This window comes from Ovis aries, chromosome X (assembly GCF_016772045.2).
Source record: "Ovis aries strain OAR_USU_Benz2616 breed Rambouillet chromosome X, ARS-UI_Ramb_v3.0, whole genome shotgun sequence".
Taxonomy (NCBI): domain Eukaryota; kingdom Metazoa; phylum Chordata; class Mammalia; order Artiodactyla; family Bovidae; genus Ovis; species Ovis aries.
The window spans coordinates 114,027,530-114,159,190 of record NC_056080.1 but is presented as its reverse complement, the minus strand read 5'-3'; the positions used below and the strand labels follow the sequence as shown (position 1 = coordinate 114,159,190).

General features: G+C 41.3%; 2 protein-coding genes and 2 non-coding genes across 15 annotated transcripts; 1 reads left to right on the top strand and 3 right to left on the bottom strand.

The window, feature by feature from the left end:
• The first annotated feature begins 36,080 nt into the window (after positions 1-36,080).
• ZNF280C (zinc finger protein 280C) lies at positions 36,081-109,530 on the top strand. 12 transcript variants are annotated; one of them, XM_060407825.1, is made up of 20 exons: positions 36,081-36,199; positions 37,015-37,095; positions 44,528-44,573; positions 44,697-44,743; positions 61,227-61,373; positions 67,888-68,045; positions 73,780-73,894; positions 77,901-78,071; positions 78,214-78,323; positions 79,832-80,052; positions 84,206-84,363; positions 85,036-85,136; positions 85,900-86,046; positions 92,470-92,601; positions 96,748-97,067; positions 97,539-97,679; positions 103,443-103,505; positions 107,156-107,274; positions 107,707-107,743; positions 107,869-109,530. In XM_060407825.1, exons 4-20 carry the CDS (start codon positions 44,713-44,715, stop codon positions 107,882-107,884), a joined length of 2,187 nt encoding a protein of 728 aa, XP_060263808.1. In that variant the 5' UTR covers positions 36,081-36,199; positions 37,015-37,095; positions 44,528-44,573; positions 44,697-44,712; the 3' UTR covers positions 107,885-109,530. The 12 variants fall into 12 exon arrangements, with proteins under 12 accessions (XP_060263808.1, XP_042097582.1, XP_042097583.1 ...); XM_042241648.2 differs by having other exon boundaries at positions 44,690-44,743; XM_042241649.2 differs by having other exon boundaries at positions 36,962-37,095.
• TRNAC-ACA (transfer RNA cysteine (anticodon ACA)) lies at positions 62,427-62,499 on the bottom strand. Its single transcript has one exon. It is a non-coding gene; the product is annotated as a tRNA-Cys (tRNA).
• On the bottom strand, positions 100,701-100,807 carry LOC114111867 (U6 spliceosomal RNA). Its single transcript, XR_003587599.1, has one exon. It is a non-coding gene; the product is annotated as a U6 spliceosomal RNA (small nuclear RNA).
• Positions 109,531-120,543: 11,013 nt separating the features above from the next.
• Positions 120,544-130,491, bottom strand: RAB33A (RAB33A, member RAS oncogene family). The gene is made up of 2 exons (XM_004022383.6): positions 130,066-130,491; positions 120,544-121,131 (listed from the first exon to the last, which is right to left on the bottom strand). Exons 1-2 carry the CDS (start codon positions 130,321-130,323, stop codon positions 120,676-120,678), a joined length of 714 nt encoding a protein of 237 aa, XP_004022432.1. The 5' UTR covers positions 130,324-130,491; the 3' UTR covers positions 120,544-120,675.
• Positions 130,492-131,661: the final 1,170 nt, after the last annotated feature.

Genomic DNA, 131,661 nt, shown 5'->3' with positions numbered 1-131,661 from the left:
TGCAGGCCCCTGGGGAGTGCGGGGCGACGGGCACCGGGGCGCCTCCAGCCTTCTGCTCTTCCAGCTACTCCCTCTGTCCCGAAGCGGAGCCAGAAGGAGATGCAGCTGCGGACGCATCTGGATCCGCTGCCCAGGCCATTGATGGCTGCCGTCTCCGAGCCAGCGGCTCTGGCTGCTGGCGACTCAGGCCTGGGCCGGCTACGCTGCGCTTGGAGGAAGAAGATGCGCGCGTGAGTGAAGGGAGGCCAGGCTACCTCGGCCTACCCTCGGAGTAGGTTTAGGTTGATCACATTCGGTGCGGAGCCCAGTGCAGAATAAAGGGCAGAAACTCCCTCAAACTCGACAAAGCAGTGTGGGCTTCAGGTTTCCAAACACGGCACTCACCGAGCCCTTCACGCCCAGAATCATTTCCTCCCACCAGAATCCAACTTTTCATCCTTTGAATAACAATTGATTCAGAGCGAGAAATAGCCAGCTCCCCATATCCTCAGTCACGGGGACTTCTGTGTGGGTACTGACTGGGAGAATTTTTCATAATTAACATGTCACAGAACTTGCAGTGGGACCAGTCCTTGGAAATGGATCAGGACGGTCCTCTTCATTTTACCACGGAGAACGATCACATAGCCACTATCTGGCACAACTGAACTTGGCTTGAGGAAGAACCCGAAAACGGAGGAGAAAGAAGAGATAACTGAACCTCCATTCAGTTCAATTCCGAATTCAGGAAGAAATACCAGTGACAGACAGTCACCTTTGGGGTCAGTGAATTCAGTAAAGAATGGTAAGGCCCAGGCAGAAGAGGCTGCTGAGAAGGAAAACACATCCAGAGTAATGAATTCAAGGAAACAGCATGCCAAGAAGGAGCCATTGGTACTCTGAGCTGGATGGAAACAAGAAGGTTAATTCAATGGAAAATATACTTTCTTAGAATGGGAGTTGTCCAGCAGGGAAGGCGATTGTAGCTTTGTGGTTGTTCAGTCGCTAAGCTGTGTCCAGCTCTGCGACCCCATGGACTGTAGCCCGCTAGGCTCCTCTATCCATGGGATTTCCCAGTCAAGAATACTGGCATAGGCTGTCATTCCCTTCTCCAGGGGATTTTCATGATGCTGTCAATGGCTAACCCAAGACCCTGTACCAGACAGACCCTGTGGTAACTTCCCCAATATCCTCTTCTTATCTTGGTGGCCACCTCCTGTTCCTTAATGTCACATCCTTGCCCTAACTCCCTCCCAGAACATATGATTCCAATCTTAGCAAATTAGCACAATTCAAATCCAAATTAATCAGCCTTGTCCCATTCCTTGCCACTGGCTGGCTATGAGCATAATCTAATTGGGGAAGGGGAGAGTAGCAATTTCCCGGGGCTTTGGAGAAACTTTTTCTTTCATTATCTGGAGGAGTGTGGAAGCAAGCAACCACCTCCTCTTCATGTGCTCAAAGAAACAAAGAGCCCCCGATAACTGCAGGCAGCCACATATCAGCAGTAAGAAAGAGCCAAGTCAAAATAAAGCACACATCAAGAAGCACAGGCAGGAAGAAATCTGACTCTGGTGTCATTTTTGAGCCTCTGAATCAAGCAGCTTTTGAGTCTAGGTCTACCCTCAGTGATTAGGGTAGTGAGATTTGAGTTTTCTGTTCATTGTCATTTCGTGTTTCTAACTAATACAGGCCCAATGATCATTTTTGATAGCAAAGACCCAAGCATCAAATGGGCAGATGGATTAAATAACTTTTGAGGCCCACAGTGATAAGAGACTACCACATTTGAGTAGTAGAGCTAAAAGGAAATCCTGGAGCAGGAAGAAGCCCGTAACCTGATCTGAGGGGTTCACGTCTGCTTTCAAGAGTAATGAACAGCCAACTTTTCACCCTTTACAGACAACTGATTCAGAGGAAGAAACAGCCATCTACCCAAATCCTCAGTCATGGCGAGTGACTCCTCTGAGGGACTAATTGGTAGAACTTTTCATAGCTATTGGGGCCACAATATTTTTACTTTATACTTTCTTTTTCTTAGTAGACTGCAAATCCCATGAAAGCTGGGGTTGCCAGGCATTTTTGTATAACATACTACAAAGCAGACACTCAAAAAATGGGAGCTGGAATGAAATCTATCAATCATTTGACATTATAACAGAAAAAAATTTATGCCACAATGTAGTCTTTGTATGTGTCATTTTAAATTATTTTTAATGACACATTTTATTATTCCCACCAGGGGATTTCCTATATTAACTCTGTACACTTGGGACTAGAGGGAACAATATGATTTTAAAAATTATTTAATAGCAATCAAACCCTTCAGTTCACAACATGTCAGTTATCACTGAACTAAAATCCAAGATTTAGGGGGCTTCCCTGGTGGCTCAGTGGTAAAGAATCTGCCTAATGCAGGGGACACAGGTTTGACTCCTGATCTGGGAAGAGCCCACATGCCAAGGAGCAATTAAGCCTTTGTGCCACAACTATACACTATGCTCTAGAGCCTGGGAGCCACAACTACTGAGCCCATGTGCCCTAGAGCCCATGCTCCACAACAAGAGAAGCTACCACAATGAGAAGCTTGTGCACCACAACTGGAGAGAAGCCCTCACAGCAACGATATATATATATATATATATATATATATATATATATATATATATATATATATATAAAAGAAGACTTAGGACATCAGTTTAAAAAAAAATCTAAGATTTAAATCTATGTTATCATAAGCCAGTTTACTCCCAACTATTCTCCTCTATCAGCCAGCAAGAAAATCCCATCTCTGGGATTCTCTGCTAGAAAATTTATTTAGATTTACTCTCTGAACATTAGTAGGTACAAAGATTCCTGTAAATCTTGCTAGTATTCTTGTTTATTTTTATTAAGGTAAAATTCACATCACATACAATGAACCATTTTAAAGTGTTCAATTTGGTGGCATCTAGTACATTTACAATGCTATGCAGCCATCACCCCCATCCAGTTTCAAATCCTCTCATTATCCCAGAAGAACATTCCATACCTGGTAAACACTCACTCCCCATTCACCTCTCCGTCCGTGCCTTGGCAACCACTAATCTGCTATCTATCTTTATGCACTTGATATTCTGGATATTTCACATTAAGAAAAATCATACAATATATGAGCTTTGTGACCTATTGCATGGCACATGGAACTCTACTCAATGTTATATGCCAGCCTGGATGGGAGAGGAGTTTGGGGGGAAGAATAGATACATGTGTATGTATGGCTGAGTCCCTTTGCTGTTCACCTGAAATTATCACAACATTGTTAATTGGCTATGCCCCAGTACAAAATAAAAAAGTTTAAAGTTTGAAAAAAATAAAAAATACATATGACCATTCTGTCTAGTTTTTTTCATTGGGCATTATGAATTCAAGAACAAAAAGATAAAGTCACGTTAAAAAATGGGTAACGGAAAAAAACGGGCAAAAAACTTATACAGGCATTTCACCAAAAATAGCTAATAAACACATGAAAAGACGTTTGCAAATGCAAATCAAAACTACACCGAGATACCACTTCACATCCACTACCATGCATATTCAAAAGAAAAGGGAAAATAACAAGTTGGAGAGTACGAAGAGCAATTGGAAGACCTTTGCATTACTAACGGGACAGTAAAATGATGCAGTCACTGTGGGAAACCAATTTGACAGTTCCTCAAAAGTTAAACACATAAATATTTTCTCAGTCTGCTTGATTGACTCAAACAATAGACATTTATTTCTCACCATTCTGGAGGCTGTGAAGTCCAAGATCAAGGTGCCAGCCAATTCCATTCCCAGTTAGAGCCCTCTTCCTGGCTCACAGACAGCTGCTTTCTTGTATCTTCACATAGGAGGAGAGAAATCAAGAGGAGAAGGTTTCTTCTTATAAGGACACTAATCTCATCATGTGGGCTATACTCTCATGACTTCATCTAAACTTACCTCTCAAAGCCCCCACCTCCAAATACCATCACATTGAGGCTTAGGGTTTCAACGTATGAATTTTAGGAAGACAAATATTTAATCCATAGCAAAGCCATACAATCCATCAATTCCACTTCTGTATATATGCTCAAAAGAATTGATAGCAGAGACTCAAACAGGTGTGTGTACACTCATGTTCATAATAGCGTTATTCACAATAGCCAAAATGTCAAAAGTCCATCGACAGATAAATGGGCAAACAAAATATGGTATACATGTACAATGGAATATTATTCAGCTTTAAAAAACAAAGGAGGGGTACTTCCCTAGTGGTTCAGTGGTAAAGAATCTGCCTGCCAATGCAGGAGACGTGGGCTGGATCCCTGATCCAGGAAGATCCCACATGCTGCGGAGCAACCAAGCCTGTGGGCCACAACTATTGAGCCTGTGCTCTAGAGCCCGGGAGCCACAACCACTGAAGCCCGCGTGCCCTAGAGCCCCGTGCTCGGCAACAAGAGATGCCCCCACAATGAGAAGCCCGCGCACCACAACTAGAGTGTAGCCCCTGCTTGCTGCAACCAGACAAAAGCCTGCACAGCAACAAAAACTCAACACAGACAAAAATAAATACTTAAAAATAATGAATGGGATTCTGATACATGCTACAACATGGACAAAACTTGAAAACACTACACTAAGTGAATAAGCTAGACACGAAAGGACACCTACTATGTGATTCCACTTATATGAGTTATCTATATTACACAAATTTATAGAAAAAGAAGGTACAATAGAGGTTACCAGGCGCTGAGAGGCAACAGAAATGTGTAGTTATTGCTTAAGGGTTACAGTTTTTCTGTTTGGGGTGATGAAAAAGTTGTGAAATAAGATAGTGGTGATGGTAACACAATAATATGAATTCATTTAATGCCACTGTATCATAAACTTAAAATGGATAAAATGCTTTATGTTATACATATTTTGCCACTATTATAAATAGTGTAATGCACCAAAAACCACTGTACTGTACTCTATGTCAGAAAATCCATTATATACAAATTATATATCAATAAAGCTCTTTTGAAAAATCCATTATCTCTCCTTCTAAAAAGGTATCATCAAAGACAAAAGTACTTAAGAATATATTTATATATTTAATCAAGAAATGCAAGATTTGTACACTGGAAAATACAAACTATTCTTGAAAGAAATTAACAAAAGTCTAAATAAACAGAAAGTCAGCCCAATTTAATAGAGAGATAATATGGTTAAAACAGTAATTCTTCCCAAATTGATCTTCAGTTTGATGAAAGAACTATCAAAATACCTTTTTTATAGAAGTGGATGAGCTTATCCTAAATTTCATGTGGAATTCCAAAAGACCTTGACTAAACAAAACAATTTTGGAAAAGAAGAATTATGGTGAAGGATTCATACTACTCAATTAAAGCTGCAATAATCAAAACAGTGTTGTTTCTCTATAAGGAAGGAAAATATATAACAGTGAAATAAAATAAGAATCCGGAGGTAAGCTATATCAGCAAGGGTGACATATTGATTCAATGGGAAAAAATAGTGTTTTCTGCATATCATTCTGTGACAATATAGATACTTATATACAAAAGAACATACTGATATTCGGCCCCTACCTCAAACCATATATAAAATTCCTCAGATGGCTCAAAACCTGAAATATAACCTAAAACTATAAAAATTTAGGAGGAAACATAAGTTAAATCTTTGTGACTTTGGATTAGGAAATGATTTCTTAATTATGATACCAAAAGTACAAGCACGAAAAGAAAAAGTAAATGCCTTGGACTTCATCAAAATAAACAATGTTTGTTTTTATGAAGTTAATGGCCCCTGAAGATTGCTTCCTAGTTGCACCATTTCATTAAGGATAATAAAATGATGACATACTATCATTTCTTCTCCATTTATCAACTAGAATATTTTATAAAGAGAAACATCCTCTTACTAACTCTGTGGTTATCCTCAAGTACAATAGGCCCTATGAAAGGCAGGATAAATACAACCTCATTCTCTTTTATTTTCTAGTTTTTAAAATGAGTTGATTCCCTAGCGTTGTTTTACAGTATCAATCTGACCTAAAGCATTGAAATAGATTTGATATGTTTCAATCCAATAGAGTTACTATTCTCATTGATATTCAGATTTTCCCCTCTTTGAACAATAGGAGGGATCTTCAAGTTGCTCCTGAATTCTTTTTAGGAAGATCCAGTGATCACTGATACTTTTCTTACATGACAAGATGTTTCAGGATCACTCTGTAATTTCCTGCTCCAATCCTAGAGACAGCTATACCTCCAAGGAGACCTGGAAAAGATTATTTTTAATGGCTACATCTTTTGAATGTACTTCTTATTCAACTAGTCCACTACTTGGAGAGAAAAAGCTTCAGATAGTTTCTGTGACTATTCTATATTATAAATTAAATACTGAGCTATTTGATAGAAATAGCATGTACAAGTGACTGATAATAACCTTTAACTGTTTTCTCTAGTATTTAACGTTGATATTTAACAAAAGCCTAGTCAATCGACCCATTTGGGGCCTAACCTATTGTTTTCCTGAAGTTAGCAGTCTCTGAAGATCTTTTCCTCCTTGTACCACTTCATTAAGGATAACAAAATGATGACATTCTATCAATTCTATAATGATAAACATTTGTTATTATAGACATTCACCTATTATAGACATTTGCTTCTACAGTGGGACTTGCAAACAATGAATCAAAAGGTGGAAGAAAAACAATAATCAGGAAAATAAAAGGTAGTAGCAAACATGAAATAAAACCTCCAGAGAGGAAATTAAGCATATTTTAGGCCCTAATACTCATCAGCCTCGAAGGATATTCTGCTTTTTCCTGGAACTATAATCCCTCTAACAGTCTCTGGACATTTCATCACCAGTCAAGAGGATAACTGTATGCGCGAGCTCAGTCATGTCCCACTCTGTGACCCCATGGACTGTAGCCCGTCAGGCTTCTCTGTCTGTGGAATTTTCCAGGTAAGAATACTGGAGGGGGTTGCCATTTCCTCCTCCAGGGGATCTTCCCCACCCACGGATCGAACCCAGATTTCTTTATGTCTTCTGCATTGGCAAGTGGATTCTTTACCACTAGTACCACCTGGGAAGCCCACTACACACTGTAAGAAGGTCTAACATTGAAAAACTGATTGCACCAAGTGTTAGTGAAGTTGTTGGGGAGCTCTAAGAGAGTGTAAAATCACTTAACCATTTTGGTAAATAGTTTGGTAGTTTCTTTAAAAGTGAAACAGGGGGACTTCCTTGGTGGTCCAGTGGCTAAGACTCTGTGCTCCCAATGCGTGGGGCCAGGTTCCATCCCTGGTCAGGGAACTAGATCCCACATGCCCAAACTAAAAATCTCACATGCCTCAACAAAGATTGAAGATTCCTCATGTCACAACTAAGACCTGGTGCAGTGAAATATTTTTTGAAGTGAAACATATTACTACCATATGAGCCAGCTATTCCACCCCTATGTATTTACCAAACACAAATGAAAGCATATATCTACACAAAGATTTGTATACAACTGTCCCGAGCAGCTCTATCTGTAATAGCTTAAAACTGGAACAACTGAAGTGTCTAGCAGAACACTGTTCAGCAGCAGGAAGGAAGAACTACTGATACATGCATAAGATTGAGTGAATTTCAAGATAACAGTGTTGAGTGAAAGAAACCATGCAAAAATGAGTACAGTAGAGGATAATATTGGGTAGGAATATGATAACTGAAAGGTGTTTGTTGTTAACCTTTATTGGAGGGAGCTCACTTCCTGTTCACCTATGGAAGAAGCTTTTACCTAGGAACCTTATCCCTTATTCTTAAGAATTATAAACAGAAAGCACTCTCTCCCAACCATGCCAAATTCCTTATTTGGTTGCTTGGCAATAGGTATATTGGCTGAAATGTTAGAGTGAATTAAGCTGTCTTATACTAGAAGTACTCTCCAGAGGAAAGCCAGCACGTATTTTCAAATTTTCTTTTTTTTTTTACCATGTATTTTCTTTATTTAAGATTTGTTTAATCCATATTTTGAAAGGAACACAAGTCCGATTCTATGGGTTAAAGGTGTTGGTCAAAGTTAATTAAGTATAAGTAGTTGCAATTCATAGGTCTATTGGGGGAAAAATGACTATTCTATTGTGCAGTTAAAAGAGAAAGCCACTCACCCCTCAAATTATAAAGACCTCAGGCTTGGAATGCTTGCACAGAACTCAGTGTGCTGGAAACTGGGTAGAGTTTACATGTTCTGCTGTTACGCTATTTATTATGTTGTACATGCATTCCTCTCAGCCATTATGTTCATTTTCCTTTTTGTTCATTTTCTTAACTGCAGAGAGAGGAGCATGTGGATGAGCAGAGTTGCCAGATAAAATACAGGACATACTCATACTAAAAAAAGGAGTCATTGTTTATCTTGAAATTCAAATTTAACTGGGAGTCTTGTGTTTTTATTGGTTAAATCTGACAACCCTAAGGATGAGTACAGAGTAACAGTGACTAATTTCGGGAAGTTAAAAAGGACTACATATGTACAAGGTAGCGTAGCACTTCTAAAACTTTAATAGAGTGTACATATGTATTATCTGGAGTTCTTGTTGAAAAATAGGTTCTGATTCTGAGGATCTGCAGCAGAATCTGTATTTCTAACAGTTAATGCCAATGATGCTGGTTTCCAGACCGCAGTTTGAGCAAGGCTCTAGTGGAAATTTGAGTGTGTGAGTGTGTGTGTGTGTGTGCGTGCGTGCATGCGTGCGTGCATGTGTGTGTGTGCATTTTGGCTGCCCAGCATATGAACTTCCTTTCTGAGCATAAGGAATTCACCAAAATAATTCTTGAAGGAACGTGGAGCCTGGCTCTCACTATGAAAACAGAAGGAAGGTGTCAAATACTCATTTCACCAGACTGCTTTGCAGCCTGGATTTAGTTCCACAATCTACACGGGGATTTAGTTCCATGAAATACACAAAGCAAAAGGCAAAGAAGAAAGGAAAATATATACCCAACTGAATGCAGTTCAGTTCAGTTGCTAAGTCGTGTCCGACTCTTTGCCACCACATGAATCACAGCACACCAGGCCTCCCTGTCCATCACCAACTCCTGGAGTCCACCAAAACCCATGTCCATTGAGTCGGTGATGCCATCCAACCATCTCATTCTCTGTCGTCCCCTTCTCCTCCTGCCCTCAGTCTTCCTCAGCATCAGGGTCTTTTCCAATGAGTCAGCTCTTTGCATCAGGTGGCCAAAGTATTGGAGTCTCAGCTTCAGCATCAGTCCTTCCAATGAATATTCAAGACTGATTTCCTTTAGGATGGACTGGTTGGATCTCCTTGCAGTCCAAGGGACTCTCAAGAGGCTTCTCCAACACCACAGATCAGAAGCATCAATTCTTCGGCGCTCAGCTTTCTTCACAGTCCAACTCTCACATCCATACATCACCACTGGAAAAACCATAGCCTTGACCAGACAGACCTTTCCTGACAAAGTAATGTCTCTGCGTTTTAATGTGCTGTCTAGGTTGGTCATAACTTTCCTTTCAAGGAGTAAGCGTCTTTTAATTTCATGGCTGCAATCACCATCTGCAGTGATTTTGGAGCCCCCCAAAATAAAGTCTGACACAGTTTCCACTGTTTCCCCATCTATTTGCCATGAAGTGATGGGTCCAGATGCCATGATCTTAGTTTTTCTGAATGTTGAGCTTTAAGCCAACTTTTCCACTCTCCTCTTTCACTTTCATCAAGAGGCTCTTTAGTTCTTCTTCACTTTCTGCCATAGGGTGGTGTCATCTTCATATCTGAGGTTATTGATATTTCTCCCGGCAATCTTCCCAGGCAATCTTCAGCCTGTGCTTCCTCCAGCCCAGCATTTCTTGTGATGTACTCTGCATATAAGTTAAATAAGCAGGTGACAATATACAGCCTTGACATACTCCATTTCCTATTTGAAACCAGTCTGTTGTTCCATGTCCAGTTCTAACTGTTGCTTCCTGACCTGCATACAGATTTCTTAAGAGGCAAGTCAGGTGGTCTGATATTCCCATCTCTTTCAGAATTTTCCACAGTTTATTGTGATCCACACAGTCAAAGGCTTTGGCATGGTCAATAAAGCAGAAGTAGATGCCTTTCTGGAACTCTCTTGCTTTTTCGATGATCCAATAGATGTTGGCAGTTTGATCTCTGGTTCCTCTGCCTTTTCTAAAACCAGCTTGAACATCTGGAAGTTCATGGTTCCCGTATTGCTGAAGCCTGGCTTGGAGAATGTTGAGCATTACTTTACTAGCATGTGAGATGAGTACGATTGTGTGGTAGTTTGAGCATTCTTTAGCATTGCCTTTCTTTGGGATTGGAATGAAAACTGACCTTTTCCAGTCCTGTGGCCACTGCTGAGTTTTCCAAATTTGCTGGCATATTGAGTGCAGCACTTTCACAGCATCATCTTTCAGGATTTGAAATAGCTCAACTGGAATTCTATCACGTCCTCTAGCTTTGTTGATAGTGATGCTTCCTAAGGCCCATTTGACTTCACTTTCCAGGATCTCTGGCTCTAGGTGAGTGACCACACCATCGTGATTATCTGGATCATGGAGATCTTTTTTTGTACAGTTCTTCCCTGTATTCTTGCCACCTCTTCTTAATCTCTTCTGCTTCTGTTAGGTCTCTACCATTTCTGTCCTTTATTGAGCCCATGTTTGCATGATATGTTCCCTTAGTGTTTTTAATTTTCTTGAGGAGATCTCTAGTCTTTCCCATTCTATTGTTTTCCTCTATTTCCTTGCATTGATCACTGAGGAAGGCTTTCTTGTCTCTCCTTGGTATTCTTTGGAACTCTGCATTTCCCTGCTTTTCACAGCTATTTGTAAGGCCTCCTCAGACAAGAAAGTGGAGAAAACCACTAGACCATTCAGGTTTGACCTAAATAAAATCCCTTATGACTATACAGTGGAAGTGAGGAATAGATTTAAGGGACTAGATCTGATAAACAGAGTGCCTGATGAACTATGACACTGTACAGGAGGCAGGAATCAAGGCCATCCCCAAGAAAAAGAAATGCAAAAAAGCAAAACGGCTGTCTGAGGAGCCCTTACAAATAGCTGTGAAAAGCAGGGAAATGAAAAGCAAAGGCAAGAAGGAAAGATATACCCATTTGAATGCAGAGTTCCAAAAGAATAGCAAGGAGAGATAAGAAAGCCAGAGTTCCAAAGAAAGCAAGGAGAGAGATAAGAGCCTTCTAAGGTGAACAATGCAAAGAAATAGAGGAAAACAATAGAATAGGAAAGACTAGAGATTTTTTTCAAGAAAATTAGAGATACCAAGGCAGTGTTCCATGCAAAGATGGGCACAATAAAGGACAGAAATGGTATGAATGAAACAGAAGCAGAAGAGATTAAGAGGTGGCAAGAATACACAGAAGAACTGTAAAAAAAAAAAAAAAAAAAGCTCTTAATGATCCAGATAAGCACAATGGTGTGGTCACTTATCTAGAGCCAGACATTCTGGAGTGTGAAGGCAACTGGGCCATAGGAATCATCACTATAAAGAAAGCTAGTGGAGGTGATGGAATTCCAGCTGACCTATTTCAAATCCTAAAAGATGATGCTGTGGAAGTGCTGCACTCAATATGCCAGCAATTTTGGAAAACTCAGCAGTGTCCACAAAGAAAGCTGTAGAAAGTCAGCTTTCATTCCAATCCCAAAGAAGAGCAAATGCCAAAGAATGTTCAAACTACCGCACAATTGTACTCATCTCACACGCTAGCAAAGTAATGCTCAAAATCCTTCAAACTAGGCTTCAACAGTACAAGAACTGAGAACTTCCAGATGTTCAAGCTGGATTTAGAAAAGGCAGAGGAATCAGTGATCAAATTGCCAACATCTGTTGGATCATAGAAAAAGCAATAGAATTCCAGAAAAACATCTACTCCTGCTTCATTGACTATACCAAAGCCTTTGACTGTGTGGATCACAACAAACTTTGGAAAATTCTTAGAGATAGGAATGCCAGACCACCTGACCTGCTTCCTGAGAAATCTGCATGCAGGTCAAGAAGCAACAGTTATAACTGGACATGTAACAATGGACTGGTTCCCAATTGGGAAAGGAGTATGTCAAGGCTGTATATTGTCATCCTGCTTTTTAACTTATATGCAGAGTACATCATGCAAAATGCCAGACTGGATGAAGCAGAAGCTAGAATCAAGATTGCTGGGAGAAATATCAATAACCTCAGATGCGCAGATGATACCACCCTAATGGCAGAATGTAAAGAGGAACTAAAATGCCTCGTGATGAAGGTGAAAGAGAAGAATAAAAAAGCTGGTTTAAAACTCAACATTCGAAAAATGAAGATCATGGTATCTGGTCCCATCACTTCATGGCAAATAGATGGGGGGATAAATGGAGACAGTGGCAGATTTTATTTTCTTGATCTCCAAAATCATTGCAGACAGTGACTGAAGCCATGAAATTAAAAGACACTTGCTCCTTGGAAGAAAAGCTATGACAAACCTAGATGTGTATTCAAAAGCAGAGACATCACTTTGAGGACAAAAGTCTGTCTAGTCAAAGCTATGGTGTTTCCAATAGTTATGTATGGATGTAATAGCTGGACTATAAAGAAAGCTGAGCACCAAAGAATTGATGCTTCGAACTGTGGTGCTGGATAAGGTTCTTGAGAGTCCCTTGGACAGTAAGGAGATCAAACCAGTCAATCATAAAGGAAATCAGTTCTGAATATTCATTGGAAGGACTGATGCTGAAGCTGAAGCTCCAGTACTTTGGCCACCTGATGTGAAGAGCCAGCTCATTTGAAAAGACCCTGATGCCAGGAAAGATTGAAGGCAGGAGGAGAAGGGGGCGACAGAGGATGAGATGATTGGATTGCATCATCAACTCAATGGATACAATCAAACTCTGGAAGATAGTAAAGGACAGGGAAGCCTGACATGCTGCAATCTATGGGGTCGCAAAGAGTCAGACACGACTGAGCAACTGAACAATGAAAACATGGGGCCAATCAGAAGCACCTACATAGGAATTTGAGTCAAGAACTAGAAACATATTAACTATGAAAGCAATAAGTTTTCTCTCTTGCAACAGCCCCAGTTGCGAACTGGCCAAATTGTAAACCCAAGGTGGCAGTGGTGGTAAAGGAAGGGGCAGAGTCCAGGATACTTGGGAACATCAGGAACAGTAGTCTTCCCATTGGGTGGAATCTGCAGTGTGATGTTGAGCATTGTTCCTAGCTGCCCAGCTCTGAGCTTACTTCTTAATCCTCATAATGATTCCGTGAGCTGCTCATTTCCTTTTCTTACCTTAATCACTCAGAATTGGTATTTGTTGCTTGAAACTAAGCACTCTGATCAAGTCAAAGGGTTTGCCAGAGGCTAGCTGGCTTGTACAGCCCCATCAATTGGCACGTGAGATGAGGTCTAGGTCACCACTCAGTGAGATCTTTGCTTCACAGAGTGAAGACATTTCTGAGAGAGGGGCAACCTCCACTTGTGATAGGGTATCTATTTCCTGACATACACGTCTCTGTCCCTTCTTTTATTAGTACCTCTGGTGGTGGCTGGACTTCCCAGGTGGCACTAGTGGTAAAGAACCCGCCTGCCAACGCAGGAGACTTGGGTTTGATCCCTGGTCAGGAAAATCCCCTAGAGGAGGGCATGGCAACCCACTCCAGTATTCTTGCGTGAAGAATCCCATGGACAGGGGAGCCTTAACACACAGCAACTTAGCACACACGCACGCTGGTGATGACTGGTCTTGGTTTAATAGAACTAGATTCATTCACATGCTAACCCTGTCACTAACTAGTTAGTTATGTGATTTGGGGCAAATCACTTAGTCTCCATTTCCTTGACTGTTAAAAGAGGACAAGATTATCTGATTATTCACTTATTCACATTACTTCATAATTATTTTTGCAACCTTATTGAGATACAAATTGCATATTCTAAAATTCACCCATTTCAAGGGGAATTTAAGGGATAATGGATACATGTATATGTATGGCCGAGTCCCTTTGCTGTCCACCTGAAACTATCACAACATTGTTAATTGGCTATACTCCAATATGAAATAAAAAGTTTTTTTAAACCTTAAAAATAAATAAAATTCACCAATTTCAAGTGTACAATTGAATGACTTTTAGTAAATTTACCAAATTGTTCAACCATCACCATAACCTAGTTTTAGAACATTTCATCTCCCCAATAAGGTCCCTCAGGCCCATTTACAGTTAGTTCATCCCCATATTCACCCTCAGGGCTGAGCAATCACTAATTTATTTTCTGTGTCTATAAATTCACTTTTTCTGGCCATTTTAAATAAATAGAACCATACAATCATAATTATTTGTTATACAAGGTTTTTCTGCTCTAGAATGAGTTTCCAAAAGGCCTGTGTCTAAGGACAGAAATCAATAAAACTGAAAACAGGAAAATAATAAAGAAAATCCATGAAACAAAGAGCTGGATCTTTTAAAAGATCAATCAAATTCACAAACCTCTAGCAAGTCTGACAAAGAAAAGACACAATTACCAATATCAGGAATGAAGCAGGTAGTATCACTACAGATCCTGCAGACATCAAAAGGAGAGAAAGCAAATATTGCAAGCAATTCTAGAGTTTAGGTGAAACAGCCCAATTGCTTGAAATTCACAAACAAAACTCATTAAAGACAAAAAAGTTACTGTGAATACTCCTATAACTACAAAAGAATGTTAATTCATAATTTAAAACATTTTTGAAAAGAAATTCCAGGCTCAGATAGTTTTACTGAGTAATTACGGGGGCTTCCCTTGTGCCTCAGACAGTAAAGAATCTACCTGCCAATGCAAGAGACCCACGTTCTATCCCAGGGTTGCGAACTGAATAATTATACCAAACACTTAAGTGAAAATACCATTTCTATGCAACCTCCTCCAGAAAAGAAAACAGGAGCTAACACTTCTCAACTTATTTTATGAGGCTGGTATTACCCTAATACCAAAACCAGACAACAAGTGCAAAACAGGAACTACAGACCAATATCTCCCATGAATTTAGACACAAAAATCTTCAACAAAATCTTCTAACAATAGACTAAAAAATTATGAAACAAATACAACCATGTGGGCTTTATTCCATGTACAAAAGGCTGGTTAAACATTTAAAGATCATTCAATGTAACCAGCCATGTGATCAGTCGCTCACTCCTGTTCTACTATTTGTAACCCCACGGGACTGTAGACCATCAGGTTTCTGTGTCCATGGAATTTTCCAGGCAAGAATATTGGAGTGGGTCGCCGTTTCCTTCGCCAGGGATTCTTTCCGACCCAGGGATCAAACCCATATCTCCTGCATGGGCAGGCGGATTCTTTACCACTGAGCCACCTGGGAAGCCCCGTAACCAACCATATCAAAAGGTTAAAGAAGAAAAATCCAAGGAGCATGTCAATTGACATCGCAAAGCATTTGGCCAAATTTAACCCCCATTCATATAAAAAGGAATAGAGAGGAACTTTCTCAGTTTGGTAAAGAACATCTACAAAAACCTACAGCTAACATTATGCTTCACAGTGACAGAGCAGCATACTTAACTGTAGAAGAATGAATGCTTTCCCCGGGGTCGCGGAATCCACCCAGGAAGACTGTGGCACTAGGAGAGAAGCTGCGGTCCAGTCCACTCACCTTCCTTTGCCCTAGCCTCTCGGAGAACGAGCCGCCCCTAAAGGGGGACTACTTGTCCTTCCGCCTGGTCCTGCGCAGCCGCAGGTACTAGGGTCTGGGGCCCCAGCGCAGTTGTCTGCGGGAATGAGTGGCAGGAGATTGAAAGTGGAAGTGTGAAAGTGAAGTCGCTCAGCCGTGTTTGACTCTTTGCAACACCATGGACTGTAGTCCCGCAGGCTCCTCGGTCCATGGGATTTTCCAGGCACGAATACTGGAGTGGGTTGCTATTTCCTTCTCCAGGGGATCTTCCCGACCCAGGGATCAAACCTGGGTCTCCCGCGTTGTAGGGAGACGCTTTACTGTCTGAGCTGCCAGGGAAGCAGGAGATTAGTTCAGTTCATTCAGTTCAGTTCAGTCACTCAGTCGTGTCCGACTCTTTGCGATCCCATGAATCGCAGCATGCCAGGCCTCCCTGTCCATCACCACCTCCCGGAGTTCACTCAGACTCACGTCCATTGAGTCAGTGATGCCATCCAGCCATCTCATTCTCTGTCGTCCCCTTCTCCTCCTGACCCCAATCCCTCCCAGTATCAGAGTCTTTTCCAACGAGTCAACTCCTTGCATAAGGTGGCCAAAGTACTGGAGTTTCAGCTTCAGCATCATTCCCTCCTAAGAAATCCCAGGGGTGATCTCCTTCAGAATGGACTGGTTGGATCTTCTTGCAGTCCATGGGACTCTCAAGAGTCTTCTCCAACACCACAGTTCAAAAGCATCAATTCTTCGGCGCTCAGCTTTCTTCACAGTCCAACTCTCACATCCATACATCACCACTGGAAAAACCATAGCCCTGACTAGACGGACCTTTGTGGGCAAAGTAATGTCTCTGCTTTTCAACATGCTATCTAGGTTGGTCATAACTTTTCTTCCAAGGAGTAAGCGTCTTTTAATTTCATGGCTGCAGTCACCATCTACAGTGATTTTGGAGCCCCCAAAAATAAAGTCTGACACTGTTTCCACTGTTTCCCCATCTATTTGCCATGAAGTGATGGGACCAGATGCCATGATCTTCGTTTTCTGAATGTTGAGCTTTAAGCCAACTTTTTCACTCTCCACTTTCACTTTCATCAAGAGGATTTTTAGTTCCTCTTCACTTTCTGCCACAAGGGTGGTGTCATCTGCATATCTGAGGTTATTGATATTTCTCCCGGCAATCCTGATTCCATCTTGTGCTTCTTCCAGCCCAGGATTTCTCATGATGTACTCTGCATATAAGTTAAATAAGCAGGGTGATAACATACAGCCTTGATGTACTTCTTTTCCTATTTGGAACCAGTCTGTTGTTCCATGTCCAGTACGGCTAATCCAGAATCATCTAATATGAGCAGCCTCAACCCCCACGGACACTCCCCTTCCCACCAGCTTGTTCACTTGTTTTTTTTTTCCTTTCTCTCTTTTTCTGTTTTTCTTTCTCTCTAACTTCCTTACCGATTCTCCTTTGAACTTTCTCCAGTTGTTGACCCCGTCTTCTAAACACCTTTATTATTCTCTCTAAAGTGAAGATGAATGAGGAAAAAGAGTGTTCGTTAGAATAGTAATTAGCATGTTTGTCAAGGTTTACACTAAGCATTCCACCACCATCCAGGCTTTCCTAACAGACCACATGTAGAGCGGTGCCATGGAGACTTCTCGTTGAGGAAAAAGACTGTACCCTTCACAATTCTTTAGAGACTCTGTGGACTCTTTCAACATTCTTGAGTATTCTCTTTTAAGAGAGTCTTAAATTGGTGAATTTCTCACTTGGTTTTCGGCTATGGTTCATTCCGAACATTGACATCTTGTTCTTTTTATATCTGGGGTGGGGGGGGGGACAGCACTACCACCTCTTGCACACATTTGCAGACCTATGAGCCAATTGATATACACGTTTGAAGAAAGCAAATACTAAATTGTGCCTTGTTTTCTCACTTGCATTACATTCTCCTGAGACTGTGGCTTGCCTGTAAGTCCATACCATTGGTATGGGTAATTAGCAACCTAATAAGAGGAAGTAAAGAAAGTGCTATCAAAACAAGTAGGTACAAAGACCTAAATGTAAGGCTAGCCTCTTAGAGGAAAACATAGGCAGAACACTCTTTGACATAAATCTCGGCAAGATATTTTTTAATCCACTTCCTAGAGTAATGGAAATAAAAATAAAAAATAAACAAATGGGACCTAATTAAACTTAAAAGCTTTTGCACAGCAAGGGAAACTATAAACAAAACTAAAAGACAACCCACAGAATGGGAGAAAATATTTGCAAACAGAGACTAACAAGGAATTAATCTCCAAAATATACAGATAGCTCAGGCAGCTCAGTGTCAAAAAAAAGAAAAAAAGAAATTAACCCAACAAAAAATGGGCAGAAGATATGAATAGACATTTCTTCCAAGATGTGCAGATGGCCAAAAAGCACATGAAAAGATGTTCAACATAACTAATTATTAGATAAATGCAAATCAAAACTGCAATGCGGTATCACCTCACACCAGTCAGAATGGCCATCATCAAAAAAGTCTACAAATAAACCAAAAAAAGTCTACAAACAATAAATGGTAGAAAGGGTGTGGAGAAAAGGGAGCCCACATTACACTGTTGGTGGGAAAGTAAACTGGCACAACCACTATGGAGACTAGTATGGAGGTTCCTTAAGAAACTAAAAATAGAACTACCATATAATCTAGCAATATCAGTCCTTTGCATATATCCAGAGAAAATAATAATTCAAAAAGATACACACACCCCAAAGTTCATTGCAGCACTATTTGCAATAACCAAGACATAGAAGCAACCTAAATGTCTATCAACAGAGGATTGGATAAAGAAGACATGGTACATATATACAATGGAATATTACTCAGCCATGAAAAAGAATAAAATTATGCCATTTGCAGGAACATGGATGGACCCAAAGAGTGTCATGCTGAGTGAAGTAAGTCAGACAGAGAAGGGGAAGTATGACATCCTTTATATGTGGAATCTTAAAAGAAATGATACAAAACCTAACTTACTTACAAAACAGAAACAGACTCACAGACTTCAAGAACAAGCTTATGTTGCTGGGGGGAAGGATGGGGGAAGAGATAGTTAGGGAGTTTGGGATGGGCATGTACACACTACTATATTTTAAATGGATAACCCACTCCAGTATTCTTGCCTGGGAAATCTTATGGAAAGAAGAGCCTGGCAGGCTACAGTCCATAGGGTCACAAAGAGTCAGACAAGACTTAGCAACTGAGCATGCATGCACATTCTAAGAACAATATCCTAGGAAGACACTGCTAATTAAATCAGGTTCCACACCTGCATGCAGTTCACATTCTGGTGGGGAAACTTTGTTTCTCCCACAAGACTTGACTTGATCTACAAACAATAAATGCTGGAGAAGGTGTGGAGAAAAGGAACCCTCTTACACTGTTGGTGGGAATGCAAACTAGTAGAGCCACTATGGAGAACAGTGTGGAAATTCCTTAAAAAACTGGAAATAGAACTGCCTTATGACCCAGCAATCCCACGGCTGGGCATACACACTGAGGAAACCAGAATTGAAAGAGATGTGTACCCCAATGTTCATCGCAGCACTGTTTATAATAGCCAGGACATGGAAGCAACCTAGATGTCCATTGGCAGACGAATGGATAAGAAAGCTGTAGTACATAAACACAAGGGAATATTACTCAGCCATGAAAAATAATGCATTTGAATCTGTTCTAATGAGGTGGATGAAACCAGACCCTATTATACAGAGTGAAGTAAGTCAGAAAGAAAAACACCAATACAGTATACCAATGCATATATATGGAATTTAGAAAGATGGTAACGATGACTCTATATGCGAGATAACAAAAGAGACATAGATGTAAAAAACAGTCTTTTGGACTCTGGGAGAAGGCAAAGGTGGGATGATTTGAGAGGGTAGCATTGAAATGTGTATATTATCATATATGAAGCTAGTCCAGGTTCGATGCATGAGACAAGGTGCTCAGGGCTGGTGCACGGGGATAACCCTGGGGGATGGGATAGGGAGGGAGGTGGGAGGGAGGGTCTGGATGGGGAACACATGTATACCCATGGCTGATTCATGTGAATGTATGGCAAAAACCACAATATTGTAAAGTAATTAGTCTCCAATTAAAATAAATAAATTAATTTTTAAAAAAGACTTGACTTAATAATCATGGCTCTCTCAGAGAGACCAGAATGGAGACAGAACCTAACAGCAATGGTGAGTCATAAACTCTATACAGTAAAAACCCATATTTTAATCCTTCATGAACAGCTACTATTATTAGTCTAAATTATTTTGATCTTGATATAATTCAGGAGGCATAACAGACTAAGGTTCGATTCCTGGGTAGGGAAGATCACCTGAAGAAGGGCATGGCATCCACTCCAGTATTCTTGCCTAGAGAATCGCATGGACAGAGGAGCCTGGTAGGCTACAGTCCACAGGGTCACACAGAGTTGGGCACAACTGAAGTGACCTAGCACGCACACATCACAAGTACATTGTCTGACACTGCATTTATCTTGTTGGAAACCATAACTGTCTGAAACAATGGCCTCAGTGAAAAATGTGATATGATATAATTCATATATAATTCACATGTATAATGCTCCAAGAATATTGGAGTGTGTTGCCATGCCCTTGTCCGGGGATCTTCCCAACCCAGGAATCAAACCTGTGTCTCTTACAGGTCCTGTATTGGTAGGTAGGTTCTTTGCCGCTAGTCCCACCTGGGAAGGTGGTACTTGTGGTACTAATGCTTTATTAACAATATGCCATGTCAACTGAGTGGGCTAGGCCATGTATGGGTGATTACAGCAAAAATGGTGCCTGTATGTGATCCAAGTTTATGTATAATCAGAGTCATTACCCTTTATCTGCTTATAGTCAGGAATCTACCAGATTATTCAGCAGAATGATTTGTGGATACATCATCAGGCAATAAAATACTTACTATTACCTACCCTCCTTTGGCTACACTTGCTGGAGGATATATAGTAAAATAAAATTTTCTTTTCTTTTTTTATGCTTCAACATTCACCCAGTTATCATTTCCGTTTTTGCTCTTAGGGAAAAAATCTCCAGGGAGAAAAAAAGGACTACACTATATAGAAATAAAACACTGCTTTGTTGTATTTTATACTTACAGTATTTCTGCTTCAGATAATATCACGGACCCTTGGTGTCTAATTTATCCTGACAGTGTCTAAAGTGGAAGTAAAGCAATTGAGAAATATGAGTCTGAGAAGGTGGATGCAGCAGAAGTGAAGTGAGAACGTTTAAATGAAAATATAAACCCCAGTCAATCTGAATGAATTCCTCTAGCACCTTGCTTCAGGAAAGAATCTGTAAGGGTCTTAATGATTGCTTCACTCAAAACAAAGTGCACAACCCCAAGTGAGTCACTTAATCTCTGTGTCTCAGTGTCTTTGATTTTACAACAGCGTTAGTAGGACCAAAATGCACCTATACTTATAGGAGAAAAGATAATCACACAATTTCTGAAATGTACCTAATAATTGTCAATCAATTATCAAGAGAAATTTATGGAGCCCTGGATACATCCTTCATTATATGCCCAAGTCCTGGTAAGCACTTTACATATAAATGCTCAAGAAATCTTTATTGCATGTATGAATGAGAAAATAAATCAATGAGCCATCTACTGTGTGCCAGGCATCTGAGATACATTTCTGCCTTCAATGAACTATTCAGTAATTATGTAGTCAAATAAGACATTCATAGATAATGTTATTTAGTAATTTAACATAGTAAATGCCAAATGAATGTTATCATGCATCACCTTCAAACTAGAATTTCCAGATTCTCAACTTCATTTTGAATTCTTCCCTAAAATTTACCAGCTTAAGAATATGCCTATGATTTTATCACAGAGAAATATTTGGGGATGTTGAAAGACTTTCAAAAATAGAAATATATTTCAAGAGGATAAAATTCTGTAGAGAATGGAATGAAAATGTAAGTTCAAAAGGAAGAAAGAAAAATATAAAACATTTCCATCATTCCCCAAAATTCCCTCATGCCTCAACCTTTTGAATCTCCCCTTCCATCCCCAGCTCAAGTACAGGTACTCATTGATCTGTGCATTCTGTCATTACAGGTTCATTTGCATTCTGGCATTTTAACCAAATGAAATTACACTCTATGTATTTTTCTAATGACTTCTTTCAGTCAGCATGGTGGTTTTAAGATCCATCTATATTGTTTCATGCATTAATAATTGTTCCTTTTTATTGATGCTTTCCATTTTGAGTATATACCCCAATTTCCATTGTATACCACAATTTGTTTATCCATTCATATGTTGATACACATTTGGGTTGTTCCCAGTTTGGGCTCTTACAAATAGAATTGCTACGAACATTTGCATACAAGTCATTTTGAACATATGTTTTCATTTCTCACAGATGCATATCTGGAAGTGGAATAGCTGGATCATATTGTAGGCTTATGTTACAATTTTTCAGAAACTGTCAAAATGCTTTCCAAATTGGTCATAACCATGGTACATTTCCACAAGCAGAGTATGAGATTTCCAGTGCTGCACATCCTTACTAACACTTGATATGGTCAGTTTTAAAATTTTTGTCTATCGCTTCTCGGCCTTTTGGCTAAGATCAAGTGTAAAATTTTTGTCTATTCTAATGGGCATGTGGTGGTATCTCAATGTGGTTTTTTATTTCCTTTCCCCAAAGACTAATGACTTCAAGTATTTTTTCATGACCTTATTGGCCATTTCTCTCTTCTTTTTGTCAAATGTATGTTGAAATATTTTTTGCATTATTATTTTATCTTATTCTTATTGACTGTGTGTGTGCATATTCTGGATATTTCCTTTGTTTGATATATGTATTGTGAATATTTTCCCCAGTATCTGGCTTGGCTTTTCTTTTTCTCAATGGTGCACTTTAAAAATTAAAAAAAAAAAACTTACTGGAGTTTTGCGTTTGTGTTATACCTATAGATTTAGGGAGAATTGTCACTTAACATTATTGAATCATGGTATATGTCTGTACTTTTTAATTTCCCTCAGTTTTGTTTTGCAATTTCCAAGTAGAGAAATTCAATCAGATTTATTTATAAATATTTTACATTTTAGTGCTATCATGAATAGATTTGTTTTTTGAGTTTCATTTCCCAATTGTTTGCTCTTGGTATTGTTGCTGTTGTTCAGTTGCTAAGTCATGTCTGACTCATGATCTCATGGAGTGCAGCATGCCAGGCCTCCCTTCTTTTACTATCTCCCGGAGTTTGCTCAAACTCATGTCCATTGAGTCGGTGATGCCATCTGAACAGCTCATCCTCTGTTGCCCCCTTCTCCTAATGCCCTCAACCTCTCCCAGCATCAGGGTCTTTTCCAATGAGGTGACTTTTCACAACTGGTGGCCAAAGTATTGGAGCTTCAACTTCAACATCAGTCCTTCCAATGAATATTCAGAACCAATTTCCTTTACAATTGACTGGTCTGATCTCCTTGCAGTCCAAGGGACTCTCAAGAGTCTTCTCCAGCACCACAATTCGAAAGCATCCATTCTTCAGCGCTCAGCTTTCTTTATGGTCCAACTCTCACATCCATACATGACTACTGGAAAAACCATAGCTTTGACTAGATGGACCTTTGTCAGCAAAGTGATGTCTCTGCTTTTGAATACACTGTCTAGGTTTGTCATAGCTTTTCTTCTAAGCAGCAGGTGTCTTTTAATTTAGTGGTTGCTGTCACTGTACACAGTAATTTTGGAGCCCAAGAAAATAAAATCTGTCACTGTTTCCACTTTTTCCCTATCTATTTGCCATGAAGTGATGGGACCAGATGCCATAATTTTAGTTGTTTGACTGTTGAGTTTTAAACCAGCTTTTTAACTTTCTTCTTTAACCCTCATCAAGAAGCTCTTTAGTTCCTCTTTGCTTTCTGCCATTAGAGTTGGTATCAGTTCAGTTTAATCACTCAGTTGTGTCTGACTGTTTACGACCCCATGGACTGCAGCACGCTAGGCTTCCCTGTCCATTACCAACTCCCGGAGCTTACTCAAACTCATGTCCATTGAGTTCGTGATGCCATCCAACCATCTCATCCGCTGTCATCCCCTTTTCCTCCCACCTTCAATCTTTCCCAGCATCAGGGTCTTTTCCAATGAGTCAGTTCTTTGCATCAGGTGGCCAAAGCATTGGAGTTTCAACTTCAGCATCAGTCCTTCCAGTGAATATTCCAGACTGATTTCCTTTAGGATGGGCTGGTTGGATCTCCTTACAGTCCAAAGGACTCCCGAGAGTCTTCTCCAATACCACAGTTCAAAGGCATTAATTCTTCGGCTCTCAGCTTTCTTTATAGTCCACCTCTCACATCCATAGATGACTATTGGAAAAACCATAGGACTATACTGACCTTTTTTTGCAGAAGTTGGTATATAAGGATGCAACTGATTTTCTACATTAACCCTGTATTCTGTGACCTTGCTAAGTTCACTTATTAGTTCTAACATTTGTTTTCTAGATTCTCTGGGATTTTCTACATTAATAATCATATCATCTACAAATAGGGATTTTAAAAATCTCAGTGCTTTCAATTTCTTTCTTTCTCTTCAATGCTTGGGACCTTCAATACCATGTTGAATACAAGAGAAGACAGTAGCATCCTTGCCTTGTTCCCATCTTAAGGAAGAACAATTCAATCTTTTGCCATCAATTATGATGCTAGCTATTGGTGTTTCATAGATGCTCTTTATTCATTTGAGAAAGTTTTTTTTTTACTATTTCTAATTTTCTGAAAATTTTAGTCATCAGTGGACATTGGATTTTGTCATATGCTCTGTCTACATCTATTGAAATGATTGCATGGATTTTCTTTTTTATCTTGTTAATATGGTGAATTACATTGATGGATTTTTAATGTTAAATTAACCTTGCATTCTGGAATAAACCCTACTTAGTCCAGAGGAGCTTGATGGGGTATAGTCCATGTGGTTACAAAGAGGGGGACACAACTGAGGGACTGAGCATGCCTGCAAGCAGAGTCTTGAAGTATGATTCTTTATTTAGTAATGTTTTGTTAAGGATTTTTGCCTCTATATTTATGAAAGATATTGATGTGTAATTTTATTTTTACAGTATCTTTCTCATATCTTGGTGTTAAGGCTATGCTAGCCTTACAAAATGAGCTAGACGGTATTCCCTCTTCCTGTTTTCTGGAATGTGTTTGTAAAATTGGTGCTATTCAGTGATGAAGCCGTGCAGTTTTCTTTTGGAAAAGTTTTTTAATAACAAATTTAACTTGTTTAATAGATAGAGGGATATTCAGACTTTCTGCTTCTTGTGTCTATTTTGGTAAACTATATTTTTCAATAAATTTGTCCTTTTCATCCATGTTGAATATGTTGACATAATGTCATTCACAAAGTTTTCTTATTATCCTTTAACCACTGTAGACTCTATGGTGACAACCTTTAGCTATAGTTGTCATTACTATATATGCACTTTGCAATGTATGATAATGTGATAGATTTATTATTGTTAAAATTAACTAGTATATAAATATTTTAAAAATTTTAATACAAAAATATTATAAGTAACTTGCATAAATAAAAACTCCTTGGTGTCTTCAATTAAATTTTTTAAGGTTGCAAAGGACTTCTGAGAACCACTAATGTATATAATATTCCAATGTCTCTATGTGCCATTATTTATCTATCTATTCTATGGCTGATGGACAATTGGTTTTTCTAGAGGTTTTGGTTATTACAAATAAAATACAATGGCTATTTTTGTATATATCTCAGGGTATATGTATATACTCATTGCTCTTAAATATCTAAAAGTGGAATGGCTAGGTCTCCTGGTATTAGTATTTTTAAATGGATAGTGTGAATATCAAACTCTGTTGAATCAGATTCCTTTGAATATGTTTCAAAGATAATATTCTGTAACATATATTTATGCAAAGGTTGTCAGTTTTAAATTCATCTTCAGCTCATTGCTCTTCTTACTTGACACATTCCCGTTGGTGAGTTCATACACATGCTAATCTGTCCCAAATCTTTTTCTCCAACTCAGAACTATCTCTTGAGCATTAGACTTCTATATATGACAAATTGCTGGACATCTCAAGGTCCCGTTCATGATCCACAGAGCAACAACACAAACATAACTTAAATGGAACTTAAAACTGGCTATTCTTCCCATATTCTCTACCCAGAAGCCCACACTAGAGAACTGGGCCTGATCTTAGGTTCCATCTTCACACTTAATCCCCACAACCAGGCAGTCAGCAAATCCTCTCAGTTTTTCTGCCTAAATGTTACTTAAATTCTTCTCTTCTGCCATCCTATTGTCACTGTCCTTTTTATTTCCTTCTGCACCACCACAAAGGCATCCTAATTAGTCTCCAAGCATCTAGCCTTTTTTCTGCTATCTTAACCAATACTTTAATTTTTTTTAAGTTACAAGTGTAAAATAATAGCAAAAGGGAAAAGAAAGATATCAGTTACTGAGTTTCTACGCTTTATCAGGTACTGTGCTAGGCACATATTACCTATATTATCATATGTTATTTAAAAATGGTCCTGTGGAGTAGATCTTTTCCCCTATTTTAAAAATGAGGAAACAAAGAGTAAATTACTTACAAATACTACCATATTACAGATGTGGATAATAAATAGGAGAGGTCTAATTTAAAATTAGGTCTCTGGTTGATGCATATAGCCTTAATTCCTTCAAGTCTCTCTTCCACTTTGAATCCAGAGAGACCAAAGTAAATCACAAATTTGCACTTCATTCTTCCATAAAAATTTTCAATGCCTCCCTATGTCTGTCCACAGGGTTAAAGACCAAGTTCCTGTGCAAGGTATTCAATGCCCTCATTCATCTACCCCTCCCTCACCCCCATCTACCTCTTCATCTAATTTCCCTCCACTGGCCCTTACTCACAAGTAATACTGTGTGGTTTCTCATTCTCCTGAATATATTTTGCTGCTTTGTGTCAGTTTAATCCCTCGGAGAAGCAAATGTCAGATGGGACTGGACATGCAAAATATTTATTGGAAGAACCATTTTTAAAGGATAAAAAGGGAGTAAGTAAGAAGAGGTGGGAAGAGCTTAGAAACTATGTTACAAGTCTGACACTTGTGAAAGAAAAGAGGAAAGGAAGATCAAGTAGGAAGAGCCTCATAATGCGATGCAGTTCTAAGAAAGTCTTGGACAAGGCAGATGCAGAGTACTGAAGCAAAAATTGCGCATTAAAAGAATCTCATAATAGGCAGGAATGGACTGGTACTAGTAACCATGCTGTGCCCAGTCATTGTCTGAGAATTCCCCCAGGAGGAAGCACGGCCTGGTGGAAAAGCTACAATGGACTCAAAGGTACTATAGCTAGAGTCTGTTGGTCATCAATGATCTCCAAAGCAGGTTCTTTCACAGCGAGATCTGAGTGGACTATTGATGTGACTGCTACATGATCTTATTCCTATAGGATTTGTCCATTCTTCTCTCTACCACTATAATTTAAGCTGAACAATCAGGTCCTTCAGGAAGCCTTCCCTGACACACCCAGGCTGTGTCAGGAGCCCTCTTGGAGCATAATTCTATTATAGCACTAAGGCTGTATATTGTCACCCTGCTTATTTAACTTGTGTGCAGAGTACATCATGAGAAACGCTGGGCTGGAAGAAACACAAGCTGGAATCAAGATTGCCGGAAGAAATATCAATAACCTCAGATATGCAGATGACACCACTCTTATGGCAGAAAGTGAAGAGAAACTAAAAAGCTTCTTGATGAAAGTGAAAGAGGAGAGTGAAAAAGTTGGCTTAAAGCTCAACATTCAGAAAACGAAGATCATGGTATCTGGTCCCATCACTTCATGACAAATAGATGGGGAAACAGTGGAAACAGTGTCAGACTTTATTTTGGGGGGGCTCCAAAATCACTGCAGGTGGTGATTGCAACCATGAAATTAAAAGACGCTTACTCCTTGGAAGAAAAGTTATGACCAACCTAGATAGCATATGCAAAAGCAGAGACATTACTTTGCCAACTAAGGTCTGTCTAGTCAAGGCTATGGTTTTTCCTGTGGTCATGTATGGATGTGAGAGTTGGGCTGTAAAGAAGGCTGAGAGCCAAAGAATTGATGCTTTTGACCTGTGGTATTGGAGAAGACTCTTGAGAGTCCCTTGGACTGCAAGGAGATCCAACGAGTCCATTCTAAAGGAGATCAGCCCTGGGATTTCTTTGGAAGGAATGATGCTAAAGCTGAAACTCCAGTACTTTGGCCACCTCATGTGAAGAGTTGACTCATTGGAAAAGACTCTGATGCTGCAAGGGATTGGGGGCAGGAGGAGAAGGGGGCGACCGAGGATGAGATGGCTGGATGGCATCACTGACTCGATGGACGTGAGTCTGAGTGAACTCCGGGAGTTGGTGATGGACAGGGAGGCCTGGCGTGCTGAGATTCATGGGGTTGCAAAGAGCTGGACACGACTGAGCGACTGAACTGAACTAATACTTATGAATCTGTTTCTACTACTTGAACACAAGCAACTTGAAGGCAAGAATTGTGTCCCATTTTTCACAATATTCCCAACACATGACCTTGTGCTCACTTAGCATTTGTTCCATGAATGAATGAGTAAATCAAGAAATAAATACCCAAACTCAGTTCTCTTACCCCTGATGCATAATATCTGCTCTAAGCAAACTGGTCCATTGATTGAGTCGTGGAAGCATTATTTTTGTTTATGTCTCCTTGTTTTCCTTCATGTCTCTCATCTTATCTAATTCTCTTCTCTGTCTTATTGAGTTATGTTCATCCTATAAGACTCTGCTTAGTCCAAACTTAGCTTAAGACCAGGCCTTTTACATCTATTTCCATCTGCTCTAGTTTACTAGTCTCTGAATTCTCACTGTACTTGACAGTCTGAACCATATACATGATCATAAGAGCTCTTGCATTGCTCACTAATTATTTCTGGGGTTTTGAGCCTAGTTTGCCAATTGGATGGTAATACCATAAGAGAAGGGTCTATGTTTTATCCCCCCTTCCCTATCCCCCCTTTAATATAGAGCATAATGCAACGTACTGATTACAAAGTTTTAAACCTTTCAACAAAGTCAGTCTCTACATACAGTTACCCGAGGAGTGTGAAACTCTCTTTTCCTAGAAACTACTGTATATAAGTGGGTTGATCATTCTTGAAACTTGTTCAAGAGCCCTCTACTGTCAAGTGGTTCGATCAGAAGTGTGAAGGGCATAGAAACACTTAACTGAGATCTAAAATTTATATGACAGGAGTGATTTGTTTCTTAATGAGAGATTCATTCTAATTACTCTATTATACTTCTTCTACATGAAGGTAGCATTGTTTGATATTCCTCTGTTATTTGATATGCCCCCAAGAATCCCCGATCCCAGCATACATGATCTATTCAGTCATTAATTCATTCAACATATATTTGGTGAACATCTGAAGAGATAGGTCAGTATAATGTCTAAGGTTCCAGATAATAGAACCAGAATGACTGGGTTCAAATCCTGGCTTTACCACTTTCTAGTTGTGTGAATGCAAACAAAGCACTTAGCATCTTTGTGCCTCTGTAAATGGGGACGATTAAAAAGAATACATACGTTGTATTGAATAGTCAATATTATAAATTGCTGAGAACAATGTTGGCACAAAACAAGTGCTATATAGTTTTTAGTTATATAAACTATTACAATTGTAATCATTACTATATACCCACTATGTCTACTGCTGTTTCTCCCTTCTTCTTGCATACAACTTCTTCCATTCACTAAAATGTTCTGAGAGGATATTTTCTCTAGAAGGCCCCTCTCTCATAGTCAGCATACGTTACTGGGAACTTTGGTTACTCAATCAGATGTACTACTTGATAACTTTGGTTTTTTTCATACAATGAGAAACAGAACAGGAAAATTTTAATGCGTGACCATTGAGTACAAATAGGAAGAGTATTAATTAGATTGGAAATAAGGAAAATGAAAGTTTTAGTCTCTTGGTTGTTTCTGACTCTTTGTGATCTCTTGGACTGTACCCTGCCAGGCTCCTCTGTCCATGAAATTCACCAGGCAAGAATACTGGAGTGAGTTGCCATTCCTTTCTCCAGGGGATCTTCCTAACCCAGGGATCGAACCAAGGTCTCCTGCATTGCAGGCAGATTTTTACCATTTGAGCCACAAGTGAGTGTATGGAAATAAGGAGACCTCGGTTCTAGTACTTGTCCTGTCATTTTTCTCTGCCCTTTGTGTGATATTGGACAACTCTTTTTAATCTTTTCAATTTTCCGTTAAAAGAAGCAACAGTTAGAACCGAACATGGAACAAACTGGTTCAAAATTGGGAAAGGAATACATCAAGGCTATGTATTGTCACCTTGCTTATTTAACTTACATGCAGAGTACGTCATACAAAATGCCAGGCTGGATGAAGCTCAAGCTGGAGTCAAGATTGCTGGGAGAAACATCAACAACCTCAGATATGCAGATGACACCACCCTTATGGCAGAAAGCGAAGAGGAACTAAAGAACTTCTTGATGAAAGTGAAAGAAGAGACTAAAAAAGCTGGTTTAAAACTCAACATTCAAAAAACTAAGATCATGGCATCTGGTCCCATCAATCATGACAAATAGATGGGGGGAAAGTGGAAATAGTAACAAACTTTATTTTCTTGGGCTTCAAAATCACTGCAAATGGTGACTGTGGCCATGAAATTAAAAGACATTTGCTCATTGGAAGAAAAGCTATGACAAACCTAGACAGTGTATTCAAAAGCAGAGACATCACTTTGCTGACAAAGATCCATCTAGTCAAAGCTATGGTTTTTCCAGTAGTCATGTATGGATGTGAGAGTTGGACCATAAAAAGGTTGAGTGCCAAAGAATTGATGCTTTTGAACTGTGCTGTTGGAGAAGACTCTTGAGAGTCCCTTGATCAGCAAGGCAATCAAACCAGTAAAGGAAATCGGTCCTGAATATTCATTGGAAGGACTGATGCTGAAGTTGAAGCCCAACACTTTGGCCACCTGATGTGAAAAGCCGACTCATTGGTAAAGATCCTAATGCTGGGAACGATTGAAGGCAGGAAGAGAAGGGGACAACAGAAGATGAGATGATTGGATGGCATCACTGATTCAATGGACATGACTTTGGGCAAACTCTGGGAGATTATGAAGGACAGGGAAGCCTGACGTGCTGCAGTCCATGGGGTTGCAAAGAGTTGGACATGACTGAGTGACTGAACAGCAGCAATTTTCCATTGAGGCATTTTTAAAATTAGTTGGTCTAGAATGACATTCTAACATGTATACTATCATGTGAATTGAATCGCCAGTCTATGTCTGACGCAGGATGCAGCATGCTTGGGGCTGGTGCATGGGGATGACCCAGAAAGATGTTATGGGGAGGGGAGGTGGGAGGGGGGTTCATGTTTGGGAATGCATGTAAGAATTAAAGATTTTAAAATTTAAAAAATAAAAAAACTAAATTATTTAAAAAAAAAGAAAAAAAAATAAAAATTTAATTAAAACAAAAAAAATAGAACAATAGTTTTCAAATGTTTATTATTTATTTGTATCAGTGGAAACTTTTTTCACATAAATATTAGGTAGAAGTTCAAAATATAAACATGGAGTTGCTGCTTTAGTTAAAGAGAAGATGAAGAGCTTCCAGAGACACCTGTTAGTTAAGCATTGGGCCATAGGCACTGAAACCACATAATTGAATCAGTGTTGTGCTAGTAAATCAGTTCTCCTAGAGCAAGTAAACTTTGATCAGTAATTTTCTTACCATAGCCAACCTTCAATGCATAAGAATTGCCATGCTTTACTGTGTGCAAACACTCTTTAGGAATAAAACCAGTCCATTAGCCCAGGTCAGCTAATTACAATACCTACCTAGTGAAGAGCAAGTCTCTGAAGGTTATGCTAGAGGTAGGTGAGGTTTCAGAGAAAAATAAGGGGAAGCTGCTAAGCTACTAAGTTGCTTCAGTTGTGTCTGACTCTGAGCGACCCCATAGACGGCCGCCCACCAGGCTCCCCTGTCCCTGGGATTCTCCAGGCAAGAACACTGGAGTGGGTTGCCATTTCCTTCTCCAGTGCATGAAAGGGAAAAGGGAAAGTGAAGGCGCTCAGTCGTGGCCGACTCTTCGCGACCCCATGGACTGCAGCCCACCAGGCTCCTCCGTCCATGGGATTTTCCAGGCAAGAGTACTGGAGTGGGGTGCCATTGAGGTAAGAATAAAAAGACAAAGAAAGAGACAGTCTCTCAAGAAGGAAAACTCAGGTAGGTGTCATAAACACACAAAAGCATCATGAATTTTCAGGATACTGGAGTGTGTTGGCAGTAGGGGAAGAGACATGGAAAGGGAAGAATAAAAAGGAGTTGCAGACAAACTTCTTTCACAATGTCACCATTTTGCTTGGAAATGGCCTTTTTTAACTAGTGGAGGGAAAATGGAATCAAGGGTATCCTACAAAAGATGCAACACTCAAATGTTTTTCTACTTGAATTTGGATTTTTAAAATTTACATTTGAGTATATGTTGTAGGAGTTCTCTTGAAAGTAAATATGACATGACTCAGGAGAAGGTGAGTAACTAGTTTTCTTCTCCTGCTTTGCTATTCAATTACTTGCTGCAGCCTGCTTCATGTTATCAACCATTATTTTTCAATGTGATATTTAATTTTTCCATAATCTCCATCAGCCTGCCTATTAGTAGCCACTCCTCCATTTGTATTGACAACTGACCATTTCTCTTTTTGTGTAGAGTGCAAAATCTGAAATCTACTTCCAACTAATAGTGTTGAGTAAGCCTCTCCTATATATAAATGGAACCTCAACTGCTCACTTGGCACTTCTTAGTATAGGAAAGAGAGTAATGTGAGTTTGAAAGGATGTCTCAGACTTCCCTGGTGGTCCACTGGATAGGAGTCCACCTGCCAATGAAGGAGACATGGGTTCCATCCCTGGTCTGGAAATGTTCTACATGCCATGGCAACTAAGCAGGTGCATCACAGCTGCTGAAGCCCAAGTGCTCTACAGCCCATACTCCATAAGAGAAGCCACTGCAATGAGAAGCTGATGCATCAAAACTAGAGAAAGCCCATGTGCAACAATGAAGATCCAGAGCAGCCAAAAATAAATAAATAAATATTTTTTAAAAGCAAGCAAACCATGAATAGTTACTTTGAATGACTCAATAAATTTATTTTAAAAAAAGAAAGAAAAAAAGTTTGTTTTTGTAGACAAATTCAATGAAAGGTATAAAGATATCCACGAAGCTGTGAATTAGGTGATTTAGGCATAAACCATCAGTAGTCTTCTTATACTGAGGCTGTAGTTGCTCAATAAAGTTATTGATATCAGGACATTGAGAGTATGTGCTAAGTCATGTCAGTCGTGTCTGACTCATTGCAACCCTTTGAACTGTAGCCCACCAAGTTCCTCTGTCCATGGGATTCTTCAGGCCTGAATACTGGAGTGCCCTTCTCCAGAGGATCTTTCTGACCCAGGAATTGAACCCGCGTCTCTTACGTCTCCTCCATTGGTAGGAGGATTCTTTATCACTAGCACCACCTGGGAAGGGAACAGAGAAATGAGGCAAGTGGGACAATGCTTAAGTGTTAATGCTTTATTTATTTATTGCAATCAGTGACTTTATTCAAATTCAAATTACCCTCTTTATAGGAGAGGGTATGTAGAGGATTTCTGGAAATTGACCACGGTGATGGTCACTGATATCTGTGATTATGATTCAAAAACTGAATTGTACACTTTAAATAAATAAATTGTATATGTGAACTGTATCTCAATAAAGTTGTTTTTTTTTAAAAAGTCTTATATACCAATGTTCATAGCTGCATTATTTATAATAGACCAAAAGTGGAAACAACCCAAATATCCATCAGCTCAAGAATGGATAAACAAAAATTGGTATATCTATACAATGAAATATTATGCAGTCATTAAAAAGGAATGGACTACTGATACAGGGTACTACATGATGAACCTACCTCAAAAACATTATGGTAAGTAAAAGAAGCTAGACACAAAGGGCTACATACTGTGATCCCATCTATGTGCAATGTCCAGAATAGGTAGATCTGTAGAGACACAGAATTGTTCCTGGGGATGTGGGTAGATGGGACTTGGGAGTCGATATTAACAAGTATGGGATTTCTTTTGGGGGATGATGGAAATTTTCTTATTAGACAGTGGAGATAATTATACAATATTGTGAGTATATTAGAGATCACTATACTGTACACTTTAAAATGGTGAATTTTTATGTTAGTTTATCTCTGTTTAAAAACTGCCCCCAAAAAGGCTATACAGGAGTAAATCCTGATTAATGGTAGTCCTGGGTGAAATAAAGGAACATGGGGACAGTTAGTCAAAAGAACCAGAAGCCTGGAGAGGAGTTTTAAGGATAGACTAGTCAAAATCATCCAAATAATTTCCCATGTGCTTATTCCATTCTCATCAGGCATCTTTTTTTTATTATAATTTGAAAGAAAATTTGCTGACCAGAGTTTCCCAATCTTCTTCGCTATTATATTTTTCAATAAAATACATTATAAATTGGATTAGAATTTTGGTTTGGTTCATCCCTCTGAGGCAGATTGACTCTCCTTCCTCTTACTTTTAGTTTAGATGTGCAGGCTCAGACACTTATACAGAATTTGAGAAAATTTCATTATTCAAGGGACCCTCACGGAAAACACAGGGGCCAAAATGGTCAGGACTTTCTTGAGAGGCAGAGTGAGTGCATTAGGCCTTTATTGTCTCTAAGGGGTGGGACTCATTAGCTGTAGATTTGCAAGTTTTAAATTTCCCTCTTGCACCAAAGGAAGAGGCAGAGGGCTGGAGAGTTGTGAGTCTGAAATTTCCCACCTGCACTGAAAGAGAAGATACCATGACTGTAAACTTCCTAGTTTTAAATTTCCTACTGACAACAAAGGAGAGGGCACTGAGCTTTCTTATCAACCCATCAAGAAGGAGGGGCCACCTGTATGAAAGTGAAAGTGTTACTCAATCATGTTTGACTCTGTGACCCCAAGGACTGTAGCCTGCCAGTCTACAGGAGCCCACCATTCTCCACGGTTCATGGGAATTCTCCAGGCAAGAATACTGCTGTGAGTTGCCATTCCCTTCTCCAGGGGATCTTCCAGGTCTCCTGCATTGCAGGCAGATTGTTTACTGTTTGAGTCACCAGGGAGTGAAGTGAAAGTTGCTCAGTCCTGTCCGACTCTTTGAGACCCCATGGACTATACAGTCCATGGAATTCTCCAGGCTGAGTGGCTAGCCTTTCCCCTCTCCAGGCGATCTTCCCAACCCAGGGATCAAATCCAGGTCTTCCACATTGAAGACGTATTCTTTACCAGCTGAGTCACCAGGGAAGCCCATGGCTAATTCATGTTGATATTTGGCAGAAACCAAAAAATTCTGTAAAGCAGTTATCCCTCAATTAAAAAATAAATTTAAAGTTTTAGAAAAAGAGGTGGGAACAACCACGAATACTTTAAGATTCTGGAACTTTAAACTTTCCATGCTGGTTATTTTGATTACTTTCTGTCTTTCCTTGTAAAGCTTATTATCAGAACCAGTAGCAAAGAGCAGTATAGGTGAGAAAGAAGACAGTTGCTCAAATAGAAGAATTGGTACAGTTCAGTGGCTGATTGAACTTACATGCATAGTAGTTCCTTAACTATTGAGGCAAGGTTTTAAGTCTTGGTAACTCTTGGGAGGATGACCACTAGTGTCATAGACCTTGTGAGGAAAATTGGGAGAGGAAACTTTCTATACTGTTATACATTGTTTAGAATATGTTCCTGCAAGCAGAATCTTGGAAAGTGTTTTTCTTAACACTTTAATTATCACAGACATCTATATGACAGTTAGGAATAACTGAGAGATGCAACCAAAATCACATTTTAAAAACAAATTTAGTTAATTACTTAAATAATTATTCCTCTTACTCAACTGGTTTATGTCTTCACTTCTTGGGTACAGTATTTTTCAGACTGGAGTATCCAGCTCCTACACACTGGGAAGACCTAGAATTCACGTTTCCACGTGCTCAGTCTGATGCACAGCCCTGATTTCCTATTTGCAATGTGGGTTGGACAGTGGGCTGACCGAAGTGATCTGCTTCAGCCCCAGGCCCTCGCCCTGACCCACGGCTTGTGACCCACGGCCCACCACCCACAAGCAGCGGATCGCTGACTTCGAGAATGTGTAAAGCCTTGCACATGTCTGCGCCCGCCCTCCCTGGTCAATTAGAAAAGAAACCCGGATGTTTGGGGGGCGGGGGGAGAAGCTGGCGTCTACCCATGAGGCAGCGCGCTTAGTTATATACTTCTGCCCTCTTCTGAGACACTCATTCCGCTCTGAGAGCCGCCGCGGGCCGTCGCTGTGGCTGCAGTCGCCGCCTAATGTTTTCGCGCTCCTCCTCTTTCTCCTCCTCCGAGCCCCAGTCAGGCTGACCTGCCCCGCTCGCGGTAAGTGTCCCCCGCCTGCGCCGCGCGGAAGCAGGCAGGGGCTCTCCCGCGAGGCTGTGGCCACTTTGCTCTGGGGGCAGTTTAGGTGGCCCAGCTATGAGGACTGGGTCGAGGGTCTGGATGCTGGCATAGATCGCCAGGATGGCCCAGGGTGCGGGGGAGGGGACGGACTTGGCGCGGTGGCGGGTGGGCCACCATCTTGCGCCAGCCCGGAGGGGGAGGCATCTCGGAAAGGTAGTTGCTTGGCGGCAGCGTTTGGCCACCCTCAGGCCGACAGCGTTTGGTCACCCTCAGGTCGGAGACGCGCGGGTTGCTGCTGCTCCCTCCTCACCTTCGGGGGCCTAAGTGTCGGTCTGTCCCAGCCTGGTTTTGGCTTTTCTTTCTGCAGGCAACTCCCTTTGGTCTTTTGTACATATGATGCCGATGTTTGGCGAGACCCGCCCACCCTCAAGGCTCTTCAGTGTTGGGAATAGAGGGGAGAGAGGGTCCCGAACTTTCTGGCTCCTGCCCCCCTTGGGCCCCTCCTTTCTGTGCTGACTCCCCCCACCCAGGTTACTGGTCATTCAGTGCTTACACCCTTGTTCTTGCCAAAGGAACCTCTCTCCTTCGTAGAAATCGTGCTCCATTCCGTTATTGTCTAGAGGAGAAGAGCCCTGAGGAGAAACGTGGAGTTAGAGACACAATTTTTTAACTGTGATCGTTGCAGGTTTTACTTAATGAGACGGAAAAATTATCTCATACTGAGGTTTTATCTTTCTCTAGACACGGAGGGAGTTCCTCTTAACTTATCTCAAGTTTTAATGCTATTTTAAAAGGAGAGATCGGAGAAGAAAGTGTCAAGTGAACTAGCTTCTTCTACATCCAAGGAGTTCTCTTTGTTTGCAAGGATTTTTTAGGTGTGTTTTTTTTTTTTAAATCTGTGAACTTAAATTTTGCTTTTATTATTTTCAGGTTTGAACAGTGATTTTTAATGTCTTTTAGTGCCATTAAACATAAAATTAAAACTGAGAAGTAGAGTTTTAACCACAAAATTCTCGTCTTAGCATTTGTGATGTGTCCTGCTTTGGGGGGGGGGGGAGGTTACAGTGAAAATTCAAATTGTCTCCTTAAGCAGAAACTTTACTAAGCCTATGAAGACACCAATTTGCTTATAAAATTAAGGCTGTGTGCCCTTGATGTGTTAACATTGGTACAAATCCCACTACAGTTGTATCTTGCATTTATACATTTCATTGCTATCACCTCCTTTGAGGTGGGCTGCAGGGTGTTGATAGAACTGTTTTGAAGTTGAGGAAACAACCTCAAGGAGATTTTACCCTTAGTCCTGTGGTTAAGAGTGATAGAACCAATTCTTGAACCTAGGTCTTCTGACTCCTTAGCCAATGCTCAGTCCACTATATTATGATCCACTTTTTGTGAGAGTGAAGTGGTTAAGGAGGAAAAGCAAGTAGACTCACCTAAAACATATAGGTAGCATTTTTCCATTTTTTTTCTTTTATATTTAAAATATTTAAGACTTCATATCAAAACAACATTGTAAATCAGCTATTCAGTAAAAGTTTGAAAAAAAATTCATATCTTTTCAACTTTTTAGTATTAAAATAATATTATTTCCAAGTATGTTGAAATTTTGAAAAAAGTCCTATGTTGAAGGGGTCCAAATTTCACCTTCTCCTCTTCAACCCATTTTCATCAGTTCAGTTTTCTAGTTCAATCTAATTTTTTCAGCCTAGGGTTTTACTCCTTGGTAACAGCTTTTTTAGTGGAAAAAGAAAGTAGGGGAATGGATATATATTTCTGTACCTCCTCTTCTCTTCAATTTGTTTTCTTTATTCAGGAGGGCATTTAGAACCATACCCAAATATTTCTGTTGTTCTTATTATACAGGGAAAATACCTAAATGATTAGCAATTTTTGTAAATAGAAAATAACCCATAGTTTTAGTGACAAATAAGATATTTATTGGATATTTATATTGAAAATGTTTTATTTCAAAGGTGCTTTTTTGAAGGTCAGAAGTATTTCACATATTCACCAAATATGTAACCCTGAATATTTTTCTTTTTGCTTCAGAGAAGGACTTAAAATATACATGATTTTCAGTCAGGTGGTTTTAAATAGTGACTCAAGAAGGACTTGGTTTTCTGTATGATTTGTATCAAAAGTTTATCTAGGCCTTTTTAATTCATTCCTTGCAAAGCAGTTTTCTTTTAAGAAGTGTTTTTAATAACCGTATATCAAGAAAAGTAGCCATCCCTACATACCATCTGGGTCCAATGGACTATTTTTCTTTCATTTTTTGTATTTTAAGTCATTTTAGAAATAATTGCATAAGAATAAAAAATAGTGAAACCAGTTTCATTAGATAAGTATTAATAAGACATGGTATACTCCTTTGTATGTTCTTAGAAAAACAAAAAATACATTTCAGAAATTGCTAAAAGTATCCAATTGTCTTTTTATTAGGACAGATCCTAAAGACATTTGCAAAAATGTAAATCAGTGTCATTCTTATTAGATTTTTTTTGTTTTTGAAAAGTTATTTTAATTTATTTATATGGGCATGTGATGGGCTTTTTATTATTTTAAGTTAATATATATTTAATTTTTTCCTCAGTTTCAAGTTCTAATATGGTAAGTATAAATAGATATAATCCACATAAACAAAAAGCTCATTGGAGTCATCAGCAAGTTTTAAGAATGAAGAGTGGGCCTGAGATTAAAAGTTTGAGAACTACTAATCTGGCGTTATTTGTGACAATATTTTAACAGTTCTATACATGGACTAGAATTTTTGTTTCTTTTTAGTGCTTATATTCATCAACTTGTATGACTTTTAGTAAAGAAGGAAATGTTGAGCAAAATAAGGCAAATTACTGTATAATAATTTTTCATGTGCTTTATTTAATCTTCCAGTAGTGTTGCAAGGAAGGTATTACTGTTTTTATTTTACAGATAGAAAAGCTAAGTTCAAAGAGATCAATTAAATATCCTATAGGTTTGGCAACCAGAAAGTAGTAGACTTCAAATTCCCACTCAGTTGTTCAGTTCCTGTGTATAGTGTTCCCATGATTGTGCTCCATATCTTTACTTGATATTTTCCCTAGTGGTTTAGTTTTACTCCTATAAAATGTGAATTAACAATATATACTTCTTGAAGTTACTTTAGAAATTAGTGATTATATAATATCTTATGAAACTTCAGTGAAGTATTTGTTATATAATTTGGCTTTGAAAGGTCCACTATGCACTAGTCTTTTCTCCAGGTTGTATCTTTTACATATGAATTGCAATAAAAACATCTCCTTATAGATAAAATCTTTACTCTGAATATGATATAAAAATTACTTTGTAGAAAGTATATTTTATTAGAATGGTGGTCCATATCAAAAGCTAATGTTAAAATGTTTTAAAATATAGACAAGCTTTGCAAAATATTATGCTAATGATTTTAAATCTTAATGTCAAGTAGCTGTTTTCTACATATAGATGAATTATTAAAGTAAACTGAGATACAAGTTGAAAACTTAAATTAGGGAAGAAATAGTAAAATTATTAAAGATCTGCTCAAAATGTACATAGACTCAAAATATACCTGTGTTTAGGCTTTCAAAAAATAACTTCCACAATATAAAAACTTGGACAAAGACAAGATGATGAGTCTATGTTTTTCTTCTAAATTATATATGATTTGTTCCTAAGATCTGGTTTGAGAGTTTGAATTGTTTTTAGGTGCCAGTGAAGTTGTCTAATAAACCAAGGTATAATACAGTGTTTCTTGGATTTCAGTACAATACCACTTAATTCCTATTATAAGGAAAACATTTTCACAGATACCCTCTTACTTCAAGTATTTAAATATTCTTAGAATTCTTGTACAGTCATAAAATAATCAGGACTGCAAAATCAATGCTATTCAAATCAACCTTACAACACTGAATAATACACTTTGGTGAAACAAAGTCACTAACTACTTCAATTGAGTTTTTCACACCCATAATTCCTATCTACCTAGGCAGTAGCAAGATTTTTCTATTTAAACTTTTTCAGTACCTTCATTTCTCTGTACAAACTGTTACTTTTCCTTTTATTTAGTACAAATACATCATTTAGATATTCTTTCTCTCTGTTCTTTTATTAGGTACCAGCAGTAAAAGTAATGGTACTTGATGACAATGCAGTAGTAAATATAGACAAAAACATGAGTACTGATATAATAAACCAATTCAACTTCTGAGTGTTTACCCAGAGGACACAAAAACACTAACTCAAAAAGATATCTGCACCCCCATGTTCACTGCGGCATTATTATAATGTTATTATTGTAATAACCAAGACATGGAAAAATCTAAGTGTCCATCTTTAGATGAACGAATAGAGAAAATATGGAATATTATTCCACATTATTCCATGGAATATTATTGAGCTATTAAAATGAAGGAAATCCTGCCATTTGCAACAACATGAATGGACCTTTAGGGCATTATGCTAAGTCATAATGTGTGGAATCTTTAAAACATACGCACACTTCATAGATACAGAACACAGATTGGGGGAGGGGAGGACAAAATTGGGTGGAGGTGGCCAAAAGGTACAAACTTCTAATTACAGAACAAGTCCTGGGGATGTAATATAGTGTGGTGTGACTACTATTAATAAGACTGTGCTGGGTATTTGAAAGTTGCTAAGAGAGCAGGGGCTTCCCAGTGGTAAAAGAATCCGCCTGCCAATGCAGGAGATGCAGGTTCAATCAGTGGGTGGAGAAGATCCCCTGGAGTAGGAAGTGGCAACCCATTCCTGTATTCTTGCCTGAAAAATTCCGTGACAGAGGAGCCTGGCAGGCTACAGTCCATGGGGTTGAAAAGAATCAGAAACAACTGAGCACACGCGCTACTGCAAGAGAGTAGCTCTTAAAAGATCTCATCACACACACACACACAACAACTGTAGTGATAAATGTTAATTAGACTTACTCTGGTGATCATTTTGCAATATATATACACGTGTCACATCAGAACTTGAATGTCTCCCTGTTCTACCTCCTGTCTCTCTACTCTGTAATTTTATGGCTTTGCTTCTTTGTTGGTGTCTGTCTTAGGTAGTCATTCTCCATGTAGTGATTTCCATCACCACCAGGCCTATATCCTATCAGCTTATTATATGCCTAACAGCTTTATTCAGCTATAATTCACATAGTGTACAATTCACCCATTTGAAGTGTACAATTCAGTGATTTTAGTACATCCACAGTGCTGTGCAGTTATCACCACAATCAATTTTAAAACATTTTCATCACCCTGTGAAGAACCTCATATCCATTAGGAGTCACTCATTTACCCCCCAATCCTCCCAGCTGTAAGCAACCACTACTCCACTTTCTGTTTTTATGAATTTTCCATTTCTGGAGATTTCATATAAATGAAATCATACAATATGTAGTCTTTCTAGCTTCCTTCAGTTAGTATAATCTCAAGATCCATCCATCCATTTTGTAGTATGTACCAGTACTTCATTCTTTCTATGACCATATTATTCCCTTGTATAGGTATATCACATTTTGTTTCTCCATTAATCAGGCATTTGTGTCATTTACTTTTTTGCTATTATCAATAGTACTGCTATGAATGTTCATCTATATGTTTTTGTGTGGACAAATGTGTTCAATTCTTTCTTGCTAGGAGTGGAATTGCTAGGTTATGTGTTAACTTTTTGCCTTTTCATACTGTTTAGGGGGAAAAGGGAGAAGAGGGCAGCAGAGAATGAGATGGTTAGATAGCATCGCTGACTCAGTGGACATGGATTTGAGCAAACTCAGGGAGATAGTGAAGGACAGGGAAGCCTGGTGTGCTGCAGTCGACGGGGTCGCAAAGATTTGGACACGACTTAGCTAAGGAAACAAGAGCAAATGTTAATTTTAAGTCTTAAGTTTGTGACTGCCAAAGTTTTTCCCACAGTGTCTGCATCATTTTATATTCTTACCAGCAATATATGAAGGTTCCAGTTTCTCCATATGCTGGCCAACACGTTATTAATCTGTTCTTTTTAGTCACAACCATCCTAGTGAGTATGAAATGGCATCTTAATATTTTCAAGTATTTCATCTTGTAAAAGCACATAACATACAATTTACTATTGTAATTCTTTTAATCCACAGATTTTTTTTTAATTTTTGTAGAATTAACTCTTAAAAAATAGCTGAATTTTAGATGTATAAGAGCTGAAACAAGATATATATATATATAATTATTTATACATGCAGTCTCCAAAAACTGAATGGATTATGCTCCAAGAGGTCTTTCATTAGTCAGTTACTTGAAATTCATTTTCCCCCACATGAGACCAGTCTATTGAATTTGGGCATAGTACTCCCACCTGATGGAGAAGGCAATGGCAACCCACTCCAATACTCTTGCCTGGAAAATCCTGTGGATGGAGGAGCCTGGTACGCTGCAGTCCATGGGGTTGCTAGGAATCAGACACGACTGAGCAACTTCACTTTCACTTTTCACTTTCATCCATTGGAGAAGGAAATGGCAACCCACTCTGGTATTCTTAACTGGAGAATCCCAGGGATGGGATTCTGGTGAGCTGGTGGGCTGCAGCCCTGGTGGGCTGCCGTCTATGGGGTCGCACAGAGTCGGATATGACTGAAGCGACTTAGCAGCAGCAGCAGCAGCATCCCTACCTGAGTCAGTAGCTGAGGTGGAGAGTTCTCTTCTTATTTTGGTGTCAACTGTGGGTTGTAGAACAGGGAGACCCTTTGGAGTTGCTATTATAGGAATGCTAAGATACTCCTTACATATTTTGCTAGGTATTCCATTTCTCTAACAAATGACTTAATTTCTCATAAAATTCTTTGCCTTGCCACCAAAGCTCTGAAGTGATGATCTGAGGGTTTTTTTGTGGTGATCGTTTTGGGGAGGCTTAACTGCTTTATTGGGTAACATAGCTTTAGACTAAAGTTATGATCCTAATGGCATCTGAGAGTGTTTATGAACATACTGATTGAGGCTCCTTGGTGGCTGCTCTTGGCCTCAAAAGCTATCTCTGTAGTCATAGGCAATAGATATGACTTGTTTATATAGACTACTTGTGCATTTAGTACTAATGTAGACCTTTTGTGCCAAACAATGTTGTTTACGATCATTTAATAAAAGGGTTCTATTTGAATTTCAAAGGCTGTACAGTGGTGACTCTTAAAAAATACTTTCTATTCTTCATAGCAGTAGGTCCTTAATGCTGAGCAAGAATTGTCATGAATCTATCTGCTTGACATATGCATTAACCTTAATTCTAGTTTAGGGACAAGCAATAACTATTCAAATAATTCAGTTCAGAGGTTTCAGTAGCCGCACCTCAGAACTAGGGACATTTAAGTACAGAATTCACTAGAGAATTTTATAATGGTAATTCAGACATTTCTACCAGTAACTTCTTCTGGAGTTAGTTTTTTTTTTTTTCCCTTGATCTAATGATTAAAGGGAATGATTTGGAATTGGAAGAAGCAAGAAAGCTTGCTGTTGCTAGTCTGAGGATAAAGAAATATGTGGAGACTCAGTTAACTGTTTATCTTAATACTTTAGATTATTGATGTTTAAGTTTAACTTTTTTAAATAGCTTAAAATTTTTTAAGCATGCTTATCTTGTATGTAAAAAATATGGTATGTGCATGAGAATTCAGAATAGAAGTTATTGTTTTAAAAAAGCAATTTAAATGTTTTTTGAAAATGTTTGAATATTTTAAAATGCCCAAAGAAACATAGACTTTAGGTTATAAACTTGTGAAAGTAAGTACTATGATTTATCTATCAATTTTTCCTCTAGAATTAAGCACATTACATTGAGTGCAGAAGGCAATGAGTAATTTTTTTAATGAATTAATTATGATAAAATGTGTCCAATTAGTTTTCTGTTCCTTTCAGTTAGCATTGGTAAGAAACCAAAAAAAGGCCTAAAAGTTTCTTTTGAATGCCTTTTTAAAATAATATTATTTCTGAAATGTGAAGAATAGCAGTTAAAAATTAATGTTACTTAGAATTTCAAACTCAGATTTACTAAAACATGTATTACAGGGTGATTACTCATTTTTATAGGATACCTTTCAAAAATTATTTGTAATTAAATAATTTGTCAGATTTCAAGTAATAAATGCTATTTACATTCAGGATTTTATTTAAAACATTTTCATTCATTCAGGAATGAACCAGTTACGAAAAGTGAGTAGTATGTATATATCAAACTCTAAAGGTAAACTGTTTATAGAGAAAAATATTTGACGTGTGAACATTTAACAAATCCACCCTAATAGTAAGTGTCTTTACTTTATAGGGCAGAAAACTAAGACCTAACTTGCTACCTTGTCTGAAGTCACATGGTGAGTTTCTGGAAACTGAAATGATACCCAGAGATTTTTGAAACCCAAATATCACGTTTCAATATATTTGGTGTTACTTAAAGTGACTCATAAAATTGATTGATGTCATGTGTTAGTGCTTAGGTGACTCTGCAACTTGATGGACGACGACACCTCTTTTCAACCAAAAAGTAAGTATTGCTGCTGCAAGTGATACTAGTGTACTTGGCTCATGTATTGATAATCTTGCTTCATGAGAAAATGTGAGAGAGACGGAGGTGGGCATATTGAAAAAAAAAACACAAAAAACCTCTTAAATTTATTGTAGTAATCTGTGTAGTTGCTAGGTTGTATCTGACTCTTTGCGACCCCATGGACTGTAGCCTGCCAGGCTCCCCTGTCCATGGTATTCTCCAGACAAGAATACTGGAGTGGGTTGCCATTTCCTCTTCCAGGACTGTAGTAATACTATAGTAAAAAAGGAACTACATACAATAAAAATGTCAGTAAAATAGGAATGAGGTGTTTCTTCCTCATCTCCAGTATACATAATTACAGACGTATTTCTATGTGTAGACACAAATATAAATTATTTCTAAATAAGATCATACTATATATACTATTACATGCCCTTAAAATTTTTTACTCATCAATCTATCTTGATTGATTTACTATCAATCTATCTTGAATATAGTGATAGTGATACCCAGTTAATAAGAATGTGGAAGACCTATGTATCTGTATATTAAGACCATCGTATTAACACAGATATAATTTTTTTATTATCAGTATACATGGGTCTCTCATTTTTTTTAAATTTGGCATTCCCTGACTTTGCCTAGTTTCTTAGCCCTTATATTTCCATATGTTAAGTGCTTACTGCATATCCAACAGACTGCTGTGTGTAGGAGGAAATATAAAGGAAGAAGAAACTATGTTCTTTACTCTCAAGGAGCTTACTTTGGAGTTAGACATGTACAGTGATGAATGGCAGAAAAGAAACCAATATTATAAAGCAATTATCCTTCTATTAAAAATAAATAAATTTAAAAAAGAAACAGCAAGGGACTTCCCTGGTGGTCCAGTAGTTAAGAATCCATTTGCCAATGCAGGGGACACAGGTTCGATCCCTGGTCCAGGAAAATGGGGACAGCAAAGCTGGCTCGCCCAAACTGTTGAAGCCTGGGCCCTCTAGAGCCCATGCTCTGCCACAAGTGAAGCCACCAAAGTGAGAAGCCCGCTCACCACAACTAGAGAAAGCCCATGTGCAACAATGAAGACCCAGTGCAGCCAAATAAATAAAATCAATTAGATTAAAAAATAAATGAAAGATAAATTTTAAATAGCATTATCTAATTTTAAATAAGGATATCATCATCTAAGTCAGAACCCTGGAGTTATTAGTTTGTTTTGTTTTTATTTTTTCAGAGTTGTCATCCCATCCACATCTCACTACATATATCTAGCTAAGAGTGAGAGAGCAAGCAATAGAGGAGGTGTACATACTAGGCCTCTGTACTCCCTGTTTTGTTTTTTTTTCTCACAACATCCACTTTCAATAGTTTAGTTGTTAGATCAGTTTTTGCCGTTATCTAATGATTTTTCCATCAAGGAATAGCAGGATTTTAATTTTCTTACACTTCACCACCTAATAAGCATCTCCCAATGTAGTTATTTCTCAATTTCTAGTGAAATCATATTTGATGTTTTTATTGTGATGCCCACATAACATTGTTTGCTGATGTAGCCTCAAATTAAATTTTTTTGGTTTTTAAAATTCACTAAATTTTACTAGAATCTATAGCCAAGTCCTCTCACACCCTTCTGGCACCTCTTAACTTGATTTTCTACATGGTAAAACTTGTCGGATAATCTAACAATTTGATTGTGTGTATGTGTGCATGTGTGTGTGTGCATGTGTTTGGTCTCCTAGAGACATTCCTCCTGGGAGTAATGTTCACTTCTACTCTGGCTGGTTGCTCTCTAGACTTAAAACAGCTATTGCCCTGGGACTTTCTTTTGTCTTTGATTGTGTTGAATGTCATGTTTTCTGCATTCCATTGTTTTCCTCCTTAAGTCTCATATTTTGATATGGTCTTCCTAAGAAAATAAGGGTGAATGGGAGGTAAATTTTGTGTGATGTTGCTGGCCTTTATTTTTTTTTTTTTACTATCTAATGCGTGTCCATTTATTTCACAATTATGAAAGAAATCACCCACCCTCTGCCCCATCCCCCCAAAACAGTCTCTTTTTACACTTAAAAGCTAAAACCAAATGAAGATAGACAAGTTAATTTCAGTACAATTATTTTTTCAATGAAGCTGTCAGAATTAGAGTTTAAATTTCTTACAAGTGACCAATGTCCAAGTGATGTGCTTAGTTGCTCAGTCCAGTCCAACTCTTTGTGACACCATGGACTGTAGCCCACCAGGCTTCTCTGTCCCTGAGGATTCTCCAGGCAAGAATACTGGAGTGGGTTGCCATGCCCTCCTCCAGGGGATCTTCCCAACCCAGGGATTGAACCCGGGCCTCCTACATTGTAGGTGGATTCTTTAGCATCCGAGCCACAGGGAAGCCCAATGTCCAAGTGACTTATAGGGAAATCCTGATTATTGACTGTATTACAAGTTAGCAAATTCTAGTACAAAAATAGCCTGTGTGCTGGAATAGGCTTTCCTTTTACATAGGGGCTTCCCTGATAGCTCAGTTCATTAAGAATCCGCCTGCAATGCAGGAGATACCAGTTCGATTCCTGGGTCAGGAAGATCCTCTGGAGAAGGAATAGGCTACCCACTCCAGTATTCTGGCCTGGAGAATCCCATGGACTGTACAGTCTGTGGGGTTGCAAAGAGTCAGACACAACTGAGCGACTTTCACTTACATAGGCCTCAGGTTAGTCTACATAATCCCTTAATGTCTTGGGGTTTTTTTCTTCACAAATGGCTCATTCATCATAGCTGAAGCAGCCTGGCACCCCTGATGATATCTGTGCTGGGTCTGCCTGGGGCTGTGCTGGAGACAGCAGGCTTGGGCATGCATCATTGGTCTGGGGGCAGCAGGGCAGAGACCCAACTCCACTCCAAGCCCTGGAAGGAGGGAAGAGTTGTGGGCAGAGCTGCCTAGGACAGGGGCACTGTGCAGGACAGCCCACTTCCTGTGGCCTCGGTGGTCAGTAGAGCCCTGCCCTCGGTGTATGCGGAGGAAGTGGGCAGGCTACTTGTCCATAAGGAGATTGAGCTTCTCCTGGAACTCGGTGAACAGGTGCTGGAAGCAGAACTTCTGTGGACTCCCACTGACTTCAGTGGAAGTGTGTTCCAGCCCCAGTAAGTCCTTGCACTATTTCCGGGAGTTGGTATTCAAACCTTTTGCTCACGAGGTAATGTGCGCAAGAGGAGGTACCGCGAGAGAGGGGGTACCACGAGAGGGAGGGAGGGGTACCACAAGATAGGAGATACCACGAGAGAGAATGTACTGTGCGAAAGCAAGAACCATGTGTAGAGGCGTTACTGTATGAGAGCACATAACCGTGCATAGCGGAGCCAGTGGAAGTACCACAAGAAGGGTGTACTATGAGAGAGGTGGGTACTGCGAGAGCAGGTACTGCATGTGGAAGCAGTACCGAGAGAGAGAACATCATGCGCATAGGCCAGTGGTGCTACTGCAAGAGAGGGGGTACTGCGAGGGGGGAAGGGGTAGTGTGAGAGGGAAAGGGATAGTGCGAGGTGGGAGAGGGGTAGCGCGCAAGAGGAGATACCACGAGAGAGAACATACCATGCGAGAGCACGAACCAATTGTAGAGGCGTTACCTCGTGAGAGGAGATATTGCGCATAGCAGAGCCAATGGCAGTACCGCAAAAGAGGGGTGTATTGCAAGAGAGGTGGGTACACCGAGAGAGGACGTAGCACGAGAAAGAGGGTAGCGCATGTAGAGGCAGTACCGTGTGAGAGGACATCCTGCACATAGGCCAGTGGTGGTATTCTGAGAGGGGGGGTACCGCAAGGTGGGGGGAGGGGTAGCACAAGAGCGGAGATACCACGAGAGAGAACGTACGGTGCGAGAGCACGAACCTATTGTAGAGGCATTACCACGTGAGAGGACATACTGCTCATAGCAGAGCCAATGGCGGTACCACAAAAGAGGGGTGTGCTGTGAGGGAGGTGGGTACCCCAAGGGAGGACGTAGCATGGGAGAGCGAGTACGGCATATAGAGGCAGTATCGTGTGAGAGGACATCGTGCACATAGGCTAGTGGTGCTATTGCGAGAGGGGAATACCACGAGGTGGGGGGAGGGGTACGCACGGGAGGAGATATCGCGAGAGAACGTACCGTGTGAGAACACGAACCAATTGTAGAGGCGTTACCACGTGAGAGGACATACTGCGCATAGCAGAGCCAATGGCGGTACCACAAAAGAGGAGTGTGCTGTGAGAGAGGTGGGTAACCCGAGAGAGGATGAAGCACGGGAGAGCGGGTACTGCATGTAGAGGCAGTATCATGTGAGAGGACATCCTGCGCATAGACCAGTGGTGCTATTGAAAGTGGGGGAGCATAGCACGAGGTGGGAGGAGGGGAAGCGCGAAAAAGGGAGGGGTAGAGCGAGGGAGGGAGGCGTAGCGCCAGAGAGGAGATACCACGCGAGAGAACATACCGTGCGAGAACACGAACCAATTGTAGAGGCATTACCACATGAGAGGACATACTGCGCATAGCAGAGCCATGGTGGTATCAAAAAAGAGGGGTGCGATGTGATAGAGGTGGGTACCCCGAGAGAGGACGTAGCATGGGAGAGGGGGTACTGCATGTAGAGGCAGTACCTAGTTAGAGGACATCCGGCACATAGGCCAGTGGTGCTATTGCGAGAGGGGGTACTGCGAGGTGGGGGGAGGGGTAGTGCACGAAAGAGATATCGCGAGAGAGAACGTACCGTGCGAGAGCACGAACCAATTGTAGAGGCATTACCACGTGAGAGGACATACTGTGCATAGCAGAGCCAATGGCGGTATTACAAAAGAGGGGTGTGCTGTGAGAGAGGTGTGTACCCCGAGGGAGGACGTAGCATGCGAGAGCGGGTACCGCATGTAGAGGCAGTATCGTGTGAGAGGACGTCGTGCGCATAGGCCTGTGGTGCTATTGCGAGAGGGGGGTACCGTAGAGTGGGAGGAGGGATAGCGCACGAGAGGAGATATCGCGAGAGAACGTACCGTGCGAGAGCACGAACCAATTGTAGAGGCGTTACCACGTGAGAGGACATACTGCGCATAGCAGAGCCAATGGCGGTACCACAAAAGAGGGGTGTGCTGTGAGAGAGGTGGGTACCGCGAGGGAGGACGTAGCATGGGAGAGCGGGTACTGCATGTAGAGGCAGTATCGTGTGAGAGGACATTGTGCGCATAGGCCAGTGGTGCTCTTGCGATGGGGGGGGGGGGGGGGGGCAGCGCGAGCGAGGGAGGTGTAGCTCACAAGAGGAGATATCGCGAGAGAGAACGTACCATGCGAGAGCGCAAATCAATTGTAGAGGCATTACCAAGTGAGAGGACATACTGCACATAGCAGAGCCAATGGCGGTATCACAAAAGAGGGGTGTGCTGTGAGAGAGGTGGGAACCCCGAGAGAGGACAGAGCACGGCGAGAGCAGGTACCGCATGTAGAGGCAGTATCATGTGAGAGGAAATCGTGCGCATAAGCCAGTGGTGGTAGTGCAAGAGGGGGTACCGCGAGGTGGGGGGAGGGGTAGTGCACAAGAGGAGATATCGCGAGAGAGAACGTACCGTGCGAGAGCACAAACCAATTGTAGTGGCGTTACGTGAGGACATACTGCGCATAGCAGAGCCAATGGCGGTACCACAAAAGAGTGGTGTCCTGTGAGAGAGGTGGGTACCCCAAGGGAGGACGTAGGATGGGAGAGCGGGTACGGCATATAGAGGCAGTATCGTGTGAGAGGACATCGTGCACATAGGCTAGTGGTGCTATTGCGAGAGGGGAATACCACGAGGTGGGGGGAGGGGTACGCACGGGAGGAGATATCGCGAGAGAACGTACCGTGTGAGAACACGAACCAATTGTAGAGGCGTTACCACGTGAGAGGACATACTGCGCATAGCAGCCAATGGCGGTACCACAAAAGAGGGGTGTGCTGTGAGAGAGGTGGGTAACCCGAGAGAGGATGAAGCACGGGAGAGCGGGTACTGCATGTAGAGGCAGTATCATGTGAGAGGACATCCTGCGCATAGACCAGTGGTGCTATTGAAAGGGGGGGAGCATAGCACGAGGTGGGAGGAGGGGAAGCGCGAAAGAGGGAGGGGTAGAGCGAGGGAGGGAGGCGTAGCGCCAGAGAGGAGATACCACGCGAGAGAACATACCGTGCGAGAGCACGAACCAATTGTAGAGGCATTACCACGTGAGAGGACATACTGCGCATAGCAGAGCCAATGGCGGTATCACAAAAGAGGGGTGTGCTGTGAGAGAGGTGGGTACCCCGAGGGAAGACGTCGCATGCGAGAGCGGGTACCGCATGTAGAGGCAGTATCGTGTGAGAGGACATTGTGCGCATAGGCCAGTGGTGCTCTTGCGGCGGGGGGGGGGGGGGGGGGGGGGGGGGAGCGCAAGCGAGGGAGATGTAGCTCACAAGAGGAGATACCGCGAGAGAGAACGTACCATGCGAGAGCGCAAACCAATTGTAGAGGCATTACCAAGTGAGAGGACATATTGCACATAGCAGAGCCAATGGCGGTATCACAAAAGAGGCATGTGCTGTGAGAGAGGTGGGAACCCCGAGAGAGGACAGAGCACGTGAGAGCAGGTACCGCATGTAGAGGCAGTATCATGTGAGAGGACATCGTGCGCATAAGCCAGTGGTGGTAGTGCAAGAGGGGTACCGCGAGGTGGGGGGAGGGGTAGTGCCCAAGAGGAGATATCGCGAGAGAGAACGTACCGTGCGAGAGCACGAACCAATTGCAGTGGCGTTACGTGAGGACATACTGCGCATAGCAGAGCCAATGGCGGTACCACAAAAGAGGGGTGTGCTGTGAGAGAGGTGGGTAACCCGAGAGAGGATGAAGCACGGGAGAGCGGGTACTGCATGTAGAGGCAGTATCATGTGAGAGGACATCCTGCGCATAGACCAGTGGTGCTATTGAAAGCGGGGGAGCATAGCACGAGGTGGGAGGAGGGGAAGCGCGAAAGAGGGAGGGGTAGAGCGAGGGAGGGAGGCGAAGCGCCAGAGAGGAGATACCACGCGAGAAAACATACCGTGCGAGAGCACGAACCAATTGTAGAGGCATTACCACGTGAGAGGACATACTGCGCATAGCAGAGCCATGGCGGTATCAAAAAGGGGTGTGCTGTGATAGAGGTGGGTACCCCGAAAGAGGACGTAGCATGGGAGAGGGGGTACCGCATGTAGAAGCAGTACCTAGTTAGAGGACATCCGGCACATAGGCCAGTGGTGCTATTGCGAGAGAGGGTACTGCGAGGTGGGGGGAGGGGTAGTGCACGAAAGAGATATCGCGAGAGAGAACGTACCGTGCGAGAGCGCGAACCAATTGTAGAGGCATTACCACGTGAGAGGACATACTGCGCATAGCAGAGCCAATGGCGGTATCACAAAAGAGGGGTGTGCTGTGAGAGAGGTGGGAACCCCGAGAGAGGACAGAGCACGTGAGAGCAGGTACCGCATGTAGAGGCAGTATCATGTGAGAGGACATCGTGCGCATAAGCCAGTGGTGGTAGTGCAAGAGGGGGTACCGGGAGGTGGGGGGAGGGGTAGTGCACAAGAGGAGATATCGCGAGAGAGAACGTACCGTGCGAGAGCACGAACCAATTGCAGTGGCGTTACGTGAGGACATACTGCGCATAGCAGAGCCAATGGCGGTACCATAAAAGAGGGGTGTGCTGTGAGAGAGGTGGGTACCCCAAGGGAGGACGTAGCATGGGAGAGCGGGTACGGCATATAGAGGCAGTATCGTGTGAGAGGACATCGTGCGCATAGGCTAGTGGTGCTATTGCGTGAGGGGAATACCACGAGGTGGGGGGAGGGGTACGCACGGGAGGAGATATCGCGAGAGAACGTACCGTGTGAGAACACGAACCAATTGTAGAGGCGTTACCACGTGAGAGGACATACTGCGCATAGCAGAGCCAATGGCGGTACCACAAAAGAGGGGTGTGCTGTGAGAGAGGTGGGTAACCTGAGAGAGGATGAAGCACGGGAGAGCGGGTACTGCATGTAGAGGCAGTATCATGTGAGAGGACATCCTGCGCATACACCAGTGGTGCTATTGAAAGCGGGGGAGCATAGCACGAGGTGGGAGGAGGGGAAGCGCGAAAGAGGGAGGGGTAGAGCGAGGGAGGGAGGCGTAGCGCCAGAGAGGAGATACCACGCGAGAGAACATACCGTGCGAGAACACGAACCAATTGTAGAGGCATTACCACATGAGAGGACATACTGCGCATAGCAGAGCCATGGTGGTATCAAAAAAGAGGGGTGCGATGTGATAGAGGTGGGTACCCCGAGAGAGGACGTAGCATGGGAGAGGGGGTACTGCATGTAGAGGCAGTACCTAGTTAGAGGACATCCGGCACATAGGCCAGTGGTGCTATTGCGAGAGGAGGTACTGCGAGGTGGGGGGAGGGGTAGTGCACGAAAGAGATATCGCGAGAGAGAACGTACCGTGCGAGAGCACGAACCAATTGTAGAGGCATTACCACGTGAGAGGACATACTGCGCATAGCAGAGCCAATGGCGGTATTACAAAAGAGGGGTGTGCTGTGAGAGAGGTGGGTACCCCGAGGGAGGACGTAGCATGCGAGAGCGGGTACCGCATGTAGAGGCAGTATCGTGTGAGAGGACATTGTGCGCATAGGCCAGTGGTGCTCTTGCGGCGGGGGGGGGGGGGGAGCGCAAGCGAGGGAGATGTAGCACACAAGAGGAGATACCGCGAGAGAGAACGTACCATGCGAGAGCGCAAACCAATTGTAGAGGCATTACCAAGTGAGAGGACATACTGCACATAGCAGAGCCAATGGCGGTATCACAAAAGAGGGGTGTGCTGTGAGAGAGGTGGGAACCCCGAGAGAGGACAGAGCCCGTGAGAGCAGGTACCGCATGTAGAGGCAGTATCATGTGAGAAGACATCGTGCGCATAAGCCAGTGGTGGTAGTGCAAGAGGGGGTACTGCGAGGTGGGGGGAGGGGTAGTGCACAAGAGGAGATACCGCGAGAGAGAACGTACCATGCGAGAGCGCAAACCAATTGTAGAGGCATTACCAAGTGAGAGGACATACTGCACATAGCAGAGCCAATGGTGGTATCACAAAAGAGGGGTGTGCTATGAGAGAGGTGGGAACCCCGAGAGAGGACAGAGCCCGTGAGAGCAGGTACCGCATGTAGAGGCAGTATCATGTGAGAGGACATCGTGCGCATAGGCCAGTGGTGGTAGTGCAAGAGGGGGTACTGCGAGGTGGGGGGAGGGGTAGTGCCCAAGAGGAGTTATCGCGAGACAGAACGTACCGTGCGAGAGCACGAACCAATTGTAGTGGCGTTACGACGGGAGGACATACTGCGCATAGCAGAGCCAATGGCGGTACCACAAAAGAGGGGTGTGCTGTGAGAGAGGTGGGTAACCCGAGAGAGGATGAAGCACGGGAGAGCGGGTACTGCATGTAGAGGCAGTATCATGTGAGAGGACATCCTGCGCATAGACCAGTGGTGCTATTGAAAGCGGGGGAGCATAGCACGAGGTGGGAGGAGGGGAAGCGCGAAAGAGGGAGGGGTAGAGCGAGGGAGGGAGGCGTAGCGCCAGAGAGGAGATACCACGCGAGAGAACATACCGTGCGAGAGCACGAACCAATTGTAGAGGCATTACCACGTGAGAGGACATACTGCGCATAGCAGAGCCATGGCGGTATCAAATAGGGGTGTGCTGTGATAGAGGTGGGTACCCCGAAAGAGGACGTAGCATGGGAGTGGGGGTACCGCATGTAGAAGCAGTACCTAGTTAGAGGACATCCGGCACATAGACCAGTGGTGCTATTGCGAGAGAGGGTACTGCGAGGTGGGGGGAGGGGTAGTGCACGAAAGAGATATCGCGAGAGAGAACGTACCGTGCGAGAGCGCGAACCAATTGTAGAGGCATTACCACGTGAGAGGACATACTGCGCATAGCAGAGCCAATGGCGGTATCACAAAAGAGGGGTGTGCTGTGAGAGAGGTGGGTACCCCGAGGGAGGACGTAGCATGCGAGAGCGGGTACCGCATGTAGAGGCAGTATCGTGTGAGAGGACGTCGTGCGCATAGGCCTGTGGTGCTATTGCGAGAGGGGGGTACCGTAGAGTGGGAGGAGGGATAGCGCACGAGAGGAGATATCGTGAGAGAACGTACCGTGCGAGAGCAGGAACCAATTGTAGAGGCGTTACCACGTGAGAGGACATACTGCGCATAGCAGAGCTAATGGCGGTACCACAAAAGAGGGGTGTGCTGTGAGAGAGGTGGGTACCGCGAGGGAGGACGTAGCATGGGAGAGCGGGTACTGCATGTAGAGGCAGTATCGTGTGAGAGGACATTGTGCGCATAGGCCAGTGGTGCTCTTGGGACGGGGAGCGGAGGGGGGGGGGGCAGCGCGAGCGAGGGAGGTGTAGCTCACAAGAGGAGATATCGCGAGAGAGAACGTACCGTGCGAGAGCACAAACCAATTGTAGTGGCGTTACGTGAGGACATACTGCGCATAGCAGAGCCAATGGCGGTACCACAAAAGAGTGGTGTGCTGTGAGAGAGGTGGGTACCCCAAGGGAGGACGTAGCATGGGAGAGCGGGTACGGCATATAGAGGCAGTATCGTGTGAGAGGACATCGTGCGCATAGGCTAGTGGTGCTATTGCGAGAGGGGAATACCACGAGGTGGGGGGAGGGGTACGCACGGGAGGAGATATCGCGAGATAACGTACCGTGTGAGAACACGAACCAATTGTAGAGGCGTTACCACGTGAGAGGACATACTGCGCATAGCAGAGCCAATGGCGGTACCACAAAAGAGGGGTGTGCTGTGAGAGAGGTGGGTAACCCGAGAGAGGATGAAGCACGGGAGAGCCGGTACTGCATGTAGAGGCAGTATCATGTGAGAGGACATCCTGCGCATAGACCAGTGGTGCTATTGAAAGCGGGGGAGCATAGCACGAGGTGGGAGGAGGGGAAGCGCGAAAGAGGGAGGGGTAGAGCGAGGGAGGGAGGCGTAGCGCCAGAGAGGAGATACCACGCGAGAGAACATACCGTGCGAGAGCACGAACCAATTGTAGAGGCATTACCACGTGAGAGGACATACTGCGCATAGCAGAGCCAATGGCGGTATCACAAAAGAGGGGTGTGCTGTGAGAGAGGTGGGTACCCCGAGGGAGGACGTAGCATGCGAGAGCGGGTACCGCATGTAGAGGCAGTATCGTGTGAGAGGACATTGTGCGCATAGGCAAGTGGTGCTCTTGCAGCGGGGGGGGGGGGGGGGGGGGGAGCGCAAGCGAGGGAGATGTAGCTCACAAGAGGAGATACCGCGAGAGAGAACGTACCATGCGAGAGCGCAAACCAATTGTAGAGGCATTACCAAGTGAGAGGACATACTGCACATAGCAGAGCCAATGGCGGTATCACAAAAGAGGCGTGTGCTGTGAGAGAGGTGGGAACCCCGAGAGAGGACAGAGCACGTGAGAGCAGGTACCGCATGTAGAGGCAGTATCATGTGAGAGGACATCGTGCGCATAAGCCAGTGGTGGTAGTGCAAGAGGGGGTACCGCGAGGTGGGGGGAGGGGTAGTGCCCAAGAGGAGATATCGCGAGAGAGAACGTACCGTGCAAGAGCACGAACCAATTGTAGTGGCGTTACCACGTGAGGACATACTGCGCATAGCAGAGCCAATGGCGGTACCACAAAAGAGGGGTGTGCTGTGAGAGAGGTGGGTACCCCGAAAGAGGACATAGCATGGGAGAGGGGGTACCGCATGTAGAAGCAGTACCTAGTTAGAGGACATCCGGCACATAGGCCAGTGGTGCTATTACGAGAGAGGGTACTGCGAGGTGGGGGGAGGGGTAGTGCACGAAAGAGATATCGCGAGAGAGAACGTACCGTGCGAGAGCGCGAACCAATTGTAGAGGCATTACCACGTGAGAGGACATACTGCGCATAGCAGAGCCAATGGCGGTATCACAAAAGAGGGGTGTGCTGTGAGAGAGGTGGGTACCGCGAGGGAAGACGTAGCATGGGAGAGCGGGTACTGCATGTAGAGGCAGTATCGTGTGAGAGGACATTGTGCGCATAGGCCAGTGGTGCTCTTTGTCGGGGAGCGGGGGGGGGGGGCAGCGCGAGCGAGGGAGGTGTAGCTCACAAGAGGAGATACCGCGAGAGAGAACGTACCATGCGAGAGCGCAAACCAATTGTAGAGGCATTACCACGTGAGAGGACATACTGCGCATAGCGGAGCCGATGGCGGTACCACAAAAGAGGCGTGTGCTGTGAGAGAGGTGGGTACCCCGAGAGAAGACGGAGCCTGGGAGAGCGGGTACTGCATGTAGAGGCAGTATCGTGTGAGAGGACATTGTGTGCATAGGCCAATGTTGCTATTGGGAGAGGGGTGAGTACCGCGAGGTGGGAGGAGGGGTAGCCCGAGTGAGTTAGGCGTAGTGCGAGAGAGGAGATATCGCGAGAGAGAACGTACCGTGCACGAGCACGAACCAATTGTAGAGGCCGTTACCACGTGAGAGGACATACTGCGCATAGCAGAGCCAATGGCCGTACCACAAAAGAGGGGTGTGCTGTCACAGAGGTGGGTACCCCGAGGGAGGATGTAGCATGGGAGAGCGGGTACTGCATGTAGCGGCAGTATCGTGTGAGAGGACATCGTGCACAATGGCCAGTGGTGCCCTTGCGACGGGGGGCGGGGGGTAGCGCGAGGGAGGGAGGTGTAGCTCACGAGAGGAGATACCGCAAGAGAGAACGTACCGTGCGAGAGCGCAAACCAATTGTAGAGGCATTACCAAATGAGAGGACATAGTGCACATTGCAGAGCCAATGGCGGTATCGCAAAAGAGGGCTGTGCTGTGAGAGAGGTGGGTACCCCGAGAGAGAACAGAGCATGCGAGAGCGGGTACCACATGTAGAGGCAGTATCGTGTGAGAGAACATCGTACGCATAAGCCCGTGGTGGTAGTTCGAGAGGTGGTACCGCGAGGTGGGGGGAGGGGTAGTGCAGGAGAGGAGATATCGCGAGAGAACGTAACGTGCGAGAGCACGAACCAATTGTAGAGGCGTTACCACGTGAGGACATACTGCGCATAGCAGAGCCAATGGCGGTACCACGAAAGAGTGGTGTGCTGTGAGAGAGGTGGGTACCCCAAGGGGGGACGTAGCATGGGAGAGCAGGTACCGCATATAGAGGCAGTATCGTGTGAGAGGACATCGTGCGCATAGGCCAGTGGTGCTATTGCGGGGGGGGGGGGTACGCATGAGAGGAGATATCGCGAGAGAACGTACCGTGTGAGAGCACGAACTAATTGTAGAGGCCTTACCACGTGAGAGGATATACTGCGCATAGCAGAGCCAATGGCAGCACCACAAAAGGGGTGTGCTGTGAGAGAGGTGGGTACCCCGAGGGAGGACATTACATGGGAGAGCGGGTACTGCATGTAGAGGCAGTATCGTGTGAGAGGACATCGTGCGCATAGGCCAGTGGTGCTATTGCAAGAGGGGGGGGTACCGCGAGGTGGGAGGAGGGGTAGCGCGAGGGTGGGACGGGTAGCGCGAGTGAGTTAGGCGTAGTGCGAGAGAGGCGATCCCGCGAGAGAGAACGTACCGTGCGAGAGCGCGAACCAATTGTAGAGGCCATTACCACGTGAGAGGACATACTGCGCATAGCAGAGCCAATGGATGTATCACCAACGAGGCGTGTGCTGTGAGAGAGGTGGGTACCCCGAGGGAGGACATAGCACGTGAGAGCGGGTACCACATGTAGAGGCAGCATTGCGTGAGGGAACATCCTGCACATTGGCCAGTGGTGCTATTGTGAGGGGGGGGGGTAGCGCACGAGAGGAGATATCGCGAGAGAGAACGTACCGTGCGAGAGCATGAACCAATTGTAGAGGCGTTACCACGTGAGAGAACATACTGCTCATAGCAGAGCCAATGGCGGTACCACAAAAGAGGGATGATCTGTGAAAGAGGTGGGTACCCTGAGGGAGAACGTAGCATGCGAGAGCAGGTCCGGCATTAGGCAGTATCGTGTGAGGGGACATTTTGCGCATAGGCCAGTGGTGCTATTGTGAGAGGGATGTACCGTGAGGTGGGGAGAGGGGTAGCGCGAGAGAGGAGATACCGCGAGAGAACGTACAGTGCGAGAGCGGGAACCAATTGTAGAGGCGTTACCGCGTGAGGACGTATTACGCATAGCAGAGCCAGTGGCATTTCCACAAAATGGGGTGTACTGTGAGAGAGGTGGGTACCGTGAGTGAGGACGTAGTGTGTGAGAGCGGGTACCGCATGTAGGGGCAGTACCGTGTAAAGGGCCATCGTGCGCATAGGCCATTGGTGCTATTGGGAGAGCAGGGGTACCACGAGATGGGGGGGTGTAGCGGGGGAGCGGAGATACCGCGAGAGAGAACGTACCGTGCGAGATCATGTAACGTGCGGGAGCAGGAATCACGTGGAGAGGCGGTTCGTCGTTAGAGGACATATTGGTCTTAACAGAGCCAGTGGCAGTACTCATGGGTGGAGCGGAGGATTAGCGTGACTGTGACCTGACTGTCCAGGTAGGCTAGGGTGGTCTCTTGCAGCCCCATGTAAGGCACGGAGAAGAGCTAGGCCGCCTGACTCCCCAGCAGGTGGCGGCGCGGCCCTGGCCTGTGGCTAACGGTCGGGAGTACAGCATGGCGTCCTGGACTGGCAGGCAGGCAGCTCCTCAAGTCTGCACACTGGCGCAGTGAGTCCTATTTGTCAGAGACTAGCTTCTACGTGGTCAGCGACGGGCTGAAGTAGTAGGCCTTGCTGTCCGACAGGTTCATCACGGGAATCTTGTGCTACATCAGCAAGACCTGAGACACCAATGTGTTGCTTCCTGCCAGGACGGAGTGGAGCAACTCCTCGCTGCTAATCTTTTTTTTTTTTTCTTGATGAAAGAATATAATTTTATGCTTGACAAAAATTGTGTCTGGGTATAGAATGCTAAATTGAAAAATTATTTTCACTAAGATTTTTGAAATCGTTTTTCTGAATTTCTCCTCTCTCAGATTTTAGGATATTCTGTTTATCTCCAGCATGTTGAAATTTCATGATTTGTCCGTCTACTGTAGGTTTTTTCTTGATTATTGTGCTAGGTGCTAGTGGGTCCTTTTATCTGGAGAATTTATGTCCTTTAGAACTGGGAATTTTTTTCTTGTATTTTTCCTTTTATTATATTCCCTGTCCTTTTTCTGTTTTTCTTTCTGGGGACTTCTATTAGGTGAGTTGTAGTTTTGAAATTGATTTATCGCAAATTTTTCTTCTTTATTTAGTATAGGTATATTTTTTGTCTTTTAGTTAAACTTATGGGATATTTGGGGCTTCCCGGGTGGCTCAGCAGTGAATCCGCCTACACTGTGGGAGCCGCTGGCCGCTGGAAAGAGACCCTGGAGGCAGGCAAGGCAACCCCCTCCAGTATTCTTGCCTGGAGCGTCCCTGGGACAGAGGAACCTGGGAGACTACTGTCCATAGGGTCACAAAGAGTTGGACATGATTGAAGCAATTTAGCATTGGACCGTATGTGCGTGCGCCGACGGCATGGGATATTTACTCAATTTTGGCACTTTGTTTTTCTTCACTGAATTTTGGCTATTTTGTTTTAAATCTTTTAGCTTTGTGAATATTAATTTTTATAGCATTCTTGTCTTACATCTTTAAAATGTTAATTATAATCTCTAATATTTTTTCTTGTCTTCAGTATTACTTGTGTTTTAATATCCTTTGATCTGTTTTATTGCTTCGGTCTTTCACATTGCAGATTTTAATCATACTTCTGGTGCTTATTGGGTGTCTGTCCAGTATTTAAAAATGAAACACTAAGGTGCTTCCTGGTAGGTCTTTGTGATTGGTCAGTACTTACAGACTGGTGGTACCCACAATATGTTCTTTACTTAGTTTCTTCAAGTGAGAAATGCTATATTAGGATGGAATAAGCCTCACTTAATTATCCTATTTTTGTTCCAGCACTTCATCTCTGTATTGCCCTGTGCCTAGTATCCCTGAATCTGATTCAGTTTTCCTAGTATCTCTCTCACCTGTTGGTGCTGCTTCTCAGTTTATCCCCCTTTTGTTATAATACAGAAGTATCTGGGTTTTTGTTCAGATAAGAGTTAGTTAGGTACACTCTTTTTGTGAATATAATTGTATTCTAGCAATAAAATTAAAACTCACTTTGATTGGATTTGATTGTTCCTAAAATTAGCCACTAAATACTGTCATCCATTATCTTCCTAGCTAGCTTAATTTTACTAGTTTTAGATCTTAGAGATTGGGTTCTGAGTTTCATAGTTTTGTTACCATTTCTGACTTTTAAAATGTCAGTTCAATAATTGCTATTAGCCTTGGTAAAGTACATCTTAAATATCATACTATGGATTACAAGAAAATATTTAGAAAAATAAAATTGGATTCTCTTTTTGAAAATTAGATAGTTCCAAAATGGCAGAACTGTTTATGGAATGTGAAGAAGAGGAGTTGGAACCATGGCAGAAGAAAGTAGAAACACCGGAGGAGGAAGAAGATGATGAGCTGATCTTTGTTGGAGCGATACCAGGTTCAAAATCACCCACTTCAAGTAAGCATTTACTTTCAGTGAAGCAAAGTTTTAACAGATGATGTTTCTAGTGGAAAATGTGGGACTGTCTTACATGTCCTTGTTATACTATAAGGTGCTGGATGTGAGAGGAGAGTATAGCAGTCAGTAAGAATTTGTGAGAATCAGAAGGAGAATATGGTTAGGAACTTGAATAAGGAGGTGTGAGGGGTAAAAATATGTGAGAGAAAAGAAAAATTTTAACTGAGTTACCTAAACATTAAGATTGCCTAACACCATTGTAGATCTTTTGATATTAGAAATCATAATTTTATTGGAGCCAAGTCATCTATTTATCCGTTTGTTAATTTTTTTCTCCCTTAAGCCCAAATGTACCTAGAAAAGGAAGTGTTGGAATGCTTTGTTTAAAACATCAGACTACTAAATAAGTTTGTGTTAGTCTCTGATGGAGTTTCTGACACCCATTCAACTGCCTCATCAGTGTTTTCTTGGTTTATGTCTACAAAATAAAAAGGGTCTGGTTTGTATATCAACATGAGCAGTAGCTTCTGGCCATACCCATATTTCAGCAAGTCCTGGTTATATTCATGAAGAATATACAGTGGCTTGATTTTCAGCCAGTATACTAGGATGATGCAGTCAGTCAGCACACTTAATCCTCGTGGCTCTGGGAGAATGTCAGATACCTTTGTGGATTTCTGTTAATTAGATTTGTTGTTATAATGTAAAAGTGAAGGTATTAATGATGCTTGTTAAATGTCCAATCAATTCCCTGGTGGCTCAGAAAGTAAAGAATCTACCTGCAATGCAGGAAACCTGGATTTGGTCCTTGGGATGGGGAAATAGATTCTCCTTGAAAAGGGAATGGCAATCCACTAGTCCAGTATTCCTGTCCAGAGAATTCCATAGAAAGACGAGCCTGGTGGGACACAGTCTATGAGTGAGTGAGTGAAGTTGCTCAGTCTTGTCTGACTCTTTGCGACCCCATGGACTGTAACCTACCAGATTCCTTCGTCCATGGGATTTTCCAGGCAAGAATACTGCAGTGGGTTGCCATTTCCTTCTGCAGGAGATCTTCCTGACCCAGGGATTGAACCTGGGTCTCCTGCATTGTAGGCAGACGCTTTACCATCTGAGCCACCAGGGAAGTCCAGACAGTCAATGAGGTCACCACAAAGAGTCGGACACAACTGGGTGGCTAATGCTAAAGCTAACAAAAAAAGTCCAGTTCAGTTCAGTTCAGTCGCTCAGTCGTGTTCGACTCTTTGAGACCCCATGAATCACAGCACGCCAGGCCTCCCTGTCCATCACCATCTCCCAGACTTCACTCAGACTCACATCCATCGAGTCAGTGATGACATCCAGCCATCTCATCCTCTGTCATCCCCTTCTCCTGCCCCCAATCCCTCCCAGCATCAGAGTCTTTTCCAATGAGTCAACTCTTCACATGAGGTGGCCAAAGTACTGGAGTTTCAGCTTTAGCATTGTTTCTTCCAAAGAAATCCCAGGGCTGATCTCCTTCAGAATGGACTGGTTGGATCTCCTTGCAGTCCAAGGGACTCTCAAGAGTCTTCTCCAACACCACAGTCCAAAAGCATCAATTTTTCGGCACCCAGCTTTCTTCACAGTCCAACTCTCACATCCATACATGACCACAGGAAAAACCATAGCCTTGACTAGATGGACCTTAGTTGGCAAAGTAATGTCTCTGCTTTTGCACATGCTATCTAGGTTGGTCATAACTTTTCTTCCAAGGAGTGAGTGTCTTTTAATTTCATGGCTGCAGTCACCATCTGCAGTGATTTTATAGCCCCCCAAAATAAAGTCTGACGCTGTTTCCACTGTTTACCCATCTATTTCCCATGAAGTGACAGGACCAGATGCCATGATCTTTGTTTTCTGAATGTTGAGCTTTAAGCCAACTTTTTCACTCTTCTCTTTCACTTTCATCAAGAGGCTTTTTAGCTCCTCTCCACTTTCTGCCATAAGGGTGGTGTCATCTGCATATCTGAGGTTATTGATATTTCTTCCGGGAATCTTGATTCCAGCTTGTGTTCCTTCCAGTCCAGCGTTTCTCATGATGTACTCTGCATAGAAGTTAAATATGCAGGGTGACAACATACAGCCTTGAGGTACTCCTTTTTCTATTTGGAATCAGTCTGTTGTTCCATGTCCTGTTCTAACTGTTGCTTCCTGACCTGCATACAGATTTCTCAAGAGGCAGGTCAGGTGGTCTGGTATTCCCGTCTCTCTCAGAATTTTCCACAGTTTATTGTGATCCACACAGTCAAAGGCTTTGGCATAGTCAATAAAGCAGAAATAGATGTTTTTCTGGAACTCTCCTGCTTTTTCCACGATCCAGCGGATGTTGGCAATTTGATCTCTGGTTTCTTTGCCTTTTCTAAAACCAGCTTGAACATCAGGGAGTTCACAGTTCATGTATTCCTGAAACCTGGCTTGGAGAATTTTGAGCATTACTTGACTAGCATGTGAGATGAGTGCAATTGTGCGATAGTTTGAGCATTCTTTGGGATTGCCTTTCTTTGGGATTGGAATGAGAACTGACCTTTTCCAGTCCTGTGGCCACTGCTGAGTTTTCCAAATTTGCTGGCATATGGAGTGCAGCACTTACACAGCATCATCTTTCAGGATTTGAAATAGCTCCACTGGAATTCCATCACCTCCACTAGCTTTGTTCGTAGTGATGCTTTTTAAGGCCCACTTGACTTCACATTCCAGGATGTCTGGCTCTAGATGAGTGACCACACCATTATGATTATCTGGGTCGTGAAGATCTTTTTTGTACAGTTCTTCCATGTATTCTTGCCACCTCTTTAATATTTTCTGCTTCTGTTAGGTCCATACCATTTCTGTCCTTTATCGAGTCCATCTCTGCATGAAAAATTCCCTTGGTATCTCTAATTTTCTTGAAGAGATCTCTAGTCTTTCCCATTCTGTTGTTTTCCTCTATTTCTTTGTATTGATTACTGAAGAAGGCTTTCTTCTCTCTTCTTGCTGTTCTTTGGAACTCTGCATTCAGATGCTTATATCTTTCCTCTTCTCCTTTGTTTTTCGCCTCTCTTCTTTTCACAGCTATTTGTAAGGCCTCCCCAGAAAGCCATTTTGCTGTTTTGCATTTCTTTTCCATGGGGATGGTCTTGATCCCTGTCTCCTGTACAATGTCACAAACCTCATTCCATAGTTCATCAGGCACTATCAGATCTAGGCCCTTAAATCTATTTCTCACTTCCACTGTATGATCATAAGGGATTTGATTTAGGTCATACCTGAATGGTCTAGCAGTTTTCCATACTTTATTCAATTTAAGTCTTAATTTGGTAATAAGGAGGTCATGATCTGAGCCACAGTCAGCTCCTGGTCTTGTTTTTGTTGACTGTATAGAGCTGCTCCATCTTTGGCTGCAAAAAATATAATCAATCTGATTTTGGTGTTGACCATCTGGTGATGTCCATGTGTAGAGTCTTGTCTTGTGTTGTTGGAAGAGGGTGTTTGCTATGACCAGTGCATTTTCTTGGCAAAACTCTTATTAGTCTTTGCTCTGCTTCATTACGCATTCCAAGGCCAAATTTGCCTGTTACTCCAGGTGTTTCTTGACTTTCTACTTCTGCATTCCAGTTCCTATAACGAAAAGGACATCTTTTTGGGGTGTTAGTTCTAAAAGGTCTTGTAGGTCTTCATAGAACCGTTCAACTTCAGCTTCTTCAGCGTTACTGGTTGGGGCATAGACTTGGATCACCGTGATACTGAATGGTTTGCCTTGGGAACGAACAGAAATCATTCTGTCATTTTTGAGATTGCATCCAAGTACTGTATTTTGGACTCTTGTTGACCATGATGGCTATTCCATCTCTTCTGAGGGATTCCTGCCCGCAGTAGTAGATATAATGGTCATCTGAGTTAAATTCACCCATTCCAGTTCATTTTAGTTTGCTGATTCCTAGAATGTTGACGTTCACTCTTGCCATCTCTTGTTTGACCACTTCCAATTTGCCTTGATTCATGGACCTGACATTCCAGGTTCCTACGCAATATTGCTCTTTACAGCATCAGACCTTCCTTCTATCACCAGTCACATCCACATCTGGGTATTGTTTTTGCTTTGGCTCCATCCCTTCATTCTTTCTGGTGTTATTTCTCCACTGATCTCCAGTAGCATGTTGGGCACCTACTGACCTGGGGAGTTCCTCTTCAGTATCCTATCGTTTTGCCTTTTCATACTGTTCATGGGGTTCTCAAGGCAAGAATACTGAAGTGGTTTGCCATTTGCTTCTCCAGTGGACCACATTCTGTCAGACCTCTCCACCGTGACCTGCTCATCTTGGGTTACCCCGCGGGCATGGCTTAGTTTCATTGAGTTAGACATGGCTGTGGTCCTAGTGTGATTAGATTGACTAGTTTTCTGTGAGTACGGGTTCAGTGTGTCTGCCTTCTGATGCCCTCTTGCAACACCTACCATCTTACTTGGGTTTCTCTTACCTTGGGTGTGGGGTATCTCTTCATGGCTGCTCCAGCAAAGCACAACCACTGCTCCTTACCTTGGACAAGGGGTATCTCCTCACCACCACCCTTCCTGACCTTCAACGTGAGATAGCTCGTCTAAGCCCTCCTGCGCCCACGCAGCACCGCTCCTTGGACATGGGGTTGCTCCTCCTGGCTGCTGCCCCTGGCCTCAGGCACAGGGTGGCTCCTCCTCGCTGCCCCTGACCTCGGACGTGGGGTAGCTCCTCTCGGCCATTCCTGTGCCATCGCAGCCTGGCACTCTCGGCCGCTGCCCCTGACCTCGGACGTGAGGTAACTCCTCTTGGCTGCTGACCTTCGGGCATGGGGTCCTCCCGGCTTCCACCCCTGACCTCACACGTTGGGTAGCTCCTCTCGACTGTACTTAGTGCACCGGTCGCAGCCACCGGTGACTGTCCAATTAAGACAGTCCAATTAGGATTGTGTAAAATGCAGAGGAACAACATATTTCGTTTTAGTGGCGAATGAAGAAACAGTCTTTCTCGTTCTATTTATTTCTGTAAAGCCAGGAGAATTTACCAAAGAATGTAACCAGCATACCAATATTTTCTTATTATGGCTGTGCATGTTAGTGTGGTTTAGAGAGAGATTAATTTTCTGAAAGCCTAGTTCTTGTTTCTCTGTCTCTAAACTTGGAATAGCACTTCTATTCAGTTATCAAAGATAGAATAATTTAGTTTAATTCTTAGTATCATTTCCTGTGGCAAACAGATGCTAAGTGGAGTGCCACTTCAATGAAGTAGGCATATTGATATATTTGCTGCTGATAGAGAAGCAGAATATGAAATTAGTTTCCTAGTCACTGTGATTTTTATATTGAAGTATTAACCATATTTAAAAGTTATTCAAATCATCTTATTGATGTTGGATATATATCAATTAGAAATAACTATTACTCAACTAGAATAATGTGTATTAGTAGTGATTCTGTCAAAAAGAAATTTGATCCTGGTCAAATTTCTTTTCTAAATAACCCAGAATTTAAATGATTCTATTAATGTCTTATGTCCTAAAATATTTTAGCATATGGAAATGAGCTAAATATTTTTTAAAAAACTAATATAAAAGGGGGAATAAAAACTTGTGTTTGACGGACTACAGTCACCAAAAACTACTATAGAAATTCTTTAATGGCTTGGATAAATACATGGATCTTGAATTTCTAAATGAAAACAATACCAACTTATTTGAATGAAAAGATTTTTCTTCTAAAAGACTTGCAGTGCTTAGTCATAGAGCACTTCATATGATAAAAGAGTGCTACTTTTGTGTGACTATAGAATTATTTTATGAGATCTAGTTGTTTTCGACTAGGAGTGGAAAAGGGAAATTTTTTATGTCTTATGGGATTTTTTTTCTGCTTTGTACCTTCTCTTGACTAGCAATTTTAGGTAAATCTCTATTCTTCCAAATTTTACTTGATTCCTCAATAACCTAGAAGTTACGGGTTCACATGCATACAACAGTGAGCATTCTTAGACTAATCCAGACTTTCGGTGTAGTGAGTAGATATGAGATACTTTTATAAACTCTAGATTCAATTTAATCTCTGATGGTATCCCTGTCAGTAGTCAAGAGCAGTGGTACAGATAATCCATCAGCTTGCCCATGATGAAACTTCCAGGCTTTTAGGGGTGTGAATGTGACATAGAGATTGGGAAAGGGCTTGATTTCAAGTCACAGTAACCCAAGTCTGTATGCAACCTTGTCACCATTAAAAGAACTCAATATGCTTCAAGTATTGCTTATATATAGATTTTTGGGGGAAAGTTTTTCTATTATCATGATATATACTTTCACTGAAATAAAAAAATTTTTAAAGATAATTTTCATAAATATTGTGAACAGGGGTAATCTCGCCTCATCTTCAAAGGAAATAAAGAATGAGACAGTCAAGGTATAGTATTGTTGTATTACTTTAAAATTAAAGTAAAATATCGTGGTAGAATTGTTGTGTAGAAAAATACAGGTGTTGCTGATGCTTTCATGCCTTTAGGTGAACTCGACGAAGACTCTTCATCAGGTCCAGAGGCTGCCTTTCCTAGATTTCATCCTGAGTCTCGATCTTCAAGTCCAGAGGCTGCCTTTCCTATATTTCATCCTGAGTCTAGATCTTCATATAACTCTGATATCGTTCAGAACGTGCCTAAACCTGTAAGTGTTTTTAAAACTACACAATTAGTGCAGGGACACATTAGATGTTATAATAACCAGTTAGAATTGTGGGCTATCATATCTAGTTATCATCCCAGTAGAAACATAATCACTGTCAGAAAATGTCACCATTTTTATGATAGTGCAACTGATACCCAAAATAATAGTGTCAGGAGCTAACTATCCAACCTGGCAATAAATCACATAGTATGCTTAAATTGGTATAATATTGAAAACTATGCTATCTAAAAGTATTAGCAGTAATGAATATTGCATAATGGCAAAATTCTTAAAATGGTAAGCTGAACTGGGTATTCTTAATTGGGAAGATTTTTCCAAGATCGTTATCACTATTTATTTTGAAAACATACTTTCATAGTTTCGTTTTTAAAACTTTTAACTGAAATAATCGATAATGGTAATATTAACATTTGTTGTAAACACTGTATATAAATTAATCTGTTTTAATTCTTATGACTTCCCTATGAGGTAAGCACAGTTATTTCCCCCATTTTATAGTTGAAACTGAGGCTCAGAGAGTCTAAAGGATTCATGATGGCGGGTAATGATGGATCTGGGATTTCAATCCAGGTTAACCCAAAGTTTTTAAATATGCACATCCACACATACAGTTAAGTATATACTGGAGGCTCAGACAGTAAAGAATCTGCCTGTAATGCAGGAGACCCGAGTTCCATCCCTTGGTTGGAAAGATCCCCTGGAGAAGAGAATGGCAATCAACTCCACTATTCTTGCCTAGAGAATTCTGTGGACAGAGGAGCCTGGTGGGATACACTCCACGGGATCACAGAGGGTCAGACCCAACTGTGCAACTAACACTTTTACTTTCATATGTACATTTAATTATATGCTTTTAAAAACAGAAGCATTATCTTAGAGCAATGATGTATTTCACAGACCACTGGGGTTCCCTGGGACTCTTTCAGGGGACCTGTGAGGTCAAAACCGTTGTCTTAGTAACACTAAGACCTTTGCACTTTTTACTCTGTAAACATTTGTGCTAGTGCTGCAAAGGCAATGGACCTGAAACTCCTGGTGGCTTAATATGAATCAAGGCAGTGATACCCAACTGTACTAGTAGTTTTTGGATTGGTGATCACCAAGCACTCACAGTAGAAAAATTTCACTTTCACTGAAGAATATCCTTGAAGAAGTAATAAATTGTTCTAATTTTACTAACTTTTGACCTTTGAATACATTACTTTTTTAAATATTCTGGGTGATGAAGGGTAGTATGCACAGTGAGTAAGTGAATTTGCTCAGTCGTGTCCAACTCTTTGCGACCCAGTGGACTGTAGCCCGCCAGGTTCTTCTATCCATGGGATTCTCCAGGCAAGAATACTGGAGTGGGTTGCCATTTCCTTCTCCAGGGGATCTTCCCAACCCAGGGATCGAACCCAAGTCGCCTGCATTGCAGGCAGATGCTTTATCCTCTGAGCCACCAGGAAAGTATGTATAAAGCATTTCTACATCTGCAGTATGAAGTTTCTCTTGAGGAAAAGCACTTGTGAGAATGAACCACAAACTGAACTGGCTGGTTTTTTTAAAAATACAATGCAATTTTTACTTGAAAGAATGACTGACAAAGCACCATGGAGTTTTTTATTGCTGCATAACAATAGTACCACAAACTTAGCAGCTTAAAGCGATATATATGTATTATTTCATGGTTTCTGAGAGTCAAGAGCTAGGGTATGGCCTAACTGGGTCCTCTGCTGGGCCAGGCTGCAATCAGTGTGTCAGGTAGAGAGAGCTGGAGTATCATTTAATACTGCTTCCAGGCTCACATGGTTGTTGGCAGTATCCAGTTCTTTGTGGGTTGTCAGACTGAAGGCATCAATTCTTGCTGCTGTGAACTGGAGCCTGTCCTTAGTTTCTCGCTGTGTAGACCTTCCTAGCATGACTTGGTTGCTTCCTCAAAGCCAGCAAGGGAAAGATGGGCTTTATAAGATAATCATGTACATCCTGTTGCTTTTGCTAAATTCTCTCGGTTAGAAGCAACCACAGGTCCCACCCACACTCAAGGGGAAATTAGACAAGTGTATAAATATCAGGAGGAAATCATGGAGGCCGCCTTTAAGATCTGTTTGGCACACACGGTGTTTCAGTACTCAGAGATACACAAAATCTGCCTCTCATGGAAGAAAACTGATAGTATTCTTGCCAATGATTAAATTCGGCCTTTCAAGCAAAAAAAAATCATTTTTTGAAAACCAGTATCTTCTGAAATTATCATCAGTAATAATATGAGCCCTGGACTAATATTCCAAGGAACCCGGATTGAGAATGAAACTCTAATGATGATTCTGTCTTTGTTCTTAAGTAGAGCATTGTCACAACTTCTATGAGCCTCACTTTCTTTATTTCTAAAATAAGAACCTTTACCCAGACCACTGGATCTCAAACTTGGATCTGCTAAGTAGCCACAGGCTGGTGTTTTTGTTTTTTTGTTTTTTTAATGTGGACCATTTAATTTGTTACAGAATTGTTTGTTTTATTTTGGGCCAAAGCCTAGGTTTTGGTGTAGAGGCCTGTGGGATCTTAGCTCCCGGACCAGGAATCAAACCCATATACCCTTCATTGGAAAGACAAACCTTAATCACTGAACGATCAGGGAAGTCCCTCCACAGAGTGTTCATAAGAATAGGTGTACCTAAAGATTGCAGACTATAAGAAATGCAAATATTATTTGATTTTAGATAGAATCAGATGAACTCGGTAATTTTCTCATGCTAGAGTAAGCAGCTTGGCATTTAGGGAAAACTAAGGAATTCTCTGGCAGTCCAGTGGTTAGGACTTGGCATTTTCATTGCCATGAGCTCAGGTTCAATCCCTGCTCAGGGAACTAAGATCCCATAAGCTGTACAACAAGGCCGAAAAAAAGAGGAAAAAACAAGGAAAAACAAACCACACACACACAAAAATAAGGAAACATTATTATTTAAATACAGATAGAGACTTCCCTGGCAGCCCAGTGGTTGAGACTTTGCCTTTCAACTCAGAAGGTGCTGATTTGATCCCTGGTTGGGGAGCTAAGATCCCATATGTCTCCAGGCCAAAAAACCAAAACACAAAACAGAAACAATCTTGTAACAAATTCAATAAAGATTTTTAAAATGATCCATGTCAAAAAAATCTGTAAAAAAACACAAATGCAGTTATATGAAAATCATTCCTTTGTTGGACCCAGGGAGGAAGAATAATAAGACATGGGTATCTTTTGTGTTAACAGAAGTTAGAAACTAGAGCTCATCCAAATTCAGAATTTTTTGTTTCTGTGGACACATTTGTTTAATCAGAGTTCCTTAATCAGGTTCACAATCCTAGGGAGCTTTTTAAAAGTAGAGATTTTTGTCAGTTGGTCTAGAGTGAGACCTTGGGCATAATAGATTTAAAAAAATAATCTCTCCAGGTGATTATTAGCCACAGTTGAGGATGACATATATTCTCAAATGAATTGAGAATCCTGTGTAAGGGAATTTTCTCTGAAATTTTTAAACCTGTCTTTAACCTCAGTAACTCTTTGGGGCAGGCAGGGAGATTATTATTCCTTTTAAAGTAAGTGTGAAAAAAGTAAGTGTGATATAAACCGTTCAATATATTACTATTTTTGCTTTCAGAAGCCAATTTAAAGAATTCTTAAATAATAAAAAGTATTTTATATTTACCTACATTAAAAAAGTAAGAAAGAAAGTAAATGTGATATTGTTGAAGGCACAGACTTTGTAATAAGGCTAACCTGCGTTCTATAATCCAGCTTCATCAATAACAAGCTGGGTTGTATTGGGAACCTTACTTAACCATATTTAACTTCAATTTGCCTATTTATTTGTATAAATAAATGTAAATATTTATATATAAACATAGGAGATCATTTTAGGTCTTCATTAGTACTGCTATGACAGCTGCTTAATAGAATACTTCTAGTGCAGATCTTCCTTGACTTAGGATGGGGTTATATCCTAATAAACCCATCACAAGTTGAAAATGCATTTCAGACACTTAACCTACCAAGCCTAGCCTATGCTAAATGTGCTCAGAACACTTACATTTGCCTACAGTTTGGCAAAATTATCTGACACAAAGCCTGTTACAGTAATGTATTAAATATCTCATGTGATTTTTTGAGTACTGTACTGAAAGTGAAAAACAAAATGGTTTTAAGTATATTGGTTGTTTGCCCTCATGATCACGTGGCTGACTGGGAGTTGTGCCTTCCTGTAACTGCCCAGTATTGAACCACATCTCACTAGCCTGAGAAAAGATCAAAATTTGAAGTATGGTTTCTGCTGAATGCTTGTCACTTTCACAGCATCATAATGTGGAAAATCCTATGTTGAACCATTGTAGGTCTGGGACGGTCTGTACTGTGAAAGAGGCAAGTATATTTTAAGTTAACAACAATTGGTGACTTTTATTTCAGTTGCAGGAGAATAATTTGAATCTCAGAAGTGACTTGCCAAAGGTTCCACAGTCAAATAAATGGACAGGTCTTCTGAATCCCAGTCCATCACCTTTTGTACTTACCGATGTATTTGGTATCTTTCTGAACTACTTTATGAGATGTTAAAAAATCACAATCTGAGAATTATTTTAACACGTTATTTGTTGGTTTAAGAATGTATCTGCTCTCTGAAATGGTGGTGCTTAATTGACCAGAACTATCACCTAGGAAAGGACTTAAAGTATGAACTTTGGAAGAAATGTTAAAGAACTGTTTGTGGAGTTGCTGGTGAATATTTTCCATATTTCTCCAAATATTTGGAGAAAATACCTTGGAGTAAGATTGTGCTTGGTTACAATTAAGTGATATGGCTATTACTGATTTTCTATAATAGGTTTTAAGGCTGAAATGCAGAAATCTGTGCGTTATGCCTGAAATTCTAGGAATGGAATGGTTTGTGTAACTTTTGATATGTCTCCATAACTTCTTAACAGTTAGTCTTTGTCAACAGAAAACGTAGTAGCAAAGTAAAATTCTTAGTACCTGATTTGTCTCTCAACTTGTAAGCACAAAACAGGCAAGCAAGATCCTTATATTCCCACGATAAAGGTAATATGTATGGGGTTTGGTGTTCGGGGGGGGTGGTTCAGAAGAAACAAGAGAATTTTGTTTTCTATGGATGGTTAGTATGATATATAGAGTCTGTTAATCAGGACTATATTTTAAATACAGGTATCTGTACCTTTTTTTTCCACCAAACTTTATATTGGAAACATTTCTTTTTGTCATTGTCTGTTTCTGAAAATCATAATATTGCATGATAGTTTATTTATGTAACCATTCCACCATTGTTGGACATACAGGTTTTCAATTTTTACAATTATAAATAATTCTCCACTAAATATTTTCATTTTCTTGGCATGTATAAATGCTTGGAAGTGAAATATTTAGAATGATTGGCTCAAAGGATATAAACTCTTACAAAGCCCTCAATAGATAACTGCCAAAATTTTCTTGCAGAAAAGTTGTACCAATATATAACCTTTACTTTGCTGGTAATATTATTTTTTCATTTTAATGGTTTACCTAAAACTAACTTCCAGGAAAATTACAAATACAATCCAGAGAGTTCTCTCGTACTCTTTACTCAGTAGATGCTAATTTTGACAGCAAGTAATAATTATTTTATAACTTATTAGTAATTAAATCATTAAGTGTATATTTACAGAATTGATGTACAATTAAATTTACCTTTATAACTTATTGCAGGATTTTGCAAAGAATTCATCACAAGTTGAGTCAGATGAGTCTTCAGACTTACCATTTTGCTTGAGCCAGAATACAGTACCACTGTCCCAAGATGGATCCACAATTTATATAGAAGGTTTGGTTTTGGCACTTTTTGTAAACATAGTAAAAAAGATACTTGATGAATATACATATACTTGATGAATATACATATACTTGATGAACATATATATACTTGATGAATATACATATACAGTGAATTTCTATTTTGAAGCCTATATCTTCATGTTACATTTTTCACATATTGTAAAATGGAATCTAAGGCTTCCCAGGTGACTCAGTGGGTAAAGAATCTTCCTGCAATGCAGGAGACACAAGAGACACGGGTTCAGTATCTCTGAACACAGGTTCAGAGACACGGGGTTCTCTTCCTGGGTCAGGAAGATCCCCTGGAGGAGGAAATGGCAACCCGCTCCAGTATTCTTCCCTGGAGAATCCCATGGACAGAGAGAGCCTGACGGGCTGCAGTCCATAGGGTCACAAAGAGTCTGATGAGCACATATGCATGCAGAAGGAACACTAATTGTCCCTGAATGCCTTTCTTGACTGATTTTCTATATTTAATGATAGAATATTTTATTTCTTTTTATTAAGTCGGCTAACATATGTTCTTTGAGCACTTTGTCACTTGGAGGCAGCCATGCACTGAAAAATCTTAATATAATTTCTGTGAGTCAGGGAAGTCCCTGATACCCTGATAGTGTAATTTTTTAAAAAATACTACTTGGAAGACCATTAGTGTGAGAAAAACCACATGGTTATAGTTGATTTCAATTAAAGGAGAATTACAGTTCTTTGATTTATACGATAACAAAGTTCTTCATTAACCTGAAATAGTATGCCATGAAGGAGTTTTATCTAGTTGAAAAATTCCCTGTTACCAAAGCAGTTATGTTAGCAAATAAGACGTGTTATCACTAAGTGGAGAAAGGTACACAGAAATTTTTGTGACTGTTTCAATTGTTTACAAACAAATTATATATTTACTAAATCAAAATAGAATTTATAGTAATATGTGTGCCAAAAATATTTTCCCTTGACAATACTTGGTTTGATATTCACTTAGGCATCACTTACCTAGTTAGTAAAATCGCCAAGAACCAAAATAAATGAGATGAAATAGATGTCTGAATTTTGATTTTATGAAGCACCATAGTCTTTAATCATAGAGAAAAAAAATCTGAATTCTTAAAGCTTCTACTCTAAGTTACCATACTGCAAGAGTGAAACTTTGCCCAGATGGTAAATGGGTTTTAGTTGATTAGAAAGATAGAGGCTTGAGCCTCTGTATTTTTGTAGCCTTTATTAAGTCACCTAACCAATCTCTTTACACCTCAATTCTCTCATAGTATTAAAATAGATATTTTTTATTTTCTCACATAATGCTTTCATTCTCCAGACCTGAAATCAACCATTTAGCTATATAATTTTGATTCTCGCTCTACTTAGCTCAGGGCTTTTTTGAGGCTCAGGTAAGTGAAAAGTGACAAATGCGTTAAAGCTATAAAAGACAATAAACATTGTTTAAATTGATCTCAGTGAGGCAGCAGTGAGTGGTGGCATGAAGTGACATTGGAATTCCCTGCCCAGTAATTGAACGTGGGTAGCCTGGGTTGAAAGCCAGGAATCCTAGCTACCAGACCAGCAAGGGCTACAGGCTAGAAGCTATTTTTCCCTGGATCTTTGTCCCCCAATGAAAAATGCAGTTATCACAGAGGCAAAAATATGCAGGTACGAAGTTTATTATTAGAGACAGCACAGCAACAAGTCAGAGAGCACATAGGTAAACAGTTTGTTTAGTTGAGATGGAAGCAAGGCAGAGATACACACCTGGAGAGAAAGAGTGTGAGGGTGTCCCCCTAGGGAGGAGGAGCACAGTAAAGAGGAGGTTAAATCATTTATATAGGTTAGTTCTTCTGGGTCTTTGTTTACCTTTAGCCAATTATCTGGTTTCTTTTTCCACACCTGACCTACCCTATGGCCCTCTTCAACATACATTAGCAACTTTTTCCCAAGATGGTTTCTGGCCCAGAAGCCCTTAGCATCACATACTCTGGGGTGGTGTCCTCTCCTTTTTGACCCCCAAGGAACCTTTGTGTACATGTGAGATGTCTCCCTTGCCCAGAGGATGGGAAATATATGACCTCCTGATCTTTTAACGGGGTTTAGTTCCACTCTGTCCCTGCCATTAAAAATGCCCAGTGTCTGGTTATTTACCCTCTTCCTGTTGCTGGTTTTTATATCATGGGTTAGATTTCAAAGTATAGATAGGAGTCCAGTTATAAATATGTGATCCCAGAGCCAGTTTGTCTCTTCTTCAGGAAATGTAAACAAGGGCTAGTAATGAATGTTCAGCCTGGAGCTCATCTTCTCACCCCAGGAAGTGTGAACAGGGGGCCAGTTATAAATAGCCTGGAGCCCATCTGTCTCCTGCCTTGGAATGATAATTATGATAATGTGTGCTGTGTGTTCAGAATCATGCTTAATGGACCCCTGTCTAGGATGACCATAGGTTCTTGGAGAGGGCTGGATTTGAACTTGATTTTGAAGGAGGAGAATAGTATTTTTATTGGTTCTGTTGAAGATAGTGAACAGCACAAGCCAAAGCCAACAGAGATAAGTAAGTTGAATCAGAATTTAAAACTTGAGCTCAGAGTGATCTTGTTTAACTTGGCGATTTATGCATGCTATAAAAATTATTATATATAAAACAGCCTCTTGGATAACTGGTTGCCTAGTCCAAATAGCAGTGCCCATTGGTTGTTCAGTTAACCTGAGCCTCTGAGAAGAATGCTAGTGTGATTACACAGAAATTAGTTCTAAGTACCTGCAATAAAACTGTCAGTAATCATGTGTTTGAAGATGGGAAAGAATCATTTCTGTGTTATGTCAAAGAATGAAATGCAGCTTTGACACAGAAACCCACTAATGCAATACTCCTTTCCTGGCATATTATCTATTCTGTTTCTCTTATTAGTATAGAGTTGGAAGCATTAAGTTAAATGCAGGTTTAGAATCTTTATCACAAAGTACGTTTGTGTATGCTCAGTCATGTTGGACTCTTTGTGACCCCATGGACTGTAGCCCGCCCAGCTCCTCTGTCCATGGAATTTCCCAAGCAAGAATACTGGAGTGAGTTGCCACTTCCTACCCCAGGAGATCTTCCCCATCCAAGGATCGGACCTGTGTCTCCTGCATTGGCAGGCGAATTCTTTACTACTGCTCCACCTGGGAAGCCCAATTATGTGGTATTTTCAAAAGGGACGTTTTCTGAATCTGGTTACAGCCTAAATAGACCCACTTTGGCAAATACCCTCAATCGCATAATTCTTTAACCTTTAAAGTTATGGTTTTCAAACTCAAAGCTATTCTTAGCAATGAAATCTCTATTCAGACAAAAATTTTATGTAAAAATCTAATTTAAAAAAATACGAGGACAATGTATCTGTGCCCACTCTATTCCCTAAAATGGAACCATTAGGCTCAAGGAAACATAGTTTGAAAGTTATATCATACTAACTACAAACCTTTTCATATGAATAAGTGAGGTGTTGACATTCAAGATATTTGAGATTAGTTGGTTCTATTTCGCCCATAGGATATAGATAGTGTAAACTATCTATATATACATTGTTAGAATTGATCTCAGTGAGGCAGCAGTGGTGGCATGAAGTGACATTGGAATTCCTGTTGTTGTTAAGTGAGAAAAGAATCAACTCAGTTTTCCATTAGATATCTTGGGACTTTTTCTAAGTATCTTAAGGAGTTTCTCTATGTTTTTAGATTAAAATATAAGTTTCTTTATTTGAAAGCATTTTAAGAATTCTTTTGCATAAAAAGTTTATCTCATGAATTGTTCAAACTGTGTAGTCCATAATGGCTGTTGTGCAATTTCTACCTATTGATCATACAAATTTTGATCATTCTTTATTTTCAGTTGTATGATATTATAGTTCAATTATATTACCTTTATTTCCAAAGTATTCTTACTTAATTTTAAGTGTAAGGCCATTTTAGTAGTAGTTGTAAGCAGTATTCTAAAGCAATTTCAAATATCTTTCCCACTATTTTAATCATTGTAGGTCTAGATGAAACTCTGCCTAAAATAAAACATTCTGATATTTCTAAAGTAAACACTGTTAATCCACAAAAGCCAAAGATCAACAAAAGTGTTTCTGAAATAGATCCTTGTGCTTCATGGTCTTTAATTCATTATTCTTCAGCAACATCATCTTATGTCATGTGGTCAAAAGGTAAATATGAATCTGGAGCATAAAAAAGAAGCTGTATTTATACATAAATTTCAGAAATTATCATGAATTTTAAAACTGCTGTTACTGGTTGGATTTAAGGTTAAAAAAGAAGAATTTGAGTCATAAAACTCCTTTATTTTAGGTACACATACCGTATCAACTGCCAATAAAACTGGAACATTTTTTGTAAGAGCTTGTCCGAAGTGCAATGTTCAGTTCAATCTTTTGGATCCTTTGAAATACCACATGAAGGTAAACCATTTTTGAAATTTTGTTTTTAAAAATATTCACAAATCTGAAAATTTTAGTATTAAAATATTAAGAGTTGATGTATAGTAAATGCTAATTTGTCCAGATATTTAGATAAGAAATCTTCTCACTGGTATTTTCATACAAGTTAAGTAAAAATTGATATTCATAATGATACCTTTATAAGAGATTTAAAAATCCTTCCAAATTAAATTTTTAAAATTAGGTTTATATATACTACATATTATAGTTTAATTTTTAATGAAATAGTATATTAATCAGAATATTCTATTGATTAGATCATGCCATTCTTCAAACTTCTTAGAAAGCAGGTCTTTTTACTGATGCTCAATCTTCCATGTAATGTAATTCTTTTTTTTTACATTATTTTCTGTCCACGGTGATATATATATGTCACATTACTCAGTGAAAATCTTAGCCTTGCATTTTAACTTTGAGCACTCAGCCATGAATTCCTTACAGGGGAGCATTTCATATGAAATGATAGCTTTAACTCAGAGATTACAGTTTGTGTAGTGTTATAAATTAATTCTAGCTTTATATTGGAGTAAGAAGCTCTTGAAATTGTTTTAGGTAATTTTCAAAGTGCTAATGAAAATATTTTAAAAATATTTTAGTAGATACTCCACCATTCTATGCATCTGTGAAAAGGTAGTCTATTGTTTTCGTATGCCCAGTATAAATGGCAGGAAGCGGGGAAGGAAGGAAGAAAAATGGCAGTGTAGAAAATAATGCAGGAAAGAAAACTGAGAAGAAAGCAAGGCAAAGGAAGCTATGTAGGAAAAGTTGTTGCTTACTATTTCAAAGATTGGCAGTTTTTTTCATTCAAATTCAACATTTCACCAAAAAAATGTAGAAAAGAAACATCCTAGAATTCCAAATACAGTCTCTCTATTCTTGGGCGGAACTGTATTTGGTTTCTATCACTATTCCTAACTCCCTGAGTATGACCTCTGTTAACTGGACTTTGGGCTTTAGTTTTTTAAGTAAGAAGTAACGTCTGCAATGTTTTCAGATTTTCTATTTATGTAATATTGTGTGGAGACACTTGGTGTTTTTATGTTTTTCATAATAAATGGAGAGAGAAAAGAGAAGGAGTTTGTTATCTTTAATTTGGGAGTAATATGGTCACATGATTCAAAGAGCATAAGAGGAAATACAGTGAAAAATGTCACCCCTGACTCCTGTTTGCCTAGTTCCCAGTACAACTCACAAAGGAAATATTAACTTGTTTTGTATCTTCTTTGATTTTCTTTCTGCATATACAGGCACTCGTGAATGTTCTTATTTTTCGTTTGTTGTTATACAGAAATCCTAGCATATTATATATACTTCTGCACCTAGGGAAAGTGGCAAATATTCTCTAACTTGTAGCTTTTATTTATTGTTTGTTTATGATTAAAACTATGGGAAACTATATTTCCCCATGAGCGAGCCTGTATCTCACTTTTAAAAGAAATATAAATGAGGCTGTTTTTTTTCTCTTTCAGGTTTGTTGCCCAGACATGGTAGATACATTTATGGAAATGATTAAAATAGAGCTTTCAAGCATTGAAAATAAAAATATGACTGGTGCAGAGAAAGGAAAACTGATTATGTTAGTTAGTGACTTTTACTATGGAAGACATGAAGGAGGTTTTGATGATGAGGAGAAGACTTATACAACCTTTAAATGCTTCAGTTGCTTGAAAGTTCTTAAAAATAATATTAGGTATGTAAAGATTTATTTCTATTTTGATTTGAAAATTGAGTGCTACAGAGTGCTACAGATGTAAATATTGTATTTCTTTTTCTGTGCCATCTTAGGAAAGCAATTTTAACTTTTTACTAAGAATAAAGGCAAATTTTCGTGTTGAAAAGCTCATCTTTTCTTACATGTTTAGGAGTTTGACACTTGGATCCATTTAGTTGTATTTCTTTCAGATACCTTAAGAAAGGATAAAATTTATTTTAAGCTAGGGGAAATTCTATTTATTTTTTAACTGCTTCTGGTCTTTTCCTATCACAGGAAGAACCACTTTATCCAATTTGACCTCTCCATGTCTGTCTTATTTAATATTCTAATTTTACAATTCATATTTATAATTCTAGAACATTTGCCTTGAGAAAAAGTGATCTTTAAATCTTCTAAGAAGTATTAGTTCTAAGCAACATGTCTGCTTTGATTTTATAATTAACACATTTTCAAAGTAGAGATTTAACTCAGTGGAATTCTGAAGAGTTATACATGTTTGCTTTAAATTTTAGAAACTTGTCCTTTACAATCTTTGAGTTATATGGCATATTACATATCTGTTATCCTAAGTGAGATAGTAACAAGGCTTACTGATTAGTATTTTTTAATTGGCTATATATCCTGACATTTTTCTAATATTTTACTATAAAAAATTTCAGATAGCAAAATGGAAGAAATTTTAGTGAACATACCTGTATGTTTACCACCTCAATTCTACCATTAACATTTTACTATATGTACATTGCTACATATCTATTTATCCATAGACCCACCTAATTTTTTATACTTTTCAGAGTGAATTGCAGACACCAATGCACTTCCCTTAGGTGAGATGCATACATGTATATGTATGTCTGTACCTCTATTGTGACTCACATGTATATAAACTTTTAAAAATATTTACCCTTGAAAACCATAATTTATAACTAGTATCCCTAAGTATTCCATAGGTAGGTAATTTCTAAGCCTAGCATTTATTTTCTGGTGAATTCTTGGGTCCAAAATGAAGTACTTATAAAAATACTGGAATACACTGTAATATAAGCCTAAAACAATTGTGAATGCTACATTTATGATACCACTTTATAGTTTTGAGAGACCTTTGACATATGTTATTCATATGAGTTTTCATACTTCTTCACCTCCTTTTATCAAGCCCTACCAGCCATCAGTTGTTAAGGGTCCCAGTAACTTAATAGAAGAGAAGTTATGGTTTGAGCTATAACATTGAAACAATGTTATGATAGAACTTTGTGACCTCCTTCCATATTATCACACTTATAGTAAAATGCATTAGAAAATAATGTTAGTAGATTTGGCAAAATGCATAGAAAAGTGGTTCACTAGTTAAGTTCCTTGGTGTGTGTGTCTGTGTGTCTGTGTCTGTGTGGGTATACTCAGTCATGTCTGGCTCTTTGCAGCCCCATGGGCTGTAGCCTACTAGTCTCTTCTGTCCCTGGGATTTCCCAGGCAAGAATACTGGAGCAGATTGCCATTTCCTTCTCCAGGGGATCTTTCCAACCCAGGGATCAAACCTGCATCTCTTGCACCTCCTGCTCTGGCAGGTGGATTCTTTATCACTAGCGCCACCTGCAAAGATGAAATATTATGTATCTGCTATTAGAAGTTCTTCCATCATTAGCTTTTTGGCTTTTCTTTAATGAGATTAGCCCATTTAATATTAACATGAAGTTTTCTTTGTTTTTTTTTTTGTTTTCATTTCAAAAGACTGACTACAGATTTCTAGATTATCAGAATATCTAGAAATTTTAAACTAAGCATATTTTGTAAAACCTAGGAATGTTGTGGCATTTTGGGCATACTTTTAGTAAATGAACCGGTAAACACTGGAAAACCAAAAATGCTATATGTATTAAGTAACATTTTACCTTAATGATAAAAACTAGGATGGCAAATCGATGGTTTTAAAGGATGGTAGATGCTAATAGCTTAAGATTTGTCCTCTCAGCCCTGTCAAAAAATTGTAGGATATTTTTTTCCTACGAGTGTCACCAAAACCAGTTACAGCTATTTTATTCTGAGAATAGATTCATGAGGGGTTTTCTTTTTTCCATATCTCCACCTGCTGGTTTAAGAAGTGTGAGCTGCTGCTAAGGGCAGGGTAATAACTAAGGGATAGCTAGTTGGTTAACAGAATTTTTTTTCTGGGTGTGCTGTGAGACATGCAAGATCTTAGTTCCCTCATCAAGTACTGAACCTGTGCCCCCTGCAGTGAAAGTCAGAGTCCTAACCACTGGACCGTCAGAGACTTCCCAACATTATTTATATGAATAAATTTTACTGAAGTTATGAGCTGAAAAGTTAATGGCTAATGATCTTTAAATGTAAATTCTTAGACAAGACTAAGGCTTTTAAAAAGGTTTAAATAGAGATGATGTTAAAATGAAAGGAGGACTGAATGATACTTCAAAGCAAACCATGAGCAACTCTAAACAGAAGTGATGTTTTGTAGATGTGAAGAGATAAATGTTAAAACCTCCATAATGATTATTGTCTAGGTTACAGACATTATTACTTCATTTCATGATTATTTCCTTTGGGGACTCGGTGACTAGCTGTTAATATTTGACCCAGACTAAAGATTGTAATTTTGATTAACTTTACTTTGAAATTCAATAAAACATTTCAGTAAGCCCTTTGAAATAGATAAGCCTGTTTATATTGTACTCTGTGCCATTGAAGGTCATAGTTATTTCTCATAAGAAACCTTTTAGGGAATCTGACTAAGCAGAATGTAGAACTGAAAAATGGACAGTAGGTGCTACAGAGGGAACAATCTGCAAGTTAGAACCATTTGTTCTAACAGTAAACATGTCATTAAATAAAAAGATTCTTATAATTATAGGTGTTAAAATCACTGTTACATGCATTTAGAAACCAAGACACAGATAAAAATACTAATAATTTGTCTTTGCTGAGGCCATCTCATGATTCTGTAGCTGCTTTTGGTGGTAAAGTTTCCTTCTTTTAAGTGTTTATTTTAAAATGTAGATAGTATTTCATGTACAGAAAAGAGGCCTGTTTTTCTTTATAAAAAAATTTAATCTGAAATAATGGTGAAGCTAAGTAGTGGTTCAGTTTAGTCGCTCAGTCGTGTCCGACTCTTTGTGACCCCATGAATCGCAGCACGCCAGGCCTCCCTGTCCATCACCAACTCCCGGAGTTCACTCAGACTCGGGTCCATCTAGTCAGTGATGCCATCCAGCCATCTCATCCTCTGTCATCCCCTTTACCTCCTGCCCCCAATCCCTCCCAGCATCAGGGTCTTTTCCAGTGAGTCAACTCCTCTCATGAGGTGGCCAAAGTATTGGAGTTTCAGGGGGTTATTTAAAAACTAAAAGATGCAAACTGTTTACTGATGCAGTTAAGAAAGTGATTATTTGAAGTGCACACTTTTTGAGAGGACTCGAAGTGAGTCCACAGAGCCCTCTGACATCTTCCAAAGGAAGGTCTTACTACGAGGCTGGAAGGATAATCAGGGTGCCACCTGAGAGCTCTGTCCCTCCCCAACTTATGGTGTGGCCCACCAGAAACAAGTGCAAGTTATTACTAGCTCATGGTGAATATGAGTGAGTCCCTGCAGTTTACCAGTAGAAACGACAGGATGGCTGTGAAAGCGCTGGTGTCAGGCTCCGAAGCAAACCCACCATGGCCAAGCTGAAGGGACTGCAGTCCAGGAGAGCCTCTCACAAATCAGTGGAATGGAACTGGGAGATCAAAAACCAAGGTCCCTTACAAATTAACAGAGATTGGAGTCAGATGTTATAAAGGGTAGAAAACTTCCAGCAGCTCTAGAGGAAACAAATTGCTTGAGTTCCAGCTTCAAGGAAGAGCTAAATCATATGTGATCTCTCTTGATAGAACTGCTAAAGCATTATATCAAAAAATAAGAAAAGGTGACATTGGAAAGCTTTTGGAATTCTGAGTTGTAAAAGAGCAAATAATTTGAATTGCAAGTGTGGAAAAAAATTGAGAGGATTGGTGGCTGTGGAGGTGTTATTTTGAGTAATGCACCTGCATTTGTAACATGTAAGTTCAGATAGTTATTTGTGAGATTTGTCTTTGGTTCTGTATTTGAATATCTGCACCTGTTGACTATCATGTGTAGGTTTATGAACCACATGAAGCATCACTTGGAACTTGAGAAGCAGAACACTGAGAGTTGGGAAAACCACACCACCTGCCAGCACTGCTACCGTCAATACCCGACGCCATTCCAGCTGCAGTGCCACATTGAGAGCACACACACTCCCCTTGAGTTTTCCAGTAAGTCACAGTCTATCAAACTCTTGAACGTGAATGATTTTGATTAGCTAACCTATCAGGCATCCTGAAGAATTCTGATGGAAAAATAAGAATAAGAAATAGATTTGGTGATTTGGGGAAAGCTTGAAAGCATATTTTAACTTGTATAAACTTCTCAATACAATTACTTACTGAAGTTGAAATCCTGCTTGTCATATCCTTGGCATAACTCATGCATTGTACATAGGTGGCAAATTAGAAAACTCAGATCTCCTAGTTTGCAAATATGAAATAGGTGGTTTTCATTTATACTCTAATAAGAAAAGTAACTGCCTGTTGTAATAGTTGAAATCACAGAGTTCGAACTTAGCTTAAATTCAAATCTCAGCTCTGCTTCTTAAAACGGCAGTGAGATGACAGGCAAGTTACTTAATCTTTCTGGGCCTCAGGTCCCTTATCTGACAAAAGGGAATAAGGTTAACAGTACTGCTCTCAGTGATGGTATGAGAATAAAGCAAACTAATAATAAGTAAAGTCCTTAGAACAGCATCACAAAGTTAACTATAAAATTGTTGGAACCACCATCAACACCACTGTTATTTGTTGTTGTTGCTGTTGCTATGGATGTACAAATTGAATCTTTGATTGATATACATCTTTAAAATGGTGTAATGTGTGTTTTTCCACTTTCAGCTATTTGTAAAATCTGTGAATTATCATTTGAAACTGAACATATTCTTCTGCAACATATGAAGGACACTCATAAACCTGGTGAAATGCCATATATTTGCCAGGTACACAGACATTTTATTGTGTATCTAGGTATTTAATTCTCATGAAATAGTACTGTTCTTTTGATTTTTTAAAACTGTTTAAATAAAAATGAGTTACCAAAATGAAGAACCTCTTTGGTATTTGGAACTCGGTTTAACCCATGTATATGTGGTGGTGGGTTGGATATGATCTTTCGGCCATAGTTTGCTAACCCCTGTACTAGGCAGACAAAAAGCCCTGCTGGAGAAAGACAAACATATAGGCTTTCTTACTCTGTAGGGAAGACTATAGACATGATAGAGAAATAGGAATTACTGTGAGTTATGAGGAACTCAAGTAAAGGCTTTTAGGCTGGTATTTTTCCAAAATTTGAAGCGGTTCCCAATAAGATAGCAAGATAAAGATAAATTGCCTCTGTTACAACCTGTATGCTATTTAAAATCCAAAGAAGAGAATGCTCCATTTCATGTAACAGGAAAAACTTTATAGATAAGGGGTATCAGAGCTTGAAAATTTGAGTCAAGCTGGGGGATAGTAGATTTGAAAAGAAGGAGGGAAGCTATGGAATTAGAAATATATCCCTAAACTTTGCAAGACAATTTTTCTGTTTCAGAAATCACCTGTATTAGTTGCAGTATCAGGATCTGTGATTGTAAATGCTGCAGAGCTGAATTTGTAGTACATAATATTACTCTAAACAAATGAGTTATTGTTCCTACTTTTATATAATTGCATATCATTTATAATTTTCCAAGTTAAATTAACTCTTCTTTATATTTCTAGGTTTGCCAGTATAGATCATCATCATTTTCTGATGTAGAAGCTCATTTTAGAGCATCCCATGAAAATACTAAGAACTTGCTGTGTCCATTTTGCCTCAAAGTTAGTAGGATGGCAACTCCCTACATGAATCATTACATGAAGCATCAGGTGAGATGCAGCAGTTCTCATTTGTTCCTTTTGCCTTAGTGAAAAGCTTACATACCTAAAACTTAGAACATTGGTTAGATTTGTTCTAGAAGGAAAGCAAGTGAAAGTGATAGTCGCTCAGGTGTCCAACTCTTTGCGACCCCGTGGACTATAGAGGCTGCCAGGCTCCTCTGTCCATGGGATTCTCCCGGCAAGAACAGTGGAGTGGGTAGCCATTCCCTTCACCAGGGAATCTTCCCAACCCAAGGATCAAACTCAGGTCTCCTGAATTGCAAGAAGATTCTTTACCGTCTGAGCCACCAGGGAAACAGAAGGAAAGCAAAGTTGTTACAAATAACACAATTAATTCGCAATTTATGCTGAAATACTTGTGAAGCTTCCACTTCTTTTCCTTGTCTGCTTCCTGCTGGTGATGAGGCTCACTAATAGTGAAATTTATAAAAGGTAAGTAGAAGTAAGCAGCCTAAAGTGGAGGGGAAGAGGAAAGATGAATGGAATATTTATGTTGGATGTTTCAAGGGTTTAAGAATGGTTAGAATAGGAATGCTTTTAAAGGTAGTTAATCAAGATCACGGGTTTCCCTGGTTGCTCAGACGGTGAAGACACTATCTGCAATGTGGGAGACCTGGGTTCGATCCCTGGGTTGGGAAGATCTGGAGGAGAGCATGGCAACCCACTCCAGTATTCTTGCCTGGAGAACCCCATGGACAGAGGAGCCTGGCGGCCTATAGTCCATGGGGTTGCAAAGAGTCAGACGTGACTGAGCGACTAAGTACAGCACAATCAAGATCAAGGAAAAGGATAAGTTTTTAACTGAGGAAGATACGATTGAGGATTCATAATCTGTTGTTTTCCTCTTTTCAAACTTTATTTCCACTTTCTAACCCATTTTTAATTATAAGAAGACGTGGTTGTCATCAGAGATCCAGAATGGTCTCTTGTAGCAGCCAGTGACAAAGGAAACAGCAGTGACACATTTGTAAATGTGAACTATGACAAAGAACTGTGTTTAGGTTGTAACTTGTTTCTTGGGTGAGTTTGAACACTTCTGTTTGGTAATTTCTGGGATATTGGTACTAGTGCTTGCTCATTTCCCTTAAATTTTCATTTTACGCTTGCTGGTGGTTTTCCTGATGCAATTAGACTATCTTTCATGTGGGCTGAAAACTTTGATAAAACAGTGAGCCTATTCTTAAGTGTTTGAAAGAGCAGTCACACATTTTTTAAAATCAGACGTCAGTGAATTTACTGAATCTGATTATATAATCAAGTTTTGTCTTCTCACTGATCAGTTCATCACATTTTCTTATTATCAACTGCATTATCCATGGCCATTTTTTTCAGCACTTGTGCTGATGTTGCTTTCAGTTCCAGTCATTAGATGATCATGAAATCAACTTATAGGTGTTAATTGGAAAAAAATCATAACAATAGAGTATCCAAATACATTCAGGATCACCTTTGTTGTGTCAACACGCTTGTTTTTTGTTTTGTTTTGTGTTTTTGGTCCTGGTATGTCATTTCACTGTTATTTGCTATTTGGATAAGGTGTCCTACACTGGCTGTGACTGGTGTTTGGGTGATTCCAGGTCTTGTATTCAAGTGGTTTACTTTGTGTGAGTGAGTTCTCACTATTTGATACTCTCTAGGGTTAGGAGTTCTCTGGTTATATAGGGTCTTGGAGTCAGTGCTCCCACTCCAAAGGCTCAGGGCTGGATCACTGGCCAGGAACAGTGTTACAGCAGGTGCTTTGTTATGGCATTGTTAGATTAAAATAAATATCCAAAAAAAGAGAAACCAAAAGTGAACCCCAGATAAATGGCAGTTACACTGTCACGCAAATAATAATTAAAATAATGGAATATACACATATATCCCAATACTGTTACAAACCTATAGCAAAATCTTTCTATTCAAGTTTCCCCAGCAGTGTTCCATCAGATACCAAGTAGATAGATCGTCTACTCTAAAATTGTTCCTGGAAAAAGAAATTCAGTAACGGCTGAACTTACAAAATAGCTTTTTACTTTTAATAGAATTTTTCAGAGCTTTTCACATGCTAAAAAATACTTAAAAGATCAAAAATTTCCAAGCAAAGAATATGGTATATATTAGTTCCAAAACCTATTGAACCATTAAATCCTTATTTGCACAATACATTTTAACATCTCCTGAGTAGAGCTTGTGAAACGCTGATCTTGGTGCTCTCTATTTTATCTTTTGACCTTTGATTTTGAAAGAAAGACTCAACGAACAGGAGTTTGAGCATATCCTGGGAGATAGTGAAGGATACAAAAGCCTGGGGTGCTGCAGTCCATGGGGTCTCAAGGAGTCAAAAACAACTTAGAGACCCAACAACAAAGAGTTAAAAAGCAGTAGCTTTATTTTATTGTGAAACTTTTAACATAACTCTTTTTCTTGTGCTTTACTAAGCTCCAGAGTGAGGTAGAAAGGTAAAGAGATGGATGGGCCTGCTATGTGGACTATGTCTCCCAAGTGGTTTAACCTGATTTGTAATCAGTCTTCGTAGTGTGAGTTGTGTGTCTTAACTTGCCACATAAATAGGAAAGTGTTAATCCAGCAAGTCTGAGTTGCTCAAATCATGCACATTTTCAGGAGGGCCTACTTGTATAACTGGCCCTTGGCTAACTCCTGGAAACTGAGCCTTTGTTATTAACTGATAAGTGTTTTACATGCCTGATACCTTGAGCCATGTTGCACCAGCTTTTCTATTTGTGCAAGAATATGATTGTGGTGAATTCCTGCTTTTCTTCTGGGATTCTGAAGATTTGATGACTGAAGCTCGTAAAAAACCTGGACTTTTAGACTCAAAATATCTTCTTTAGAAGACAAAACAAAACCCTAAAAACTTCACACTTGTTACTACAATTGGTTGCTGGGGGATTGATGAACGTGTCCTGTGCAACTCCATTGGGAGAGGGCACTTGGAAACTGGTATCAGTATCCACCAGATTTCACCTGATGCACTTTTTTCCTGTATTAATCCTGTTCTGTATCCTATCACTATAATTAATCATAGCTGTGAGTATAACAACTTTTAAGCCCTATAAGTCCTTCTACTGAGTCATCAAACCAGGGAGTACTGACACACCACGGGTGCCCATTTGTTTTGTAAGTTTGGTGTACCTACCAGGTAGGCGGTCAGCAGTCAGTAGAGGAAAGAATATTAATAAGAAGGGTCATCAGATCTCCTTCAAAGTATTCGCGGTTTGTATAATTGTTCATGAAAGACTTGAAAATTAAAGCTGAGCAAGTTTATAAGCTTGTAATTAAGATGCTATTAGGGCAATTTTAGACAATAAGAATTGCTGAATTTATATAAATGTGGGTCATTTTGTTCTTTTGGAAGACTTTGGTTGTAACCTTTTCCTTAAAATAGTGTTATGTATTCAGTGATTTTGGAGCTAGCAATAGTTTGTACAACTTTTAAGAAATAATGAAGGATTTCATTTGTGTTTAATAGCCTCATTAGATCTTTATGGTAATATCAAGCAGTTAACATATGCTTATCACTTGCTGTGTGACAGTCACTAGTGCTTTTACTTGGATTATCTTGTTTAATCCTCACAACCTCTTTATGAAGCAGGTATGTAAGCATTTTTATTTCACATATAAGGAAACAAAGCTTTATAGAGTAAGTTAATTTGCCCAATGTCACTTTCTCTAATAATTGGCAAAGCCAAAAATTGACCTATTTCCCAAACTTTTACTGCAGAGTCATTCTTTACTGGCATTAGATCTAAAGGCAAGTATTACAGATAGTCAGAATTAGCCTTGAAGACCCTCAGATCACCCAGACAATATAATATCTTTGTCAAAAAGTTCAATACAGTTTTTTTCTCTATTCCTTGGGATAGGTCACCATTTTTGGTTGAACATCATGTTATTTTAAAAATGTACTGTATTATTCTTAGCACATCACAAGCATACATGTAATAAGAGATATGAAAGACTTGAGTCCAACTAAGGGAATTGTCAATTAATGTCCTCATCTCAGGGCTCTGGGCAAATGCTCAATGAATGGAATGGCAGATATTTCGAACTAGTTTAATTGTGCCTGCTTCTCATATGTACTGTCATTCTCTTGCTGCCTGCCTCACTGTTTATTTAACAGATACTTATTTAGTGCCTAATATATGCCAGGGACACTTTTACAGAAGTGAGCTAAACAGTTTGTGCCTTCTGAAATTTGCATTATGGGGGGGAAGGAGAGACAGAATGAGAATGCGTATTATGTCTGAATGTATGTGTATTCAAACACGTGATTCGTACCATAGGAAGGAAATACAGGAGGTGAGGGAATGCCAGGGCTTAAGAGGTGAAAGAGCAGTTTCCGGGTTGTTGTTTTTTTTAAATGTATATATGGGGTGGTCAAAGAAGTCTCTCCAGAGGAAATAAGGGAGTAAGCCATGTGGCCATCTGGAAGTGAATGTTGCAGGCAGAGGAACCAGTCGGCAGTGAGGTGAGCATATATCTAGATGTTCAAGGAGCAACAAGGAGGCCAGTGTGTCTGGCACATGGTAAACAAGTGAGAGGAAGAGTAGTAGGAAATGAGGTGGTAGCAAGAGAACGTGGGGAAGATATTGTAGGTCCCTGGAAGCCACAGTCAGGATTTGGGAGTGTTGTGGAAAGCCATTAGAGTGTTTAAGTGCATGAGAGATGATTCTGGCAGCCGTGGAGAAAAGAGATTGTTGGGAGAAAAGACTAGAAACCAGGAGAAGGTAGGAGACTGCCATGAGAGTCCAGGTGAGTGACTTGGACTGATCTGGTGGCAGTGGTAGGAGGTGATGAAAAGTGGAAAGACTATGGTTTTATCAGTGGGGTGGGTGTGGGGCATGAGAGAGAGTTGAATGACCAATTTTCATCCTGAGCAGCTGCAAAAGAGTGACGTTCCCATATATTGAGATACTGGAGATACTAGGGAAGGAACAGATTTTTTGCAGGGTGGATGGGGGAAAATCTGGAGTTTAATTTTGTTCATGTGAATGAAATGCATGCTAGATACCAAATAGTGATGTTGAGTAGGCAGTTGGATGAATGCTATTTGAAATCATGAAATTAGATGAGATATAAGTACAAGCAGAGAAGAGATTTCTGACAGCTGTATCTGAGCAATTTTCTGTCATGTCCTGCCATCCTCTTCTTGACTTTTTTTTCCCCTTTCCCCTCTCTTGAGCACATACAGGTGAATTTGTTTATGTTGGCTGTACCTGTGAAATGATCCAATTAACATTACTTCTAAACAAGATGAAACCAAAAGAGTAATACAAGTACATTATAGTTATATAGTGCTTTGAACTTAGTAAAGAATTTGTATTTCTCCAATGCCTGTTATGCACCAGTAATGACTAGATATTTTCATATACATGATCTCATTGGATTTTCCTAAATGGTTACTTGTGTTTTAAGTGGAAATGATGAGCCTGTGGAAACACTTCTAGAGAAAACATTCTTTTATATTTGTATATTGTTCCAAATTTACAAATAAATATAAAATGCATCTTTTAATAGACAAGTGCATGTACATAAAAATTGCAGTTGCTAATTTGTAGTAGAAAAACCACTAAGTAGCTATGAGGAAGTGTCTTACATCTCTTGGGTCCTGTTTCCTATTGGTAAAATAATAAAAAGGACCAGTTTTGAGAAGGAACATGGTCAAGGAGTTTTCAAAATAGTAGATTCAGATCAGTTGTTCTGATTTATGCTTCTATAGCCATGCTGTCCAATATTACTAGCCACATGTGTCTATTTAAATTAGTTTAAAATTAAAATTTAATAAAATTTAAAACTCCAGTCTCTGTTGCACTTGCCACATTTCAAGTGCTCAACAACCACATGTGGCAGTGGATACCACTTTAGATAGTACAGCTATAAAACATCCTCACTGTTAAAGTTCTATTGGACAAACATTGCTTTATACAACCATTTCTATAACGTAACTCTTTGGGGAGTTATCTGGTTAAATTTGCTTAATTTTAGAAGGTTCAATTTATTTTACCAACTTGCAAAACAAATGGAAATAACATTATTGATCTTTTCAAAAATAAAATGTAATATAGCTAGCTCATTTTCACATATCATATGTTTGAATAGTTTATACTTCACATTTATATTTAAATAAACTCATACTACAAATAGCATAGGACTTGTCCCATTGTAATCTAATTGATATAATTATCATACTGATTACCTGTATGATAACAAATACTTTGAAACCCAAATACTAATGTAAGAAGTACTTTTTAAAAACGAAATGTTTTGGTATTATTTATGATACGATGTGGTAAAATTCTGGCTTTTAAATTTTTAGGCTCTTAGAATTAAGAGCAATTTCTGATCCTGGGATTTGTGACGGTAGAAATTATTCTTTCTAATATTATTTCTAATATTTTCTGTAAACAGAAGAAAGGAATTCATCGTTGTACACAGTGCAGACTACAATTTTTGACCTACAAGGAGAAACTGGTTCACAAGCTTGAACATCGGACATTTATAAAGCCTAAAGAGCTAGAGGGATTGCCTCCTGGGACAAAAGTGAGTTGTGTTTTTTTTCTCCTGGTGGTATTTTTTCCTAATGTTTATTTTTGGCTTCTTTATTTTTAATTGAAGGATAATTGCTTTACAATATTGTGTTGGTTTCTGCCATACATCAACATAAATCAGCCACAGATGCTGCTCTCTCCATTTGTCCCACCCTCTTTCTCCCGTGTCCGCAATTCTGTTCTCTATGTCTGCATCCCCAAAAAAGTGAATTTTAAATAGGTTGTATTCTACCATTATATGACAATACAAATAAACCCCTTATAATATTAAAAATTGACTTGTGGTTGTCATCAAAATTTTTTTTAGGTTTTATCATTCTTATGCTTAGAAAGAAAATTTTCTGCCCATTGTTTTTTGAATTGATTGAAATGTGCTATACTGGAGCATATTCACTTGTAGTGAGTGCAACTAGATTAACTGTAGACTGAGTCAGTGTGTTGTTTCAATATTCTATAGTCTGTTTTGAGCTTTTCCAGTTGGCAGCTTATATGTCTGCTTCAGCTGGTGAGGAATCATATTTAATTTCTTTGTGTCTCCAACATCTGTTATAATGCCTTGAATGCCATGGTTTGTTGAAGTTAGTATTACTGAAACTACTCTTAGAGAAGCAAGTTCTCTTGGTTAACATTGCTGTGTTAAGTGAGCAAACATACATCTGACTACAAATTTCATTTCCCCTATTTGCCTTATGTACATCTGTTTTCTCTCACTTCTTTTTTTTAAATTTATTTATTTTAATTGGAGGCTAATTACTTTACAATATTGTATTGGTTTTGCCATACATCTACATGAATCCGCCACAGGTATACACATGTTCCCCATCCTGAACCCTCCTCCCTCCTCCCTTCCCGTATGAAGTCAGCTTTTGACTGTTTGCTTCAGTGGAGAAATACATAATCCAAAGTGAAATAATTCCCAAACACTTACGTATTTTGAGTACTAACCTTTGAATGTGAGTATGTCTGCTATTTGAGTTCATTAAAATAATGGAAAGCAGTGCTCTGAAGCTCTAGAGGGAGAGAAGCTATCCAGTATCTTTCCCTATAGGCCATTCATTCCATGCTGGAAGAAGACATGCAGGATTCTAATATTAGTATAAGCAGTGCAATCTTCTCTCATATCTTCTCTTATTAATAATAGTAATAATTAGTATAATATTATTTAAAATGATACTAAGTGTTTTGTTCAGTTCGGTCACTCAGTAGTGTACGAGTCTTTGCGACCCCATGGACTACAGCACGCCAGGCCTCCCGTCCATCGCCAACTCCTGGAGCTTGCTCAAACTCATGTCCATCAAGTTGGTGATGCCATCCAATCATCTCATCCTCTGTTGTCCCCTTCTCCTCCAGCCTTCAGTCTTTACCAGCATTAGGGTCTTTTCCAATGAGGCAGCTCTTCACATCAGGTGGCCAAAGTATTGAAGCTTCAGCTTCAGCATCAGTCCTTCCAGTGAATGTTTAGGACTGATTTCCTTTATGATTGACAGGTTGAATCTCCTTGCTGTCCAAGGGACTCTCAAGAGTCTTCTCCAACACTACAGTTCAAAAGCATCAGTTCTTCAGTGCCCCACTTGTTAGCACTTCAGAATTATGTTTTCAGTGTGCTTTTTAATTCATTCTATTATTTAATCCCTGTAACAAACCAGTGAGGTAGAGAAGGCAGGTATTATTCCCGTATTACAGATGAGGAGGCTTAGGATAAGTTACTTACTCAAGGTCACATGGCTTGGAAGAGAGTAGTATTGAAAGTTAACCTCAGGTTTTTTGACTCCTATTTCAGTACTTTTTGTATGATACTAAGCCACAAGTATTTCATAGGCTTTCCTCATTTGCCGTCCTTAAGTACATGGCAATAGTATAATCAAGTTATTAAAGAAAATGTTAATAGGTAACTTTTTCACTATTAACCAAATGGGTATAATCAAACATTATTTTTCTGAATATTAAATGATAAATTTTTTATTAGCTTCCTCTAAGAAACCTGAGTATTAATTAAACTCTCCATGCTGTATGATGAATTGCTGTAACCACCACAGTAACCTTTGGAACCATAAATCCTGCTTGATGAACTCCCAGAGAGAGCAGGTCACATTTATTGGAGATCTGTTCATTTGTTTTTAGAGGGGTGTAGGTATTTTTTTTAATTGAAGTATAATTGATGTACAGTATTCTATATTTCGAGTGTGACATGGTGATTCTGAAGATCTGTTTTATAGTTACCAAGGAGTAATGCAGGCCTTTCCAGAGTTATCTCAGGATTTGAGATTTAAAATTTGACCTCTAGCTATTCAGTTATATCAGAATATAAAATAGCCATAGGATGAGCTCTTTTGACCTATTAAAATATCTGTTAACATATAAATGCCATCAATACAAAACCAGTATTACAATAGTAAATAAATACTGAGGTGAATTTCATTTAATTGGTATGACTATTTATAGAATAAGAGCTGACTGATTGGAAAAGACTCTGATCCTGGGAAAGATTGAGGGCAGGAGAAGGGGGCTACAGAGGAGGAGATGGTTGAATGGCATCATCGAATCACTGGACATGAGTTTGGGCAAACTCCAGGAGATAAGTGAAGGACAGGGAAGCCTGGCATGCTGCAGTCCATGGGGTTGCAAAGAGTCGAACACGATTCAGTGACTGAACAACAAAAATTTAGAATAAATGGGAGACTTCTTTGATTGTAGTTTATACTTAGATATTTAACTTTTTGTATGGCGGTGATTCTTTTCTCGGTAACAACTTTATTAACATGTAATTCATATACCATGCATACAGTTTACCCATTTAAAGTATACAATTCGTTGGTTTTTAGCATATTCACAGAGTTGTGAAAACATCACTACAATCTATTTGAGAACATTTTGTCACTGCATATCCAGTCACTCCCAATTTCCCCTCAACAACAACCGACAAACTTTAACCTGTTTTCTGTCCCTATGAATTTTCCTGTTCTGTACATTTCATATGAATGGAATCATACAATATCTACAATATGTGGTCCTTTATGGTTTATTTCTTTCAGTTAGTATAATGTTTCTGAGGTTCATCCATGAGGTTCATCCTGTACCTTGTATCAGTGCTTCATTCTCTTTTAAGGCTGTATTAGTACTTAAGTATCAGTACTTTTATGGCTGAATATTATTCAATTGTATGAATATACCATATTTTATTTATTCACTCACTAGTTGGCGAGCATTTGGTTTGTCTCTATTTTTTGACTATAATGAATAATGCTGTCAGGAAATTTCATGTGCATATTTTTGTATGGACATTTCCCTTGAGAGAAATTGCTAGGAGTGGAACACCTAAGGGTTATATAATAATTCTTATGTTTAACATTTTAAAGAACTGCCAAACTTTTTCCAAAGCTACTGTACCATTTTGTACCTTCCCACTAGCAATATATGAAGGCTGAAATTTCTCCACATCCTGTCAGCACGTGTTGCTACCTGTCTTTTTCATTATAGCCATTTAGTTGGTCTAAAGTGATGTATTACTGGAGTTTTGATTTCCATTTCCTTACTGACCAATGATGTTGAGCATCTTTTTGCATGCTTATTTCATACGTATATTACCTATTCAGATGATTTGCCCATTTGTTAATTGGGTTGTCTGTTATTGAGTTGTAAGTTATGCTGTATACATGTCCCTTATTAGAGATATGATTTGCAAATATTTCCTCTCATTCTGTGGTCATCGTTTCACTTTCTTAACAATGTCCTTTGAAGTACAAAAGTTTTCATTTTTATGAAGTCCATTTATCTGTTCTTTGTTTGGTTTCTTGTGCTTTTAGTATCATACCTAAGAAATCATTGCCTAACCCAAAGTCATGAAGATTTACTCCTATGTTTTCTTCTAAGAGTTCTGCAGTTTTAGCTGTTAAAATCTGGTCTTTGATACATTTTGGATTAATTTTTGTATTTAGTATGAGGTAGGGTCCAAATTGATTCTTTTGCAGGTAGAAATCCAGCTGTCCTAGCACTATTTGTTGGTAAGACTATTGTTTTCCCCCTTGAATTACTTCAGCATCCTTGTCAAAAACCAATTATGCTTTGCATAGAGTGTGATTTTTTAATATTAATGTGATGATTAATTTTCTAAAAGTATGTATTACCTTTTTTTTTATAGGTCACTATCCGAGCTTCAGTTGGATCTCTTCATTCAGGACCGTCAACTTCCAAGAGTATTCTGTCTTCCAGTAGTTCTGCAAGCACTTCTCTGCAGGTCTCACCTTCAAAGTCTAAAACTACGACTACTGGAAGTTCTCCAAGATCTAATGCAAGTGAATATAAGACAAGAAAGTTTCGTGCAACTACATCCACTAGAAGTAAACCTAGTACCAGTAAGCAAGGTAGAGGTGCAGCTAAATGCAGAGCAAAAACCTCTTGCAAGCCAAAGAAAAAGCGTAACAGGAAGAGTAAAATCAGCATAGCTTTGAAGAACTTACGGTAATATATTTTATTCCTGATACACATTCCTATTTCAATATTAAATATTCAAGCTTATTTTAATATAGCTTACCATATCACCAGATAATGTTCATTTACATGATAATCACTTATCTGGCATAAAGGCCAAGAAAATAATAAAAAGATACTTTTTACTAGTGCTGAACAGAACTTGGATTACTGTACTTATTTTATAATTGCCATCTTCTACACTAATCTTATAATTTGTGCTTATATCTTATGATAGTTGAATTGGTTTATGTGATCCTTTTTATTCTAAGGAAACGTTAACTGATATTAGAGTTTTTACTTACTCTAGCTTATTGTTTCAAAGCAGATTTTCAAATTCCAAGTCTCTATTTAAAGATTTAGTTAAAACATCTTGACTCCAATTAATAAAACATGAATAAGTCTTTACCTTATTTTTTGGTTTTACAATATATTTTTATCATTTTTTTCTGTCTCCATAAGGTGTCGTCGGGGAATATACACATGCATTGAATGTCATACCAAAATAAAAGATTTTGCAAGCCACTTTTCATTATTTGTGCACTGTAATTTTTGCAAATACAGCACTAACTGCAACAAAGCCTTTGTAAATCATATGCTGAGGTGAGTTAAACATGTACACGGCCAGTCAAAACTACCATTCAAGATAATTTGGTTTTTTATAACAAAGCCACTTTGTCATATCAAGGATCTAAAAAGATCTAGCAACAGGGAACTTCGAGGATATTACCCAATACTGTTTTCCAGCATAATAACTCAGGAATTAGCAGGACAAAATTTTTAGGAACAGGCTAATGAAATTAGAATAGGTTTGGTAGGGAAGTTATTTTTCTAAGTCTTTCAAAAAGTGAATAAAATTTCAAATGTTCCAAAATATCTTACCAGATAAATGCATGTAACTATGCAGTGTTCCCCACTTCAAAGCAATCTCTTTTAGAGACTTCAGCTTTGTCAGAAATGCTAGGAACATCATCGGTGCTCACATGCTCACTCTCTTGTGTTCTTTATCTCTCATTCTCCCTCTAACCCATCTGTCCATTTGTTTTTCAAGGCCTCCATCTTTGCATTCATTTGATGAAATGTGAAATGAGACTGCAGGAATAGTCCAGTCATGACATTACTGTTGGAATTCTTTTTCATATATCAATTATTTTACATTCTTTGAGCACCTACCATGTACTCTATGCTAGAGAAAGACTTCAAAGCCCACATTACTTTCGTTTGAATCTTATTAGTACTTTATTCCTTCAGTATGGATTTTTCTAAACAAAAATTGTTCAGATATAAATATGCTAAGTTGATTATTCAAATGGAGGTAGGTCCATTTATTTTCAGTCAGAAATAAGATGAAGCCAATAAAAGTGGTGTCTTGGAGCTTATAATAAAGGTCAAGTACCTTTATTCTGCCTGTGTTACTTTATGGGCATAGTTAGCTACCACTTTCAAGGATTTGCCCACATTTTTTAATGCCTTCAGCACTTAACTCTCAGTGTTTTTTTCCCCTTGGTGATTCCCCAGCCTAACTTCATCGTACCTTGACTTTAATGCCAGCACTTCACATCCACCTCTAAGGCATTAAAAAATGCCACCATCCAATGTTACCTTGTCATATGCAATATTCATTCATTTTGAAATCTCATTACTTCTAGACTTTTAGTCTTGGCTCCTCCTTTCAGTCCAGTATCACTAAATCCAATCTTATAGTTAACTTCAGCCTCAAAGTCATCTGTTGTGAATCTTGCTTTGTTTTTTGTTCTAGAATCCTTCACATCTTCAGCCACGCTTACCTTGCTATCCTTGACTCCCTTACCCTTTTTGATCTTTCTCTTTGCTCATTTCTAGACTGTGCTTGATTTAGTCAGCTTTGAATTTCTGAACTTTAATGTGGTCCTCTCTTTTAAGAATGCTTATTTGTTTTTGTCTTCAACATCTGTGTAGATGCTTTTCAGTACCTTCAGGATTTTATTCTAGGCTCTAAGTTGTTAACCTTGCCCACTAATTACTCAGAGGTCATCTTTTTTCATTTTTCCCAAGGTTAACCTTTTTCTACCTCAAATCTTTTCCCCTTCATCCAGACATTAATCTCAGAAAGAGACATGTCCACTTTTTCAAAGTTAGTTTTGCCCCTTATCTCTTCCATTTCCTCCATAATCTTATGCACCCTCATTTCATCTTTTTCTCTGTACCACATTCCTTCTGCCTACAAATATTTTCAGGTTTTTTAGTATGAGGGAAAGATGCCTTTACTTTGCACATTTTCTTATCTTCCTTTCACTGTCAACATTTGTAAAACGTGTTCTTTTCTATCTTATGTTGTCATTTCTTTGTAATTTGAGTATCACCCCCATCTTAATCAGTTCAAGCTGCCCCTTTTAAGACTATCAATCATGTCCTAATCACTAAATGTATTCATTGCTTTTTCTTTTTTTTATTATTATTTTTTAATTTTAAAATCTTTAATTCTTACATGCGTTCCCAAACATGAACCCCCCTCCCACCTCCCCTCCCCATAACATCTCTCTGGGTCATCCCCATGCACCAGCCCCAAGCATGCTGTATCCTGTGTCAGACACAGACTGGCGATTCAATTCTTACATGATAGTATACATGTTAGAATGCCATTCTGCCGAATCATCCCACCCTCTCCCTCTGAGTCCAAAAGTCCATTATACACATCTGTGTCTTTTTTCCTGTCTTGCATACAGGGTCGTCATTGCCATCTTTGTAAATTCCATATATATGTGTTAGTATACTGTATTGGTGTTTTTCTTTCTGGCTTACTTCACTCTGTGTAATCGGCTCCAGTTTCATCCATCTCATCAGAACTGATTCAAATGAATTCTTTTAACGGCTGAGTAATACTCCATTGCGTATATGTACCACAGCTTTCTTATCCATTCATCTGCTGATGGACATCTAGGTTGTTTCCATGTCCTGGCTATTATAAACAGTGCTGCGATGAACATTGGGGTACATGTGTCTCTTTCAATTCTGGTTTCCTCGGTGTGTATGCCCAGCAGTGGGATTGCTGGGTCATAAGGTAGTTCTATTTGCAATTTTTAAGGAATCTCCACACTGTTCTCCATAGTGGCTGTACTAGTTTGCATTCCCACCAACAGTGTAGGAGGGTTCCCTTTTCTCCACACCCTCTCCAGCATTTATTGCTTGCAGATTTTTGGATCGCAGCCATTCTGACTGGTGTGAAGTGGTATCTCATTGTGGTTTTGATTTGCATTTCTCTAATAATGAGTGATGTTGAGCATCTTTTCATGTGTCTGTTAGCCATCCATATGTCGTCTTTGGAGAAATGTCTATTTAGTTCTTTGGCCCATTTTTTGATTGGGTCGTTTATTTTTCTGGAATTGAGCTGCATAAGTTGCTTATATATTTTTGAGATTAGTTGTTTGTCAGTTGCTTCATTTGCTATTATTTTCTCCCATTCAGAAGGCTGACTTTTCACCTTGCTTGTATTTTCCTTTGTTGTGCAGAAGCTTTTAATTTTAATTAGATCCCATTTGTTTATTTTTGGTTTTATTTCCAGAATTCTGGGAGGTGGATCATAGAGGATCCTGCTGTGATTTATGTCAGAGAGTGTTTTGCCTATGTTCTCCTCTAGGAGTTTTATAAAAAATGGAATGCTTCACGAATTTGCATGTCATCCTTGCACAGGGGCCATGCTAATCTTCTCTGTATCATTCCAATTTTAGTATATGTGCTGCTGAAGCGAGGACTATTCATTGCTTTTCATTCTTACTCTTCTATGACTTCTTTAAGACTATTTGATACTTTTGATCGCTCACTCTTTAAACTCTTTGCAAGTTCTCCTAAACGATTACCACAATTTTTTTCTTTTTTGCTCCTCCGTTTCATTACCTTTTCTTTCTTCAGCTCTTCTTGGCTCTTTGCATTTCTATTCTTGGTACCTTAACCACTCTGAGAGTTTTATATTTTACCTTTCAACTGTAAATCCTCCAATTTCAATGCTGAGTTTTCCTGAGATCCAACTCTTCATCTCAAACTATTTGATGGATCACAGGACACAAATAAGTCAAACATTTTTGTCTGTCTAGGATCCAAGCTATTATTACCCCCTCCCCTTTAAGCTCAGTCTGTCTCAGTGCATCATTTGCATAAATGTGGAGCATCATGTGGAAATAATACAGTTTTAAGTTTCTGAAGCCTATGGTGTTCTCTTGATCTGGCACCATTCATCATGGCTTCCTGAAAATCTATCTTTCTGTAATTTACCACTCTGCCTCACAACTACTGCAGTGGTTCTGCACCTATGCCTCAGTTGTTCCAAACCAGACTCCAGCCAATCTTTCTCTCAGTATACTGCTGGGGGGAATGCTGGTCTCTTATTCTGTGCCAAACACATGGCTGCTCCAACAGGGCTTTAATTCTGCCCTGAATTTATAGGATTTTAAATTGAAAATTATCTTTAGGGTTCCTTAAGTTCATGGATCATTCTGTCCTCTCCCATTTGCCATAGGCTCCTCAACTGTCTTGTGGGACCTCTGGCCCCATTCTACCCCCAAAATATCCCCAACTGGCCCTAGGCTTCTTTCATAAACTTTCTAATTTCTAGTGAGCCCCAAGCCTGTACTGCAGCATCATCAGGCACACTTACTCATCGTTCAGATCATACAGAACTGAAATGTCCACTTCTACTCTTCTAAGGGTTTTGTAAGTCTCTCTGCGTTTCCCCTACTTCACTCATGCCTTGCTTCCTTGGTTACCTCAATCCCCCTAATTGGATACCCTCACTCTGACTCTGTGTGGAATTTTTGTCATAAGATTGAGCTCTGTACATACAGAAGCTTTGTTTTCTCAGAGGTCAAGTATTTTTATCCTCAGCCCATAGCAACTCTGTAACCATACCAGACAGAAGTCAAGCCCCTCAAAATAATTGATCTTCCCCAGTGTATAGTTTATCCCATATTCCGTAGAGTGACTTTTTCTTATTCTTTTTTATTTGGCATGCTCCTCTCCTTCCCTCTCATTTTACCTTCTGTGAAGTATCTGATCACTGTGGTCCCTCATAGGAATCAATTGTTTTTTTGAGTTCTGTACTATTCAGCTATTCTGCCTCATATTAAATATGTGTCTTACCTACTTGAGAAAGTGGTTCTTTGTATTCACCATGGCATCTATTCTGAGGACTTTTTCTTGGGGATAGGTAGTCATTCTTTTCCCATGTGTACATGGTATGTTGATGGATAGTTACCATGTGTCTAAGGATATCCATTGAATTGATGTGTTGCCAGTTTGGGTCTGTCAGTGCAAGCTAGGGCTAGCAAAGTTTCAGTAAGTTTTTCAGATGATTAGTTAGTGTAAGGATCATCTGAAAAACGTATTGAAACTGGTTTCTGGGCACCACCACCAGAGATTAATTCAGTAGGTCTGGAGTGGGAGCTGAGACTTTGTATTCAGTATTTCTAATAAGCTCCCAGGTGATGCAGATGCTGCTGGTCCTATGGATCACACTTTGAGTAATACTGTGCTATGCCCAAAGAAAGTGAAAGTGTTAGTCGCTTAGGCATGTCCCACTCTTTGCAAGCCCATGGATTGTAGCCCGCCAGGCTCCTCTGTCCATGGACTTCTCCGGGCAAAAATACTAGGGTGGGGAGCCACTCCCTTCTCCAGGGGATCTTTCCGACCCAGGGATCGAACCCAGATCTCCTGCGTTAGCAGGCAGATTCTTTGCCTTCTGAGCCACCAAGGATCCTGGCTAATTCTGCCTGTCTTTCTAATACAGGAAAGCTTTCCTTATCAACTTAGAAGGCAGTATTAAGCTGTTAGCATCGGCTGCAAAATTTGGTTAGTGGTTTTCTGTGCATAGAGGAAGTATTGTTTTAACTTGAGTTCTGCTTCCTTTAATTGATGTTCTTTAAAAGCTCTTACAGTAATTGCAGAAGATTCTTTAAGTGTTTCATTTTACTGATGGTAATGTCACTTGGCCTAAGAAACAGTTTTTTCCAGGGTCCCCAAGCTAAGTATATTAAGATTATAAAGTATTATTCCTAACAGTTTATATTACAGCAAAATACATCATTAGCAAATAACTTTTAAATTGTTCTCAACTCTTAAGTGAAAATAATTTGATGTTCTTTGCATGTTTAACTCGTTATTTTTTTTATAGCAGTGAGGTATAATCATTTAAGATTATTCTGAGGGAAATATGTTAGAAAATACGATGATAACATGAAATGTAAGATAAAAATCTTGAATTAAACATGCTAATAGAATTTTATAATTTAAATTGTGGTCTTTTATTCAAAACTAGGAAACTAAGTATAGGCTTGAAAAATTGTCGTGAAATTAATTACTGTATAATAAAATCTCATTTCTTTCTTGTCTTTCTAGCTTTCATGCCAGCCAGCCAGCTAAACGGTTTTGCATTTTTAAGAGGCTTTCTAGAACTCTCAGGTAAGTAATTAATCTTTTTTTTATTCTCTCTATAGTAACTTTTTAACCTGATGCTGGAGTGCTTAGTTTGGAAAATGAAATAATTGCTACTGGACATACGGAATTCTGTTCATTATATCCTTAGATCTAAGAGGGGATTACCTAATAGTCTCCAGCTAAACTTCTGTTTCCAGAGAAGACAATGGCACCCCATTCCAGTACTCTTGCCTGGAAAATCCCATGGACGGAGGAGCCTGATGGGCTGCAGTCCATGGGGTCGTGAACAGTCGGCCACGACTGAGCGACTTCACTTTCACTTTTCACTTTCATGCATTAGAGAAGGAAATGGCAACCCACTCCAGTGTTCTTGCCTGGAGAATCCCAGGGATGGCGGAGTCTGTGGGGTCGCAGAGAGTCGGACATGACTGAAGCGACTTAGCAGCAGCAGCAAACTTTGTTTCAGTGATATTAAGCATTAAGATGAAACTTCCATGAATTTGCATTATAAAATTAAAAAATAAGGCTCTCCAGCAATATTTGAGTATTTAAAAGACTTTTAAGATAGTTGACAAAGTGACTTGACACACTTTCATTTTTGAAATAAAAATACACAACTTGTTTACTATTCAGAGGAATTGTGAACATTTCTGAAAAGATTGATAATTAATGTTGGTGCTACCACACACACTTAGCTCAGAATTCATTAAGGACCATTTTTTCACATTATTCTAATTCCTTTGACTCCATTTTCCTTTGGTTAATTATTTTGTTATTGCTGTCATTGCTATTTGAGATACCAGTGTCAAGATCTTTATATTAATAGCATCAGGTTAGCCAACACTTGTTTTAATGCTTTGGGTTAGTGGAAGAGGAGAAGAGGGGATGCTGTGACTCAGGATCTTATATTTTGATGTCTTCTGCCTCATTTGCTCTTCTCTGTCGCCTCCTTTAGGTCTTTCCTTGACCACCCCATTTAAGATACCATTCTTTCCCAGCCCCACTCCTAACACTCCCTATCTCCCTTTTTTGCTTTGTTTTTTCTTCATGGCAACTTTTTACTGTTCAATAGATTGTGTATTTCACCCTCTTGTTTACTGTCTGTATCTTCTGACTAAAATGTGTATGATTTGGATATTTGGCTATGTCAGACATTGGCTGGGCATTCAGTAGTGGCCTGGCCTATGGTAGGCTTTTGTGAATATTTATTGAGTAAATTAATATTGAAAGTGACATGTGGAATGTGTAGATGATACACCAATAATAGCTCATAGGAAGAGGAAAGTTTTATTCCATTTTTTAAAAATACATCAGTGCAATTTTAAAACTATTGCTAAATTCAAGGAATTAGGAAATACCAATAAACTTTATCTAGATATTACCAGTTACTAAAAATTTTTTATAACAATGAAAAGGATTTATTCTAAAGATGAGAATTTAATTTGATTTTTATCTCACTATTGTCAAACTGAGTTGTGTGCTTGGTTCTTAGATTTAATTGTACGACTTTTTTTCTCACATAGAATGGGTCTCAAATTTAAATAGAAAACTGGTGATTTTCTATGTATGGGAGTTTTCATATTTAAAATTTTAAGAATAGTAAATTTATAATTGTTATTTTATTAAAATGCAGTGTTCATTTTTAAATTCATTGTATATCATGTATAACACAAGGTAGCAAATTCTGTGAAGATGACAGTGATGAAGTAGGCTTGGTACCAACCTTCAAGGAATGTACAATTTATAAGATGTGAACATAAGTAACTACAGAAATTAATACAGGGAGGTTTGTAATAAGTGCAATGAAAGTTACGATTTGAAGAGAAAGAGAGGTTTCTACTTTTAAGAAGAGGCACAGGGGCATTTCAGTTGGAAAAACAGCATGAATGAAAATTAAGAAAGGAAAAAAGCAAATGATAAACACAGTGAATGACAAGTAGTACAGTTTGGATGAAGCATGAGGTTCATATAACATTGTACTAAGTTCAGAGTCTGGGAATGGTTTTGAGCTTATATCCAGATGGTGGAATCCTTGAAAAAGCCTAGGGAATTTGGACTTAATTTGAAGATGTTGGGAAAGCCATTGGTGCTTCATGTGGAATCAGGGATACTAAAGGAAGATCAATTTGGAGGGCTATACAAGGTGAGTTGTAGCTACATGAGGCACGTGCATGCTTAGTCTCTCAGTCGTGTCCAACTCTTTACAGCCCCATGGACTGTGGCCTGCCAGGCCCTTCTGTCCATGGAATTTTCCAGGCAGGAGTACTGGAGTGGGTTGCCATTCCCTTCTCCATGGATCTTCCCCACCCAGGGATCAAACCCGAGTCTCCTGTGTCTCCTGCTTTGCCAAGCAGATTCTTTACCACTGAGCCACCTGGGAAGCCCACGTGAGGCACATAGACTGATTAAGACTGTTGCAGTAGTTAAGACTGATTTAATAAGATAATCTGGGTTGAAGTGGTGAAGTGGTACCATGCCACATTAAAGAATATGGGCTCTAGAATCAAAAGGTTCAGTTTCAGACCTGGTCCTGACCTTGGTAAGTTACTAAACCTGAACCTGTCCTCTATTTAAAAAAGTTAAAATTACAGCACCTACTTCTTTGGATTGTTTACACAGAGTAAGTGCTCAATAAATTGCTAATATTGAATATTATGAGATTTTTCAAATAGTGACTGTCTAAAGGCAAAAAGAGTCAGAAATAGCTACAGTTTTGAGCATTTATGTCGGGCATGGCATCGTTAAGGAGACCAGTCAGGAGGAATGACTTTTCCCAGGTAAGGAGGAAAGTACATGCCTTTAGTTTCATGGAGATCATTTCTGATGTGACAACTCAGTGTAAATATACAACAAGCTGTTGAGAGTAGAGCTGCAAGGGAGAAATTAGACTAAGCTATGCCTTGAATTTATTCTTATACAGGTAAAGTACTTACTGTTAAAGTATTTAAAACAAACTGCAAAAGTATATTTATGCTTTGTTAATAAGCTGATGATAATGCATGATTTATTTATGTTCACATAATTTATTTTTAAGACCTCATTTCTTCTCTGATTTTATCATTTAAATAGGACATTAGGTTGTAGGCTTCACAGAGTATCCTTTTTTGTTCACTCTTATATTTGTAACACAAATCCATACTAGTAGTACAGAGTATATAAAGAAGGTTCTCAGCAAATGTATATTGAATGGATGAATCTTGCTTTGCTGATGGGCAAAGGCAGAGAAAGATTGTGCCTCGCACAAGTTATACAAGTTGTTAGTGGAGTCCAGACTGGGTTTTAGTTCTCTCTTCACTCATAACTTTCAGGAACCACAAGAGAGGGAACTGGAGAAGGAAATGGCAAGCCACTCCAGTACTCTTGCCTGGGAAATCCCATGGACAGAGGAGCTTGGTGGGCTACAGTGCATAGGGTTGCAAAGAGTTGGACACAACTGAGCAACTAAACAACAGCGAGGAGAGGGAACAGCACGTAGAGCACTAAATGTTCTCATAATTTAGACATGGCTATGCCATTTTCTAGAGACATGCCATTTCATGTATATCAGGCTTATATAACAAAATTTGGAAATGGTCACAACACACACACAAAAAAGTTACGTGGAAAAATAATAATTGAATTTGTGTATGGTTTTTTTTTAAGACAACCTTTTCTTTCTTATTTTTTTTCCATAGGGGCATTACTCTAGTGTGCCTTAAATGTGATTTCCTGGTTGATTCTTCGGCTCTGGATCTTATGGCTAAGCACTTAAGCCAACGTAAAACTCACACTTGCCAAGTTATAATAGAGAATGGTACATATATATAATTGTGTTACTTTAGATTTCTGATATTTATTCCATATTATTTATTCTGATATTTATTCTAGGTGGTTTTGATCAACCACAGTATAGGCCTTTACATATTAAAATAATAGTTTCATTCCTCATACATTCTTTAAAAATATTTTATTTTATACTGAAATATAGTTGATTTACAATGTTATATTAGTCTTGGTGTACAACACACTGATTTAGTTATATATAGAGATTCTTTTCATTACAGTTTATTGCAAGATATTAAATACAGTTCCCAGTGCTATACAGTTGGAACCATGTTCTTTATCTATTTTGTATATGGTAGTTTATATTTGCTAATCCCAAACTCCTAATTTATCCTTTCCCTTCCTTTCCCCTTCTCATTCCTCATATATTCTATTTTAAATGTAAAATTCTTTCTAATTTCAGTTCCTGAAAGTACCTCAGCTTTTGAACCCACTTCTGCGTAAGTTTAATATTCATTCAGTGCATTTTTCTTTGATGGATTTTAGCACTATTGCATTTATTGAATGTATCACTAATAGAAATGAAAAATATTAAAGTTTTTTGTTTTTGTTTTTGTTTTTAAAGCCTCTTGTTGAAATAGATTCCTGCTCTATGGAGCTCGTGCAACCTGGTGCAAGACAAATTGGAATTTCCTAAGTTCAAAGTTCTGAAGTGTTTTCTTTCACAAAGGCAGTTTCCTAAGTTCAAAGTTCTGAAGTGTTTTCTCATACAAAAGTGATTAAACAGCCAAGTTTATGACACTAGTTCTCGTTATTCAGTTCTTTTCAGCTGTCGGATGGCACTAGAATCTTATTCCACCTTATCTTTATGTCAGGTTAACATACCTTAACATAAGCTTTTTTCCTGTTGGCTCTCTTCAGAAATAACTTTTGTTGCTATGGTCTTTTCTTGCTTTGCTTAAAATAATTCGTGTTTTCCTCCGCTATACTTGCTTTCAGAATACTGCATTCCAAATGATGTGACTGTTCATCTTTCTTGTCTGTTTTGTCTGGTTTCTTAGTTTCTTAGGAAATTACATTTTTAGGTCAGATAGTTATCTTTTTCTTCATTCCTTGTCTGTCATTGTTCTATTTTTCATATTTTTCAGATGCAGAAGCAACACAGAAATTTCAAATAAAGTCCAGGGTATTCCTGGTCCGTGTCCCCCTTCGATGGACACGTCTGATGCCTGTCCTCTCTTTCCAAGGAATGTGAATTATTTGACTGTGAGACCTCCTCTAGATTTTGGCCTTAAGAAATCAAATCTTAGGGAGAGTCCCTTCCTTCATGACTGGCCTCCTATAAGACTGATGCTAATTTGGCCAGAGATGACCTCAAGGCCCACCAAATAGAGCACAACTTTCTACTGGGGGCTTTGGTTCTTGATCTTAAGCTCATGGGTCGATTCTAACCAAGAAAAGCCCATCAGATCAATGCTTCAACATCCAAGTTGAAGTTGGATCATTCTGGCTGCTGCCCTTTTATCTTCCTCAGTGTGCATGCAGTCCAGGGAATATAAAAACTGGTTATATAGGGAACCAAGGTTACTTTTACTTTCATGTTCTTGAAGTTTCTGAAGTTAACAGTTCCAAAATCAGTTAGTTCTACTGTTGTTTAAAGTTTTTTCCAGTATTAGATGCATTCAGCAATACTACTATTCAATTTTTTTATTTTTTTACTCTAATTTAATTTTGTTAACTTTGTTTTATGTTGTCTTTGCCAAATTTATTAATGTCTGTTTTGTTATATCCTCTTTTCTTTCTTCTCTTTAAAACTTGTTTTGTGTTCATTTTCTTTCGTTAATAACTCAAAAAAAAATCCTTTGAATTCCCTACAAATTTTATGTAGCTACCTATTGGCAGCTTCTTAATTTGGTAATTATTCAGACCACTAGACGTTATTACATCCACTGTCTATCTTGGATCTATCGTTATCTTAGTGATTGTGGGTTCAAAGGCATGAAGAATTGGCAAAGAACACTTCCTACAGACCTTAAAACGAGTTTTAACGTTGCATTTCTGTACATCTAATGCATACTATCTTAGCCATTAGTGTAATTCCTTTGGATAAAGATAATATATTCAGAAAATATTGGGACCAAAAAATGCACTTGTTTCTTGCCCATATATATATATAGATGTATATTTTTTAATTTGGTGTTTGTTTATTTTGGTTACATTGAATATAGATTTGCTGAACAGTTTTGATGTTATTACTTATTTTTTTAATAAAATTTGTATTGTTAAAGTGCCTCTGAAATTATTTTCTAATAAAGCACTTTGAATAAAACCTGTAGATTTCCATACATCTAGGACCATTTCTTTGCTTCTTACATGGAAGCCTGATTACTTGGCCTACAGACTGAGCACTTTATTGAATCTATCTTGTAGTTTTTCTTTCAGCACAGTTAAAAGCTCACTATGTATACTTTAGGAATTCCCAGATGGCTCAGTGGTAAAGAAGCCACCTGCCAGTGCAGGATGTGCAGTTTCGATTCCTGGGTCAGGAAGACGCCCTGGAAAAGGAAACGGCAACCCACTCCAGTATTCTTGCCAGGAGAATCCCATGGACCAGAAGAGCGTGGTGGGGTGTAGGCAACAGTCCATGGGGTTGCAAAGAGCCACACACAAGCACCCACACACATCCGTCATCCATCCATGTATACTTCTGTAATTTTTAGAACTTTGAAGACTGGCAGGAGACCCTTTATAATTTTAATAACCATGAAGGTGGACAGGCTGAGAAGAAGTTTGACTCAATCATGAGTGAGTTTTATTTTTCCCTCTAAACATTGGAACTTCTTGAACTGTACTTTGAAACTTCATTTGAGCTGCTATAACAGAATACCATAGACTGGGTGTCTTGTAAACAATAGAAATTTATTTCTCATTATTCTGGAGGTTGGAAGTCAGTGAACAAGGTGCTGGCAGATTCAGTCTGTTGAGGACCCCTTCCTGGTTCATAGACAGTTGTCTTCTTGCCATGTCCTCACGTGGTGGAAAGGACAAGAGTTCTCTAGGGCCTCAATTACAAGGGCATTAATCTGATTGACATGGGCTCTACCCTCTAGACCTAATTACCTAATGAGGCCCCACCTCCAATACCATCACAACTGGGGATTAGGTTTCAACATACGTACTTGTCTGGGAAAGTGAAAGTGAAGTCGCTCAGTCCGACTGTGACCCGTGGACTGTAGCCCACCAAGCCTCTCTGTCCATGGGATTCTCTAGGCAAGAATACTGGAGTGGGTTGCCATTTCCTTCTCCAGGCGATCTTCTCTACCCAGGGATCGAACCCAGGTCTCCCACATTGCAGGCAGACGCTTTAACCTCTGCTCCACCAGGGAAGCCCTTAAATACAAGAATACAGTCTCAGAAAATCTCCTATAGAGACACAGAACTTCAGATCTAAGTACTAACATCAAAGATTTCAAGGGAGGAAAGGAAGCCAGGTTGAAAGAAGGGGAGGAGGCAGGAGAGGGGGGTAAAAGGGGTGGCCTTACAGATGTCTCCTGCCATCTACAGATACCCAGGCGTTATGTGACTTTTCCCTGGGCCTCCAGAGAAGGGAGGACTGGAACTCGGCCCTACCAGAAATCAGACCAGATCAGAACCAGAATTCGAGTTCTCTGCCAGGAGGTGATCAGTCTCCAATCCTCAGCTCAGGCTGAGGGCCCTTCGGCCAGATTCCTGTGTCCAGGACCGGGGGACTAGAAACAGGGAAGGATAGGAAGGGTTAAGGAGAGGAAAGAGGGAAGGGGAGAGAGGTCAATAAAGTCTTTTGTTCCTTACCGGTCGGGGCACTCTGACCAGTTGTCCATGTCAGGAGGACACCAGGGACAAAAGGGTCCCAGTTGCGGCTGCTGGGTCTGGTCCATTGGCAGGCAAGCTGGGCCCTGAGTACCCCGAGTGGTCAGCATGTCAGTCTTCGTGAAGAGGAGTCCCCGCCAGAGTCGCCATTTGTTGCAGGAAGAGGGACCCCTTGCAGGGCCCAAAACTGGGCTCTTGTTTAACACTTGGAAATGAATTGTCCGAGGAGACAACGTGTACTGACAAAGCAAGAGATTTTATTGGGAAAGGACACCTGGGTGGAGAGCAGTAGGGTAAGGAAACCCACTCAACCTATAGCAGAAACATTTTGAAAGCCAGTTTCAATGATCATTTGTTATGTAGTCTGCTACTTGTAACTCATAGTCAAAAGGCTTACTATTTTTAATTTTTCAGACTGATATCTGCTGTAAATGACTTTCCAAAATTTCCAAAAGTTGCTTTGGTGATATTCTAGTCTTTAGTTCCATATCTGTATCTTAAGATATGTTTTCATTTACCATCTTTCTACCCATTTTTTTTTTTACTTTTCAAAAATCATGGTAAAATTATATAACAAAATTTACCAGTTTATTTTCAAGTGCATAATTTATGTGTTAATTACACCAAGTTTTAAACTTTTGCCCAGGAATAACGTGGTTTTAATGTAGGTTCTCTATAAATTTTTTCTGCCTTTGTCATAGTTCACAAATATGAAAACCACATTCTTGCTATAGCAATTATTTTATTCAGGGGTGCATCTTTGTGTTTTTCCATAGGATTCTATTTCCACAACATATGTTCATTTTCTTAAAGTATAATGCCCTTAAAATTCTGTGTCCTATAGCATCATTTTTTTTACTTCATTTAAACAAAACATCTCAGTCAGTACTAAGCTTGCTTATTATAGTCAGTTGGGTTTTAACTGATGGTAATGAGTTTTAGCTTGACTGATCCCTTTACTTTCAGGCTATTCTCAATAATTCTTTCACCTGAGTCAGAAATAGCCATCTCACACATGAGTGTTTCTTGGTTACAGCTGAATAAAAGGTGTAATTGACTCAGTTTCAATTTATCACTATTATTAGAAAAATGAACTCGACTACAAAGACTGAACTTCTTATTCTGTTTCCTCAAAACTTTGCCAAAACACCTCTTTGGGCCTCATTTATTGGTTTATGCTTACTGAGCACTTACTTTGTGCCTGACATTATTCTAGGTGCTGGTAAAATAGACTGAAATCTCTGCCCCTGTGGAGTTTATTTTTCAGTGTTGGAAGACAGACAATAGAAAATAAGTATATTGTATGTTGGAGAAGGCAGTGGCACCCCACTCCAGTACTCTTGCCTGGAAAACCCCATGGACGGAGGAGCCTGGAAGGCTGAAGTCCATGGGGTCACGAGGGTTGGACACGACTGAGCGACTTCACTTTCACTTTTCACTTTCATCCATTGAGGAAGGAAATGGCAACCCACTCCAGTACTCTTGCCTGGAAAACCCCAGGGACAGGGGAGCCTGGTGGGCTGCCGTCTATGGGGTCGTACAGAGTCAGACACGACTGAAGTGACTTAGCAGCATATTGTATGTTAGATAATGACCAGTACTCTTGAGAAAACAGGAGGATAGTATGGATTAGTAGTTGCTCCTGCTGCTAAGTCGCTTCAGTCATGTCTGACTCTGTGATGCCATAGACTGCAGCCCACCAGGCTCCCCCATCTCTGGGATTCTCCAGGCAAGAATACTGGAATGGGTTGCCATTTCCTTCTCCAATGCATGAATGTGAAAAGTGAGAGTGAAGTCACTCAGTTGTTTCCAACTCTTAGCAACCCCATGGACTGCAGCCCACCAGGCTCTTCCATCCATGGGATTTTCCAGGCGAGAGTACTGGAGTGGGGTGCCATTGCCTTCTCTGGGATTAGTAGTTGGGAGGTTGCAATTTTAAATTGGTGGCCCAGATAGGGCTTCAGGACAGGGTGACAACTGAGTTAAAGATGTGGAGGTGGGGAAGTGAGCCACTTGGGTATCTCTCAGAAGAGCATTCCAGAGAGAGGACAGCAAAGGGGAAATTGGAATCCTCACTTCATTGCTGATGTAACGCAAAATGATTTGGGCAGTTTGGTGGTTTCTCAAAAAGCTAAACAGAATTACTGTACAACCTAGTAATTCTACTCCTAGGTGTATATCCAAAAGACTCAAAAGCAGTGACTCAGTCGTACATGCGTGTTCATAGCACTATGAGAAATAGATGGGGAAACAGTGGAAACAGTGTCAGACTATTTTTTGGGGCTCCAAAATCACTGCAGATGGTGATTGCAGCCATGAAATTAAGACGCTTACTCCTTGGAAGAAAAGTTATGAGCAACCTAGATAGCATATTCAAAAGCAGAGACATTACTTTGCTGACTAAGGTCCGTCTGGTCAAGGCTATGGTTTTTCTTGTGGTCATGTATGGATGTGAGAGTTGGACTGTGAAGAAGGTAGAGCGCCGAAGAATTGATGCTTTTGAACTGTGGTGTTGGAGAAGACTCTTGAGAGTCCCTTGGACTGCAAGGAGATCCAACCAGTCCATTCTGAAGATTAGCCCTGGGATTTCTTTGGAAGGAATGATGCTAAAGCTGAAACTCCAGTACTTTGGCCACCTCATGCGAAGAGTGGACTCATTGGAAAAGACTCTGATGCTGGGAGGGATTGGGGGCAGGAGGAGAAGGGGATGACAGAGGATGAGATGGCTGGATGGCATCACTGACTCGATGGACATGAGTCTGAGTGGACTCTGGGAGTTGGTGATGGACAGGGAGGCCTGGTGTGCTGTGATTCATGGGGTCGCAAAGAGTCGGACACGACTGAGCGACTGAATCGAACCGAAAGAGGGAAACCGGCAAAATGTCATCAGATGAAAGGATAAATTCTAATATATTCATGGTGGTGGTTTAGTTGCTAAGTTCTGTCCAACTCTTCAACCCCATGGACTGTAGCCTACCAGGCTCCTCTGTCCATGGGATTCTCCAGGCAAGAATACTAGAGTGGGTTGCCATTTCCTTCTCCAGGGGATCTTCCTGACCCAGGAATTGAACTCATGTCTCCTGCATTGGAGGCAGATTCTTTACTGACTGAGCTATGAGGGAAGATTAGTTCGAGATTTAAAAAAGTGATGGATATGTTTATTACCTTGATTGTGATGATGGTTTCACTGAGTATGTGCATATGTCCAAACTCATCAAATTGTATAAAGTCAATATGTTCAGTTTTTATGTATCATTATACCTCAAATTTTTCTTTTAGTTAGTAGCCTTTCTAGTTCAGGTGTCCAAGTGCCCACACTGGGACCAGGACTCACTCCTTCTGTATGGGCTTCCACACCAGGACATGGTCAGCACCCATCAGACATTAAAGAATACACCTGCAATGCGTGGGACCTGGGTTCGATCCCTGGGATGGAAAGATTCCCTGAAGGGGGGCATGGCAACCCACTCCAGTATTCTTGCCTGGAGAATCCCATGGACAGAGGAGCCCGGCGGGGTACAATACACAGGGTTGCAAAGAGTTAGACACGACTGAACGACTAAGCACAGCACAGCAAACACTTTCCAGCCTTCACTAATTTTACCAGCAGAGGGCACACAGCAGACATGCAATCTCTCTTGAATTATCAGTCTTGCTTCCAGAGTGGTCCTCATAGCATTGAGCTGTTAATGCTCCGAATTAGTTCTTCACTTTCCTCTCATGGTTAAGAGGCTCTTGTCTTCTGTTTCAGACGAACAGCCCAAGGACAGTCGCTATGTCTGGAACAGTTTCATTTATGCTAGGAAAGGATCACCAGGCTGGATTCTGTGGTTACCTAGATCACTAATTTTGAAGGCATGGCTCAGGAAAGGTAGTTGTAGACTTTAGGGTTTATCAGGATGCCTGCGGGGGTGGAGGGGGCGAGAGACACAGAGACCTGGAGGTACATGAGAATCAACTGTGCATATTTTTAAAAAATTCTTGGGCGTGGCCCCCAGATCTAATACATAAGAATGTCTAAGCTGGTGCCCCAGGAATCCATACTGTAACATGTTGCCAAGGGATTTCATGCAGTCAGCTCTGAACCAGCACTGGGGATTTACTAATCCAGGGCAATCTCTGGTGTTCCCATCTCAGTCCTGCTACTGCGGCGACAGCCCGTAGGGCCATGAGCAGTCATGGAGTCAGAAGTAGGTGTAAAGCACTGGGGCGTGGACCAGCCCTTCCTAAGGGAGCAAGGCCCCTCCCACTGAGGGGATGTGGAGGGTAGCCTCTAAGGTTAAGGTAGCAACTCTGTCCCCTCTGAGGGATTTTTTAATATTTATTTATTTGCACCGAGTCAGTTACTGCACGCGAGATCTTTAATCTTTGTTGCAGCATGCAGGATCTGTTAGTCACGGAATTCAAACCCTTAGTTGTGGCTGCTGCTGCTGCTAAGTCGTTTCAGTCGTGTCCGACTCTGTGCGACCCCATAGACGGCAGCCCACCAGGCTTCCCCGTCCCTGGGATTCTCCAAGCAAGAATACTGGAGTGGGTTGCCATTTCAAATCCCCTGACCAGGGATTGAACCTGGGCCCCCTGCATTGGGAGCGTGGAGTCTTAGCCACTGGACCAGCAGGAATGTCTCCTATACTCTCAGATGTGATCAGAGAATAGCCACTGCATTTGCCACTCAGTGACGGGAGAAGCTGAACCTTGCTTCCCAGGGAGCTCTCAGCTTATCTCCAGGCCCTCCGTCCCCACTCTGCATACAGGCAGGGTGGGCTGCAGGCAGCTACACTTGGGGACCCGGTCTCCTCCCCAGCATGGCTCCAGATGGCGGTGCTTAGAGCAGCTTCTATCTCTCTGACTGAAGGGTCTTCCTGACAGAGTTTTCAGTCACATTGAGCTCAGCCAGAGCCCATCATCAGGCTGAGTCGGGAGCTGAGCACATGCTCAGATATTGGTGGGGAGTGGTCCTAGGGGTCCCAGTGACAAGATTCTACAGACCCAAAGGCTGAGCTGCAGAGTCCAGGCCAGCTGTGTGGTTCCCAGTTACTGTCCAAGCCAAGGGCATCTTAGAGACTCCTTTGGCCCGGAGCTGATGCTTCTGTCTGGCACTAGGATTTCCGGGAGCATCTGGTCAGGGCTGTCTCACTCAGGGAGGGAAGTCCCTCTCTGGCCTCCTGGATACTGAATGGCCTCCTGTTCAGGCCTCTCTGGGAAGCTGAGAGGGAAGCTTCCATCCAGAGGGAAACTGCCAGAGGGAAGCTGCCATCCCCACAAGGGGAGAAATCCTGGAGCTTGGAAGGGACTTGAAAGATGATGTAACATCATAGAAAGAGGCTAGACATGAAGTAAGACAATACTACCTCAGACAGGTCAGCACCCATATTCTTATCTGTAAAATGGAAGGTATTATCCCTATCTCATAGGGTTGAAGGAACATTAAATGAGCTACTGAAAGAATATAAAGTGTTTCAGCACAGCGCCTGGTATCCAGTCAGTATTGAAATGTTGGCAGTGACTTTTCCAGGTCCTGTCTCTGTAGCACAGGTGAAGACTCAAGGGTACAGGTCTGGAAAATGAAGGGGAACTGTAGAGGGGAGATGCTGGCCATCTTGGATTGTTTCAGACCCTCACTGGGGCTGAACGAGAAGCCTGCATCCCTTGAAGCCCCCTGTTCCTTATCACCCTCACAGCAACAAGGGTGTCACCATTCTCTGGATTCCTGTGTCCCCTTTCCTCTGGGTGCACCCTGGTAACACCCATTCACACGTCCTCTTGCTTAATCCGTGGGAGACCTGGGGACCACCAGGCCGGCCTGCTGCTGCCAGCAGGAAGTTCTGAGGCTGGAAGACTGGGTGGAGCCTGGGGCTTCTCAGGATTCCTGGGGCCACTGTGGGGAGCCCCTGGACTTCTTGGCTGTCTCCAGGTCTCCAGGCCGGAGCGACATCATTCTGTGTGAAGGGCTGGGATGGGGCAGGTGAGCTGCAGAGGATACAGGCAGGTAGGAGTGGAGAGGGCCTGCTTTGGGCAGCAAAACTCTCAGAGCCTTGGAAGGACCAAAAAGTAAATGGGGGTAGTTTTCAGAGTCTGACTTTTAAGTTCAGGCCCAACCAGTGTGAAAGTGGCAGCCACACCCTCCTCCTTTTTGTTCCTCAAATGCACAAAGTAACTCAGACAGTAAAGAATCTGCCTGCAATGCAGGAGACCCAGGTTTGATCACTGGGTTGGGAAGATCCCCCTGGAGAAGGGAATGGCTACCCACTTCACTATTCTTGCCTGCAGAATCCCATGGACAGAGGAGCCTGGCAGGCTATACAGTTCATGGGGTTGCAAAGTCAGAAACGACTGAGTAACACTTTCACTTTCACTAACTCCTGCCTCAGGGCCTTGGCATTCATTAGCTGCTTTCTCTGCTTGAGGTTCTCTTCACTCATGGCTGGTTGCTTGCTTTCATTTAGGTTTCATCTCAGGTGCCCTCTCTTCAAAGATGCCTCTTGTAAGCACTCTAATATGTCGCTCTCCCCCAACTCCCACACTTTCTGTCCATTTACCCCGTTTTATTGCCCTTAGAGTCCTTATCACTCTGTCAAATGATCTCACTTATATATCTCATTTCTTGTTTAGTGTCTGTCTCCTTTATGAAAGTAGGATTTTATTTCGTTCACCTATTTATCCCCAGGGCTGAGAACAGAAGCACATAGTAGGTACTCAGTAAACGTTTGTTGAGTGCTGGAAAGGTGTTGGGTCTAAGAGAGGCAATCCTGACGGTGAGAGAGGTTTTGGAATATTGTCATCTTGACCTTGCTAAAGCAGAAAGGGGCGTGATCAAGGTGGGCCAGGACTCAAACTAAAATGCACCCATTAGGGTGAATGGATAAGTGTCCTCGCAGCCACTGAGAGGTGGCCTGACTCTGCAGCCAGGTCACAAGAGCCAAAAGACATCAGAGCAGTCGTCCCTTGCCGGGAGCCAGCATGGGAGATCCCACCCATGACAAGGTCACGCAGGACTCGAGGGACTTCCTGGGCCATCCCACCCATGACAAGGTCATGCGGAAGAGTCCTAGTAAGCAAGGCCTCAGGACTCGACAGACCCCCCTGGACCTGCTCGAGCATCTACCCCCAAACCAGAATCTTACTATTTTATGTCTTTCACCAACTCTTCTGACATTAACAGGGGGCTGTCCCTGACCACCTTTCTGTGGAAAGAGTTAACTTAGGGCTCTAGTTGATAAATCTCCTGGGCATGAAAGGAGTGTTTCAAACCCCCTGTTAGCATTCTAGCTTACTTGGCAGGTTTATCCAGACTCTTGCAACATTGTTGAGCCAATGCTTGCTGCCAAGTTCTCACATCCCTTATCCATTGTGTTCCTGGGAGTGCATATAGTTAAGATATAGAAATAACAAGCAGTAGCTTTAGCATTAGCAACATTAGACTTTGAGTTAATAAGTTCTTTCTTTGCTGTAACCCGCTGAATCTTTGCTCCATAAAAATGTAACTCTCTACTTTAAGGGTGATGCAGGCTAGGAATTTAAGAAGAAACACTTTAAGGGAAAATTATTGTTCTGGCTGACCATTATCAAAAAGAGGTCATAAAATATCAACAGGCCTCCAGGCCAGAAGATGATGTACAAAAAATAAGACTCTTGCAGGAAGGAACCTGATATCAATAAGTTATTACTGATGGAATGTTGAGTTGACTCTGCATTTTTCACCTTGCTGTATGTATAACTCAGGGTATAAAAGCCCTAAGGAAAATAAACGGGCCTCGCTCACCAAAGAAGCTTGGTCACCCCATGTCATTCTTTCCTTATCTCTTTCTCTATCTTCATTCGCCAACGTCGTCCACCCTGAGGATATCTCTGGACTCTGCTGAGGCTGGACCTCGGTAGTCCCTATCATGGATGAGGAATTGGCGTCTGAAGTCTGAGACAAGGTCCTGGGGTGTTCCACTGGGGAGAAGCATAGTGACGAGGGTTCAGCAGGCAGTTCACCCATAGACAACAGGACCCCAGCTCCTCAGGTGAGATTCAGGGGCAAAATGTTAGGTAGCAACAACTGGACAGAAAACACAACCTTAACCAAGGTTACTAGGGAGACTCCAAAAACCAGAATCCAGGCAGAAACCAAGTCATGAGAACCAGAGTGGGAGCTGGGCTGAGGCTGAGGTCAAGTGGGAATTGGGCTAGCTGGGGAATTAGCCAGTGAAAGAGGCAGGACCGGACAGGCGGTTTGGTTGGGAAACAGGTCTGTGGCCCTTTGCTGTCGGGGCAGGGGGCAGAGCTGCATTTGCCTACCAAAGACAGTGCTCAGCGGCTGTCTGTCTTCAACTCTCTCCCCTCCTCTCGGGCTTCCAACAAGAGAGCTGCCTTCAGCAGCACCCCTAAGCCAAAAAATCTCCCTGGGGCTATTGTGGATATGCCTTCAGAGAGACTTTTAGTTATTTTAGCCATTGAACGAGGAGCTGTCATATCCACAGGACCAGACAAGAAATACCTATAGGACTTCTGCTGGAGAGTGACCAAAAGTTCCAATTGGCTCAAAAAGCAATAAACTGCCCTGCCTGGGGCATGGGCCTCTCCAACCCTGGCTACCCATGAGGGCTGCTCAGCTGTCAGTAGGCCAGACTCCTAGTTGCCCTCCTGCTCAAGCCACAGGCTCACTCCTGCCTCCCTACTTATGCCCACTCCCCTCTTCTTTACCAATCCAAACATTACACTTTCTTCAACAACCAAAATAAGTTCAGTGATTTTTTTTTTTGGTGACCCCTCCATGATGTTGAATACATAATGCTGTCAATTTCCATAGCACAGTCTTACACTTGGTAATACTCTGGACTAATTTTTGTTCCCAAGTAGTTTCAGCATGTACCTTGTTCTCCTAACTAGATCAGAGGGTCCTTGAATGTAGAGTGTGGATCCTCCTGCTATATTTCTTCCAGAGTACCCAGCAAAGAGCTGGGGTGGGGGCATCATAGATCAATGTTAACTTGAACCCTGCCTTCTTCAAGAAAGGGCAGGGGGAAAGAAATATTTTTGGTACCTGGGGCTGCTCGGTGAAAAATGGAGAGCAGGAGCTAAGGGCATGGGAAAGAACTGGGCCTACTGGGTAACCTATATTTTGTAGTTTTAAATTTTGGAAATAAAAGGAGAGCAGCCTAGTCTCGACATCCAGGGAACCTAGGAAGTAATAATGAGTCAATGTCTCCTTTTAGAACTTCTCTATCCCTCCCCTTGCATTGGCTCTCAAGAACCACATACCTGGCCTGTATTCCACCCCCTCTGGGTGCTTCTGCCCACTGATGACACCATATGAGAGAATGAATTAGTCCTGAAGAAGTGATTCAAAGGATGAGCATTTCAGGTGGCATAGAAAGGGTGCCTATCTAGTAGGGTGAGCTGCCTCTTCTGCTCATCACAGTCAGAAATGTCTTCACGGAAGAAAGCAAGACATGAAGGCATGTGATAATCTATACAAATTTTATTTTAGTATCAATTTGTATGGAAACGAGCAGGTGTCAGTGTTACGCAGGCACGGAAAAAAGGGAAAGAAAAAACCCTCCAGTGATAATTGCTCTTGTATTTATACCATTTGGTTTCAACAGGGACAGGAAGTTTTACTGTTAGCTTCCTGTGGGAACTCCAGTTTCTGCACCTTTCCCTGCTGCCTCTCAGCATCACGATAGAGCAGGGATTTCTGAGCCTTCAATCGGCAAGCCAGGCACATGAAAATTGACTCCACATTCTGGCTCTCTTTGGGGTCCTTGGCTGACGTCTCAAATAAGAGCATGTTGTGGGCATCAGCAAATTTCAGGGCTAAGTTGGAGGGCACCTGGATCTGTTCCCTCAAGTCACACTTGTTGCCCACAAGCACTTTCGGGACTAGTGGGGGCACAGCATGCCCATTGCATTCTTGGATCCACATTTTGAGGTTGGTGAAGGAGGTCATCTTCGTGACGTCGTAGACAAAGACCACAGCATGCACGTTGCGGTAGTAGTGCTCCACCATGCTCTTGCGGAAGCGTTCCTGACCCGCTGTGTCCCACACCTGAACCTGGAAGATACAAAAGACCGATATTTGGAGTCAGAAAAGGAAACATGAAATAGAGATAGGAGAAAACATGGTTCTGTGGCATTATAAAAATGAGGTGACAAGCCCTGACACAGGAAGTGGTTCTTTGACAAATTGGCAGAATGGTCTTTTTCAAAGTAGAGAAGTTTCTTCCAGCATGTATTAAGTCTTTCTTAAGATTTTGAGTTGAAAATCTTAAGTTTTTTAGTTGAAAATCTGGAGTGTAAATTGGTCAGCTTTCCTGGGGGGCAATTTGGCAATATTATCAAAAGCTTAAAGGTGCAAAATTTTTAGAGCCTAGAATCCCATCCAGAAATCTATACAAAAGAAATAGCAGATAATGTAAATAAGTGGTTGAGATATAATATACAGCATGATGCCCATATTTACCACTGCTGTATGATATATATGAAAGTTGTTAAGAGAATAAACCTGAAAATTCTCATCACAAGGAAAAACTTTCTCTTTTCTTGCTTTTTCTTTTTATTGTATTTGTATAAGATGATGGGTGTTCACTAAAGTTACTGCGATAATCATTTCACAACATATGTAACTAAAACTATTATGCTGTATACCTTAACCTTATACAGTGATGTACATCAATTACATCTCTATAAAACTAGAGGGGGAAGCAAAAAGAGAAAGATGTGGTCAAAATTCTGTACAAAGATCTTAATCAATTTTTACAAAACAGGAAATAACCTAAATGTTCACCAGGAGATAAACAGCTAAAAGGCATGTGTGCATCTATACAGGTGGGCTCTTCACCAGCTGAGCCACAAGGGAAACCCGTCTACACAATGGGCTATTATGCAGCCATTAAAATACTCTTTGCAAAGAATAAATTGTGTGTGGGAATTCCCTGGCAGTCCAGTGGTGAGGACTGTGCTCTTTCACTGCCAAGCCCCCAGGTTTGATTCCTGGTCAGGGAACTAAGATCTCACAAGCTGGACAGCATAGCCAAAAAAAAAAAAGAATTAAATGGTGCAAAAATGCTCACAAAACACGAGCTTAAAAAGGAGGATACAAAGTATTTTGTACACTATGGTCCCAATATTGAAAAAAAAAATTAAACATAGACACATGCATAGGAAAGATCAGAAGTGTACAAAACTATAATATTAATGGTTATTTATGAACAGTGGGATTTTAGGTGGTATTTATTTCCTTTTTTGTATTTTCCAAATTTTCTACTGTAAGCATACATCACTTTGGGGTTTTAAATTTTTTTTTGTATGACTGTTTAAAGAAAATAAAGTCAGTGTTAAAATCTCACTTTGTGGCTCAATTTATTTTAAATTCACTTCTTTCTTATGTAAAAGGTAAATTAGCTCATTGGAATTTTCTTCTGCATCTTAGCTTTTGGGATAAAGGACAATTAGCAACATACATATAGTTCCCAGGGGATGCTCCAGAGTCTACACACATTCAGCCCAATCTAGTTTCCTTTATATATCCAAAGTCTTGGACAAGGAAAATCATGCTGAGAACAATTGTCCCAAGGCCATGTACAATTCTAAGTTATGAAAGACAATGTGGTTATAGTCACTAATTGACTACTACAGTTCTTAAAATGAAGTATAGCCTTTATTTGGAATTAGCAGTCAGTAAGTATAATCTGAGGGCTTCCCTGGTGGTGCAGAGGTTAAAGTGTCTGCCTGCAATGTGGGAAACCTGGGTTCGATCCCTGGGTCGGGAAGATCCTCTGGAGAAGGAAATGGCAACCCACTCCAGTATTCTTGCCTGGAGAATCCCATGGACGGAGGAGCTTCGTGGGCTATAGTCCACGGGTTGCAAACAGACACGACTGAGCGACTTCACTTCACTTTAAGTATAATCTAGTAAATACAATTAAATCTTTTTGCTGGATAAACACCTTACAGGGCACTAGAGTCATCATTCTGAGCATCAATTTTCATCATCCAGGCTTTCCTTCATCTCCTTTATGGAGATGGGTGCCATGTTCCTTTGGCACGATCTTCAAGTCATGGCCTTCTTCTATTCAGATTTCCATGTATTTTGGTCAGATTCTCCTCTCCTCACTTCTGGACTACAGCAAAGGCTTTTGGATTCTAGATGCCTTCACCCCAGTGGCTCTTGCATACTGCTTTCAAATCAGCCTTCCTAAATCCCTGCTTGTATCAGCGTGTCGTCCTCCTCTTCAGCCAATTCCAACAGCCCTCTATTGCATATGGCATCAAAATAGAAACATTTCTGTCTGCCGTAATTCAACCCCACCCAACCTAGTTTCCAGCTACTCAGCTACACCTGGTTCATTCTGTCCTTTGTACCTATGGTCCTACTAGTCCACCCTCCCCTATATAAGTGGATGCCCCCAAACTGCTCTATCCAAATCCCACCCATTCTTCCAGGCTCAGCTCATATTCCACCTTCTTCCTAAAACCTTCTCCAGTTTTTCAGTTCTCTTTCCTTAGGAATGTTTATTGTACTTTGAGTCTCTACCACACCATTTAGAATATATTTATTTGTTCTCTGGGCTTCCCAGATGGCTCAGTGGTAAAGAATGCAGGAGGCTTGATTGGGTTCAGTCCCTGGGTCGGGAAGATCCCCTGGAGAAGGAAAAGGCAACACATTCCAGTATTCTTGCCTGGAGGATTCCATGGACAGAGGAGCCTGGCAGGGTGCAATCTGTGGGATCACAGAGTCGGACATGACTGAAGTGACTGAGCACACACACATGCTTGTTCTCTAGTCGGTTCATCAGTGTTCTTGGCATCCCTCCAGATGGACTGTAAGCAGTCTTTTTCTGCGTCAGGTCCCTCATCATCAAGCTTGTCATTAATATTGTCGTCTTGATCAAAAAGCAGTATTGGCCTGAGTCACCAAAACTACGATCCATCTGACATCCTAGGTATCTGCCAAGGATTTCAGAGACAACATTAGACTTTGGTTACCCAGAAAAACGTAAGTCCTCAAAGGCTGATTTGCTTTGGCAAGCAGAGACAGAAGGGATTCTCATTTCTTCCACCTCTCTGGTGCTCTGAGCAGGAAGACAGAGGAGAGCAGGCAGGGAGAGGAATGGAGGTCAGTGGAAAGAGGGCAAGTATCGCCAGAGAATATCCTTACCACTTGGCTCCTAGGATGGCTCCTCCCATCCCTACCCTCTGGTAGTCATAACTCTTGCCTCTGAATAAGGCTGAATCCCTACCAGCTCTCAGGCGTGTGGCAGATGCTTTAACACCATGAGCTCAGGACTCTAAAAATACCTGCCACTAGCAGGAACACGGGTGGGAGTGTGTGAGGTGTTTGGGGCTGAGTAGGTTGGCTGTTTGGCTTTTCTAAGGTAGGGCTTCAGAATGATGCACGCCACCCAAGCCTGTGGAGACTTGAACCTTTGATTTGGGGGGCTTGGAATTTCAACTTCTCTCTGTGGTGAGAGGGGAGCCAGGAAGCAGACTGCTCACAGCAGAAAATCACAAGAACTGGTGCTGTGGCTTCAAAAGCCATCACAAAGGGAGAGTGCGACAGTCAGGCTCTCTGAAACAGGAATGACCTTGTTTTGTTTCAGGGTTTGGTGTCCCAGTCCTTCTCGGCACCCTCATAAACCCCCGGCCTCTGTTGGACAGTGAAAGCAGCTCCTCCCCCTTTGGCAGCTGGCATTCCCTCACTCAGTCCCCCTCTCCCACCGTGGGCACAGCATCCACACGGTAGCCAGCACTGGTGCCTGCCCCTAAGCCACACACATGCCCCCAGGACCCTTTTTTTTCTCTCCAAGGACCAGTGGGGTTTAGTGGAGTCAAACAAGGGTGCAAATCCCAGCCCAATCACATCCTACTAGTTAGGTGTCCTCAGGCAAGTTACTTTATCTTCAGTGTCCTCCTCTGGAGACTAAGGATAAACACAGCAATCCTGTAGGGATGCTATGAGGATTAGCATCCTCATAAGTATAGGACACACTGCCCAATACAGCCCCCCTTCATCCCTGGCCTGAAACCGCCACCATCAAGTCTGGCCAGACAGCTCATTGAGCGGGCACCCTTGGAAATGCAGCAGCGGATATGGAAGTGGGAGACACAGGTTCCAGTCCCTCCTTTCACTGAGTCAATGACTAGGCAAAGGAAATTACATGCGAGAAAGATCTTTGCACAATACAAAGTGTTCTGCAAATATTAGTTGTTGCCATTGTCTCAGGGGGCCCATAAGCCCTGTCCTAGTAGCATTGCTCCTTTAATCCATTGGTTCTCCTCTTGGAAAGCAAGATGAGATATCTTGGCGGCTGCTGCTGCTTCTTCTTCTTTTTTTTTTTTTTTTTTTAGCTTGGCTTCTTGATGATGAGCTAGAGCCAAGGCAGAGGCAACCAGTGAGGAGGGGGAAGAGAGACGAAGGCCAGCAACATGTCCTGGTGGCTGGGGTCGGGCCCAAGGTGACGGGGACACTGGAGGAGCATCAAGGGGCACAGGGGAACTGCCAAAGATACCTCTAGCCTTGTAAACCATTTTCCTGGGGCTACGGCTGCCTGAGCAAGTCCCTCACCCCCTGCACGTGCTCTTAGGTGACTCAGGTATTTCTTCTCCCTAGAGAAGATATCTGGCATCTTTCTACACATGAGGTATGAGGTATGAATATCCTTCTGTTGGAGGCCGGCGGGGGAGGGTAGAAACGGAGAAAGGGAAAAAGTATATATCTGTAATCTTTGGAGGATGCCCAAGGAGGTCACAGGGAAAGTTTAAGACAAGTCTTTCTTCAGTGAGCTGCTGCTGCTGCTAAGCTGGACCATCCCATCTGCCTGTAAGATACAACCAGCTTCACACGCCAGGCTGACACAGAGAATGGCAAAGGAGGACGGAGAGACAAAGAGAAACTCACAGCAAGAGAAGCAGCAGTGGAGACAGAGAAACAACCAAACTAATGGCTAATTAACCATTAAGCTAACTGGCAGAAGATGGAAGCTCAGAAGCCCTAAGGAAGACATGATGTCATTCTGACTGCAGGCAGCTTCTGAGGGAACACTTAGTTCAGCCTCCATCCATTCGGTAATGTAACACACATGAGGGTGTTTTTCCAAGTGAGTGCAGAGGAAGAGAAATCCACAGTCTTGAGCGACACCTGCCCCCAGCCACGGCTGACCGCAGGATGCCTGGTCCAGAGGCTAGGGCAGAGGGTGTGCCTGGCGTGTAGGAGGAACCCAACTGGACAGGAGAAGATGCTTCCATGAAAATCTACAAAGAGGGGCTCAAAAATTAGAACTGAGCCTCCCTTCTACTACCTCCCCACCCCCAAACACCCAGTCCTGTTCGGCATTTTCCAGTGCTTTGAGACTGAGACAGGCGCGATATGATTTAGCTAAACCTGTAAGATGACAGACACTTAATGTTCTTTCAAGGAAGTTCCACCCTTCCCTTGGGGGTTGGGGGAGGCCTCCATCCTTCCTAGGCTGATGTCAAGAAGGCCTGTCAGTTTTCCCTGTCCCAGGTAACTTTGTGGGTTGGATGGACCACAGGGCTGGCCCAGTGTGGGGATTTACAGACTCTTCTAAGCCAGGCAGCACAGTGTGTGGAAAGAGCACCAACAAGGGAATTAGGAGACCTGAGTTGTAGGCCGGGCCCTGGGTGATCTTGGGCAAGTCACTTTCCCTCTCAGTCTGAGTTTCCTCTCTGTAAAACAAGGAAGTTGGGCTAGAGATGCTCTAAGGTCTCTTCCATCTCTGAATATTCTCTGATTCTTACACTCAAGGTAAGACAGTCCAGGGACAGAAAGGAAAACCTAGGTACTCAGCACAACGTCTGCAGTGCAGCTGAAGGGGGCATTCTTGAAGGCTCATGAGTCCAGGGGCTGAAACCCTGGGCCCCCGGGATCACATAAGGCTGGCTGCCTGGCATGCCACCTCCCCCTGTGCACAATCCCTCCCAGCCAGATATTGCCCGACTGGAGGAGAGAGCAGTGACAAAACGCGTGGGCTCTGAATTGAGGCTGAATGCTGGCCCTATCTCAGGGAAGGCAGGACAGTGAGATGGCGCAGTGCTGGGGCTCCAGGGTTGAAGACCAAAGCTCAGATCCACGTGCCTTGGGGCAAATTATTTCATCTCTCTAACTTTGGTCTCCTTATCTATAAAACAAGAACAGTAATAATAGTCCTAATTTCATGGGGCTGCTGAGAAGATCAAATAAGATAGTGCATGGAAAGTGCCTAGCCTGGGCTCTTTGTTTCTTCAATAAATAGAAGTTGCTGTTGTTGTTGTTATGATTATTGCTGACTCGCTGAAGGCTTTTTTTGATGTTCTTGTGAATCAGGAAATACTGGATTATAAATGTCGTGAGGGGGTGGCAGACACATAGATTGCCGACACCAAATGGGGCTTCAAGGCCCTACAGATGGCACTGGCATTTTGTTTGGTGTTGTAGTTTGTTTGTTTTTTGGCCATGCCTTATACCATGCAGGATCTTAGTTCCCCCACCAGGGACTGAGCTTGGGCCCCCTGCATTGCGAGCAGAGTCTTAACCACTGGACCACCAGGGAAGTCCCAGCACTGCCATTTTAGAGCCTGACAGCCTTCTCCTGCTGAACCTGTGGTCTAGGGCTGCCTCAGTTTGGGGACTTTTCTCTCTCTCCCCAAAAGAGAAGCCTTTGACAGTCACCTCCTAGTATGGGTTTTGGTACTCGTTCCTTGAGACATTTCAGGCCAGCCAGAGTATGGGGCAAAACTGCCTCCCCTGGGGTGCCTGTGCTAGCTGCTGTGCTCTGCCATCTCCTCAAAGACACGCCGGTCTCACCTGCCAGCTTGGGCTCTGGGCTTGCAGCAGCCTTGCTGGAGGCAGGGCCCCCATCCCGCTGCTCCCACACCCTACCCTGAGCCCCTTCAGAATCTGTACTCAGAGGGCTCGCCCATGAGCAGTGTCACAAGATTTCGTCCTCTTGAAAATATCATCTTCCCAAAAAAGCCTGTATTAAGCACTTATGTGCACGTGGTGCTGTACTGGGCTCCATCTCTTGTGAGTCACACTGTCACAGGCTCTGCCCTCTGGGAAGAGGTCCAGAATCTTTGGTGGACACTGTAAAATCCAGTTTGACTAAGTACTGGATGTTAGAAGGGAAGGAATCTTTGCAAAATTTTCCCCAAGGCCATTGGGCAGTGACCCTCTTCCACTCGTTTTCACCTTCCACTTTCTGGCTTCCTCCTCTCCTCTCCCCCTCTTCTCCTTTCCTAGACTCCCAAACATTTCCTTTTTCTTTCATCTAAATTTCAAGTGGACTTCTTTCCCCCTCTCTTAAATGTAAACGACTCTTTGGCTCAATGTGACATGATGTTAAACAAGCGATAGCATTAAATTCGAAAGGTTTTGAGGGTTTAAGAACACATTCATAAGTATATTTCTATTTTGGATTTTAAAAGGCATGTTTTAGAAATTCCAGTCTTACAACCTTACATTAAAGAAGTCCTAGCCAAACAGACATTGAAATAAGAGCCCTAGGAAAGGATGGAGACAGATACCTACTTTGACATTTAAAAGGAAATGTAGCAATGCCCCCCCGCCCCCCGCCCCCACCACCGCCTGGCAAAATGAGAGGGGCAAAAAAGATCACTATTTCCAAACAGTACCCTATGTTCCTGATCCTGGGGTCAGTTGTTCTCAAGAGCACTCCCGTATCGGTACTGAGCTCCCCATCTTCCTGACATCAAGTGCCTTGGACCAGTCTCTGAAGCCATTTTAAAACCTGTTCATTTTAATAACGAAGGAGTCAGGAATCTTGTACAGTTTAGAGCATTTCATCACCCTCCCCAGTTACTCAGCCCTTCTCTCTACATCACTCAGAAGAGAGGTCCTGTGGTCATTTGGGCTGTTTGCCCAATGGAAAGGGAGGGTTAACTTCACCTGACAGTGTCTGACCACAGGCTTGAGAAAAGGCCAGCTGTGGCTCTAGAGGAGTTGGTCTTTAGTGCCCAGTGCCTTTTGAGGTGTCTTTGCTGCCCATAACCCTGCCCCCTCTGCTCCCCCAGCACATGAAGCTGCCCTTGCCAGGTCCTTCCTCCCCCCATCTTCTGCACATTGAAATATTCCTGTCCTCTTGAGTTTCTGCCTTTTCTGATCTGAAAGTGAGCACAAATGGTCAGACAAGAATATCTGTACTTACTGACAAACTAATGAGATGGGGGCACCAAGACACTTTCCTTAGGCCTCAAACAAGTTGCTCTGCATCTTTACAAAGGCCCGCTGAAGACAATACCAACAGAATGAGTAACAGGCATTAGGTACACCAGACAAATAAAGAAGCTATCATTTGAGGGGTGCTCTTCCAAAAGAACTAGTTTTATCTGTTATGAAGTGCCGGCAGGTAACCCTATGTCAATTTCTTTAAAGGGGCTAATGGCTTTGTGCCAGAACCACTGCACACCACTCCTATTCCAAACCAGCCCTAATCTCAACTATACATTTTAATTTAAAATACAGCACTTTTCATTCTCTATGGATTTCCATCCTCCCCCCACCACCCCGCCTGCCCACTGCCAAGGCCTGAGGGCTTAGCCAAAGCAGGTTTGTGCAACCTATTGGCACTCACGAGGTAGAAGAGACCTCAAGATATGTGAAGTGCTTTGGGATCCATTCCACAGACCAGGACGGAGATCCCTCATACCTCCCTCTGCCCACAGGTGCCGCTGCTCCCGGCTCAGGGTCGAGGATGGGTTTGAACCGGCTTTTCCTGGCAGGAGCTGTCAGGCAAGGGCAAAGGGCATGAATGCAACCACTCCCTCCAGCCCTCAAAAAAAAAAAGTGGGGGGGTTGAGGTGGGAATTGGGCCACTGAGAGAGGCGAAAGGGGATGAGGACTTGCGGAGGGTCTTGGGCTCAGCAAGCGGCGACACAGCCACACGCTGGACATTTACAACCACATGAGAGATACCTCTGGCAAGACCCCCTCCCAGATCCCTCCCTTTCTGGACCTGACCGTCTGAATCACCTTGATCTTCTCGCCCTCGATTTCCACCGTCTTCTCCCTGAAGTCAACGCCGATGGTGGCTTCAGTCTTGTCCGGGAAGGTACCCCCGCAGAAGCGGAAGGTCAGGCAGGTTTTGCCCACGTTGGAGTCCCCGATCACGATGATTTTGAAGATGCGAATCTGCACGTACTGGTCCAGCGACGAGTCCAGCTCCAGGGAGGCCAGGCCAGCGGCCGAGGCGGGCTGCAGATTCCCATGGCCCAGGATGGGCTGCGCCATCTCCCCCGGACCAGACCGGGGCCCCAACCCCCCTCGAGGGCTCCACACAAAGAAAACGGCCACGTTAGTGCGCTCGAGGCGAGCGAGCTTTGTGCGTGTGTATGTGTGTGCGTACGTGTCTGTGAGTGTGTACCCGCGCGTGTATGCGTGCGCCGGCAACGTGTGTGCGCGCGCGCGCGCGTGAAGGGGGTGCTTCTCACCCCAGCCCCCCTCCTCCAGCGCACCCTCCTAGCAGCTCAGAGGCAGCGACACAAAAGCCAGGGAGGGGAGGAGAGATGGAGGAGAGCCGGCAAGCCTTCTCCTTGGGCCTGTGCCCTCAGGCTTGGGATCCTACGGCGCTCCCCAGGCCGCCTCTGCCGCCACCGCGCCTTTGCATAAACCCTCCCCTGCCGGGACCCCAGGGACACACCGGAGGGAAGAAGCCTAAGGAGGATAGGGTGGGTGGGGAGATCCGCACACGCCAGCTCGGGATGGTCTTCCTTTTTCCTTGCACCCATTTATTTTATAGCTTTCGGGCTCCCCACTCCCACTTTCTCAGAGCGCTCGGGGTCAGCGGGCTGGGAGCACAACTGGGGAGGACAAAGAAAGCTGCACCTTCGGGCGTCTCTAGAGCACTTTGGCCCTGGAGCGACACTACTCGGCGGGAGTGGGATGTGGGGCGCAGACACCTCTTTCACCTCTTCTGCGGCGGGCAGCTGCGCCCCGCCTCCGCGGCCCCCTCCCAAGCCTTAAGATAAAGGGATGCTCTGTCTTATTGAGAAAGCAGGTGCGCTCGCGCGCCCCAGGGAGCCGGGGAGGGCGCTGCCAAGACACACCATGGGTTGTGGGGCCCGCGCAGCTGAGAGGAGGAAGGCAGGGGCACGGGTGTGCGTGTGTAGGGCGAGTTACTGTTTCTGTCACAGACTTGCCAGATGTAGGGGGGCGCGTGCCAGGCGCCAACCGCCCCTCATCACACCACGAGCACCCATCCTCTGAATGTTCAGGAGAGTGGCTCCCATTGGCTGCTGCAGTCGGTTGTGTTTGGCTGGCCAATGGGGAAGGCCCGCCGCGGCAGAGGGCCGGTGTGTGGGCTAAGAGAAGGGGAAGCTAGTGCTGGCAGCTTCAGCAAAAGGGGACTTTGTTTCCGGGGCTAACCGTGACAGGTCCAGGTGGAGGGATCCTGAGACATGGCGTAAACCTCACAGTGTCTTGCACTTCTGGGCTCTCCATACAATCACAAATCCTTGCAGAATGGTGGAGTTTCAAAAGGAAGTGGAAACCCCTAGGAGCGTTCACCCCTCTGCAACTGAATGTAGAACAAAGTGGTTGGGTCTAATTTGCCAGAAGCCTAGATTATGC

Bases quoted from the DNA above. Each gene is read 5' to 3' on its own strand.
- ZNF280C (XM_015105061.4), top strand. From the start codon at position 44,713: ATGGACGACGACACCTCTTTTCAACCAAAAA. The intron at 68,046-73,779 runs GTAAGTGTTTTT...AACTTATTGCAG, and splicing joins TTCAGAACGTGCCTAAACCT to GATTTTGCAAAGAATTCATC. The intron at 107,275-107,706 runs GTACATATATAT...TTCTAATTTCAG, and splicing joins CCAAGTTATAATAGAGAATG to TTCCTGAAAGTACCTCAGCT.
- RAB33A (XM_004022383.6), bottom strand. From the start codon at position 130,323: ATGGCGCAGCCCATCCTGGGCCATGGGAATCTGCAGCCCGCCTCGGCC. The intron at 121,132-130,065 runs GTGATTCAGACG...TGTATCTTCCAG, and splicing joins TCGAGGGCGAGAAGATCAAG to GTTCAGGTGTGGGACACAGC.